This window comes from Mytilus edulis, chromosome 5 (assembly GCF_963676685.1).
Source record: "Mytilus edulis chromosome 5, xbMytEdul2.2, whole genome shotgun sequence".
NCBI lineage: Eukaryota > Metazoa > Mollusca > Bivalvia > Mytilida > Mytilidae > Mytilus > Mytilus edulis.
This window is the reverse complement of record NC_092348.1, coordinates 63,079,560-63,223,738: the sequence shown is the minus strand read 5'-3', so window position 1 is coordinate 63,223,738 and position 144,179 is coordinate 63,079,560. Positions and strand designations below refer to the sequence as shown.

At 32.7% G+C, this 144,179-nt stretch overlaps 3 protein-coding genes across 7 annotated transcripts; 1 reads left to right on the top strand and 2 right to left on the bottom strand.

Annotated features, from left to right (window-relative positions):
* Positions 1–27,218: 27,218 nt before the first annotated feature.
* LOC139524173 (C-type lectin domain family 17, member A-like) lies at positions 27,219–40,195 on the bottom strand. Its single transcript, XM_071318797.1, has 4 exons — positions 40,061–40,195; positions 39,459–39,559; positions 28,147–28,237; positions 27,219–27,477 (listed from the first exon to the last, which is right to left on the bottom strand). Exons 1-4 carry the CDS (start codon positions 40,098–40,100, stop codon positions 27,254–27,256), a joined length of 456 nt encoding a protein of 151 aa, XP_071174898.1. The 5' UTR covers positions 40,101–40,195; the 3' UTR covers positions 27,219–27,253.
* A 22,972-nt stretch (positions 40,196–63,167) lies between these two features.
* Positions 63,168–80,494, bottom strand: LOC139524172 (uncharacterized). Of its 2 annotated transcripts, none has more exons than XM_071318795.1 (7): positions 79,538–80,494; positions 74,273–74,734; positions 71,085–71,461; positions 70,103–70,168; positions 68,909–68,995; positions 65,354–65,488; positions 63,168–63,582 (listed from the first exon to the last, which is right to left on the bottom strand). In XM_071318795.1, exons 3-7 carry the CDS (start codon positions 71,451–71,453, stop codon positions 63,391–63,393), a joined length of 849 nt encoding a protein of 282 aa, XP_071174896.1. In that variant the 5' UTR covers positions 71,454–71,461; positions 74,273–74,734; positions 79,538–80,494; the 3' UTR covers positions 63,168–63,390. The 2 variants fall into 2 exon arrangements, with proteins under 2 accessions (XP_071174896.1, XP_071174897.1); XM_071318796.1 differs by having other exon boundaries at positions 79,737–80,494.
* Positions 80,495–80,713: 219 nt separating this feature from the next.
* Positions 80,714–130,444, top strand: LOC139524171 (CCR4-NOT transcription complex subunit 1-like). 4 transcript variants are annotated; one of them, XM_071318794.1, is made up of 49 exons: positions 80,714–81,248; positions 84,407–84,514; positions 85,029–85,127; positions 85,764–85,944; positions 86,671–86,814; positions 87,858–87,967; positions 89,208–89,263; positions 89,807–89,924; positions 90,287–90,406; positions 91,398–91,565; positions 91,949–92,076; positions 92,637–92,769; positions 93,146–93,253; positions 93,966–94,085; positions 94,374–94,496; positions 95,056–95,210; positions 96,442–96,586; positions 96,835–97,549; positions 98,252–98,419; positions 100,548–100,732; positions 101,101–101,225; positions 101,522–101,632; positions 102,196–102,274; positions 105,326–105,580; positions 106,016–106,156; positions 106,932–107,111; positions 107,831–107,947; positions 108,343–108,453; positions 109,219–109,353; positions 111,754–112,038; positions 112,632–112,772; positions 114,731–114,886; positions 115,690–115,848; positions 116,177–116,281; positions 116,791–116,913; positions 118,768–118,956; positions 120,604–120,758; positions 121,353–121,554; positions 121,852–121,919; positions 122,755–122,986; positions 123,390–123,626; positions 124,595–124,758; positions 125,132–125,249; positions 125,626–125,727; positions 126,274–126,531; positions 127,220–127,288; positions 128,414–128,591; positions 129,033–129,300; positions 130,038–130,444. In XM_071318794.1, the coding sequence occupies exons 1-49, from the start codon at positions 81,147–81,149 to the stop codon at positions 130,135–130,137; spliced, it is 7,749 nt and encodes a 2,582-aa protein (XP_071174895.1). In that variant the 5' UTR covers positions 80,714–81,146; the 3' UTR covers positions 130,138–130,444. The 4 variants fall into 4 exon arrangements, with proteins under 4 accessions (XP_071174895.1, XP_071174894.1, XP_071174892.1 ...); XM_071318793.1 differs by having other exon boundaries at positions 80,788–81,248; positions 127,220–127,297; XM_071318791.1 differs by having other exon boundaries at positions 80,788–81,248; positions 87,858–87,997.
* Positions 130,445–144,179: the final 13,735 nt, after the last annotated feature.

The following is a 144,179-nucleotide window of genomic DNA, read 5'->3' as shown; positions in this document are numbered from 1 at the left end:
TTATTTGTAATTATGACATCAACACGATCACATGCTTTTAACTTACATTCGGATTCATCTTGACACTTTATTGAAGTCTGTATTCAGTGTTGAAATAAACTGAAATATATAACGAGAGAAACAATGACGGATTTTAGTTAAAACTGTTCCAATTCGCCGTTTCAGAATCTAATGCATTCTGGGTAATATTTCCTAAAGCGTACACCAAAACGTTGTGATTGGTTTAAAGCGTGATAAACAATGGAAATTCAACCAATAACGTAACGTTATTTTCATTTTGGTGTAAAAACGATGAGATTACCCATAGTCCTTTAGATTCTGAAAAGGCGATCTTCCCAATCAAAATATGCAAGTAAACAATATATATGTTCCGGACCATGTGAGTATGTGGGACATACGCGTATGGTCATGACCATATGCGTATATGGTCCGTCCATACGCGTATGGTCCGGGTAATTATTCGATGATTCTAATATGACGTGCTTCTTTCGCTTTGTAAACAAACTCATGCTCGAAATCCAATAAAAATGTGTTTGCACATGCGTATATTGACTACTGCAGAAACATGAATTTTATCAAATTGGCATGCATTTTATAAATTTCATTAACTTAAAACACTTTTAAACTCTTAAATGATGCACATGTTGTTACTAAATACATATACAAAGGCTACAATGTGTTACAATTCGCAATTGACATATTGACCTAGATACGGCAACGTTCATGTTGGCTGTTCAAAACCCCTCCCTCTGAAAAACACATCGCATGTCGTAAGCTTGTTAACAAACAAAAAAGGGATGTTCATGGAAGAGCCTACGCAAATGCTCTACACTATATATACACATCGGACATAGAAATAACCGTAATTGTTCTAATCAGAATCGAAATAATTGATGCAAGCTATACTTTATTGTAGTTTTAACATGGGTAGGCATTATATTCGTGGTATTTTAGCCCTCACTATCGCTCGGGCAAAATAATCACGAATTGCAACAATTATTTCTTAAACATCGAAAAGTTACCTTTTCTGTAAATTCCACAATATGTCATAACGTAAGTGTTCTTAAAATGATATTTGACTTATTAAATCATTTGGTAATAATTGTTACATTATTTGTAATTAAATAAAGTGAATTTTACTCACAAGTTAACATTAAAGTAAAAGCATTTTTTCACATGGTCATTATTGAATTTTCTTTGTGAAACACAATACGTCTACTTCCACTTTCCTAAATAACTTTTTAAAGAAATTTTTAAATCAACCGTTCAACAAGAAGTCAACGATTTAACTCACAGTAACTTGAGGCATTGAACCCTCTTTTTCTTTATTTATCTTGGTGTTTAAATTTGTTTTTTAGTAAATTAAAATTTCTTATATAGTTCAATTCAATTTTAGCTGTTTATGCACCTATTCATACGATTCTACAATAACAGTAGTTTATACATACTGTCCTGTTTTTGTAAATAAGAATAGAGGAGCAGCAGATAAAGGATTTCGGTTACTAACCTGTGCCGATTTTAGATTCGGAGAACGAACTAAATATTCCTGCGAAGGAAGTTATAATTTATTCGAAAAATACCTATATCTATAATACTAAAATAACGAGGTCCAATTTGTTGGCCGGCATGGGGTAAAAACGACGAATCAAAGAATTCAACTTTATATATAACTAATATAAGACAATGGTGTTGATTAAAAATTATACCATTCCAGGCCCTTTTATTTTCCACATAATTAATATTACCAATAATTAACAAGTTCCGATACCGATACCAATAGTATATGTCACCTGTTACCTATTATTACATAATATGTAAGTTTCTCATCTGTTAGGCTCACCACCAAACGGTGTATTTGGGATTTGCTAAATACACGGGTCATAATCACACCTAAACTTTACACTGCTAAATTCAATCATTGTCGCATTGTTTCTTATTGTAGTATTTTAATCAACATGACTTTATAAGATGACAATACGAATACAGAAAATCCAGACTTAAAATAAGGCGTGAGGGGGGTGACACAAGGGTGTTCATTTCCCAAATCCTTCTTTTTGGGGGAATTTTTTCCCACTTCCCAAATTTTAAAAACCATTTTTCCAACTTCCTACTTTTTTTCCAATTCTCCCAAATCCCAGATTTTGGTTTCCATAATGCCCTATTTGGAGTCATCCATAGCTGTCTTCTTGTCTTGTTGGTTCTTCAGTATGTACAGAACTTATGAATAAACACATATTTGCATTACCTTTACTTGATCTTACTTTACTGGTCCAGATTCTTACTACAACCTCAAGAAACAATATGTCGTTTAAGGCTTTTGTGAGAAAAAAAAATATAGGAAAAAAATCAGCATTCCTGGATGACTATGAAAAAAAATGCCTTCAATGTTTAAAGCAACTCCCGTTTAGTTAACAAAACACAAAACTTAACTGAACACAAAACCAACAAAACCCAAAGGAGGGAATCTTCATATCAGACACAAAGTGTGATACAACTGATGAACAAGAATTACTGCCTAACTGGTGTACAAGCATGACCAATGATGATTCCAATTGGTACGTCGATACTACTATCTGTTGAAGTATGGAATTTAATTACCCCGTGACACCCCTCATTATTTTCTCTAGAAGTCATGGAATAGACAAACCCCTCTGTTTCCCCCCAAATGTTTCAAATTTAAAACATAGTTTTAGATTTTTGAACATAGCGCCACTCGAAACCTTGCGCCTGTTTCTCCTCTATAAGACATATATAGCTATACCCCCTGACACCCTTCATTATTCTTATCTAGAAGCCATTGAATAGGCCTCCCGGCCGTGTTTTTCAAAATTTTATGTCAGACTTTTCTTCAGATTTTTAAACATAGCGCCACTTGACACCTGGCGCAAACGATGCGCCTGTTTCTCCTCTTCAAGACCTTTAAAGCCATACACCGTGACACCCCTCAATATTTTTCTCTAGAATCCATGGAATAGGCCAATAGTTTCAGATTTTTTAACAGAGCGCCACTCGAAACTTTGCACAAACAATGCGCCTGTTTCTCCTCTACAAGACCTTTATAGCCAATAAATCAAGAGTAAGTACATTTTTGCTCAAAATGGTCTAACGTCACGCACGCTGTTCCTACAACCCCTATAATTTAAAACAGAATCTTCGAAATTTCCTCCGCAAAACAAAACAAAATGTTTCGTAAATTTATCACCTGGGTCTTTGGGTTCAGGCAACCTTAGGTAATTGCCTATCAGTTGAACCTTATGTGGACAAATGCTTTGCTTTAGGGATTTTTACATATTAAAGTTGGAAGAGGATAGGCCGATCTCTCTGGAACTCAGTTGTAGAAGTGCCGTAAATTAACCCACCTGGGTCTTTGGATCCAGGCAACTGTAGGCCATTTTCTATCATTTGTACCTAGCGTAGACAAAAGATTGGTCGTAGGGAGTTTTAAACGAATTTATAAAGTTGGGAGGGAATGGTCTCCATATCCCAACTTTGGACCTCAGTTGTAGAAGTTACGTGACTTTACCCACCTGGGTCTTTGGATCCAGGCAACCTCAGGCCATTGCCTATCATTTGTACTTATTGTGGACAAAAGCTTTGTCTTAGGGAAATTTTTACGAATTAAAATTGGGAAAGGGTAGGCTGATCTCTAGAACCCCAACTTTGGAACTCAGTTGTAGAAGTGCTGTAAATTTACCTAACTGGGTCTTTGGGTCTAGGCAATCATAGACCATTGCCTATCATTTGTTTCTAGTGTGGATAAAAGCTTTGCCGAAGTGAATATTTTTCAAATTAAAGTGGGATGGGTTAGGGTTAGGGGACACCACTAATCAGGCACATCATGACCATTCATGCATTTTCACCATTCTTTTTTTCATTTTTTTTTTGGTAGGTTTTTCCCACATCCCACATTATGGTCATATCCCACTTCCTTCTTTTTTTTTTCCTTCTTTTTCCCAGATTCCATATATTTTTACACCCTATATCCCACATCACAAAAGTGTGTCACTCCCCTAAGGCGTAGGTACAGTTTCCAGTTTGTTAACCGGCATGACGTAAAACGGCGAATAAAAGAATTCTTTAAATGTATAAATAACTAATATAGGACAATGGTGTTGATTAAAAATTACACCATTTCAGACTCTTTTGTTTTTCAAATAATTAATATTACCAATAATTAATAAGTTCCAGGTCGACGGGTTCAAACAGAAAGATTTTGAAAGCTGAGAAAACCGTCCATCTTATAAACAGCATGACTTTATCAGAGGGCAATACCAATACTAAAAATCCAGGATAAAAATAAGGCTTATACATGTACATAAATAGATACTTTAATTCAGTCACGTACCTGCGATGTCGCGGGTGTGTTCTAGTAGAATGAATACTTATATGGTCCGACTCGTTGATTACCAAACGGGTATATATACTCGTATGGTCCGACCATACGCGTATATGTATATATGACTCTTAAAATTCAAGAGTCGATCTGAAATTGAGGGTAAATTATATGGCCTTCCAAATACCGTTTCGATCCCTAACATCACTGAAGAGACATATATTGTCGAAATCTAGATCTGGTGTACAAAAAAAAATATTGACACCTTGTGTTTGTGGCATGACATCTTGGTCACAAGTTTATCGTTTTCTGTTTAGTATTAAATTTATATTAAGATCCATTTTGTTACATCTCGTGATCAATTTCATATGGCAGTCAGCAGGGTTTAAGAACATCAGTTGTTGGACCTGTTAGTCAAATGCGTTTTGTTTAAATATACTTTTTCACTTTTTTGGTCTTTTGGAAAATGTTGTTTGTGCTGTTTTTAGACCCTTCTACAACGAAATTTGTTTTACATGCACACGTATAAAAGAGGGACGAAAGATACCAAAGGGATAGTCAAACTCATAAATCTAAAACAAACTGACAACGCCATGGCTAAAAATGAAAAAGACAAACAGAAAAACAATAGTTAACATGACACAACATAGAAAACTAAAGAATAAACAACACGAACCCCACCAAAAACTAGGGGTGATCTCAGGTGCTCCGGAAGGGTAAGCAGGTCCTGCTCAACATGTGGCACCCGTCGTGTTGCTCATGTGATTACAAATCCGGTAAATAGTCTAATTCGGTAGGTCACATTCATGAAAGGGAAGGGGATTGTAGTTACGACGTAAGGAATATATCCGATATCATTTGTGAAACGGTTATTCCATAACGGTCAACCAACTCGTGATGGCGTCCGTAAAATTTACGAAGGGATGATTTCAACTTCACCATTTGGAACGCTTGGTTTAATAGCTTCCTTGAGAGCAGCAACCCTCTATCAAGAAAATCATGATAGGAAATGCAAGCACGGGAATATCATATCAATTGGGAGATATATACCCCGTATGCAGGTGCTGCTGGAATGTTGCTACTTAGAAATGGAAAGTTCACAATTGGAAAGCTGAAATCATCTCTTTTGTTGTAAAGTTTTGTTTTCAACCGACCCTCATTGTCAATTTCTAGATGTAAGTCAAGATATGAAGCCGACTTAACTGTATCTGTAGTATCCTTTATCTCTAGTTCGATGGGATAGATGCGTTCCACATAGTCACCAAATTTTGAATTGTTTAGTGAAAGAACATCATCTATATAGCGGAAAGTAGAGTTAAAGGATATTGCTAACTTCTTATCTTTCTTCCTAAGAAGTTCCTGCATGAAGTCAGCCTCATAATAATAAAGTAACAAGTCGGCAAGTAGAGGGGCACAGTTTGTTCCCATTGGAATGCCGACAGTGTGTTGAAAAACACGTCCTGCGAACGTAACAAATATGTTGTCAATCAAGAAATCAAGCATCTCGATAATATCAGTTTCAGAGAATTTTTTGTTTGAATCAGAGTGATTCTTTATAAAGTAGGATTTATCCCTCCCTAAGACAAGATACTTGTATCCACGTTGGCCATTCTTTTTTATGAAGCAAAGTAATACCAACTCTTTCAATTTGTCTTTTAGTTTGGAATGTGGAATACTTGTGTAAAGATTGCAGTTTTTATCCAACGCAATCATAGGTTTGAACGTAGTTTTCAATTTAGACTCGTTTATATTTTTTCGTTTGGGCTTGTATCATATTTTCCCTCCGGTTTATATGATCCGTTCATCCTATATTGACTCTTAAAATTCAAGAGTCGATCTGAAATTGAGGGTAAATTATATGGCCTTCCAAATACCGTTTCGATCCCTAACATCACTGAAGAGACATATATTGTCGAAATCTAGATCTTGTGTACAAAAAAAAATTTAAAAAAAAAAAATATTGACACCTTGTGTTTTTGGCATGACATCTTGGTCACAAGTTTATCGTTTTCTGTTTAATATTAAATTTATATTAAGATCCATTTTGTTACATCTCGTGATCAATTTTATTTGGCAATCGCCAATGGCAGTCAGCAGGGTTTAGGAACATCAGTTGTTCGACCTGTTAGTCAAATGCGTTTTGTTTAAATATACTTTTTCACTTTTTTGGTCTTTTGAAAAATGTTGTTTCTGCTGTTTTTAGACCCTTCTACAACGAAATTTGTTTTACATGCACACCTATAAAAATTGCGGTTTTTATCCAACGCAATCATAGGTTTGAACGTAGTTTTCAATTTAGACTCGTAAACTTCGTTCCAAAATGACTCTAACCTTGTAGATCTAAATAGCAAAACAATACAATTTCAAGCAAAAAAGAAATAAACAAGATTGTATTTCTGGAACGTGAAAAAACAAAGACATTTAGAATAGAAAACATATAGTTTTCAAAAATAGTCTATATGGTATTTTATATTCTAAATCGTCAAAAGTCTAAAATAGTTGTGAAAAAAATTCACAGAGGCAAGAAAAGATCTGTCATTAACACCAAATTCCAAAAATTAAAAAAAATGAGTAAAATAACAACCACTCACGAGTTTCAAACGCGTATTAACAGGTGGCCGAGTAAAACTAGCTTTTAGAAATCTCATGCTTCTCCATTTTAATCTCCATTAATACATGCAATAGCACAACGTGTTGTTATCATTTGTGGAATTTGGTGTTATTGGTATTATCTTTTTTTGTTCTCCCTTTTTTTTAGACTCATGGATATTTAAAGAAAGGCATACTGAATAGACACTTAGACATTCGTGCGAATAGGAAATTTGAAATATTTTCATTTCACAATTAATTGTCACCGTGAGGATGAAGATAACAGAAAAGTACTTTACACATATAATGTATCTTTGGTATCTTTCGCCTCTCTTTTATATTAAGGTGGTCCATAACACTACAGGGAGATAACTCTGTAAAAATCAGCTGAACGTTTTAATCACGTTCTATTGTTACGAAAATATTAAACATCTCAATGACCAAAATTAGTGTTTGTCAAACTGCTATATATCCAATGGAATTTTTCCAATAAATTATAAAATGTGTGTTCAAGTTTAAATTTTTATATTTTTGTCAAATTTTCAAAGTAAATATTTTGTCAAAATTTTATAAAAATTAAACGAGCCAAATTAATTTTAGTCAAGGTGTTTGGTAAAAACCACCTTAATATGGCATGGTATTGGTTGCAAAAATTCTATATTTTTCTTTTAATTGGTATATTTCTTCATTTAAATGCAATATTTTTTCATTTGAATGGTATATTTTATCATTTAGATACAATATTTTTTATTTAAATGGTACAATTTTTCATTTAAATGGTACAATTTTTCATTTAAATGGTATTTTTTTCATTTAAATGCAATATTTTTTATTCAAATGGTATAATTTTTCATTCAAATGGTATAATTTTTCATTCAAATGGTATAATTTTCATTCAAATGCAATAATTTTTATTCAATTGGTATAAAAAATCATTTACATGCAGTGTTTTTTATTCAATTTGGTATAATTGTTTTTTATTTATATGCAATAATTGCATTATTGGAATTTCTTTGACGTCTTAAGGTCAAACTTGCAACAACGTTTGTGATTGGTCGATAATTGTTTGGATTTCTCCCCTTTCTTTCTAAACATGGGTGACCAATAATTTTAAAAAAACGCTTCAGAATATCGCCCCTCTAACTAAATCTGGCGTTTGTGCGAGTTCGTGCACTGGCAATTAATGCCAATAATGGCCAGGTAGAGCAAAAAATGCGAGTGACAAGTAATAAAAATTAATTTGACACACAACTTGTTCATGGATAGAAACAGATGCCTGCGTGCATTGCAAAAATATCTCTAATAAAAACCCTTTCTGAAGAAACTCTCCTACAGTCTTTAAAAAATATACATACCTAGCCCCCCACCCCCCCCCCCCCCCCCCAAACACACACACACACATTTTCCCTCTCTAAGTCCAGATACATGTTATCATGACGTTCTTTTGTTCTACATGTATATTATTTTTTACTTTTCTTGATCCTCAGAGACGTTGCAGGAGGGCAAACATGAAAAAGAATAAAAAGCCTTCCAGGACGTTATAATTATTTGAACTATAAGCCACCTCTTTTTCTGCTACATGAAGAAAAACAAATCACTTAATTACAACAGCAGAATCAGAGACCCCGTGACAAGTAGAGACATAAGCTGTTATACTCCGGAACTAGTTCTTTAATAAAGACAATTCAGGATAAATTGGAACCAGTTACTAACCCATGTTACAACAATAGTCCTATGACATAGGACTTCACTGTATGAGGCGTTCATATTTAATACTATCTATAATATGTGTTCTCATGTATTGTGCCGCAAGTCATTTTACATTTAGGATTGGTTGCTGAGCTTTTTTTACTGTTCTCATCTCCGAATCCCTTAAATAGACTTTTTTCAAGCCCCTCAGTAGTTCAATAATTACTATATGCCATTGCTTAAATAAGTATGCAGAGCATATTTCAAAACATATTTTATCTTAAGGACTTTTAAATGATTTTCTTTTCAATACTGCATTGGGAAAGGAGAGGGTATACAAGTTTATTTTGTGATACAGTATATAATATAATTAGGTATCCAACAAATTATATGATTGTACGTTTAGCTATTATCTAGACCCGTACGAAATGTATATAATAAGACACATATAACAGGGGCGGATAAAAAAAAAACCTCGGTGTCTTAGGGGGGAGGGGGGAGGTTCGAATTTAGATATTTGTATAGAGATGTATATATGCGAGTATTGGCAGTAATGGTTATGATGTGAGTGTGAGGGGAGGGTTTCAGATCAAAGATTGTTTCTATAATTCTATATCTTTTAGTTTTTACCATTTCACTCTATTCTTTATCCTGTGATCTCTATTATATTTGTCCTTAATATGCGTGACATAGTTGCCACTGGACATAAGACAACCAAAAATCAATCAACTTATTCTGTAGATTTCATCATTTCTTTATTATGTTATCTATAGGTTTGGTCCCTCCCCTTATCTATGTTTTGTTTATATATTTGATAATGCCATTTTTTGGGGGGGAAAGGTAGGGGCAAGGCGTTTTTAAAAACATATTAATGGGTCGCGTTTTTTTTGTTCTTTGTAAGTGAGCCAGAAGAAGTCTATTTCTGTTTTTTTGCATTTGAAAGATCTTCTGGCTCTCTTTCACCTCTTCTTTTTGATAGGTTATTGAGACGGCAGAGGTACATAACAAACATGGCGTCGTTTAGTCTAAATGAAATTAATAAATTTATGAATGCAGATATATTAGAATGTGAGCTGTTTTATAAACGTTTTTTATGGTATGACAGTAGGACGATAAGCTGGATAAATATAAGAACTACACGGACAATAACTATTAAGGGACACTTATTTGATATTCTAGGGAAGGGTTTTTGATTGATTATTGTTTAACGCTACTTTCAACACTATTTGGCTATTTCGTGGTGGTCAGTTTAAATTTATAAATGAAGGATGGGGAAGGGAAGAGAAGTGAAGGCATTATTATTCATTTCAACCTGTCGCTAATCATGCCTATTTTTCAGCTCTTACCAGGCAACCATATTCATATATGAAATCCTTCTGTCCCTTACCCGAACAAATACATCAATATAAAATGGCTCTTATTCAACACAAGTTTAAATTGATTGATTGTATGTTGCTAATTTTAACACCCAGTGACAAATATTTCATGCTTGTTCATGAAAACACGAGTTTAGAAGTCAGGTATATAATATAAAACCGAAGAGATGGAATGTGATTGCAAATAAGGCAACTATCCACCGGAGTTCAAATATGAAGTGGATGAAAGCAGTTATAGAAAATCGTAAGGCCTTCAACAATGACAAAAACCTGATACTGTAAAGTCATCTATAAAAGGCCCGACATGAAAATGTAAACAATTCAAACAAAAAAACTAACAGCCTTATTATACATAACAAAACAATTTACAAAATATCAAATATGAGTCGAGACATGAACCAACGACAACCACTAAACTACAGGCTCCTGACCTTGGACAGGTAGAAACGAAGATGTGGTATGATTGCAAATGAGACAACTCTTCACAAGAGACCAAATGACACAGAAATCAACAGCTATAAGTCACCGTACGGCCTTCGACAGTAAGCTAAGCATACATCGCATAGTCAGTTATAATGTGCTCCGAAATCACAAATGTAAAACAATTCAATTGGAGAAAACTAACGGCCGAATTTATGAACAAAAAAATGAACGAACACAAATATGTATAACAAAGCAACAAACGGCAACCACTGAAATACAGTCTCCTGACTTTGGACAAGCACATACATACAGAATGTGGCGGGGTTAAACATGTTAGCGGGATCCCAAATCCGCCCCCTAATCTGGGACAGCGGTGTAACAGTACAACAACATGTTTGTGAGCACTCAATCCATCCCGAATCTGGGACAGTGGTGTAACAGTACAGTAAAATAGCAACCTGTAATTAGATTAACTCAAAAGATCGAAACGAGACACACACAAACAAATGAGTTTTAAGACAATAGAAAAAGCACCACATAAGAGTATTTGCAATTACTGGAAATTTGCTCAAAGCTAATAACAACTAGAACTGAAATAAATCTTGTTCTTCCAGATAAAGTTATCAAACAGTACACAACGCGCCGCAAAGGATTTATAAAAAAAAAGAAAACAGTCTGAGAAACGTCTAGTTTACGTTGTATATAGATATAAGAAGATGTGGTATGAGACAACTCTTCATCCAAGTTAAAATTTGTAAATGTAAACCTATAAAGATCAAAGTACGGTCTTCAACACGGAGCCTTTGCTCAAACCGAACAAAAAGCTATAAAGGACCTAAAAAATTACTAGTGTAAAACAATTTAAAGTCTAATCTATTTAAAAAAAGGTATACTTGCATATATATATCTATATACAATGGAAGTTTTTGAAAAGTGGCCCGAACATTGTGACCATCGAAAATTTTGCAAAAGAAATACAAGTTGGGATTCAAGATTTTAATAAAACAGCACGAACGCCAGATTAAGTTAGAGGGGCGATATTCTGAGGCGTTTTTATAATTATTGGTCACCCATGTTTAGAAAGAAAGTGAAGAAATCCAAACAATTATCGACCAATCACAAACGTTATTGCAAATCTGACCTTAAGGTAGCACAATACAAAGATTTTTTTACTTCCAATCACCAACCTTTGAAATGCTGTAACTTTCTTATGAATGCATAGAAAATAATAAAAGAGGTATATATAGATAGATAAAAGTTTAATCTTTTAAATGAATGCAATATTTTTATTATGCAATCATTATATAATCAATTATTATGTAATTAGTGGCAAAATCTGGATAAGGTCACTTGAATGAATTTAGCTCCATCATCTCTTTAACTATACAGAAAATTTTAACGAAATCTTAATCAACACATCATGGGCTTCAAAAGGGTGTCTCAGATTGTCTCTATTGTATTCCATTCTCTCATAAATCTCTAATAAGTGTAAACATCCTAACCACATAAAAGAAGATAATGTTTAATTAGGTGTAAAATTTGTTCTATACATTCTATCTGAAATCTGAGACACCCTTTTGTAGATAATGGCCATAGGAACAACATATAATAAAATCAACCCTCTAGGGATACCTATGCAGAAGCTAATTTCAGTTGAAAGTGGAAATTTGGTGAAAAATATTTTAGACACAGTTAACATTATAATTGGTTACATAACTGTTTATTTTATTTATTTGAAAGAGTAATCTGTTAGCTATCCAAAACTACCACTTTTATAAATTTTCAAGCATTATTAAGAAAGTTACAGCATTTTAAAACTTGGGAGTTGGAGTTATAAAATCTTTGTATTGTGCTACCTTAAGGATGTATTCTTCTGACTTTTCAGTCTCGTTCAGTCTCGTTGAAATCTCGTTCTTGAATTATATTCAAAACATGTGATACAAGTGGAAAATATCAATGAATTTTAAAAATATTATAATCAAAGATAACTCTGTGAAAAGATTGTGTATTTGCAATGAATTGTTTTTGAGTAAACCAATTTTCAAATTTTACGACCAATCAAGTCAGTATTTTTAGCCAAAATTTTGAGAAAATGGGTTAGGAATACCAAAATTGATTTTACAAGAATCATGTTCATCCCATATCATTTTGGTCTTTTCAAAATTCTTAGATATGTATTTTTTTCAATCATTTTAACAAAAAAGTTGAAATAATATGCAGTTTGTTCCTAACACTGGAGAAAATCACAAAAATACAAAATTGATAGCATGGTAAATTTTACACAAAAAAGCGTCAAAATATGATAAAACTTTCTTATATTAACACCTACCTATAGTTTTTTTAAGTAAAATTTATTCAGATTGGTCCACTTCATCTTTATAGAAAGTATGAAAAAAAGTTTAATTGTGGAACTGTGATTTTTTTCACGATATTAGCCCAAAAATAGGTAAAAATCGATGAAAAATGGGAAAATCATCGAAATTGGGCATTTTCAAAGGGCCGTAGCAAAAAAAGGAGTGCACCACCATATGATTTTTTCTTCACCAATTATTTTGTCAAAGACGTCAAAGAATTTCCCATAATGCAATTATTGCATATAAATAAAAAACTATTATACCAATTGAATAAAAAACATTGCATGTAAATTATTTATACCAATTGAATAAAAATTATTGCATTTGAATGAAAATTATACCATTTGAATGAAAAATTATACCATTTGAATGAAAAATTATACCATTTGAATGAAAAATCATACCATTTGAATTAAAAAAATATTGCATTTAAATGAAAAAATATTGCATTTAAATGAAAAAATATTGCATTTAAATGAAAAAATATACCATTTAAATGAAAAATTATACCATTTAAATAAAAAAATATTGCATCTTAATGAAAAAACATACCATTCAAATGAAAAAATATTGCATTCAAATGAAGAAATATACCAATTAAAGATAAAATATTGCATTTAAATGGAAAATATCGAATTTTTGCAACCAATACCATGCCATACCTTAAGACATTTGAACGTTTGATTTTGTCACTTTTTATGGACCTCCCATTTTTTTATTTACCTTGAAGTTCGGTATTTTCGTTGATACATATTTTTGAATAAAAACCAAAGCTGAACGCGATGAGACAGTGCAATATAAGTCACAATATCCCCGCAGCAACGTCGCTAACTTTCATAATTTGAAAAATACCGTGAAAGATGAAAGCGTTATGATTCTTTCATTATATTTTATTTTCTACTTACCTAATTTGTTATATTTTATATATTTTTTATATATAGTGATATCAATACAAGTTTACGAATGCAGATTTTGAAGTCTGATTAATAACATTAATTGACCAAGTTTACTGCACCGATGCGCATTTATAAGACACAATGTCTATTCAATGATAATCTTGAGGGATTAGGGATGGAGTACATTCTTTAATTTAGATGATTTCCAAAATTTTAGAATTTTAAAGTTATTATTTGTCGGCATGTGTCTTTTTTATAGCATTTAAATTGGTATCGTTTATGCCAATACATTTGCTGGTCGACTATTATTCCCTAAGGATATCAGCAGCCCAACAGCTCAAATATATTGGTAATAGCACAAATAAGCGGGTATTTTTTTTAATCTGAGGAAAAATGTAAAAAAAAAAATTAAGAATTCAAAATCATATTCATCATACCTTTCCTGAATCAAAACTGAGTCTGTCTTTACATTTTGGTGCTATTTCCCATTTTAAGCTCATAATGTTTGTGAAAATTTCAGATTCTAAATATTTCATTATTGTCTTCCAGAGACAATAAAATATGCTTTTATTGCGTTTAAACCAGTATGAATGTTTAAAAAGCGCATAGCTTACATTCATCAATATCATTTTAATAAAAATAAATTAATTAAATAGCTTACCTTTTTATATTCTATCAATGATGATTTCTAGAGTCATGCAGCGTGTCAATGTGGTGACTGAACGGCAAATTACAGTAATGTTTATTTTATAGTGTCGCTAAATTCTGTCAGCCTTGTGAATGGTTATCGCTACGCTAGTCACGCCTATTGTTATCGATACATGTACATAGAAATAATTGAACAATGTTTTGACTTGTATTGTAAAAACACGACGGGTGCCACGTGTGGAGCACAAAATGCTTGAGATTATCCCTTGTATAAAAATTTTGTCAATCTAAGTTCGTGTATTTGCGAATCATATACGATATGTACTTCTGATACAATGCCGTGATTTTATGTCCCGACAGAGAATTAGGTCTAAATGGTATATCAATGATGTTTTACCACAGTGACTCTAATCCTCTTTAATAATAATACACATTTAAGCAAAAATTGGGTTGCCCTTACCTTCATTCCCTAGTTCCTAAATTTCAAAAGTTTAACGTTTTGTCTATTTCACAGAAACCCCATGATATGATATATCAAAGTTCTTTTAACGCAACAGGCCCGTTATATATAGAGTAGAATACATTTCATTCGCATTTTGGGCCACAATGATCTACAATTTGATTAATTTTGGTAATGCCTAGGTCACACATTCACGGATCACCTCGCCGGATCCACTACGGATTAAAACTCATGGATGATCCCGGAAATGCAGTTTCCGTAGTCTGATACGGATTCGATACGGATGCCTAACGGTATGACTACGGATTTTGACGTTACTACCCAAACTCCGTACAGTGATCGTTTCCGTTCCGGAACCTTTTTCCTTTACTCCATCAATGTATCCGTGGTACTATATATCTAATTAGTGTAGAGTAGTATTCGGGCCCGTATGCGGATCGGAACTGGAACTGCCGGGGAGTTTGGTTACTACCACGGATAATCAAGGACGGGTTCATTTTGGCGACATGAATGATACGGGTTCTTACGGTAAAACACGGTATAATACGGAAATGATACGGTACGCAACGACACGTGTCGTGACGTATGTACTGCGGATAAACAACGGTTTGCTACGGTATAAGTAAGGGTTAGTACGAATGAGAACGGTGTGAAACGGAATAGTACGAACTGTCAAATTTCTACAATTTACTTGTTCTTCATCATTAATTTTCTATATGGCAGTTAATCGTAGATTATTTTTCGTTGTCGTTAAATAAATTATTTATCTGTCTGTCTGTACTATGTGGTGTTATTCGTAATCCTCGGACCAACGACATGTAGCAGTTCTTGAAACATATTTAGGACTATTCTTTCAAAGTTCTTAAGTGTAGCTAAATTTTCCGCACACAATCAAGTCATTATAGAATGGCAACAGGGAATGTGACAAAGAGACAAAAACCAGACCAAAGAGCAGAAAACAGCCCAAGGCCTCCACTGGGTCATTAACACAGCTAAAAATCCCGCAACCGAAGACGGGCTACAGCAAGCCCCTGAAGCGTATGGTATACTAGTTCATCGAAATGGACGCCGGCCACACTGAACTCCGAAATATACAAATGAACCAAAATACAAAAATACAAAAGACAAACAAAGGCTAGGTGTTCCTGACTTGGAACATGCGCATAGATGCGGCGGGGTTAAGCATGTTTTGTGATATTTCAACCATCCCCTTTACCTCTAACTAATGTGAAATATATATTTAAAAGCAGACTTGATAATTTACACAATATATTTACAATGTGTTCAGTTGAGTTAGTTAGACTAATATGTTGCTAATGTCAGAACCACAATTCTATCCTCTGTTCCTCGATTGTGACGTCACCGAATTAAACTTATCACCGAATGTGTACTTACATATGCAACACGACGGGTACCACATGTGGAGCAGGATTTTCTTACCCTTCTGGAGCACCTTATATCCCCCTGTTTTCTGCAGGGTTCGTGTTGCTCAGTTTTTTAGTTTTCTATGTTGTGTTGTATGGACTGTTATTAGTCTAATGGTGGTTTTTCTGGGTTTTATTTTGCCCTGGCATTGCCTGTTTGCCTTCAGTGAACTTATGAGTTTGAATAATATCCCTTTGGTATTTTCTGTTTCTCCTTTGCTATAACGGCATATAAAGAAAAAAAATGTTGACTCACGTTACACCATTTTTATAGTGATTCGGATTGTTAATTACTCATTGATATACAAGGTGACCGTGTATCAGGCTAAAAGTGTACACTGGTATCAATACTATTAAACGAGAAGACCTCATTTTGTGTGTCGCTTCTCTTCCTTCCACAATAAATTAATCATCATGCCTCTGTGTCCTATAAATACCATGCATAGTCGCATTTGTCATCCTCGCTTATGATTATTCAGTTTGGGTTATTTTGGGAGGAAAACGAAAATAAAGGCGTGCGGATATTGTTTCCGTCATCGGACAGACTTTTAAGTCATAGACAAGACTTCCGTTAGGACTGTTTTAAAATTTCACATATTTTCATAAGTACTTGGGGACTTCGCGTTTTTCTGTATACTATGATCATGCATATACTATAAATAAAGTGTATTTGCTATTTACTATCAATTCCAAGTTTACTATCCTCGGCGGTCACTGATGTATTATATAGAGACTAATTCCAAGTTTATATATTATATACAGTCTCTATATAATATATAAGTGACCGCCGTGGTTAGTAAATAGCAAATACACTTTATTTATAGTATATATATGTTCATAGTATACAGAATAACAGAAAACAAAAAATAACGGACTTTGGAAAATAAAAGTGGAGGGCTAAACAAAAATGTCCTATAACTTTTGATACCTTTCCCGAAATTCTCCAGTCATAAAATCTTTTACAAAAATTCATCCTACAACAGTTTACATACTTTCAATCACGCTCTGAACGCCCGCGATTTCGTGGGTGTGTTCTAGTGTTAATTAATCACCAACATTGAAAAAAGACTAAAATAAAATAATCGTAGATAACAGCTTCTCTACTACGTCCACTGATGAAAATGTCGCCGATGAACACGTTTGGACAACCACTAATTAAAAAATAAATTAAATCCCACTGAACATTACAATATTAATAGTGTGTTGGATAGATGATTTCTCACTTTTAATCACGAACATTGAAAAAAAACATAATTAAATCTCATGATCTTCTGTCTCGTAACAACTTCTGGTAAATTGAAGCAAATGTGTGGGTATGTTTACTTACTTAGTAATCGAAAGGGTTCACCTAATATCATGTATAATATTTCTCGGGGTAAAAAGTCTACTCCGGATTTTATGGTCTATGGTGAATCGGGAAGATGTCCTTTAGAAATTCAATCAAATTACGAGTGATTATTTTTTTTTTTTTTTTTTAATTTGTAACTGGAAAAATTTACAAATTAGCTTTTATTTTGTGTAACTTAGCTACTGCCAAATGTGGTACAAATATGTTAATATCGTTAAAACAAGCCGCATCAATGTTAGACACGTGTGGTTTGTCGTATATTTTAGACTACATATCTGTGTTACCTAAACTATGCGACTTGTAACCGTAAATAGAACTTAATTGATCAATTTAAACAAAATTTGCTTGCAAGTCTACAGGGATCACCAAAATCATTAAACTACCGTTTATTTAAGGAGAATTTGAAGTTTGAGAAATATTTCAGTAGTTCGGATGAGAGGCAGATATTTTCATTTTTAAAGTATCGAGCTCTGAATATAAATTACCATTTAAAACTGGCAGATGCCAAATGTTAGAAAGAGAAAACAGAAAGTGTGTATTATGCAAATTAGATGATATTGGAAATGAATACCATTACATTTTTGATTTTTCACCTTTTAATGACGGTAGAAAATAATGTATTAAATTTCATTATAGGAGACCTTTCCCTATGATTTACTGAATTCCAAAACATGCTCAGAACAAAATCAGCTGTTTAAAGTTATTAAAGAGATCAACAACAAATTGAACTCTAATGGGTGAATGGTCCGTGTATCACTTAACAATTCAAAATTTTAAAAAGTTTTGAAATTTAGTTTTTTTGGATTTTGGGTCAAAGTTTTAAAATATCAACATTCTAATTTTTTCAATTGTTTTCATAATTCTAAAATTTGTTTTAAATTTAATAGTTTAGATATTTATTCAAACTTTAAAATAATAAACATAACATGCAGTTTTGGTCATTTCTCTTTTTGAAAGTTTTTTGTTTTTTTTGTTTTTTTTTATTAAAATATACGAAAGGGGAAAGGACCAAAAAGTGGGTAACTGTTATATGTGCGAAACGGAATACAAACGGAACGTAACGACATGAAATTTACCATTATAAAAGAAAACAATCTAATTAAAATATAGAACTCGGATTTCGTTATACTACATACGAGATCTAAGTACTACCCGTATAACCTTTCACTTCTGAAGGATTTTGCATGTGACTTTTTCAACCAATCAAAATTCTAGTTATCGAATATGAACAGCGCACGCGGAACATATATTTGAATGAGGTTAATTGAAAGGTCCCGAGGGTATCAAAAAATAAAAACAATGGGACTTCCAAATTTATGGCTTCGATTGTTACATTGTTTGGAAATAGTTTTTAAATCTGTTTCGGCGTCATTACATCACATAGTACCATTCAATACAAAACATTATGATAGTAAATAGTACATTTCGCCATGAATATTTGAAATATGTGACGTTTGTCGTAGTTTTCAGATATGCCCCGTGCCCCATATGCTTTATGACTTGAGGTCGGATCGTAATCGTAAAAATTACGAGTACCGTAAACACTCTTAAACTGTACACTGTAGCGGTGGATCAAGGATTTTGATAAGGGGGGTGCAAACTATGCATCGTTTGGAATGGGACATGTAGAAATGTCTAAGCATTAACCATACATTTATATGTGTAGCTCCACAACCCCCCCCCCTTTTTTTAAACCCCATCGGCTTACCTACAAGACAAGAAAAATAACCAGCGGCGGATCCAGAAATTTTCATAAGGGGAGCACACTGTCTGCATAAGAGGGGTACCGCCCCAGTCATGTTTCAGTGATTCCCTATATATAAATTAACTAAATTTGTCCTACAAAAGGGGGCTCGGGAACCCTGGGCTACCCCCTAAATCCGCCTCTGTTAACTGTCCTCAATTAGCTGCTCTGGTGAAGAACTTTAGCTTAGTTGGTAGTGAGGTGCCTTACTGTCCTATTTTTGTGAACTATCAGCGGGGACTCTTATATTTTGTATCTAGTATGTAGTATAACGAAATCCGAGTTCTATATTTTAATCAGATTGGCATAATGATAATTTGGTATAGAATTATTTGGTTTAAGACAGGGTTTACGGGGAGCGATAGAACCAGCATGTTTTATATCTGGGCGGAAGGCTATTTCAAAGTCGAACTGTTGATGGAAGGAAACTATTCATATAATAAGTAGTTCGACAGGATACTGATGGAAAATTATTGAAGTAACAAGTTATATACTGGTGTTTGTTTCTTAACTGATCTGGTAGAATATCATTTAGATAACATGGGGTCTTTCCATTCACCATATTATGAAAAAGTAGGAGTTTATGCTAATCTCTTCGCTGTTGAAGAGTCTCACACCCACATTCTGCAAAAAGTAAGCGTAAACTGGTGAGTTTTGTTGCACCAGTAACGATGCATGTGGCATCGTAGTTTATATGTTCAAGCTTGGTTTTTAGGTATTCGGGACAGTTATCCCAGACAACATCAACATATTCAAGTAATGGGCGTACGCAGCTAAAATACATATTTTCAAGAGATCTTCTGTCAAGCCTAAATTTTAGGCGACGTGGTAAGTCAAGTCGAGGTAATGTCTTTGTTGTAACTTTTTCGATGTGAGAAAGTTAATCCTACGTTCTTATGTGTCTGAACTCTTTTTATTATGACGCCATTCATATTCAGAGGTGGATAATAATCTGGTTCGCTTTTCCGTGAGGATACAAGGGATTCTGTCTTAGACGGATTAAAGTTTACTACCCATTTATCCGCCCAGCTTTTTATTTTACGCAAGTTGCAGTTTAAAGAAATCGACAAAACAAGTGGATTATCTACAACAGCATAAAATGCATGTTTTGTCCGCGAATAGTTTAATATTACAGCTTACTTCCTTTATAATGTCGTTGATGTAAATTAGGAACAACAAGGGACAAGAAGTTAGCCTTGTGGTACTCCAGCATTTACAGCAGTCCAGGAAGATTCTATTGCATTTATTACAACCCTCTGTTTTCTGTTCGACAAATAATCATTAAGCCATGGGAGAAGGTCTCCAACAATACCCATTATTTGCAACTTATAGAGCAATCCCTTATGTCACACACGGCCGAAGGCTTTACTAATATTGAATAAATATGAATCTAATATGTTTGGACTTCTGACTGTCGTAACAGTGATTCTAAACAATCAACCTAATTGTGTCAACAAAATTGAGGTCCATGCTACCCCTTTATGAAAGAAATAAACCTCTGGGCAAGTCTTAAAACTTTTCGATGTTGTCCGGCCTGTAAGTGATTTTTTTAGGGTATGCCTTCCCTACATCTTTAGAATAAAACTAAATTGAAAATCCAAATGCGCCCCCCCCCCCCCCCCCCCCCACACACACACACACACACACACACTGACACACATATAGAAAATGGTTTTGCATGCTCTCTCTTCATTCTTTTACAATTGATACCGCGCGGTGTATTTTAACGATTTAAAAAAACGTGCACGTACAGACTAAACAAAAGAAAAATAGTACCATGAATTACACGAGTATAAAAACGGAGTACTTTTCGGTATACATAACAACGAGATTAGGAAATAGTATATATAACTACCCACTGTTATCTCTTAATTTGTTGATTATACGTGATTTGAAGAAAATCACGAAAATCGTTAATATTTAGCAATAAATAAACGAATAATAAGTATTTTATTACTGATATAGTTATTAATCAATTAAATTGTAAGTAACCTATCAATGTTCTGAAAAAAACCGCATACTTTCGACTGATTTTTAACTATTTTTGAAAAATTAAGGTAGCATGTATAGTTTAAGATTTTTTATGCATACCACTTAGATAAAAAGGGCGGAGTTTCCTTAACTTAAGTGTTTACTAAGGAAAATCTTAACTTAAGTAGCTGTATGCATACGGGCCCAGAAGCGCTTCTCTGGATTTAACTTGAAACGTGGTACACGTGTTCCTCGTGATATGTTCTTTATAATTTTAATTAGAGTTTTGACCCCAATTTCACGGTCAACCGAACTAAGAAAATAATAGTGTGAGTCGGGCATACTATGGACACATTGTTGTTTCTGTGTGTAATTACTGAAAGTTGATTTAAACTAGATTGCAGTAATCCTGGTAATTACGAGTGTCCAAAACTTATTGTTATCTTCATTTATTTATTTTGATTTTGTTATCCAAAGAAGATCAAACAAAACATATAATAATCCTCAATCGTATTTTAATATATCGTTATTCATTTAACAGCAGTATACTACTATTGCCTTTTATAGTATATCACTATAGGATGTACTTGGGTGAAATTAGGCAAGATAAAGAATATAATATGTATACTATAAGTCCAACTTAACGAAAAAATAATTTTAAACAAGACCCCTTATATAACTCCCTACCGCAAAGTTATGTATGGGGCCAGTTTCATGAAGCAATCTTAGTGCTTACGATCATCTTAAGATCATCTACTTTTCTTGAAGTCATCTTAGAATGATCGACGGCCCTTAAAATTCATATTGCATTTGTAACCATAAGAGTACTCTTTATCCTTCTCAGAACGCTATTATATCTTATCTGAATAACGATATACTCGCAGATACTGACAGCTAGTTCAAAGCCAATAACAACTAATGAAAATATCATGTACCAAAGACTAAAATATCAGTCAGTACAGTCCGTACACAAATGGATTTATGACAAACGAGACGATTTTAACTCGGTAGCAATATTCCAACTTCACCTGTATTTGGTATAAAAGCAAAATCCTCAAGCAAATCAAACGAATGGATAACAACTGTCATATTCCTGAATTGATACAGTATTGTTTTCAGGTAGAAAATAGCGGATTTAGCTTGGTTTTATAGCTAGGTAAACATCTCACTTGAATGACAGTAGGATAAAATTCCATTATATTGACAACGTTGTGTTATGATCTTAATCACGTTAAAAATAAACAAAGAAGCACATAAAGGCATAAAGTAAAAGCACATCAAAAATGAAGGACAAGAATACAAAACATACCATAGCACAATAACGAGATGTATAAGAACAGAGATACGTCATATCTAAAAAAAAAAAAAAAAAAATCACACACAAAAACAAAAAAGGCATATAGACATACATGTTAATTTGATATCACCAAAAACACACTAAACAGTAAAAGTTATATTCATAAAGACAAATAAAAGAATACTATAACACGTTATTAAGGTGACAAACATCGCCGTTACCAAAAATCTGGTTACACCATATGTTGTGAATTTGACTAATCTTGAGTATCGAGAGCCACTTAAAGTCTTGTCATTTTTTTTTTAACTATTTTCATTCAATTGCAATGAAGTAACCTGGTATCCTGGTATATAATATATTCGATTTCAAAAGCACTAAGAATATTAAACAAGTCAATTGGAAACTAACGGCCTATTTAATACCAAACGAATTTACGAAAAACAAATATTGCAGACATATCAAACCAAAGACAACCACTGACCAACAGGTTTCTGACTTTGGACAGGCGCACAAAAAAATAAACATTCGCGAGTGCTCCGCGTAACTTGTAAGGATCTATACTTGCTCTTTCATTCACAAAATCGTGCTATTTTTTTCGGCAAAAATGCACAAAGATTTTTTTTGTGTTTTTGTGTGAATGAAACACCTGTCTTTGTTTTAAACCATCAGTACTATTTTTGAACGATCAAGTGAAATTTTTAACAGAAAATTTATGAACCCGAAGTAAAAAAAAAATGCACTATTTGCAAAAGCTTTCCTTCTTATTCCCATCATTATGTATTACTTACATATATGGGTCATTTTCAAAAAATGTCGAATTTTCAGTACACGAATGCTATTTTTTTTTTTTTTTTTTTTATTTCTAATGGAAATTTCAGTTGTAATGGTTTAAATGAAAGCTTGTCGGATTTGTGATTCAGAACATTAATGATTAAATACACCTTACATCTATTTTGATAAGATTTAACTGCATTTAAGTCCGATTTTGGGGGTATTTGTGTGCGTACAGTGTCAGAAAAACACATTTCAAATGATATTTTTACGATTTTCTGATCGCCATGATATCTGCAAAAGGGACTTTTTAAGAACGTTAATTATTACTCTAACGAAAAATCGAAGCCTCTTTATCATTGTATATAACATATTATCTACAAACTAAATTCAATCAGCGTACGGGAGGTTGATGTCTAATATCCTGTTACCGCATACTTAAATCAGCCGTTAAATTATTCTCCCAATGAATATTGAATCAGTCAGTGTTGATCTCAGAAGTGCAAAGTAATCTTTATATTTAAAACGCCTCGTTTCTTGAACGCCAGTATAGAGAAAAGAAATTTCAAGACATTTAGTGAAAAAAATGAGTGTACTTTTTTTAATGTCTATGCTGTTACCAACAATTTTGATTAATTACTCCAACAGTATATTAACGTGTTGGAAACAAATTCACAATAGAAAACCATAATCACTTCACCAAAGGGAGTAGTTATTTCACAACAGCAATCAAAAACGAAGAAATTTGTCTTTCCTGTTATGTCTATCCTGTTACTATGGTTGCTATGGTTATAGGTAACAGGAAAGACAAAAAGGTAACAGGATAGACTTTTATATAGTGATATATCAGAAACGTACGTTCCTGTTACCAACGAAATAAGGAGAAATGTAAACTAACTTATGAGGGATTTACTTGATGTTGGATTTATTTGAAAGGGTGAAAAAATGCCGAACAATATAAATTGCTATCTTTAGACTTGCATTACTGGTGGTAATTTTTACAACCTTTGAAAACCAATTTTTAGAGGCATTTTTCAGTACAGCCTGGAAAATTGGCAAATAATCTATTATATTACAGAATGAATATGTATAGAAGTTTATTCTCTTGAAAACCATCTGGTTCATGTGATTGACTACGTAAATCAAGCTTAACATTTTATCTAAACCTTTTCTTAATAACCCAAAATTTCTTTTGAAAATGGTAACAGGATAGACAAAATATTGTACCACCGATCAAAAAATGTTTCAATTCTTGTATGACATCATTTAGATTGCATCTTTTAATATGTTGTTCTTAAAGTACTGTTTGTTTTGATTTGCTTATGTAGAGGGTTGTTTGAATAAGTAACTTTTAAATATTTTTTTTATTTCAAAATTCGACATTTTTTGAAAATGACCCATATGAGTTTTGATAAATATTCTTGAATTAAATTATAGCCTAGCTGGTGCCGTTCCAAGTTGTCTTTTTTTTTCTAAAATTCTTGAGAAGTATTTGTTAAAAAAGGTACCACTGTCGCATGTGTCGCATGAGAGAAGCTATAGAAAAAAAAACGGAATACATTTTCGACATTTTTTGTTTAACCATCATCTAAAATTGAGGAGATGTGGTTTCATTGTCAATGTAAATATACAGTTATTTCAAAGGACAAATACGCTAACACACTAAGATGCGGACCCAGGATAAATTTTGAAAAAGGGGTGCCCGGGAACCCCCAGACTACACACAGTGTTCAAGGTAAAAAGTCTGCCTTACTCACAAACGTAGCCTTTCTAAGTGATAATCTGGTCCAATCTAAATCCGCTCCTGAAATTGAAGGTAACCAAAGCGAATTCAATGTTTCTTATTTCTTGTCTGTGTTGAAAAATAAATGACACGATTTTGATAAAACCACGAAAAGCAAAACTTAATAGACCAAAGTTGAGCGACATCTATTAGAATGTTTGAAATGATTATGAGGTCCGTCGGCGGTCGACAAGAAGTGAACTTGTTCAGATAATTTACAGTCAGCCTTACACCGACTCATTGTCTCATGAATGCTTGTAATTAAGTTTTGGCTTACATGAAGTGCTTATCTAAAATAAGTGTCCTCGCTTTCACGATGAACCCTGAGCGTATAACGACAAGATGGAAGTAATTTCAAAGCAAATGATCCATCAAATTAAGTAAAAGATTTAACTTGAACTTCTAGAAATAATTAAAAAAATTAATTACAAACCTGCTGATTCATATTGTACAATACAATGCTGATTTCCGTTAGAGTGGCCATAAGTATTCGTCACAAGTTTGGGATTGTTCATTCTATTTTTCAAATTACTAATCGAAGAATTCAAAAAGAGAAAAATATTCAACGAGTGACCGAGCAGCACATTAATTCACGAATGCGCGTAGCGCATGAATTAACTACAAATGACAAATACAGTGAAAGTGACGCCCTCATATTGGAGTCCGATCTGTGTTTGGAAATAATAAGCATTGTGTATAAGTTCCATAATATTTGGTTTAGCAAAATATAGTAAAAGTGCGGATTTGCAAATTTGGTGTCATGAACTGCTACCCCATATCCTTTGTTTTTCTATTATAGCAACTGAGTTTGTTTCTTTTGCTATGTGGAGGCCATAGCAAGTTTCCCGTGTTTTCTTTGTTTTTCATAGAACTGGTGTGTTTGTTCGTGAGATAACTTATCTTTAGGGTGCCACATCATTCTCTCAATGGTAAGCCAGTTTATGTACTCAAATTTTAATACGACGAGCAGCACCTATTCTTGTCCCTCATTCCTATCCACGTTAAAATGTTCACTGAGAACCATCTTATGAGGACGAATTCACTATACTAGTTTTTATATATCACACTGTACTGCATGGTTACCCGAACTTAATAAACACCAAACCATTTACTTCATGTTTGAGAAACAGGCAATATATGTCCTCAATTTTCATTCACACGTTTTTGTATTATTCATAATTATCAGTCAATATGTGCTCTACAAGGATCACCAGTCCTTCATTTATTACCTTGATTACTAAAATATTTTTTTTAATATCTACTGGAACTGTAATTTTGTTCTTTTTTACCGGACCCGATTTGGTGGCGTTACATTTCATAAAGTATCCGAATCACTTTGCAAAGAAATCCGCTCAAACCTCTGTTTTGGGCCGTCTAAAAAATTGCATTGAGTTGAGAGTTTATTTTGTTGTTCATTTTTGTTATGTTTTTGTTTTTGTTTATGACTTTTTTTATTATACTTTTGCTTTTACTTTTGTCACTTTTGTGGGGTTTTTTTGTTCCGTGTTGAAGGCTTCATTTTGACTGAGATGAAGAACAGCAATAAAAAGTGCTATTCCTTTGCTTTTTGTGTATTTTTACTGTGAATGTACTGATTTTGAAACATGAATAGATACACCATATCCTTTGTTTTTTTTCTCTATTATTATGATTCAAAAAAGATGAATGTGACGCAACCCTAATTCGAGTTGATCTGCGTTTGGGGTATTTAGATTTGTGTATAAGTTATAACACATTCGTTTGAGGCAAACTAAAGATAAAACAAACTCGGGACGGACTGACAGACGTACATGTGTAGACGGACAAGGGTCAACATTAATTCTCCCTGTGCATAGCAATTGGCCATAAAAATTAGATGTTCATATAAATCCCGGGGTAAAATTCTCATCCGAACAACTATTGGTGACATTGGTACAGACACATTTCAAATTTAATAGGGTTCAAAGGTTCTCAAATGCTTTTACTTTGACATCAGTCATTCGAGCTCTGATTCCGCTCAGTAAGACGCGTTAGCAAGGTCTCTTGCTCGTCTAGAAATGATAGCATACTCTCATACATACATTTTATTTTACGTCTCTATTGAAACCAGGCTAAATAAATATTGACAAATAATGTGTGAGTCGGGAAAATGGCAACGCCGTTTATTATTACTGCACTGTTTCTTTTTCACAAATACTATATTGATGATTACCACAGTCTTCATCATTCCAAAGGCCGTGGTAGCGACTAGCAGTTTCCATACAGTTTTCCGATCGTGAATTTTGGTTCGGTTCTCCAGGATACCAAAATTTGGTTTCAATTCTACTATAAGTTGACGCCCAGCGCCAATCTCCCTCAACAACATCGTCTACGCCATCTAACCAGTACTGTCCTATTTTTTGTTTTAATATAATGTATATTTATTAGAAACTGAATCACATTTAATTAATATAAATCTTTAATACTTTGAAATGTTACATGATATAAATGATGATAATTACAGTAGTTATGTCCAAAATATCTACTTATAATTTTAACAGCAATAGTCCAGCAAAAGTTTTTATACAACGATTTGTAACTATGTAACTTTAATATTAATCTCATAGCCACAGGCACTTGTTTCTATCCATAAGAAGGTCGACTACCTGTATATATAGAAGATTCAATGAATATTTTCCTCTAAAATTTAACAAATTGTATAGCACCAGGCCCGTAGTCTAGCCATGAATTTTAAAAACGGGGGGAAGGGGGGGGGGGGGGTATTTGGACTTGCGAACTCAACTTTAACAGTCACAATTCAAACAGAACGTTGACTTTAACAGTACTTATTTGTTTTTAACCTCCCTGGCTATGGGTATGTCACCCTCAGTGTTCATCTTCGTGGAAATCGAACTATTTTTACTGAACCATGGCGAAAACTTGAACCACCAATTTTTCAATGAATTGGTTCGCATCGCAGTAAATGTAAATTTGTTTTCATTGACTGAATTTCCTTCCCCTTATTCTTTCCAATCTCTATGTGTTTTTACCTAATTTTAACATAGGTAGGCATTATTAATACCTGGCAATAAATCTATTTCATTCTTGATGAAATTCATTTCATCTACTGAATCGACCCTGACTAAATGCGCTCCCTCTGATCGGCAGAAGTGCTGAAAATATATAAAAAAAAATGTTCATTTTGAATCTATCATTTTGCATACTTTTTTTTCGTTGTTTCATTTGGGATTCCAATTACCTTTATTCGAAGATTTCTTGGATTAAATAATTTCCTCTGGAAAATGTCATTTGAAGACAAGGAAACATCAATCGAATTAAGACTTATATATAAAAAAAATAGCAATAAAACAATTTATTGTCATTTGAGAAGAAAACATTATCATGATAAATGAATCTTTTTTTAAAATAAATGAAATAATAGTATGGTGGTATGACTTCGATGAGATGTCAACACAAGCAGATACAAAAAAATAATATCCCTGCGATACCAAATATTGCCCGCGACCATGCCTCGAGCAATATGAGATCTCTTAGAGTCAGATAACCAGCCAAAAAGTACCAAATATCAGGTTGTCTGCATATTGATATCGTAAAAAGTCAGCTGTGAAACACAATATGAAGCTTATTTTTAAGTGTGCGCAGCGAGAACTATGATGGTTTGTGATTAGGGACTTTCCGATTGAATTTTTCTCGGAGTTCAGTATTTTTGTGATTTTACTTTTTTTTGGACCTTGTTACCACTACTTTTTCAGTTCTTTGTAAACACCGACCAAATTTAGAAATATACAATACAACCATCCGGCAGAATATATATTCTATAGAATTCGGCAGAATATAATTCTATAGAATTCTAAATAGTATGTATAACAATGACAGACTCTGTGTGAGGGTAGATAATAAAATAACTGATTTTTTTAGTTCAAAAGTTGAAGTCCGACAAGGGGATGTTTTAAGTCCTAACCTGTTTAAATTTTTCATAAACGATTTGCCCAAAGCTTTAGAGGACAACTGTGACTGTTTACAATTAAATAATAAATGTGTACCTTGCCTTCTCTATGCGGATGACCTGGTGTTATTTTCAGATAATAAAAAGGGGTTACAAACCCAACTTAATATTTTATACCAATATTGTAATGACTGGTGTCTTGAAATAAACACAAAGAAAACACAAATTATAATCTTTATGGTGACTTGAGAAACACCAATACCACTCAGATTACAATTCTACCTTGACAGGTAAGTTTGTATCTAGCCTATAAAATACTTATTTAGCCTTGAGAATTGAAAGGTCAGTTTATCCCATGCATACAAAAGAAGTTTACCTATGAGGGTCAGAATGGGGTTTACAGAATAGAGAATACATGTAATAGCAACAAAAAATAATAGAGAATAGAGAAAATGAACATCAAAATAAAGAATAGAGAATAATTTACTGCAGTGCAAAAGTATAAAGAATAACTGTGCATAATAAAAAGGTAACTTAGGTAACTGTAAGGCATACTGATAATATAATCATGATCAATGAACATAATTGATAAATAATCTTGTAACAGAAAGACTAAATAGTAAAATCATTTTCATGAGAATTTTACAGAATGAGAGTTTTTTCAAGGCTATTAAAAGAAAATGCCCTAAAACTTTAAAGAATACAGATATTAAAAAACCCATCCAGGTCCTCATGTTATTTACCTTGTCAAAATATAGGCCACACCATTGTTATTCCAAGAATAATCTACACATCTAGTCAAACTGGTTTTAAACTAGAGATCTAGTCAAACTGGTTTGGTATAACTGACAGTTTGCTCCTGCCCTAGATGTCTATTTCACACTGACCTTATGTGTTTGTGCTTAGAGTACATTGGACTGTCATATTTATTGGTTTTCTGTTGGGGCATGATCTAAACCTGCAAAACAGTGGCTTGAGATTTCAATTTAAAAGGAATCAATAAAATCTTAAAAGTTTATTCTATATGAACTGATTTTAGTATAATAAATTAATATTTGGAATTTCATATCCTGATTGATGATTTTTTTTGGGACCAAGATGTTTTCTTCATTCTAATTCACATTATAATTATTTAATCTTCAATTCACATTAAAAGATAAAAAAAAAAAATCAGCTCTCGTTTAGAATATTTTGCAACTAAATTATAATCCTTTAGAATTTGGTGTAAACAAAAAACAAGAGAACCTGCAAGCAGAGTCTATTTCTATAAAGCCGATAGTTTTTCAATATCTGAAAAGAAAACTAACACGTAAAAAAAAGGCCGAAAGTAACCCCTAAATTTCAACATTAACATATTTTGAACAATTGAATCAAGATGCACAAAGTTTAAGCATTGGTCAGAATATAGGGTTCTTTTGTACTTTAACAATATCACAATAACAATAAAGTGACCTTAATTTTGGACAAGGTAAATGGCATGAAGCCAATTTTACCAACTTCTTTTGTATGAATGGGATAAACTGACCTTTCAATTCTCAAGGCTAAATAAGTATTTTATAGGCTAGATACAAACTTACCTGTCAAGGTAGAATTGTAATCTGAGTGATATCGGTGTTTCTCAAGTCACCATAATAAAAATGGGAGACTACTGTCAGATGAATTTAATATAGGTGCAAACAGAATAGAGTGTGTGAAATTCTATAAATACTTAGGATTAGTTCTTACTAATACTGGAAAAATTTTATTTAAATGCAGCTAGAAAAAACCTATATGATAAAGGACTAAAGGCTTCTTTTAAATTTTACAAAAACATTAAGTCATGTTCTCCATCTATTAAGACTTTACTTCATATATTTGATCACACCATCAAACCAATAGCTTTATATGGCTGTGAAATATGGGGTATGTTAAATTTGACTCCAAAAAGAAGAGCCATGCATCTTTTTGAAATCTTCAAAGATTGGGAACCTGATAAATTAAATCTTAAATTTTGCAAATATGTACTTGGTGTCTCCAAAAATTGCACAAATATTGGAGTTATATCAGAGCTAGGTAGATTTCCTTTATATATTAACATAGTAATTCAAATGTTTATGTATTGGCACCGCCTTGAAAACTCGCCCACTGATCTCTTAAGTGATGCTTATATTGAAAGCTCCTCTGATAAAGCTGTGGCTAATCAATCGTGGTATGCAAACATAAAGTTTTTTAGTGAAAAACTTGGTTTAAATTTAGCACTTTGTAAAAAACTCAGTAAAAATAAATTCAAAATTTTACTTAGAAAATGTATCAAAACTGATTTTTTAACATATTGGAGCCATCAAAAAGACTTAATTAAAAATGATGATCACAGTAAATTGAGCAACTACTTTAAATTTAAACATAATTTCACTTTTGAAGATTACTTCAATATTAAGAACAGAGATAAGAGAATTATACTAACTAGATTTAGAATAAGTAATCATTGTCTCCGCATAGAGAGAGGCCGTTACGAACGAAAAATTGATGACCATGGAAAAAATATTACACTGCCAAGATCAGATAGAAGATGCCAGTTTTGTTCAATGAACTCGGTTGAAGACGAAGAACATTTTTTATGTCATAGGGTGAAACTTGCATTTTTATATCTTATCTCAGATCCGTATTTAATTGCCCACATAAATTTTCTATAGTAAAGAGTGTTAAGTATTTGACCGTTAAATTTAATGTATAATGCAGCTGTGTTTTAACTGGTATCATTTCCAATTGGAAGCCGTATAATTTATGTCTCTGTTTGTTTATATTCTGCCCCTATAGTTGTGTGGTCTGGGGATGAATGACAATTTTTATGTGTGAGAAAGTGATGAAAGTAGTGAAGGCCTTCAGGAGAATAAAACTGGGTAAATGTTGAGATGCGGGAGAGTCGAGAATAGTTAACGAGAGTGAGTGGATGTATCTTTATATAAATGTAAATTAATTCAAGTGTATATTTTTGAACCTGTTGATAATAAATTTGTATATATCTGAACACAGTCTTAAAAGCCAGTGCCTTAGAACATCTCCCGCCTCCGTGACATTATGGTGGCAGCGGTGGGATTTATTCATTTTGGATTAATTTTGGATTTAATTAATTTAACATTTCGGACTTAACTTTCAACTCTACAATATGCCGCCCAAAGGACGATCAAGAAGAAATAGATCGGAAGATGACGAAATTGAAATACGGACAAACTTAAGTACATTTAAACCATCACCTACTAAAGACATTGTGAAACCTACTATATTTTATGGAAATCTGGACGACGATATTGACAGTTGGCTGAAAAATTTTGATAGAATTGCTACTGCAAATGAATGGAGCCGTGAAAGAAAATTAAATACGCTTCCTGCATTTTTGAGAGACCGTGCAGCGGAATTCTACGAATCTCTAGACGACGACAAAAAGGAAGATATAGCAACATTATGTGAATCCCTTAGAACAAGATTTATGCCCAAGGAATTACAATCATTGTATTACAGTAACCTTTTCCAGGCCAGACAACGTGAAGGACAAAATGTTGAAGATTTCGCTTCGGAAATTAATAAACTTGCAACACGCGCATATTCCGATATGAAAAGAGATCAGAAAGACGTTCTGATTAAAGAACATTTTATTCAAGGGCTCAAGCAGGACATTAAACGATTCGTCATGTTATCGAATCCTACAACATTTGAAGAAGCGTTTAGGTCAGCAAAAAGAGAAGAATGCAACAATACTTTGACAAATCGGGACAAACAAACAGTTGCAGCATGTGCAATAAGTAATAACAATTTGGAGGATAACACTAAAGATCTTTCTGAACAAATGAAAGTGTTGGCAATGCAAATGAACAATATACCTACGAGAGGAAGAGGTGGTTTTGGAAATCGTGGGAATAGATTCCAACAATCAAGAGGACAAGGAAGAGGACGAGGATATGGAAGCAACAGAAACCTACGAGCATCAGACGGTAGACCAATTTGCAACTACTGTATGAAAGTTGGACACGTAGAGAGAAGTTGTGATGAGAAGAATTCTACTTATGCGTCGGGAAACTAAGAGCTGCTTCCTTAATAGGAGGGAAGGCAGCAGGAAAGGAAAGGAATCCTCCTAATGTATTTGGAAATAGAAATTTCGGAAATTCGTCTGTCGCGACGTCTATTCTGAATGATTTGGATATTAGTACTGAAAAATCTCGCCAAGGTTAGTTCAGATGTTGTAAAGGAAAATGTTATTTCCTGTGAATTAAATCCAAAATTTTGTGTCGCCAAAATTAGAGGATTGGTCAATGAGAAAAGTGTTTTAATGTTAGTTGATACGGGATCAACAGTTAGTATTGTGAATGATTGTTTTGTTAATAAGAGGGATGTATCTGAAGTAAATAATGTATGTATTACTTCGGCGTCAGGTGATAAAATTGAAATTATTGGAAAAGCAAATGTAGAATTCAAGATTGGAAATAAGTGTAATTTTGTGTATAGTGTCTACGTAGCTAGTAATTTTTCTTATCAGTGTATTATAGGATTAGACATTCTGTGTGATTTTTCATGCAATGTAGATTTAGGAAATAATTATATTGTGTTTAATAATGAGGAATCCATCAATTTTGAATGTTTAGAAGATATGCAATTTTCTGAAAGAGATAATTTACAGTATGATTCTATGAATCGAATAGATATAGAAGAAAGTATTAATGACAATATAAATACATTCAATATAGATGAAGGATTAGATAATAGTGATCAAGAGAAATTAGAAATTCTTTTGCAAAAGTACAGGTCTATATTCGCATTTTCTGATAATCAGCTTGGAAATACTACATTGATGGAACATTCGATTGATATTGGTGATAGCAAACCAATATATCAACGTCCGTTTAGAATCCCATTCAGTGAAAGGGGTTTGATAGACAATAAAGTTAAAGTTTTATGTGATCAAGGGATTATTCGGAAGTCTAAAAGTCCGTTCTCTGCTCCGATAGTTTTGGTTCCCAAACGTGATGGATCGATAAGACTGTGCATCGATTATCGTCGGATAAATGAAGTTACGAAAAAGGACGTATATCCGATTCCGAGAATTGACGAAATGCTAGATGCTCTAAACAAATCGAAATACTATACTGTTCTAGATATGTGCCAAGGATATCATCAGGTACCTGTTAAGGAATCCGATAAAGAGAAAACAGCCTTTTCATATTTTGGTGGTCACTTTGAATTCAACTTTATGCCGTTTGGATTATGTAATAGTGCGCCGACGTTTCAACGACTTATGGATACGCTCCTTTCTGGATTATTGTGGAATTCTTGTCTTGTATATATCGATGATGTTATAATCTTTTCTGAAACCTTTGAAGAACACGTGAATAGATTAGAAAGTGTCTTTACTAGATTTCAAGAATCAGGATTAAAACTCAAGGCGATAAAGTGCTTCTTTGCAAAACGGGAAGTCACTTTCTTAGGACATTGTGTAAATGAACATGGTATTTCACCTGATAAAGAGAAAGTAAGTGCAATCAAAAACTTTCCGAAGCCAAATAATGTTAGTGAACTCAGAAGTTTTGTAGGATTGATATCATACTATAGGAAATTTATTCCTGACTTTGCAAGTAAAGCAGACAGTTTTCATAAGCTTTTAAGGAAAGGAACGAAATACATTTGGGACGAAAATTGTGTAAGAACCTTTGACATGTTTAAGCAGGCCTTGACACAATATCCCATACTACACTATCCGGATTTCAATTTGCCTTTCCTATTGATGACAGATGCTTGTGATACAGGTCTTGGAATAGTCTTGGCTCAACAGGGACCAGATGGTGAAAGGGTGATCGCATATGCAAGTAGAACAATTAAACCGAACGAACGTAATTATGCGGTAATAGAAAAGGAAGCTCTAGCTATTGTGTGGGGTGTGAAATACTTCAGACATTATCTCTATGGAAGAAAAGTAACAATTATAACTGATCATAATCCATTGAAATGGCTCATGAACATTAAAGACCCAGCTGGAAGGTTAGCACGTTGGTCATTGACCTTACAGGAATATGATCTTCAAATTGAACATAGAGCCGGCCGAAAGCATCAAAACGCAGATGCATTATCGAGAATTCCTCCTATTGCGCCATTAAAAGACAATAAAATTGAAGATGTTATTCCCAAACTTTCTATTGATAGACTTTGTGAAATGCAGAGAAAAGATTCAAATTTGTTTGCAATAATAAACTACTTGGAAAAAGGAGAACTGCCGGACCAGTCATCGAAAGCGCGAGAAACTGTGATTTTATCGGATAATTATGAATTAGACAATAGTGGTATTTTATATCATTTATTCACACCGGGATCCAGAAAGCGACGACAATGTTTAAGAAGACAATTAGCAATACCGAGATGTTTAATTGATGAAATACTGTATGCGTGTCATGATGATGCCACAGCGGGACATCTATCTTTAAATAAAATGTACACTAAGATTCAAGATCGTTTTTATTGGAAAGGAATGTATTCGGATGTCGAATTTTGGTGCAAATCTTGTGTTGACTGTGCAACTAAGAAGACTCCGAAACACCGACCTAAAGCGCCATTAAATCCATTACCTGCAGTTTCAGGACCGTTCGACCGTGTTGCAGTTGATGTACTTGGACCTTTTCCACCAACATATAACTCTAATAAATACATATTAATATTTAGTGATTATCTGACAAGATAGCCTGAGGCAATTCCTGTGCCTAATGCCGATGCTACCACTACCGCTAAAGTATTTATAGAAGAAGTTGTTTGTCGTCATGGTGCGCCGAGACAGCTACTATCAGACAACGGGAAAAACTTTCGATCAAATCTTGTTAAAGAAATTTGTAAACTTATGAACACAAAGAAAACATTTACAACAGCGTACCATCCTGAGACTGATGGTTTAGTGGAACGTTTTAATGGAACATTAACTGCTATGTTATCAATGTATGTTAGTGGACACCAGCGTGATTGGGATACCTTTATTCCTTTTGTTTTGTTCGCTTACAGAACTTCGTTACACGAAAGTATACAAGAGACTCCGTTTTTTTTTAATGCATGGCCGTGATCCGGTACTACCAGTGGAAGCAGTGATGTGTCCGCCTACCATAACGTATACCTCGAGTGACGATTACAAATCAGAAATGGTAACTAGACTGCAAGAGGCATTTACACTAGCCAAAGACAATTTGCAGGCAGCGCAGCGGAAGCAAAAAGAACAATATGACTTGAAGTCTGATGTGATTAATTATGATATTGGTGAAAAGATATGGGTTTTTAATCCAAGTACAAAACCAGGACTATCAACAAAACTGTTACATAATTGGCATGGACCATATATTATTATTGATAAACTTTCAGATGTGAACTATAAGATTCAAATGTGTGATTCGAAAAAATCCGAACAAACGGTACATGTTAATCGTATCAAACACTTTGTTGATCCTGATGATAGGCCCATTACAGATGAAGGAGATATTGGTTCGAACATTGATTCAATTGAAAATAATGACAATACAATGGTCAAAATTTTAGATACAATGAGATCACGAAATGAGTCTAAGAGATTAGAAAAACATTATTTTGTACAGTATGAGAATGGTGAAACCAAGTGGGTAAAAGAGAATGATATTAAAGATTTTGCTATTATAAATGATTTTCATATTTCGAATGAGAATGCATAGACTTTGAATTTGTTTAAATGTGTTTTAGAAAAAGAAAAAAAAAAGATATAATAATAAAAAAAAAAAATAATATTATTGTGTATGTATATAAATTCATGATGTATGAGTTAGAGTGTGTTTGTGTGTCGGGACGTCACAGTTAATTGGGGAGGTATGTCATAGGGTGAAACTTGCATTTTTATATCTTATCTCAGATCCGTATTTAATTGCCCACATAAATTTTCTATAGTAAAGAGTGTTAAGTATTTGACCGTTAAATTTAATGTATAATGCAGCTGTGTTTTAACTGGTATCATTTCCAATTAGAAGCCGTATAATTTATGTCTCTGTTTGTTTATATTCTGCCCCTATAGTTGTGTGGTCTGGGGATGAATGACAATTTTTATGTGTGAGAAAGTGATGAAAGTAGTGAAGGCCTTCAGGAGAATAAAACTGGGTAAATGTTGAGATGCGGGAGAGTCGAGAATAGTTAACGAGAGTGAGTGGATGTATCTTTATATAAATGTAAATTAATTCAAGTGTATATTTTTGAACCTGTTGATAATAAATTTGTATATATCTGAACACAGTCTTAAAAGCCAGTGCCTTAGAACAGCTCCCGCCTCCGTGACATTTATTTAAATGTACCCTTTATAATAAGGAAAGAAAAACCTTTCTGGATGGACTCTTTGCAAAATACCCGTATTTATCCCAAATATCCGATAGTAATCTGCTTATTTGGTTTATGTCAAACGATAGCCTTCATTTTAACTCTAAATTATGTGAATTGCTATCCTCATTTTACACATTGAGAAACTAAATATTTGCTTAACTGAAACTTATAAAACTTATTTATAGTCTTCACCAGTTCATTGTAACATTATACTTCAATTGTTCTTTTCTGGGCAGTAAGAGTTATCCTTCGTTCCATATATATACAATGTAGCCAACTGACTCTCCTCACAAAAAAAATACATTTGTAATGGTATTTTTATCTGTATTTTATTTTTTTCATTTACATGTTGTACTGTAAAATCAATCATCCTTAATCAGAACGATAGTTGTATGTGTGAGTGTATGCGAGTGGGAGAGAAAGGCTTTTTATTTTTACTTTATGTAATTACATGCTATGAGCCCTATGATTAGGAAATAAAAAAAAAAAAAAAAAAAAAAAAGAATAACTGGTAAATAACTGTCGTATCTTTGACATGAAAGAGACATTTTCACAGAGAAAAAAACACCTCTAAACCTGCTTATACTATTATAAATACGCACAAGCGAAGCGGAGCTATTGTAACATGTGACGAGCATACGATGGGACGATGGGACGAAGTGGTTTAATCATCCAAAAAACACACGAGTTCATACAATATTCGGTCGCGAAAGTTTCATGTGTTTCGTTCAACTCAATATATATATTCGAATATTATATTTATAGAATAACTAATCGAAGAATTCAAATAGAGAAAACAATTCAACGAGTGACCGAACAGCACATTAATTCACGCATGCGCGTAGCCTATTGTTGTATGAAAACACGTCCAAATCCACGAGGGAAAAGGCTCAAAATAAAAAAGAGGGGCCAAAGATACTAGAGTGAGAGTCAAACTCATAGATCGAAAATAAACTGACAACGCCATGGTTAAAAAAGAAAAAGACAAACAGACAAATAATAGTACACAAGACACAACATAGAAAACTAAAGGCTTAACAAAACGACCCACACCAAAAATGGGGGTGATTTCAGGTGCTCATGAAGGGGAGACAGATCCTGCTCCACATGTGACACCCGTCGTGTCACTCATGTTTTAACAAACCCGGTAAATTATCTAATTCGGTTGGTCACATTCTTGAAAAGGGAAGGGTTTGTAGTTACGACACAGGCACATTGTGAATCGGTTATTCCATAACGATCAACTAATAAGCCCCAGTCCCATTAGACCACGATCGTACCACGCTCATCGCGATCTGAAATAAATTCATTTCAATTCGCTTATTCTGCGACTTCACTACGCTTATCAAGATCTTTCTATGCTCATCACGTTCTCACTATACGACCATACCAAGAGTTGTCCGATTGCAACACGATCTTACCACGCTTCTACTGCGATTATAGCACGTTCTTTCCACGATTATACTACGTTCATACCGCAATCTTACTACGTTCTCAGCAATAACGTCAACATCGTGTTCCATATCAATACAGTTCAATTCCTTTTATTACATACTAGTCTATAACACAGCATAAATTATTAAACAAGCTGGTAAATGGTGTATTGATCACTGTTTAGGAATCAGGGTTTGAATCCGATTTTTTTACAAAGATTGATACATCTGATACATTTAGTTACAGAAACACATTTTAAGTTATCCTGGTTCCAGGTACTACGTTCCAGGTATTAGCTATTAGCCATACTTTCTCACGAGATCTTTATATGGTATATGTGTAACATACTTTATATTGCGATCGGGAACCAGTCTAATTTTAAGTAGTCATAAAATTATTATACCCAGATACATGCATAAGTGTGTTATGAATAACTTCACGACGCTATTAACAAAACGTTTACAGAGACACTCATATCAAACGTATGGAAGATTCGCAATCAAAGAGTTCATGAACAAAAGAAACCAGAAATCATTTTGCCATTTTAACAGTACAGCTTCAATGTCACAATTATATCTATCTGAAACACAATGTTGCAATACATGAAAAGAAATGTAAAGGAACGGTTTGCATAATCAACTAAATCTAAATCTTACTGATGCTGATAGCCAGTTTAGAGATTTCTGATTGAAAAGGTAGCATGAACTACTAGAAGTACCCGCAATCCAGCCAGGTGGACATGCAGCAAAAATACAATCTAAAAAAAACCATAAAAAGCATGTAGGTCTATCAAAACATTTAAAGGAAATTCTATAATGTATACTTGATAAAGATCTCTTGAGATCACTCTAGTTTTGTTTTAAAAGGGTTCGTGCTGCTCTTGCTTCATTCTTTTATGTAGTTCTTGTCATTTCGTCGATTTTCAATTTTTGTCATGGCTTTGCCGTTACTCTTCGAATTATGAATTTTGAATTTCCTTTTTGTACTTTTTTTTTAATTGAAAATAATTATCAAAAACATTGCATTTATACTTAATTGTTCAAATGGTAACTTACCGTTCAAATGTCAGTAGGTAAGCAAAAATCAGAAAACAAATTGTTCTGACTTTAGAGGGGAAAAAACGGGTTATGAAAAGTCACAAAACATTTTTAAAACATTTTTTTCAATCTTACTTATCATCTTTTATATTGCAAAAATTACACCCATAAGGGTCAATGCAATACAATTAAAAATAATAAAATGACATACAGATACTTACTAAAGTATGTTAACACAAGTCCAATAGATAGCAGCGACATAATTGTATTAGGTAAGAGGTCGAGCAGTGAATGATCTAAACAATCAGCTACATATGCCTTGAAGTGCAATCACAGAGACATGCCATATCTTTGGTTCTGTTCTTTGTAATGACCAATCCTTACTAAATGCAAATAAGGAAATCTGCCCGCATTTGTCTTATCTGAGAAAAAAATCAAGGTGACAAGTGAAAGATAAACGATTTAGGAACGGAAATCATAGTCAGTTCAATTGTATGATCTAATGGTCAAATAAACACATAAGAAAAATGAAACCGTAGTGTTAACATATTACAAAATTCAGCAGAAAAGGCTGTAACCAGCATGTCTCTTTTATTACAGGTAAAGCCACAAAAATCATGACTTCCACTCCTAAGATTGCATCGGTGAAGCAGTGTCTCATTACTGCAAGGAAAAGAAACTTTTTTCGTGCCATCTTAAAACAGACAATGATGAAGATGATGTTGATAAGGACCATTATTCCACCTAAAACACCAAAGAAAATTTAAGAGAAGTATTTCATCAATGCTTTCTAATATATCTGATGTGCCCTGAAAAGAAAATAGATAGTCTTGTAGTATTGATAGGAAGATATTTATATCATAATGAGTAATCTTCCAGCCATATCTAGAATGAAATCGTCTTGACTAATATGAACATTATTACCAAAAAGTATGTCAGATGCAGATATTGCGTGTTTGTTCATAATTATCTATTAACAACATTAAGTACAAATGCATGTAATTCCAACGTTTCATTAACGTATAATTCACGTTTTTCATCAAAAATCAAAATCAAAATCAAAATCAATTCACAGTTATTTTCATGCTCCAACATTTAGCGTTTGTCGTCGTTGTCATCGTCCACCGTCGTCGTCCGTAGTCATTTGTCCGTCGTCGTAAACTTTTTTTTCAAAGATCTTATCTGAAATCACTGAACTATTTTTTTCCAACCTTGGGGTGCTTAAACTCTTCATAGATATCAGGATTAAATTTTGTATTTACGCGAAACGTGCGTTTCTTCTACAAAAGACTCATCAGTGACGCTCCAATCCAAAAAGGTTTAAAAGGCCAAATAAAAAACAAAGTTCAAGAGCATTGAAAACCAAAATTCCTAAAAGTTTTACCAAATAAAGCTAAGGTAATCTATTCCTGAGGTAGAAAAGCCTCAGTATTTAAAAAAAATAAAGTTTTGTTAATTTATAAATATGACCATAGCAATGATATGGTACTATTTTTCTTTATAATTTTAATTAGAGTTTTGACCCCAATTTCACCGTCAACTGAACTAAGAAAACAATAGTGTGAGTCGGGAATACTATGGACACATTGTTGTTTTCTGTGTGTAATTGTTGAAAGTTGATTTAAACTAGATTGCAGTAATCCTGGTAATTACGAGTGTCCAAAACTTATTGTTATCTTCATTTATTTATTTTGATTTTGTTATCCAAAGAAGATCAAACAACACATATAATAATCCTCAATCGTATTTTATTATTATTATTTTATTAAAATTCATATTGCATTCGTAACCATAAGAGTACTCTTTATCCTTCTCAGAACGCTATCTTATTGACTGAATATCTCGAACGCCGATAAATTATAGTTATTGACCAAGCAAGTCGGTATATAGAATTTAATCTGCACAGCTCAGGTGACCCTTATTAACCCGAACGACGTAGGAGTTCGGGTTAAAGGGTCATCCTGAGCGCGTGCAGATTAAATTCTATATACCGATTTGATTGGCCAATAACTGTTTTAACACATGACGTCATTAATTTACGTGAACGTTTTAGATGTGGACGATTTTCCGCAATCCACGGATCCTAAGAAAGGGAGAAATACGACTTTCATTTGTGAGTTTTAAATTGACAACTTTTTTGGGGTTTAGACTTTTTGTAAAATTGCGATTTAATGGTAGATTTTTTCTTAATGTTTCTGTTTAATCTATTCCCATTTTTTTATTTAATAAGTGACGATTAAGACTTTGACAATTTGAGTACCTTCAAATCGTTGTATGAAAAAAAAATCATAACTGAAAGGATTATTGAGTTTAGATTAATTGCTTTTGAATATCTTTCCATCAATGATGTGCTTTAATAGAGAAAGATAAACCGAGGAAGATGTTATATTACCTAAATTTTAAATGTTGAATAAACAGAAAATGCGTTTCTCTTTCCAATCTTTTCCTCCCCCTCCCCCAAATTTCTTTGTATCTACTGTATTAATTTTCAAGACACGTCCATCTAAATGAAGTCTGATTGATCTCCAGCTAGGAATAGATATTGAAAAAGTCGTTATATTAAATTCCATTGAGTCTAAAACTAATCCAAATCAGATTTCTTTTATTCGGATATTCTTAGATACATTTCTTTTTTGGCGGAAATGACCAAACATTGTTTTAACTCTCTTTCTGACTTTAAAACACTGATTTAAGATTTATGTTGTACGCAAAATATAATAAAATTTTTATGTTCAAGCTATGATGAAAAAAAAGGAATGAGAAACCTTCCTTTTTTCCTATTTTGAAACTACGATGTTTGTACAAAGTTAAATTTTGTCGCAATTTCAAGGCAGAAGTCGGATTCGGGGGTGGGGACGAACATGTCATTCACCCTAGGATTGGACAAAGTATCGTGTTTTGCCTTAAAATCGTCAATATTGTTTTCTCGCTACACTCGGTGATATATTTTTTTAATTTGATAGAATAACGCCCCTGTCAACATATAGGAACCGCCCCTAAAGGTAAAAATAGATTTGAACTGTGCAGTATATCTGAGGTAGTTAATGCACACCTTTGCTGTGCATTATCCAGATTATAGTACAGTAAGAACAAAGAGATTTTGCCCATGTCATGTGTTAATCAATTTTAGATCGTCTTTGATTCTTAACAAATTAAGAGGGTATCAGCTTTCTTTTTTTTTCCTAAAAACTTATTTGTATAAATTTGTTAAAATTGGTTTTATTTATAAAAATAAGATGTGATATGGCTGCTAATAAGACAATTATCTTACGAAATTACAAGGTTCCAATGAGGGGGATGTAAAGAATTATAGGAAGTCGTATGGCCTTCAACAATGACAAAAAAAAACATACTATATAGTTAGCAAACAAAGACCCCGACATGAACAAAAGGAAAATTCAATTGAGACAAACAACGGCCTAATCTGTAACCCAAAAAAAATCAAAAAATGAATATGAACGACATGAACCAACGTCAACCACTGAATTACAGGCTCCTGACTTGGGACAGGCACATAAAGAAATGTTGCGGGGTTAAACATAATTATGAGCACTCAACCCTCCCCTAACCTGGGACAGTGGATTTTCAGCACAACATAAGAACAAACTCTGAAAATCAGTAACAAAGGCTAAACTCATCAAATCGACACAAAACAGCTAAAGGCTAAACTCATCAAATCGATACAAAACAGCTAAAGGCTAAACTCATCAAATCGATACAAAACATCCAACGAATACGCAAACCGGACGAGGCAGGGTATTTAAAAATCCCTAACAACAAAAAAGACAAAATGTAAAGATCTGTGGATAATCGCAGATACTGACAGCTAGTTCAAAGCCAATAACAACTAATGAAAATATCATGTACCAAAGACTAAAATATCAGTCAGTACAGTCCGTACACAAATGGATCTATGACAAACGAGACGATTTTAACTTAGTAGCAATATTCCAACTTCACCTGTATTTGGGATAAAAGCAAAATCTTCAAGCAAATCAAACGAATGGATAACAACTGTCATATTCCTGAATTGATACAGTTTTGTTTTCATGTAGAAAAAATACAAAACATACCATAGCACAATAACGAGATGTATAAGAACAGAGATACGTCATATCAAAAAAAAAAAAAAATCACACACAAAAACACAAAAAGGCATATAGACATACATGTTAAATTGATATCACCAAAAACACACTAAACAGTAAAAGTTATATCCATAAAGACAAATAAAAGAATACTATAACACGTTATTAAGTTGACAAACATCGCCGTTACCAAAAATCTATACCTCAAGTCCTTTGTGTATTAATTGGATGCTGAAAGTTACTCATCGTATGAGTCGGAATAAATTAAGACATTCATGTTTTCCTTTGTAATCAAACATGGTGTTGGGTATTTGTAATCAAAGAGCTTCGTTTTATTTGTAATTATGACATAAGTACGATCAAATGTTTTGACTTACATTCATCTTGAAACTTTATTGAAGTCTGTATTCTGGGTTGAAATGAACTGAAATATAAAGCGAGATAAACAATAACGACTTTAAGTAAAAACTATTCCAATTCTTTCCAGTCAAAATACGCAAGTAAACAATATATCTGTGATGAACCCTGTGAGTATTAGGACCATATGCGAACAATAAGATTACACTTATTTTTCATTAAAATACGTTATTTTAATAGGCTAACAGCAATATCGCGTCATTCTGGATTTTAACCTTCATTTCTCAATGAAATATAACATTCATGATGACACGATAAAGTGCGCAGGTGAATAAATGAAAAACTTGATAGAAATTGTGTTTCTATGATCTAGCTGAGCAACAAAATGTAATTATACGTATTGAATGCTTCTTTAAGTAACGTTATATGATATCATATGATTTTAACTTCCACATTATCGATTTCCCATTTCTTAGCAGTAATATACCCTCTGCTCCGTCTTATGGTGAATATATCTCAATTGATACGTTATGTTCGTGCATGCTCACACTATACGGACGTCATATACATGAGTATACACGGAGAAATGAGGGGGAAAGAATAAAAATGTCATTGACCGTTGACACTCCGTAAATTTCAAGGACACCATCACAAATTTGTTCATCTAAACGATGTGTCTCAGATTGTGATTTAACATGTCGTCAGTCTTCGATGTACTGAACATGACCTATTCCCAAATATGACTGTTTTGTTGAGTGTGAATTTGCATTGCTATACGACGTGTCTCAGTATGTGTGCATTCAACTTTCATGTGTTTATTTATTATGTTTCTTTTGTGTTTTCGTTGGATATTATGTTATGTCCAATCTAATTAAAAACCGATCTCTCATCGTTCCCGTTTTCTGATATGTCGCGTGGGAGCGCGGCATATCAGAAAACGGGAGCGATGAGAGATCGGTTTTTAATTAGATTGTGTTATGTCTTATCGTTTGTGGTTTGAATTCTGTAAATTCAGTACATTTAACATATGTCTTATTTTTCAGTATAGTCCAGTTATTTACCATTTTTCATGGATAAAGTACCGGTAGTGTGTTTACTTCTTATAAATATGCCGTCATCGCAGCATTTCTTTTATTCGTTTCAAAATTATGTCACTGTTTGTTATGTCCTGTGCTGTCTTTAATGGAAGATGTTCGTTGTTTGGTTTTTTTTACTGGTTTACAGTTTGTAACGACTATTATATTATTGATTTGTACGTTTCTTTGTGCTGGGTATTCTTGTTTTTGTTTGAGCAGTATTTCTGTCACGTAGTGATGTCATTTTAGTGATAGTTTTGCCTTGTAATCGGGAGGTGTGGCTAGCCATAAAACCAGGTTCAACACACCATTTTTTTTAATGTCCCGTGCCAAGTCAGGAATATGGCAGTTGTTAACAAATAGTTCGTTTCTATGTATGCTGGGGTTTGTATTTTTGTTTAACTTCAGTATTTCTATTATTCTGTTGTTTTCCTCTTATATTAATGTTCCCTCGGTTTTAGTTGTAACACGGATTTGTTTTGTCTCAATCGATTTCAGATTTTGAACAGCGGTATTTGGCAACACTTTTAGGAATTTTGGATCTCAATGCTCTTCAACTTCGTACTTTATTTGGCTTTTTTCAACATTTTTGGATTCGAGCGTCACTGATGAGTCTTTTGTAGACGAAACGCGCGTCTGGCGTATATATAAAAATTAGTCCTGGTATCTATGATGAGTTTATATACTACTGTTTCAAATATACTCATATGGTCCGGTAATTAATACGATGAACATTGTTACCTTTTCTGAATATTCCACAATATGTCATAATTCAAGTGTTCCTAAAATGATATTTGACATATCAAATCATTCGGTAATAATTGTTACATGGTTTATAATTAAATAAATTAAGCGCTTTTTACTCACATGTTTAATTAACGTAAAAACAGTTTTACATGGTCATTATTGAAGTTTCCTTGTGAAACAAAGTATGTCTACTTCAACTTTCCATAATAACGTTTTCAAGAACTTTCTAAATCAACCTTTCAACAAGAAGTCAGCTGTTTTATTAGAAGTAACTTGATGAATTGAACCCTTTTTTATATTTGTTTTGATGTTTAAATTTGTAATTCAGTAATCAAAATTTCTTAAATAGTTAAAATTAATTTTAGTTATTTACTGAATAGACAATTAAACATTTGTGCAAAAGAGAAATTTGGAATATTTTCACTTTATAATTTTCCACGTGATGATGAAGAAAACAGGATTTCTTTTTTAATGTAATGTACCTCTGGTATTTTGATTCCAGATTTCCCCATACCTTATAGTGTTGGTTTTTTTTAATAATTAAAAAAATATTCGCGACTAGACAGTGCAATATAAGTCATTATTATATACTGTAGTAAATGCAGATAAATTGTATGTGTAATACAACCATTGGCAAGCTTGCTGTATCAGCCACCCGTGACGATATCGATATCAGCACGGTTACAAAAGCTTTATCACACCTTTAATCTGTATGACGTCACGTTATCGATTGCAGTCACTGTTGCAAAGGTTTTCAAATCCCTAATATGTATGACGTCATGTCAAACCTATAATCTGTATGACGTCATTTGAAACCTCCTTATCTGTATGACGTCATTTCACATAAAAACGTTGAAAGCGTTAGGATTCTTTTTATTATATTTTATTTACTACGTATTTGATATTTTATACGTTTACTATTTTCATATATAGATAAATACAAGTAAACGAATGCAGATTTTGAAGTCGGAAAAATAACATTAATTGACTAAGTTTACTGCACGATGCGTATTTATAAGACAAGCTATGTCTACTCAGTGATAATCTTGAAGTATTCGGGATGCAGTTGGTCCAAGGACACAGTAATCGTCTTTGGTTTTCGCTGTCTACGAATATACTTCCTAGTATGAACAGTGTATAACTTGCAAATTTTTTTCAAACACTTTACCAATTTATATATTTTTTTATATGTAATGCATGACATTAAGTACGGGGATGAAATAACATGTTAAAAAAATTGGGTGCTGAATCTTTATGTTAAGTAGGTTCAGTTCAAAAATGTCAAAAATTAGTATGTCTGAAGCTGTCAAACTGATTTTAAGACCCCCTTAACACAGAACTGTCAATATTTTGAGTTACAGCTGGTAGAAGTTTCTATAATTTTGATATTATTTTTCCAGATGGTAGTAAACTACATTATAAAAATAGAGATAGAGTTGGTGCGATTTTTATATTTGAATATACATTTGCTAGAGGACTGTTATTCCCTAATTATTAAAGGTATCGGCAGCCCAGCAGCCCAATATATTGGTTAGCACAATCATGCAAATATTTTTTTTTAATCTGAGGAAAAATGTAAAACAAATAATTATTCCTATTCATCATACCTTTCCTGAACCAAAACCGATTCTGTGATGCCGTGTGGTGACTGAACGGCTCATTACAGTAATGTTTCTTTTATAGTGTCGCTACGCCTATTGTTATCGATTTATGTACAATTGAACAATGTTTTAACTTGAATTGCAAAGTGAAAGCACATGTCTTGAATAACACAAAGGATGCCACGTGGAGTACGAATTGCTTGAGATTATCTGTTGTTGTTTTTTGTTTTGGTTTTTTTTTGTGTGTTCATGTTGCTCGGTCATATATTTATATTTATGTAGTGTTTTGTAGTCTGTTTGGATTTTCGTCGTACTCCATTGCTAAGATTTTGTCGGTCTCTTTTCAACTTATGAATTTGATACTCCCTTTGATATCTTCCGCCTCTATTCAACTTATGAATTTAATACTCCCTTTGATATCTTCCGCCTCTATTCAACTTATGAATTTGATATTCCCTTTGATATTTTCCGCCTCTATTCAACTTATGAAATTGATTCTCCCTTTGGTAACTTCCGCCTCTCATTTGTGTGTCGTTTGCATGCATCCTAAATGTGTCTGCTTAAAACTTTTGTCAATCAAGATTCGTTATATGTAAAGTATAATACATTTCATCCGCATGTGTGGGTCACCCTGGCCTACAGTTCATTTTAGAGTCAATTTAATTAATTTTAGAAATACGCAGAGGAGTCTTACGGACACATATTTTGGTAGTAATAGGCTACCGTGTTATATATAAATGCATAAGCAGAACACCATAAACTTGCTCAAGTTTCGTTGTTTTATCTTATCGTTTACTATTTTGAGATTATACTATTGATAATAAGTATATGAAAATAAGCATTCTTAAAATGAATGAATAAATTAAAGACAAAGCAAGTGAAAAAAATAAGGTCGAATATCTTATATTTGACAATATGTGTTATTACGAACTGCTGATCAATAATTAAAAAAAATATCATTCTTTCTCGCAGGGAACTTACTGTATTTATAAAAAAAAATCGTTTAAGGAAGTTCACTGCTCTGTTTCAAAATAACAAGCTTTTTTAAAGACTGTTAAAAATTGATTGTATAGAAATTAAGGACATAAAACGCAGTAAAATTTAATGGTCCGTGTGCTTATTTTCCAGATACAAGCCATTGTAAATTTGGCAGGAATTAAATTGCTCTAGACTTTTCATAAATTAAAATATTGGCACCCTTTTTCTATGAAAAATTACGAAACATAACAAGGTTTTGAATTGCTTTTAAAAAAAATGGCTATTTAGACTTGTTTAAGGATACAAGAAAAAAATGTTTTTTCAACTTTTTACCATAAAATGTGTCAAAACCGGCACCGTCCAAAACCTTTTGAAAAAATACTGCTGATTATTTGTACATTATTATTTTGATCACTAGTAACTGATGAATTTCTTTTTTTTTTCTGTCTGAATCTGAATGCAGCTCTAATCATTATAGAATAGAGAATTGAAACTGAATATGACAAAAGAAACAACAACTCGACCAAAGAACAGGAGACAGCCCAATGATTCCACTGGATATTCCACACAGCGAGAGATCCAGCGACTGGAGACGGTTTACAGCTTACAGCTGGCCCCTGAATAGTAATGTAAATTAGTTCATCGAAATTGAAGCTACAATGAACTCCGAAACATTCAAATGAACAAAAATGAAAAAATACAAAAGTCTAAAACATGCTAGTGATTCCTGACGTAGGACATACGCATAGTTGGTTTTTTTTTGTGAAATCTCAACCATTTTCTTTACCTCTAACCAATGTAAAATATATTATTAAAAGCAGACTTGATAATTTTCCCAATACATTTACGATGTGTTCAGTTGAGATAGTGAAGATGAACATGTTGCTGATTTCAGAACCGCATTTCTATCATCTGTCATCTCAAATGTGACGTCACCGAATTGAACTTTATATCATCGATTTTGGGTGATTTTGTACTTATATAAGGTAGCATTACACAGTTAGGAAAACTTAAAATTGACACTTATTATTTTTTAACACCCTTTTTTCCCTGCTGTCTAACAAATAAGGCTTAATATTTGTGTTATACATGTATATATTTATAGAAAGAGAATCTTCCATAGATTTGATTTCTAATGGTCATAATGGTGAAATATAATCCCTTTTGGCTGTAACTATGGCAACAATCTGCATTTCTTTGACACAAAATGTAGCAAAAAAGGGGAACATGTCACAGAAGTCTCCAAAATTTGGTCCAAAGGAAAATTTCAATCTATTACAATGATACCTTTCCTGAAACCATAGGTTTATATCTATCAAGTGGTCCAAAAAAAAAATGATATGCATTTCTGCTCGAGCGCAAAATCTTTGTTGATAAACACTACAAAAATTTATGGACCTATGGACGGTACGGATAGGAAAATACGGACTGTCAAACAGATAAATGGCCTATAATACATGCTAAACACATTCTAAATGTTCATATAAACCCACTAAGAAGGCTATATGATTCTTCAATTATCTAAAAATCATTTTTTTTGTACAAAAACTATCATATTTAAAAAATTCACAATAGCCATAATGCGAAACTAAACTTCTAACTGTGTATTGCTACCTAAGCAACACGACAGTACCACAGTGAAATAGGATTTTCTTACCCTTCCGGATTACCATATATCCCCCTGTTTTCTGCAGGGTTCGTGTTGCTCAGTTTTTAGTTTTCTATGTTGTGTTTTATAGACTGTTATCATATATAACTGGGTTTTATTTTGCCCTGGCGTTGCCTTTAGGCATCAATGAACTTATAATTTTGAATATCCCTTTGATATCATCTGCTTCTTTTTCGCTAGAATGGCATATACTGGAAAAAATGTTGACGCACATTCTATAGTAAATCGGATTGTTTTAAAAGTTCTCACTTACATTGATATACAAGGTGGCTGTGTATCGGATAAAAAAGTAAATGGTATTTTAATTAATCACCAACATCGACAAAAAAAAAACGAAAACAACTTCTCTTTTACGTCTACTGGTGAAAATATCGCCAATGATTGGACAACCACTAATTAAAAATGGATTTAATCCTATTGAACATAACATTATCAATAGTGTGGTGAATTGATAATTTCTGACTTATATACATTGATATTCAAGTTCGTAAATACATTAATTACAAATAATGAAAACTACATAATTAAATTAATCTTCTCTTCCAAGATTGTGACGTCACCGAATTGAACTCATCATCGAAGGAGTAGGCCTGGTAAGACTCCCTTTTGATCCCAAAATATAGCACTAATAGGTGTAAAACCACTAATGCATAGCCCCATTGCTTTCTATGTTAAATTCTGCAATTTTAAACATTAATAATGGCTTCTTTGTCTTAAGTTCAAAAAAAGTGGCAGTTATTTCATGTCAAAACTGTACCTTATCCTGACTTGTGCTGCAAAAATCAATATACCTTTAATTGCATATTAGAGCGTACTGGTTCACTGAAGTTTGATAGTACAAAAACAGGAATTTCTGATCTGAATAACAGGTCAAATTGCCCTTCTATCAAAATTTCATATACTTCTTTATAATTTAAATAAATCTCTCCGCAAGGGTTCTACAGTGATCCCAAGTCCCAAAGTTTTCATTTTATACCACAAATAACCAAATATACACTTTTCAGCTCATTCACTCACTCTCTCACTAATTCACTCACTCCAATTCATTCACTCAGCTCATTCACTCACTCTCTCCAACTCATTCACTCACTCTCTCCAACTCATTCAACTCATTCACTCCCTCTCTCCAACTCATTCACTCTCCCTAGCTCATTCACAGCTCATTCACTCTCTCCAGCTCATTCTCCAGGTCATTCACAGCTCATTCGGTCATTCACAGCTCATTCACTCACTCCAACTCATTCACTCACTATCTCCTACTCATTCACTCATTCTCTCTCACTCTCTCCAACTCATTCATTCACTCACTCTCTCTCACTCACTCTCTCCAACTCATTCAACTCATTCCATGTCATTCACTCACTCTCTCCAGCTCACTCACTCTCTCCAGCAGCTCACTCACTCTCTCCAGCAGCTCACTCACTCTCTCCAGCAGCTCACTCACTCTCTCCAGCAGCTCACTCACTCTCTCACAGCAGCTCACTCACTCTCTCACAGCAGCTCACTTACTCTCTCCAGCTCACTCACTCTCCCCAGCTCATTCACTCACTGTCTCGTTCTTACTTACCATTAAATATTACCTTTCCTTAGACATCCTCCTAGGCAATGTACAACCCAATAGGACTTAGTCCACTTCTATGATGGCTGGCAGAAGCAATGCTTATGTTCTACTCCGCTGTGAACAATCACAGTATATCCAGGAGAACACCATTGTCTACCAGTATCAGGGAAAGGGTGACACCTTCACCTTCAGTTAAACTTCATTAGGTGAGGAGCCAGATTATTTGTTTCTTTACATGAAAACTTTAAATCTAATCCAAAATGTTGTATGGTTTGGTATTTTTACAAATGACTTCTTGCAGTTTTATCTTACAGAAGGATGTTTATGATATATTGCTATCATTTGCATGATGGTTTTTCCTCATTCTATGTACTTTTCAAATATGATTGTGGAAACATGTTTTATTTAATAAATTATTGAGAAAATTGCAAACAACCATATTTAAGGACGATAACTGCAATTGATATTTTATTCAGGGCCCGTATGCATAAAGCTACTTAAGTTAAGATTTTCCTTAGTAAACACTTAAGTTAAGGAAACTCCGCCCTTTTTATCTAAGTGGTATGCATAAAAAATCTTAAACTAAGTATTTCCTAAGTAAAATCTTAGTTGTTTTAAGTCATGCCCACAAAACTTAAGTGGTATGCATAAAACTCCTTATACTAAGAAACGCCTAAGATAACACTTAAGTCTAAGGTACCTATACATGCTATAGAGCTTCCTTAAATTTTCAAAAATACAACAATGTAGTTAAAAAATCAGTCGAAAGTATGCGTTTTCTCCAGAACATTAATAGGTTACCTACAATTAAATTGATTAATAACTATATCAGTAATAAAATACTAATTATTCGTTATTATGCTAAATATTAACGATCATCGTAATTTTCTTCAAATCACGTATAATCAACAAATCAAGAGATAACAGTAAGTAGTTATATACTATTTCCCATATCTCGTGTGTATACCGAAAAGTACTCAGTTTTTATACTCATGTTATTGATGGTTCTATTTTCTTTTCTTTAATCTGTACGTGCACGTTTTTTTTAATTTTTAAATACACCGCGCGGGTATCATTTGTTACCGATATCATTTGTAACCGTTAGTTCTAACAGAATTAAGGAATGAAGAGAGAGCATGCAAAACCTCATTTTTGATATCATCGAAAATTTGTAAGACTTACCCAGAGGGGGATTTCTTTCATAAAAAAGGGGGGTAGACATGGACCTCCATTATGTTGAAACAATAAGTTAATTGTTTATGGAATCACTGTTACGGTAGTCAGAAGTCCCCACTGCTACACCCCATGAAATTCGAAGTTTATATAAGATCATATAAGGTATTAATGATACCTTACTCGTATCAATTATTTTTTATTTCCTTATATATTAAATGAGATATATTGCGGTTTCGAAAATATTGGTAAGTACTTCAAGATGTTGAGAATATACTTACTGTAATAATTTGTTTAGTAAAGATTGTAGGATTTTTGAAAAATGCCCTAGTTTGTATAAGGATTCCTGGGGGGGAAATCTACCGTCCCCCCTTTTTTTGTTGTAAAAGGGAAGTGATAAAAATGTTAATTTCGCATCAAAATAGATTTTTTTCAAACCATAAGCAAATGTTAGCAAAGGGTCTGGAAAGGGAGATGTCAGCGCATATTAAGCTGAACTATTAGTAAACATTTTATTGAAAAAAGTGTTTTGTAAAATGATTTGCTTACAATGCTTCCTTAGTATTGTGCTACGCCACTGAAACCTTGATCATGTTTTGTTAGAGTTTAAAACATAGTGTTGTCTCCAGAAAATATTTTACCCATACAAAGATGATTAAAGATTAAGTAGAGGAAAGTCTTGGATTACCGAAATATTTTTCTTCAAATGCTCATCCGTCAAACAACCTTAAAAAGCGTTGTCTTAAATGCGCCAATTGTTCATCATTATACTATTTTTATACGTTCTATTGAATTGTTTTACATACCAATATCAATTTAACCCCAGCTCTTTAAAATAAAATCATGCATTGATAAAAAATATTAGATAATCATAACAAACTTTTACACGGATGAGTACATTGTGTGGTGCGCTAGTAAATATCATATGGTAATTAGAGAAAGGTTCCGATTTAAGTATTCCTTAGTTAAGTGAAGACTTAAGTAAGTTTATGCATACCGCTTAAGAATTTTACTTAACTAAGAAAATTCTTAGTGAAATCTAAGTTTAAGGAATACGTTAAGATGTTTTATGCATACGGCCCCAGATTGCTACCATGTGTCGGTCCGTGTTTTGTAGAAACAGTTTTCAACAAGATCCTTGGTTTGTCTCAGAAAGCTAGCACACACTAAGTTTTTCAGATTTGGAAACATGGTAATATAACACCAAAATTTCGACAAAAAAGTACCAAAGTTGTGTAATCAACTTCAGTTATCGTTCAAAATCCATGGATCACAATTATAACGACTATATTTTGACCGACTGCAATAATTGATTCCAAAAACACAAAACTGGGTAGAAATTATCATTAATAGGTGTAAAACTACTAATTCATAGCCCCATTGCTTTCTATGTTAGATTCTGCAATTTCAAACATTAATGCCATTATGGCTTCTTTGTCTTAAGTTCAAATAAAGTGGCAGTTATTTCATGTCAAAACTGTACCTTATCCTGACTTGTGCTGCAAAAATCAACATACCTTTAATTGCATATTAGAGCGTACTGGTTCACTGAAGTTTGATAGTACAAAAACAGGAATTTCTGATCTGAATAACAGGTCAAATTGCCCTTCTATCAAAATTTCATATACTTCTTTATAATTTAAATAAATCTCTCCACAAGGGTTCTACAGTGATCCCAAGTCCCAAAGTTTTCATTTTATACCACAAATAACCAAATATACACTTTTCAGCTCATTCACTCACTCTCTCACTAATTCACTCACTCCAACTCATTCACTCAGCTCATTCACTCACTCTCTCCAACTCATTCAACTCATTCACTCCCTCTCTCCAACTCATTCACTCTCCCTAGCTCATTCACAGCTCATTCACTCTCACCAGCTCATTCTCCAGGTCATTCACAGCTCATTCTCCAGGTCATTCACAGCTCATTCGGCCATTCACAGCTCATTCACTCACTCCACTCCAACTCATTCACTCACTATCTCCAACTCATTCACTCATTCTCTCTCACTCTCTCCAACTCATTCATTCACTCACTCTCTCTCACTCACTCTCTCCAACTCATTCAACTCATTCCATGTCATTCACTCACTCTCTCCAGCTCACTCACTCTTTCCAGCTCACTCACTCTTTCCAGCTCACTCACTCTCTCCAGCTCACTCACTCTCTCCAGCAGCTCACTCACTCTCTCCAGCAGCTCACTCACTCTCTCACAGCAGCTCACTTACTCTCTCCAGCTCACTTACTCTCTCCAGCTCACTCACTCTCCCCAGCTCATTCACTCACTGTCTCGTTCTTACTTACCATTAAATATTACCTTTCCTTAGACATCCTCCTAGGCAATGTACAACCCAATAGGACTTAGTCCACTTCTATGATGGCTATGATGGCTGGCAGAAGCAATGCTTATGTTCTACTCCGCTGTGAACAATCACAGTATATCCAGGAGAACACCATTGTCTACCAGTATCAGGGAAAGGGTGACACCTTCACCTTCAGTTAAACTTCATTAGGTGAGGAGCCAGATTATTTGTTTCTTTACATGAAAACTTTAAATCTAATCCAAAATGTTGTATGGTTTGGTATTTTTACAAATGACTTCTTGCAGTTTTATCTTACAGAAGGATGTTTATGATATATTGCTATCATTTGCATGATGGTTTTTCATCATTCTATGTACTTTTCAAATATGATTGTGGAAACATGTTTTATTTAATAAATTATTGAGAAAATTGCAAACATCCATATTTAAGGACGATAACTGCAATTGATATTTTATTCAGGACCCGTATGCATAAAGCTACTTAAGTTAAGATTTTCCTTAGTAAACACTTAAGTTAAGGAAACTCCGCCCTTTTTATTTAAGTGGTATGCATAAAAAATCTTAAACTAAGTATTTCCTAAGTAAAATCTTAGTTGTTTTAAGTCATGCCCACAAAACTTAAGTGGTATGCATAAAACTCCTTATACTAAGGAAACGCCTAAGATAACACTTAAGTCTAAGGTACCTATACATGCTATAGAGCTTCCTTAAATTTTCAAAAATACAACAATGTAGTTAAAAAATCAGTCGAAAGTATGCGTTTTCTCCAGAACATTAATAGGTTACCTACAATTAAATTGATTAATAACTATATCAGTAATAAAATACTAATTATTCGTTATTATGCTAAATATTAACGATCATCGTAATTTTCTTCAAATCACGTATAATCAACAAATCAAGAGATAACAGTAAGTAGTTATATACTATTTCCCATATCTCGTGTGTATACCGAAAAGTACTCAGTTTTTATACTCATGTTATTGATGGTTCTATTTTCTTTTCTTTAATCTGTACGTGCACGTTTTTTTTAATTTTTAAATACACCGCGCGGGTATCATTTGTTACCGATATCATTTGTAACCGTTAGTTCTAACAGAATTAAGGAATGAAGAGAGAGCATGCAAAACCTCATTTTTGATATCATCGAAAATTTGTAAGACTTACCCAGAGGGGGATTTCTTTCATAAAAAAGGGGGGTAGACATGGACCTCCATTATGTTGAAACAATAAGTTAATTGTTTATGGAATCACTGTTACGGTAGTCAGAAGTCCCCACTGCTACACCCCATGAAATTCGAAGTTTATATAAGATCATATAAGGTATTAATGATACCTTACTCGTATCAATTTTTTTTTTATTTCCTTATATATTAAATGAGATATATTGCGGTTTCGAAAATATTGGTAAGTACTTCAAGATGTTGAGAATATACTTACTGTAATAATTTGTTTAGTAAAGATTGTAGGATTTTTGAAAAATGCCCTAGTTTGTATAAGGATTCCTGGGGGGGGAATCTACCGTCCCCCCTTTTTTTGTTGTAAAAGGGAAGTGATAAAAATGTTAATTTCGCATCAAAATAGATTTTTTTCAAACCATAAGCAAATGTTAGCAAAGGGTCTGGAAAGGGAGATGTCAGCGCATATTAAGCTGAACTATTAGTAAACATTTTATTGAAAAAAGTGTTTTGTAAAATGATTTGCTTACAATGCTTCCTTAGTATTGTGCTACGCCACTGAAACCTTGATCATGTTTTGTTAGAGTTTAAAACATAGTGTTGTCTCCAGAAAATATTTTACCCATACAAAGATGATTAAAGATTAAGTAGAGGAAAGTCTTGGATTACCGAAATATTTTTCTTCAAATGCTCATCCGTCAAATAACCTTAAAAAGCGTTGTCTTATATGCGCCAATTGTTCATCATTATACTATTTTTATACGTTCTATTGAATTGTTTTACATACCAATATCAATTTAACCCCAGCTCTTTAAAATAAAATCATGTATTGATAAAAAAAATTAGATAATCATAACAAACTTTTACACGGATGAGTACATTGTGTGGTGCGCTAGTAAATATCATATGGTAATTAGAGAAAGGTTCCGATTTAAGTATTCCTTAGTTAAGTGAAGACTTAAGTAAGTTTATGCATACCGCTTAAGAATTTTACTTAACTAAGAAAATTCTTAGTGAAATCTAAGTTTAAGGAATACGTTAAGATGTTTTATGCATACGGCCCCAGATTGCTACCATGTGTCGGTCCGTGTTTTGTAGAAACAGTTTTCAACAAAATCCTTGGTTTGTCTCAGAAAGCTAGCACACACTAAGTTTTTCAGATTTGGAAACATGGTAATATAACACCAAAATTTCGACAAAAAAGTACCAAAGTTGTGTAATCAACTTCAGTTATCGTTCAAAATCCATGGATCACAATTATAACGACTATATTTTGACCGACTGCAATAATTGATTCCAAAAACACAAAACTGGGTAGAAATTATCATTAATAGGTGTAAAACTACTAATTCATAGCCCCATTGCTTTCTATGTTAGATTCTGCAATTTCAAACATTAATGCCATTATGGCTTCTTTGTCTTAAGTTCAAATAAAGTGGCAGTTATTTCATGTCAAAACTATACCTTATCCTGACTTGTGATGCAAAAATCAACATACCTTTAATTGCATATTAGAGATTACTGGTTCCCTGAAGTTTGATAGTACAAAAAACAGGAACTTCTGATCTGAATAACAGGTCAAATTGCCCTTCTATCAAAATTTCATATACTTCTTTATAATTTAAATAAATCTCTCCACAAGGGTTCTACAGTGATCCCAAGTCCCAAAGTTTTCATTTGATACCACAAATAACCAAATATACCCGCAATTGGCAAAGATACAGCTAAGCGTAAGAAATATTTTGTTAAAAATATGTACTACTTTCTTGTATGTTCTTTCCGACCGGGCCTGAATTAAATGTTCTATACCTTTTACTAAGTTGTCAAAACGAAATGATTACATCAAGTTTTCTTGTTTTTCTCTGAATTTTGTATTGGTGGCGTAATGAAAAAGGCGACCATGTCTGATGACGACACATAGAAAGAACCCATATTTTTACTTAACTATTTACAATTTCATCACTTCAGTTACTGAACGCAACACCCGTCAATCAGACTACATAAATTGGAACAATGAAAGCAAGAATGGCTTACGTCATTTAACCTAAACAAGTCATGTAGCTCCTTTTCGAGATATTGATTTATAAAATATGGCGGGAAAAGGATGACTAGGACTGTTACCTTATATTTGCATTGGTATTATTTGGGTCTCAAATCAAAAGAAAAAAATCAAGACATTTTGTCAAATGACCTTTTATAAGCTAATAACTCTTATGTTAACAAATAAATAGGTGTTATGGCGCAAAATATTTTACCTTGTATCGTATGGAAAAATCCAAGGATTCCGAACATTTCACTCTTATTCCAAAACCTCACCGAAGTAGGATGTACTTAGGTTTGGTTAGGTGAAAATTAATAAATCAAGAATTTAAAATTGATACTATAAGCTTGTAGTGCAATCTTTAAGAAAAAATAAGCTAAAAATATTGATAGGTCATGGAACTCCTTTTCGAGATATTTGAGATTTAAAATATGGCGGGAAAAGGCTGACTCGGACTTTTAACTTATGTTTGCAATGGTATCATTTGGGTCCCAAAACAAAAGAAAGAAAATTAAGAATCTTCTTAAATTTTGGTAAATGACCTTTTATGACCTATTTAGTCTTACATGAAAAAATCAATGGGTGTTATGGGGATATTTGACCTTGTTTTGTATGGAAAAACACCAAGGAGTCCGAAAATTTGTCACGAATTCCAAAACCTAAGTACATCTTTAAGTCATCCACATAACAAGAATGCATAAACCAATCATCTTTGAATACATACTAAATTATCATAAAAAAAATCAACAGAGAAGCTAAATAGCTTGGCATTACCAATTATCTTTGAATACACACTAACTGATCATAAATTAAAATCAACAGACAAAGCTAAATGTCTTCGCGGTACCATCAGACAAGGAACTCGAATATAAATAACATCACAAATAAAGCAAATGCGTCATTAAGATTTAACAAAAGAAATATAAAAATGTGCAACGTGCTTACAAAACATATGCCATATGTTTTCAATTAAAAAATATCCTAACTGGATATAATGTTTTACCAATTGATACATACGTAAAAAGCACGAATAGAATGATACTCTAAAAGTATTACTTTTATAATACTTGTACAATAACTTGATTTTTTTTAACATAAAATAAAAAGGGTCTACCTACATTAGGAAGAACTCATTGAGATCTGTCCCCACAAAAAAAAACAAAAAAAAACCAAGAAAACTTGTTAATGGATAAAATGTTTGTTAAACTTATTTTAGATTTTAAAAAATAAAATGCAGCAAGATAAATGAAAATAATACTGCTGGTCGCACATGTTTCTTTCATTATACTACAAAGTTAAACACAATATGCCTCATTTGCATCAGGACGCCAATCTCTGGGTCCAAAACGTATGGTATTAGTAGTTCCCGAAGTCACGGTGTCAATAACGGGATACAGTTCAAAATTTGATTACCAGATTGATTATTCGGTGGTCTCATGGTCAGTGAGGGCAGTCGGGGTCAATACACAGACCACGACAATCCTTACTGAACAAAGGGACCATGACTCAAACTGGTCTCTTGGTATCTGTGGGAATTTCATATATAATATTTTGTTTCTTTTAATAATCCCAATGTAGGTTACAGAAGTATGCGACAGTCTTTTTTTCTGGCTCATACATAACTTTTGGCAATTTTTCATTAAATAATTGACATCGGGCTATCGGGAAGCAGTATCTAATCTCTATCTTCAGCGATGGACATTAAGATTCGTTTATACACTTGTGTATATTTATTAGCTACTACTACCTTACACATCAAAGCAATCATCTATGTAATTGGCAATGCAACGAAACAAAAGCAAGAACGACAAAATAAACACTTTTTTTACAAAAGTAAAACCACAACACATTAAAGACTTTGAAAAAAAAACTCACAACTTAAGAACTCACGTGTAGTAAACAAAACACGAAACACTAAGATTTTTTTGATTTTTTTGTTCTTCCAAAAAACAATCACGATAAGTCTAAATAGGGCGCAAGTTCCATATCAGGAAAGTCGCCTCCCAAAATAACAATATAATAATAACAAAACATATGTCAGACCAAAAAATTAAACTGGTCGAGAATCAATAACAAGGCCAATGCAGAAATAATTAAGTAATGATATCTTTATTAATTAACTAACAGTGTTATCTGGGGTTGTTTGTTTTTTTTTGTTGTTTTTTTTTAATTTATCTATTTATTTATTTTTATTTATTTTTTTTTTTTTTTATTATTTTTTTTTTGGGGGGGGGGGTATTTCCTTTCAACATATTTTAACATGTTTTACCTAGAAATTGAACTATCAAAATTTGAGTTTCCTTTTATTAGCTGCAATGTAAAATGATTTGGTGCTGTTTGGAAGTGTCTTCTACTTTTGTTGTTGTTTTAAAGGTACCGAAAACTTGATTTTCACAAATTGTAATAACATATATGTTATAAGTCGCCAAACAGACTTTATTCTTTTAAGAAACTATTCGGATATCCGCACTTCCACATTTTGCAATTTTTCATCTCCCTTTGTAAAAGTGGAAAAGGGAAAAGGTGTTTAATTAATTGAGCGGAAACACAACGCCGAAGCTTGCAGCATGGTTGTTCAACGATTAATAAAATTGAGAATGGAAACGGGGAATGTGTCAAAGAGAAAACAACCCGAACATAGAACAGACAACAGCAGAAGGTCACCAACAGGTCTTCAATACAGCGACAAATTCCCGCACCGGAGGCGTCCTTCAGCTGGCCCTTAAATAAATATATATACTATATTATTGTAGTTCAGTGATAATGAACACAATACTAAACTCCAAATTGTACACAAGTAACTAAAATTAAAAATAATACAAGACTAACAAAGGCCAGCGGCTCCTAACTTGGGACAGGCGCAAAAATGCGGCGCGGTTAAACATGTTTATGAGATCTCAACCCTCCCCTATACCTCTAGCCAATGTAGAAAAGTAAACGCATAACAATACACACATTAAAATTCAGTTCAAGAGAAGTCCGAGTCTGATGCCAGAAGATCATGATGTAACCAAAGAAAATAAACAAAATGACAATAATACATAAATAACAACAGACTACTAGCAGTTAACTGACATGCCAGCTCCAGACATCCATTAAACTGATTAAAAGATTATGTCTTCATCATATGAATATCAGGCTCAATTACTGTCGGGCGTATGACATTTGCGCCGATTTTGAAAATTTTCATTCTTTCATTTGCGCCGATTTCATTTTTTCATTTGCGCCGATTTTATTTTTTCTCCTAATTGAATTTACATGTAAGTTACAGGTAAGTTAATACTTTAACATGGGCTGAGCACAGAGTATAAAGACAAATTAAGCATCATTGGTAAATGACTATCCCATTTTTTCGGGTTACCATTCTTTCCCCCAAATGAAATCAATGACTGCTTCACGTTTGACAATATGTCTGACGCTCCTTCTGATGACAAATGTCTTACATTCTTAGCCTACAGAATAAGTACATATTTATGCACACTGTAACGCTATCCACCTCATTTTTTAGCAGCTGCACCTCAACTTATATGTTTTTACAGATTTTATCAAGAAAATCCAGGCCGTAACGTATGTTAAAATGCTAACTCTATAGAAATGCTCGCATCAGTACGTAAGCCAGACAAAGAAAAGATGGACCCCGTTAGCGACAATTATAGGAATATATTAGATGTGTTGCCTATACACACTCGACAAGAACGGATTTATGATTTGAATGTATTCCGTTTTAATGGATTTGAATCCTTCATTTTAGCATTAAAAGAGTGCTTTTATCTAAGGTTTTTACTTCTTGATTTTAAAGTTTGTAAATATAGCTTTTATGTTGATTTATCTTGCTCGAAACCCTACGTCCAACTCCCCATAGTGAGCAGAGGACAACAGTTAATATATACATGTTATGATTGACAATTCGTAAAATTTGTACAACTGGCTTACGGAAGAGGTTGATAAATGGTAAATGAAAGAGGGACGAAAGATTCCAGAGTGACAGTCAAACTCATAAATCGACAATAAACTGCACTCATACCGCATCTCCTTATATCTTTTCACCTGTAATTTACCTGTAAAAAAATTGGCGCAAATGAAAAAAAAAATCGGCGCAAATGAAAGAAAAAATCGGCGCAAATGAAATGCAGATCGGCGCAAATGCAAAACGCCGTTACTGTCGTTAGGGTTTATAATCATACCATCATAACATATATGAGAAGAACATAACCTGTGTCATGCCAACAACTGGTTTTTAACCATTTACCAACGAATATACCATCCTTCAACGTTTGATACAAAACTATAAGGAGAGCTGATGGAGACCGTGTTTTGTTAAAAAAAAAAAAAATATTTCGAAAAACTAATAATTTTCTTATTCCAGGCATAGATTACCTTAGCTGTATTTGGCACATTTTTTTTGGAATTTTGGATCCTCAATGCTTTTCAATTTTGTACTTGTTTGGCTTTTACAACTATTTTGATATGAGCGTCACTGATTAGTCTTATGTAGATGAAACGCGCGTCTGGCATACTAAATTATAATCCCGGTACCTTTAATAACTATTTAATGCATAAAAGATATGTAAACAAGGCCTAATTTATGCAATAGCAACTTTAACATATCAACACAACAACAATTAAAGCATACGTCAACTTGGACAATGATACAATGAAAACCATTTAGTAACTGTTTATTGACTCGTAGACTATAACACTAAAGTAAATGTAATGGTATACAACATATCACTCTTTGTAAGATGGTGGAGGATGATCATAGGTCATGTATATGTTGTGATTTAAAGTTATCTCCTTCTTGGTCATAGTGCTCCGTCACCTCATACTGTGATGCCCGGCTGTACTCTGATTGCCTCTGGAATTTTTCAGTGTTTATGTCATTCCCGGGTCTATGAGTTTGTGGAGGACTCGTTATCCTTCCTTGCTGAGTAGAACTGAAGTAAATTACCTAAAGTGTAAACGGAACATTGTAATATAGAAATAAAAACAATTTTAAGGTTATATATACGTCCGCCAAAAATGGGCATTAGGTGTTTTTTATAAATTATTTATTAATATTGCTGTGAAAGCGCACAAAAAATGCTCAACCCCGTTACATTATATGGCTGTCGTTGGTAGATGTATGTCATTTTTATTTTTCGATTTTTGTTTTATCAGACCGTTCGAATTGTCGTTTGATTCTCCCATTTTATCATGGCGGGTACCTTATGGTTCACTATATCAGTATGGATTTTCTCATTGTTGAAGTCCGTACGGTAACCTATAATTGCTTACATCCAAGTCATTTTGACTTTATCGATTGTTGTCTCATTGGCAGTCTTACTCATTGCCTAACTTCTAATATACATGTGCAAATTTTATTTACCAAAGGCCGTAAAAATTGCAAGTTTTGTTTAATTGAAAATGATTTTACGAAACACCAAGCTCACTTACTAAATGCGGGGCAATATAATACTGAAAACATATCGTATATTAAACCGTATACTGAGCTAAACATGTTTTTATACTTTTTTGGGTGGTTACTTGCTATCTCAGTGACGTATATAGAATGAAATTCAAAACAGTGTAGCTGTGGCCATTGATTGACACATTAAATTCATCCATTGACTGGGACAATTTACGTGAAAGTTTGTCTGTAACGACCACTGTTCACGACGTACCTACGATAGACATTTAAACTGTGGGGTCACCAAAGGTTTCTTAACGCCTTTAATTATAAAATAATTCGAAAAATTAATCAGGAATAACCTTTGTGTTTTGATTTATATAATTGATATAAATCAAAATATCGTGTTATTTCTGATTAATTTTTCGAATTACTTTATTTAGGTGTTGAAAACCTTTGATGACCCCATAGTTTAAGTGTCTTTAAAAAGTACATAGTAAGCATTGGTCGTTACATACAAACGTTCACCTAAATTGTCCCAGTCAATGGATTATTTTAATGTGTCAATCAATGGCCACAGCCACACTGTTTTGAATTTCATTCTATGTACTTTTATTCGTTGTAATTGAAGAACAAATGGCAGAATCAATACTTTGAAAATAAACCGGAAGATCTCACATGGATCTTATTGTGTTTGTTTTATTTTTACAAGTAAATTAATTATCAGTAACTGACTTGCTGTTTTCTTAATTCGATTATCTATTTTTATATTTACATATGACATCTTACTTCAAAATATAACTTCAAAATTTAACTTCAAAATAGTTTTGTCGATGGAAAACAGTGATAAATCTTTCTTGTATTCGTCATTAACAATAAAAAAAAAAAAACATGTGAAAAACACCGAAGTGACACTCAAACTCCTAAGTCGAAAACAAACTGACAACACCATGACAAAAAACGAAAAAATAAACAACAGTATACAAAACACAACACAGAAAAATAAAGAATAAGCAACTAGAATATAAAAAAGAAGATGTAGTTGTCAATGACACATCTCTTCACAAATGATACAGAAATTAACAACTACAGGTCACTGTACGTCCTTCAATGAGCAAAGCCCATACCGCAGTGGGACATATGTGATAAATCTTGAAACCTACCAAAATCTAATGTGAACTAGTTCTCCGTGATGACTTTGAAAACAACGAAAATATATATTATTTGGAACAGGATGTGTAAATGAATTTGTAACATCCTGTTTCTAATAGCTGTAAAATCTAAAATACTAGTATATATATATATAATAACTTAGGAATACTACTAAACTTACTGTGGGTTCCGACACTGCCCATGGAGAACAACAACAGCAATAAGACGCCGAAATGATGCCCACAACAAACTGAGCAGCGGAAAATATGATCAAAAAGGCTGACAATACTACTACTTTCCCTTTGTGGAATTCTCGCTGAAATAAAATCTATAATAATTTCTCTTATTATAGAAGTTAGAAATCGTCCCTTTATCTACATATGACTTGGCTCTGTACTTATACAACCCGTCATGATGTTATTGTGCTATTGTAAATGGTTGTATTCTTGTCTTTCATTTTTACTAATGTGCTTTGTCTATTTGCCTTTTTGTGCTTCTTTATTACAAATGTACATGTTTGTTTGTTTTTAAAGTGATTAAGATTATAACACAATTTTGACTGTTTACCTATTATGTCTGTTTGATTTGTTCACACATCGTTGTCAATATAGTGGAATTTGATGCAACTATCATACAAGTGAGAGCTTTAGCTAGCTATAAAACCAGGTTTAATTTACTATTTTCTACACAAGAAAGGTCTGTACAAAGTTAGAAACATGACAGTTGTTATCCATTCGTTTGATGTGTTTGAGCTTTTGATTATGCCATTTGAATAGGGACTTTCCGTTTTGAATTTTCCTCGAGGTTCAGTATTTTTGTGATTTTACTTTAAAAGTTTTGAAACACGGTGAATTATGATTTTAACAAGATAGAGAAGAATATAGATACATGTATAACATTTATACATTACTCCCAAAATGTACAATTATTTAAAAATGTATGAAATTGGTCTATACATCTATAGAATGTGTGTAAAAGTAAAAGCGGAGTATATTTTTTTTCATTTTGAAATCCGACTTCCTCATAATATATCAACAAAAATCATTGGTACAAAAAAAATTGGAAAAATTCTCGTTGCTTTCCGTTTAAAAAAATGGTTTCACGACTGATAAGTTTATTATACACTTAATTGACATATAAAAATTCATAGCAACAGTAGATAAATTTAATTATTGTCTCAGTAACATTGAAATTCAAAAACTTCCATATTCCGTAATTCAAAAATGTGTCGAATATTGTCCACTGTATGGATACTATTAAGTGAATTTTTAAAGTTATTTGCGTAGTGCTTGTAGTTTAAAGATTTGGTTGCTTGATTTGTTTGAATTGTATAAATGTTACTCAATCAATGTAATTAAGATTGACTTCTGCAGTCAGTAGATAAGCGGGGCATCAGCTCGTGTTATACTCTGCATTATACTTAACATCCAATTACATTTAAGTATATTATATGCTAGATGAAGCTCCGCTTATCTATTTAATTTATGTTTTAAATCTGGTAAAATTCCAAATACTTGGAATAAAGGTATAATTAATCCAATACCAAAATGTTCAACTTCTGATCCTAGAGATCCATTGTCATACAGAGGTATTACTTTAGCACCATGTGCATACAAACTTTATTGTAGTGTTTTAAATAATAGATTAACAGAATGGTTAGATGAAAGGGAGGTAATAAATGATGAACAAAATGGTTTTATCAAAGGCAGGAGTACTATTGACCATGTCTCTACTTTAACGTCAATAATTGAAACAAGGAAAAAATGCAAATTGTCAACTTTTGTCTCTTTTGTAGATTTTAAGAAGGCATATGATACAATTGACAGGTCACTATTGTTTAATAAATTAACAGATTTAGGTATAAGTACAAAGTTTATGTGTGCTTTGCAAGCCATTTATTCAAATATAGAATGCTGTGTTCGTGTGAACGGAAATACTACTGATTGGTTCAGTGTAAATACTGGTTTGAAACAAGGGTGTGTTTTATCCACAGTCATGTTTAATATTTTTATTAATAACTTAATTGATGATATAAAAGCATTAAATATTGGTATAGACATTGACGGCGTAAAGGTTGCTATTTTATTATATGCAGATGATCTTGTTTTATTGTCTGAAAATACAGAAGATATGCAGAAATTGATTAATGTATTAGGTGTATGGTGTAATGATAATTGTTTAAAAGTTAATTTAAATAAATCAAAAATCATGCATTTTAGAAATCCCTCTGTGTTAAGATCAAATTTTGTCTTTAATATAAATGGTGAAGTCATTGATTATGTTTCTAGCTATCAATATTTAGGATTAGTATTAAATGAATTTTTAGATTATAAAGTTATGGCAAAGGCAGTTGCAAAGTCAGCAAGTCGGGCATTAGGCCTTCTTATAGTAAAATGTAAAAGTGGCTTCCAACACAATATTTTCACCAAATTGTTTGACACTTTAGTTTGGTCAGTCATCAATTACGGCTCAGCTATTTGGGGTACAAGTGAGTTCTCCTGCATCTCAGCAGTTCAGAACCGAGCCATGAGATTTTATATGGGAGTTGGAAAGTATACTCCCAATGATGCTGTTTCAGGTGACATGGGTTGGAAGCCTCCATATGTTAAACAGTGGTCAAACATTTTTAGACACTGGGCAAGATGTACAAAAATGGATAAAGACAGGATAAATTATAAAGTATTTATATGGTCAATTAGAAAAAGTAGTTATAAAATTAAAAATTGGAGTTATAAAGTGATAGAAATGTTGAAACTTTACAATATGGACAGATTTTGTAATGTAGATGATTATATACTGGATAAAAATATAATTCATCAGTTAGAAGTTAATATTTTTGATAATTATAAAACTGAATGGAGTACAAGGCTTGATTCTTATGGTCAAGGAAATAAGTTAAGAACTTATAAATTGTTTAAATTTTCATACTCTACTGAACAATATTTGTTGCAAAATATACCTATTCGTTATCGCAGTGCATTTGCGAAATTTAGATGTGGAGTAGCACCTTTAAAAATTGAAACTGGTCGTTACGAAAGATTAGATTTAGATAAAAGATTATGTTTCAATTGTGATAATATAGAAGATGAAAAACATGTATTGTTAACATGTCCATTATATGAAGATTTAAGGCAGTCTTTATTTATTGATATAATTCAACATAATGATATGTTTTTAACTTTGTCAGATGATGAAAAATTTATATTTTTGTTCAAAAATGAAAATGTTTGTAGTTCTGTTGCCAAAACCTGCAATAATATTTTATTACGACGAAACAGTATCTAAACAGTATCTTATACTGTTAAAAATCAAACTGTTTCAGTTATTTTTATTATGTACATGTACAAAATGTATCAGGTTTTATCCTTGGATGTGCATGGTGATATTGCACTTTTATGTTTTGTGTGTTTTAATTCTGTTGTTTTAAAATTGTATATAACAGTCTCTCATAGTTCTTTTAAGAATGGCACATGCATTCTAAATTTTATATTGTGTACTTGATATTATATTGTGTTTATACTTGTATGTATGTGGTGAGACTTTAATAAACTATTGAATCTGAATCTGAATCTATTGATCGCAGATGTCAATCTTAATTACTGGAGAAAACATTTACCAAACCCTTAAACTACAAAAATTAGGAAAATAGCACTTAAGGTCTTTACATTACTCAAGTTATAGTAATTTGTGTAGAACTTAATACATTGATATAATCTTAGTGTCGGCTCATACGTACGTAAATAGCTCCAATGACTCCAAGACTGAATATGATTGGGACAAACAGAGCTGATCCAATTATACTACAAACCATAAAGGCAATTTTCTGAATAATAAATAAAGTACAACGTTTTAAGAATACAGTAGTCGAAAGCAAGATAATACGGCATTAGCAAGCTTTATATTTCGTGTATGTCTTAAATTAGATAACTGTATATATTATTATATTGAAACAATAAAAAAAAAATGAAAATATATTACTTTTTTAAATTTCAAAAATTGTACTCGTAAACTTGGCCTTTGTTCGTCGATTTGAGCTAACATCCAAAAAAAATCTAATGTACAAATATAATTGTGAACATCGTATATATATTTTTTAAATCTTACTAATTAAAACGATACATTGATAATAATGCATTTTTATTGGATACCAGACTATGTGATTCGAACGTCCATATAAATATAATATAAATATAAGTCTTGATTCTTTGGTGATTTTTTTTTTCAAACCTAGATCTTAAAACATGTCGTTTTAACTGTAATTTATAGAATCTCATCAACATGTAATATGTAATTTTAAGCTCTAAAATCATTCTGTCGTAAACTTGAAGAAGTGAGTGTTGGGGTAGGGGGTCTGTTGTTGGGTCATTTAAAAATAGGCATACTTAAGTCTTGCGATTTAAAAAAAAAACCTTAGTGTTTTAGAATATATAATTTTGGAAAAACCAATAGTTTCGTCTACAAAAGACTCGTCAGTTGGGCTCGAATCAGAACAGTCTGATTGCCAATAACGTATTTGAAGAGCAGTAAAACCCAAATTCCGAAAAATTTGTAACAAACACTGTTGTAGATAGTAGACTTGCAATAAGAGCAAATCAAATTCGCAGCTAAAAGCTGTTCCTAATACCAGCAGGTTAAAGGTTTGGTTGGCTTGCTTGCTTTGTTTATAAAAATGTTTGCTCAAGCATTGTAATTAAGATTGACATATAAAAACAATATAAAAAGGCGGAGTAAAACATATATACATTATTTTTAAATTTGATTGGACATTATCAAAAATCAATGTTATCTATATACAGGTTCAACTCAACTCAGCCTACCTAAATTGTATACCACCAACTAAACATTTGACTTGCTAACATTAGGATAACAGCTTAAATGAGCAAAAAACCTCAAAAACATATAATCAGGCAAAATAAGCCTATTTACTTACCAGATTTTTCCATTTGTGTATTTTCTTTCGTGACATACAAATGGGAAAGAATCCGGTGAATAAAAACTAAAAAAGAAATACACATTCGTTTTAGTGCAACACTGTTTGCTTTAATTTTCTTTTAATGTTTTACTCAAAGTGAACGAACAGTTTGTCACACAAGTACTTACAAAACCTTTTGAATGAACTAGACCTCATTAGTATCAGTTTATATTTGTAAAGGTGTTAAAAAAGTGTTCAAAACAGACCGGAACAGAATGAAAATATAAAAACTTTGTAAAATTCAACGGCTTCAACAATGACCAAACCCCATTATATAAAAGGTCCCGAAAAAACAAATGCAAAACAGTTTAAAAGAGTTAAACTAACGGCCTGATTAACTCAGTGGATAGATGTATCAAAATAATATGATGCACAGCAACGAACTCCAACCACTTAAGTACAGACTCATGCATGCCTTATGACACGCACGTACAACATGTTGCTAGATTAAACATTTTAGCAGAAGCCAAACCCTATGCCTAACATCGGACAGTGGGATAACAGCACAACACATGATCAAACTGTTCCTTTACTGTTATGAATCACTGTTTTTGGCTTAGATTCATATAAATCTACAAACAAACAGCTAGCAACTTAGTATTGACCTACCCATATTAAATACAGACAGACAGACAGACAGACAGACAGACAGACAGACAGACAGACAGACAGATGGTTATTGAACAACACATACCAAATCGTGACTAAAGCTTTAATGACATCTAGGTAGATTAGTTCGTATAGCTGCCATTAGAAAAAAAGATGCTGGTACAACATTATTTTTTCTCGTTCAAATTATTCATAATATTATGAAAAGATTGTGTATGTATGTATGCGTGTGTGAGTTTGATTGCTTGAGTGTATGTTTTGTTCAGTTTTCTAAAGTAGAAAATCCACATGTATTACATGAAAAACATGGGAAGTTGTTAACTTAACATACCCATCCAGAGCATATCAGACAAGTAAGATCAAATGCAAGTAAAGGTTCTGTGTATCTTCGCCATATCCAGCACTGCCAGAACCAGGGATCATGAACCCCATAATAACTTTTGTATGAATAACGACAGTTCCGGTTCATTTCTATTGCATCCAGAATTACACCAATGAAGCTATGAACCATACAAACAATAGCTAGAGCAATCTGTGATCCTCCAAGAATCCGGAATGTCCTCACACGAAAAATCGGTTCTTGACTAGGTGCAACCAAATTGTGGCCTATATGAGCAACAGATGGCTGCATGACAGTCTTTACGACTGGGTCATGTATTACAGTTGCAAATCCAGGTTCATTGATCGGGTGTGAGGTCATACTGTTAGCTAGAATTAAAAATTACATGGAAAACATTAATAATTCTTCTTTTTCAATGTGACATGTTTGGGTTTTATTGACGATTATATCTTGTTCTTATAGTCTCTGATCATCCCCCTTCCTCCAAAAACTGATTTAAGTGCAATTATTCTGACAAAGGTTAATTTAAAAATACATTCCCAGAACTTGGACAATTTGGAATAGTACAAGAAACAACGGGAAAATATAGTTAAGATTTAAAAAAAACAACAACAAAAAAACAACAACAACAACAACATAAGAAGTAATTTCAATTTTGTTTGATGGATTCGGATACGAGCTATAGCTAGTTTGTGACTGCTCGTGGAAAACAAATATTATTTTATTAGGGCCAGAAACACGGAACCTTCATCACCTCCAAAGAACTGAAGCTATAAATATAAGAGAGCATGACACATTCTCAACTCGGTTTACTTTATGGATGTTTTATCATCAAAGTTATTATGTGTAAACAATTTAGATTTTATAAATATGCCACTGAAACACATGCACAAGAACTTATTATTTTTCTGTTTTCTGTTATCAATGCTTTCCTAAATGCTGATGTTCCATTGCTAACAATTAAACATTAATATTGACCGATATAAGACCTTGATATTAGAACTTCTCATGGTTATATGCATAAAAAAACATCGTGGTAAACGATAAGACTCTTCCGTTCTTATTGTTAATTCAGTTTCCTTTCCATGGTAGTGATTTTCCGTTGGCTCCTTCCTGTGGAGTTAACATATATCTCCGTTGTCTAGATTTGTGCGTATTTGCTGTAACATCTCAGATTTGAATAATCGTAATATTTTCATTAAAGAAAAATCTCTTTTAAAACAGGGATAAAAATCTTAAATTATGAAAACTTTTACTAAATTTTTTTACAAAAATATCATAAGTATGAATAAAATAATTAACCCGAAAAAAAAACTTAAGATTCAAATAAATATATGATTTATCATAACTATGAATAAATCAGTTAACAAATTATTATCTAAATATTTCAATATATAAATGACATATCAGAACTACGAATGAATTAATTCACAAATAATTAGATAAATATTTAAATAAATAAATGAGAGACTATATCAATAAATAAATATTATTTTTTTTATACTATAAGATTTATTCATTTAGTTTTACCTTGTGTTCTGTTGGTATCAACTTGCTACTTGTAAAGTTTGGTAAGAATTAGTAGAAATATACGTTTTCATCTTCTATAAGTATTGATGTAACGACCATTCATTCATTCGTACAGAAAATGTCCTAACGTGACGTGATAATATTTGCCAACCTTTCCAATGACATTTTAAATTAATCTCAGCGAGATTTCATTTGAGAAAAAAAACGTTCAATGTTTTCACACTGTGAAAATGATCGTCATGTTTGAAAAAGTATAAGAAGTCCAAGGTACAGCTAAATGTGCTATGCCACAGATTTTGGAAAAAATTTCCGTTCAACTTTGCCTAATTGAATAGTTTAACCGAAATTTCAAAAAAAATATTGCATTTATCTCTTTCATTTTCTGATATATTACTGAATTAAAAAATCTTTTGAAATAGGAACACATGTTTGTTAATAGAAACGGATGAACAACGAAAGTTCGTCTTAAATCATCAAATCTCCAATAAACAGCTAGTCTTCAGGTTTTTCTTGTTTTGCTTAACGTTCAGTGGAAAATATTACAAGCAATTGATTGATTGATTATTGGTTGCTTAACGTCCAGTGGCAAATGTTTCATGCATATTCAGGACGAGAACAAGTTAACAATAAATACTATAGGTAGGTTGATACAATAGAAGCCATCTAGGATGATGGTCGGGGAAATTTGGACTGCAACTGGCAAATGAGGGTATATTGGATAGGGACAGAAATTTTGCCTTGCAACAGGCCACCAACGGACCCCTCAAAAAGTTGTTGCAAGGGTTCTTAACGTGCAAAGAGCGTGGCACTCTCTTTACACGAGGCATCGGATTTAACGTCCCCCTTCTGACCGGACGTGACTGCGAACTTGATACATCCCGCACAGCCAAACGGACGCCCCACTTCGGCAAGCGTTTTACTGCCGGTCGGGAGAAGACCAAGTGACTATATTTCTATACCCCAGTCACCCTTGGGGTGCGCAAGCAATTGAAGATCAACACTTTAAATTAAAGAACAGGTTAAGAAAACAAAAACTTTCCTCAGTCTGACATACTTTTCAACAAAAGAAATGATACAATGCAATGTCCATATTTAATGAAATTCGATACACTGTACCAAGGTAAATAATCTCCCCCCAAAAAAATCAAAAATAGATATAAGAACTTAAAATTTTGAATGCCTTTGCAGATATTTGAATACTCAATTCTCATCTTCGGAATTAGTTGCCGACTTTTAGCAGCATTTTCTGCAAAATATGTGCTGAACCATGTGTTAGACTTTTGGATCTAAGCCCTTCTGTTTTTTATTTAGTCTCAGAAATATTAAGAGGTTGCCATATCGTCTAGCTGCAATTCATATGTCTTCTGATTATCTGTGTCATTGGGTTGTTGTCTCAGATACGATTGACGTTTACCTTAAATCTACGTTCTCATTTCTCATTGACGTATAACCCACATACCCCACATCTCTTTTCACACCTTATATCTAACATAGATGTCAGTTGTAGTCTCAATGACGTATGTCCCACATACCCCACATATCCTTTCTCACTTAACATGATTAAAAGATGTTATAACGGCTTTAATTACGTTATGTTAGCATCGATTGTATTTATATAAATCAAAATAACAATAGCATATGATACACACCTTATTTGTTTCAACTGTGCTTGTTTGTTTCGCCTGTGCTTGATGATGTTACAGTGGCGGATCCAGAAATTTTCATAAGATGAAGCCCACTGACTGCATAAGAGGAGGTCCGCTCCAGTCATGCTTCAGTGATTCCCTATATAATCAACCGATGTTTTTTTTCACAAATGGGAAATTTCGGTCCACCTAGCGGCCCCTCTTTATCCGCTTCTGGGTTACAAGATCAGGGTAGAAATCAATAAGGATCTCTTGGTAACGATATATTGACAAAGTAATGGTAAGAAATGGTGTGTTGTGATGTGAGGGTAGAACGTAACATATACTTCAGACGCAGTTACAGATTTTAATTTCTTAACAAAACAAGGGTATAACGAGGCTTTAAACAATTCACAAATTGCCTGTCTTTTTTAATCATAGTACAGTACGTTTTTCTTGGTCTTTTTCTGGTGGTCTCTAACAATCCTTAAAAAAATACTGTTATTATTACACGTTTCGTATAGTAAGAATGTCTCATCTTGCATTTTCTGATGTGTTGGTATTAATTTTAGCTCTGCAGGTTTTCCCTCGAAATATATTGGAAACTATTTGCACCAAGTTACTTTTGGATATACAAAAAAGTGAATTGCTTAAGGACAGGACAAAAAGTGAGTAAAAAAACAAAACAAACGAGCAATAATCTACAAAAGAGACGCATAAGATATCAAAGAGAGGCATAAGATATCAAAGGAATATTCAAACTCAAAAGTCAAAAATAAACCGACAAAAAAAAAGAAAATCAGACAAACAACAGTATACACAAAACACAACATAGATACCAAAGACTGAGCAACACTTATCCCACCGAAACCTGAGGTTTATCTCAGGTGATCCGGAAGGGTAGCTTAAGCAGATCCTGCTCTACAAGTGGCACCCGTCGTGAAGTATCATGATTCGTACAATTATCGTGTTTTACTTATTTGACAATAAACAATTATTTATAAAGTGGGTTTCAACTCAAATGTACTGGTATATTTCACCAGTCGTCCATATTAAACCTAGCTGGTTATAAATTAAGTCATCACTTAGGAAAATTGTCATAGTGTTGCTACGGAACGAATCCGTGCAAACCGTTTGCACTAAAATCCTTTCCCGATTAACTACGATATGAAGTCGGTCGATATGTTTCTAAATCAATTAAAAAAAACTTACTATAAAGAAGACCTTTTTCTTATAAGCTTCCATAGTTCGTTAATGATATTCTTTATTTGATAAAATCGGACTATAGAAAACATGAAATAAAGTATACTCTGAGATAGAAAAGAACCTCGTGTGCGATTGCAGCTAAAATGTTGCTTTTGATTTAAAAGATGAAAAACGGCACAATGGGAAAATTGAAATGGTATATTTTGTCAATCTGAATACAGATCATACCTATGAATGTAGACACAAATCAGTTTAGAAAATGTAACCAGAGAGCGCAGTTCTTTCAAAAATTTGGACCACTAAAAATCGTCAAACGATACAGTGTAAAAGAGGGACGAAAGATACCAGAGGGACAGTCAAACTCATAAATCGAAAATAAACTGACAACGCCATGGCTAAAAATGAAAAGGACAAACAGACAAACAATAGTACACATGACACAACATAGAAAACTAAAGAATAAACAACACGAACCCCACCAAAAACTAGGGGTGATCTCAGGTGCTCTGAAAGGGTAAGCAGATCCTGCTTCACATGTGGCACCCGTCGTGTTGCTTATGTAATAACAAATCCGGTAAATAGTCTAATTCGGTAGGTCATATTCATGAAAGGGGAGGGTATTGTAGTTACGACGTAAGGAACATATCCGATATCATTTGTGAAACGGTTATTCTATAACCAGTGCTCTAGCTAGAATTCAAAAGGGGCAGGGTGCCAGTGGAGGGCAGGGCACTTTTTTATGATAGGAGAAGGCACTGCTCATTTTTTTTGTCTACGTCCCTGCGTGTATCACGATTTCACATATTTTTTTTTCTGTATATATTGTTAATAAAGATGCATAAGTTGTTTTGATTATTTATTCTATAAAATTTGCATAAGAAAAGTCATTCATACTACATGTTCATAAAACATGGCAATACACATTCATACTATTAACCAAAAGAGGCAAAATAAACTTACTTTTCTCCCCCACCCCCTCTCCTTCCAAAAGAAAGATCATAAACTAAACATCTCATAGTTGACCATACATGTACATGACAGAGTACTTTAAAATTTTGATCTAGAGCTTGACCCTCAACACCTGTTTTCATTGTTCATGTTCAGAAATATATTATTTAGTGTAGCTTCATCAAGTTGATTTGTGATTAGAGTTAAACTGCACACTTTCAGGTTAGAAAGTACATAGCTTGGACACCTGTTCAGAACTTTAAAACTTGTTTTTAAATTTCTATTTTGACAATGTATAAAACATGGATTGCCAAAAGTATGATTATCAAAAATAAATTGCAATATATTTTTTTTTGTATGTTCAAAGACAGTTAATATCCTTAAGGTAACATTCTTATATAATTTTGTATTCAATTGGTTATTTTTTCCTATTTTTAGTGCTAGATAATATTTTAGGAGCACAATTTTGTAATAAGCTTTTTCAGGGGAAATAACTCCAAAATTAATTTCCATGTTTACGTCTGCTTGTCGCTCACAAGTTGAGATGAGCGATGTTTCTGTAAAGGCATAGTTTTATTTTGATAACTTCAATTCAATTCTAAATTCACGAAAGTCTTCATTCATACACTCTTCCATGGTGACTTGAGGATCGAAAAGAAAATGCCGACACATTCATCATATTTATGACAAAGGTACATTGTCTTAAAATTAAATTACCTAGTAATTAACACCTTTGAAGTCTTATCCACTATAATTGATTGTAATGACATGATTAACCTCGTTACCTGGGGGCAATCACCAGGTGTCAGATATGTAATTGAACTTCTGATAAGAAATCGATTGAAACAAAAGGCAATTTTACCAAAACGGCACAAGGGTTTTTCGAAAAACAGCGTCAGGGCAGAAGGGCGCGGCTGAGGGCACACAGGGCGCGGCTAAGGGCACCCAGGGCGCGGCGCCCTTCTATTTTGGGCTAACGAGACCACTGGGTCAACTAACTCGTGATGGCGTCCGTAAAATTTATGAACATTACATGTTGAAATTCAAAAGACAGAATTAACTTTTTGTTTTTTTTATAAAATGAAAAGTTTTTTTTTAACCGAGGGAAATTAAACTAGAACAATGAACTTTGCCCTTAATTTTTCTCACACAACATGCACACATGGATCATTTTCCAAAAATGTCTATCAATCTTAAATTAAATTCACCATATATAACAGTCACCCAATAGGTACCAGTCCAATAGGTGTAATTTCAGATTTTAAGAATGAAATTGCTTATTTTACATATCATCTAATAATAATAATAAACAGCAGTTAACCAAATAGCGAAATTTGTACAGATTTAGTTAGACCAAAAATGTATAAGAAGGAAGTCGTTAACTTAATCCAAAACTTTGTTTTAAGTTAAGTGTTTATTGTCTATCTGATCCGTGACACATTGATACAATTTGGTAAGCGACGTCCTTTACTCGAGAGAGAAAATGTAAACTATGCAATTTTGTATTCAAAACATGGATCTGAATGGCAATTTGGTTTTATGGAAATAAGTCAAATTGTTGGAAAATATTCCCAGAACATGATAAAGACAATTTAACACTCATTTAGTTGTAGGATTATAGTTCCTTAAGGTTTTACCCTGTTAGTCAATCTGATTAACAGATTAACATGTAGAACTTTATTATAAGTACATGTATCATAAGCTATTTACTAGTTAAGTCGGCTTCATATCTTGACTTACATCTAGAAATTGACAATGAGGGTCGGTTGAAAACAAAACTTTACGACAAAAGAGATGATTTCAGCTTTCCAATTGTGAACTTTCCATTTCTAAGTAGCAACATTCCAGCAGCACCTGCATACGGGGTATATATCTCCCAATTGATACGATATTCCCGTGCTTGCATTTCCTATCATGATTTTCTTGATAGAGGGTTACTGCTCACAAGGAAGCTATTAAACCAAGAGTTCCAAATGGTAAAGTTGAAATCATCCCTTCGTAAATTTTACGGACGCCATCACGAGTTGGTTGACCGTTATGGAATAACCGTTTCACAAATGATATCGGATATGTTCCTTACGTCGTAACTACAATCCCCTTCCCTTTCATGAATGTGACCTACCGAATTAGACTATTTACCGGATTTGTAATCACCGCATGATAAGCAACACGACGGGTGTCACATGTGGAGCAGGATCTGCTTACCCTTCCGGAGCACCTGAGATCACCCCTAGTTTTTGGTGGGGTTCGTGTTGTTTATTCTTTAGTTTTCTATGTTGTGTCATGTGTACTATTGTTTTTCTGTTTGTCTCTTTCATTTTTAGCCATGGCGTTGTGTCAGTTTGTTTTAGATTTATGAGTTTGACTGTCCCTTTGGTATCTTTCGTCCCTCTTCTATTTGTGTGCCCTATCCCTTTTTCCGAAATCCGCTACTTTCTTGTTTTCTATTCATTTCAATTCTTTTGTCGTTTTTTTTATATGTATTATGTGACCATTTAAACACTAGAAATAAAGTGTATTTGCTATTTACTATCAATTCCAAGTTTACTATCCACAGCTAGTGCTCACTGATTTATTATATAGGGGGAGGGTTAAGAAAAAAATATCCTGTCCTAAAGTACCTATGGCTCCCAGTGGCAAATATTTCTGCTTATTCAAGTCGATAACTACTCAATACAATATGCATGGTATGCAAAATGTGGCCTCCCACTTAGGAACATGAAGCTATGTTAAATAGAGGCAGACATTTTGCCTCGCAATAATCTATCTACAGATACCTCAGAGACAGAACACAGAAGTAGTTCCCATAAGACGAATTTAATGTTATTGACGATATAGATTTTTTATGTTTTGACACAATCATTTTTTTTCTCAATGTAGGTCAGACTTTGTTTATTTAAAAGAATATTGAAATAACAAAAATACTGAACTCTGAATACAATTCAAAACGGAAAGTCCGTAATCAAATGGCAAAATCAAAAGCCCAAATATCGAATCATGTTATAGCTTAACTAGATCTGACTGTGTATTGATGAATTTTCTCTGGTAAAACTCTGTACATCGACTGGTTAAACATGCTGAAGATCCTATCGAAGACTAAAGCGTAGTTAATGGATTTTATTTCGCCGGACTCACCTCTAAAACCCGTTGAAGAGTAATTACACCACGTCTGAATGTACCACTGAAAGTTGGTTATCTGCATGATCAGCAAGTTCAATTGTATAAAGCCGACACTTGTTCTGAATTAAGTTATTAAGTAAAAAGTTATGAGAAAGTTTTGATAACATATCATCTGTAGCTGAAACATATGTGCACGCTTAATGTGTCCACTTACCCAATTCTCCCCTACTATTATTTCAGGAGCATCTATTAATGGAAACTAGTTCAATATAGGTAGTCATGATCAGCTTGTACAATATAATCATGTTTGTTCAAATGTTGATCCGGGATACCCCCAAAAAAGTCCGAAAGGCCAGTTCGTCTGATGAGGAGGGAATTTAGTGGCTGTCAAAAATCTAATGCCGAAAGTAATAATTAAAACTCAAATTTACAAACGGCAAAAGTCCTCAGGCGGCGGGCCGGGTCGCCTAGTCCCCCCTCCATGATTCCAATCTTAAATTGTTGATCTTGACTCAGACATGTACAGTACGTGAACAATTTTCATGGTGGTATGTTTACACGTGTATGTTTACAATCAATACTACCGTGACTAACGTACGGTACCCAAATTGCACCGAGTACCCAAATTGCGCCTATTTAGCAAAAATAGCAGCGGACATCTAGGTGCAATTTGGGTATATACCGTCACGTTACGTTCCTCCTCATTTCTGAAACAATTATTAAAAAACATTGAAAAAATATTGATCCGTTAAAAGTTTAGACTGTCGTGCGTCTGCACTGAGACTACTATAACATGTGTTATAGTAGTCTCAGGTCTGCATAAGAAAACAAAGAGACAGACCACGGAAAACACTTTAACAAAACCAATTTCACTACGTTCTCATCAAAATGCTCAAATAATAGTTGATTAAAAATATATTCCAAAAGAATCATGAAGACATCGATATTGAGCGATGCACATCATGCACAAATAGGGCTCTTCACGGTTAGTTCGGCCATATTGGATAGGGGGCAGATTTTCATAATAGAGGTAAAAATGGTGTGAAAAATACGGGAAAACATCATTAAAACAGAGCTGTTGCTTGGAAACACACATAGGATTTCCCACACTTTCATACCATTTCCACCTCCTTCCAAAAAATCTGCCCCCTATCCAATATGGCCGAACTAACCGTGAAGAGCCCTATTTCCGGCGGAAACTTTTTTCACGAACTGAAAGCTGAAAACTTTCGGCGTGTAAATTTTCTAACTTGTGAAATAACTTTAAATGTTGTGATTTTAGAATGACAGATTGTTTTACCGTTAACCATTTAAACTAACTGAAGGAAACTAGATATTTGTTTGATCAAAATATTTTTACCAATAACGCATTTTTAGTACGTGTCACATGATCCAATGCTTCGTTTAAAGTCGGGAAGTTTCGGCACGGATTTAACATGGCTGCTGTGACGCCATGTCGGTGTTGAAAATGACAATGTAAAACCGTAGAAATTTCCAGATGCCAGGCCAACAGAGGCCCCATATGACTAATTTACTTTATAATTATTGTGCAGAGAGTGTATATAGTGGACTAGGAGAGCTTCAAACTGATTTGGGGCTTTCGTTTTCAGTTTAATGGAATAATATGAATCTTGACTCATTATCTTTTGCCTTGGCTGAAATAAGTTATTCAGTGGCCAACTTGACAAAGAAAAATTTTAAATCGAGTATAACAGAAATAAGTCATGTACGTATAATCATAAGATTAATTCCAATATCGCTTATATACTGTTTATAACCAGAGATTTTGTCAAGAGTATCGTTATCAAGGGAGATAATTTCAGCTCGTGTGATCTTGACCAATATGTGCACATGGTGTACTGGTAAAATCAGCTGATATATGATGTTGTTATCACTTTGAAATAAACCATGTCATTTGTTTGTATTGAAGGCATTGCCCCATGATAAATTTATGCAGCCTTTTAGTTTGACTGTCTGAACTTTGATTATGAGTTTGAAAGAGGTCCAGTGCTGTGATGGTATCGGGATCGTTTGCCCTAATACATGTTCGCCCTAGGTTCGTTCGCACTGAGTTTGTTCGCCCTGGTAATCCGTTCGCCCTGGGTTCGTTCGCCCAATTTTCATTTATGATATGTAAAATTGAGAAAGGAAATGGTGAATATGTCAAAGCGACAACCACCCGACCATAGAGCAAACAACAGCCGAAGGCAACCAATGGGTCTTCAATGTAGCGAGAATTCCCGCACCCGTAGGTGTCCTTCAGCTGGCCCCTAAAATATGCATAATAGTACAGTGATAATGGACAATGTATACGTTACATTAATGAAAGAAATATATATTTATATATATATTAAAATTTATGTATATCTATTAAAAGTTAAATACAGAATATTAATGAAATAAAATTTTTGGCTGCATTGTTACACTTTATTTTATAATTACTGTTGATTGAATTTTGATTGCTGATAATTTGAAATCTTTGATATCACTGATTGTTATATGAATTGTCTTTGATGGATTAATAATGAAAATAGCATTTTTCCCAAATAAAATTTTTACAAATTATTGCCAAACTGTACCGTCCGACAACCCACTTGACCAGGCGCGGATCTAGATGGGGGGTTCCAGGGGTTGGAACCCCCCCTTTTTTTGGACAATCAATGCATTTGAATGGGGACGTGTAATTGGAACCCCCCCTTTGTCCTGGGTTAGGAACCCCCCCCCCTTTTAAAATGGCTGGATCCGCCCCTGCACTAGACAACGTTCAGCCGCTGCAGTAAAGAATTTTAGATCAATTAACACTTTGAACTTTGAACACTTTCTTATGTATAACTTTAGTGCTCCTAATGTATCATTTTTATTGATCAAATCATGTGTGGAAATGTAAAGCAGAGTAAAGTATATATGTCTCTGTGTAAAGAAAAAGGATGTGTGATAGTGATTTCCTAGTAACGTAATTACATACAGATACTAACTTAGTTCTCAATAGTTCGTTAATATTCGGCGAAATTGTAGAGACTTCAACACACAACACTATAATAAAAAATAAAAATCAGGGCGAACAGGTATCAGGGCGAACGGTCTCAGGGCGAAACGGAACTAGGGCGAACAGTAACTAGGGCGAACCGAAATCAGGGCGGACGGACCCGGATTCTGCTGTGATCATGTGGAATCAGTTGCTCCATAACACATATGCACTTAACATGATCACATCCTATATTTATTCAAAATTAGGTTGAATTAATTTTCTTGTATTGTTTCGGTGATAATATCAATATCATGAATATATATACATGTATGTTAGACTCAGATTGACGTCTGCTCCTCATATTAATCGACTTCCAAATGGTATCCAGTCCTTCCGGCCCCAAACCGATCCGGCCCTACTTCGTTCCTGCCCCTCGTCGATCTGGCCCCATAATAAATGATGAGGAATAAACTACAGACTTTTAATTAGTATAAATGGATTTTGTAAAAAGTATCAATAAAGGATGACAACAGGCAAGTGTGAGGAATTTTAAGAACTTCAAACAAAAACAAAGTTTGTACGTATCAGCTTGGGGATCGGCTTGAACCGTTGTGTATGTAACTATTTATTATTACACAGGATTAAAGACTTGTTAAGATCACAGTCAATTGAAAGAAATTGATAATTTAATACTGATGATTAATGTTGATTGTCCTAATTTCTGTTATATTTTTTTAATATAATTATACCCAATAATCTAGAAAACTTATAGTGAAAACATTTTGTTTTACATTACACCTTTTACATTGTAATAAAATTCAGAAATTCAGAAAAACATCAACATGCATATTAATACATACAATGTATGTATTTTGGTGAAAAATGTTCATATTATTGACCTACATTGTCGTTTTCCTCTCCTTTTCAATTAAATGAATGACATGTAGTTTGTCACTGGTATTCATGATTTCAGTCTTATTTATTTTCATAAACGATAAATACAAATTCGTGAACTATTTTTTTTTTTTAATGAATTAATTTTTTTTATGATTATATGATGAATTAGTAATTGCTGAATATTTATGATTACTTTTATAAAAATTGTAAGGTTAGTTTCAAAGCAAAATTGGTATCCTGGTTATTTGTTTGAAAATCACTATTGTTGTAATAACTAGCTTTTATGTAAAGTAAAATACATACAGTTAGCTTAGTAAGGCCAAAAAATCATTACCTGGTTCCACAGTCTTCACGATGAACTGCTAAATCTACAGGCCCAGCGCTCAATTTTTGAAATTTTTTAGTTAGATTCTGTTGGCCTGTAGATACAAGCCTGGGCTGCCACTCAGCGTGACGACTGGGTTCTAGCTACCCTATATCCCCTTGTTTAATTGATTTCAATGCGAGAGGCTCAATCAATTCTACATGTACACTGATTCATTTTTAAAATTTATTGGTACAAAAACTATGCTAGTCACACAATAAGCTATTGATATGGCACCCAATAGTCTTTTTGAATCATGAACATGATGAATGAGATGAATAGTTTCAATTATCTTAAAAAGTCACTGTAATTTTATGCCCAATTAGGGGCATTATGATTTCTGGTCTGTTTGTCCCTCTGTCCCGCTTCAGGTTAAAGTTTTTGGTTCAGGTTAAAGCTTTTGGTTCAGGTTAAAGCTTTTGGTCGAGGTAGTTTTTGATAAAGTTGATGTCCAATCAACTTGAAACTTAGTACACATGTTCCTTATGATATGATCTTTCTTATTTTAATACTGAAGTAGAGATTTTTTCCCCATTTTCGCGGTCTATTGAACTTAGAAAATGATAGTGTAGATGGAGCATCCATTTAATAGGGACACATTCTTGTTTTCAATGTATTTCATTTTATTTTTTAAAATTGGTTATTTATTTTTCAGCTTGTAAATCAACACGGAGCAGAAGCTGATAGACATTTATTTCGTTGTCTTTTTTCTCATGTTGACTTTAGTGGTGATGGTCGTAGTAGTGGAAAAGACTTTCACCAGGTATTAAACTAGAATGATTAAATATGTACAACTGGGTATCCAGCTTAAAAAAGTTGTCATGCCGATATGAATTAAGTTTACATGTAGGAGATGTTTTCCATTTCTGATGAGTGAAAAAGATCATCATGCAAAGATTTTTTTTAGAAACCAGAAACATTTGCATGGTGACAAAGTAGAGGTAAATACATTCTGAGGTTGTGAATAACAATGAATAAAAAAAATTTGCAAAAGAATGAAAAGAACAGTTTAAGAAAAAGGAATGAATACTTAAAAATTACAAAAAATCAAAGGTTCACTTAAGGGGAGGGGAGGGTGGTAGGGTGGAGTGTATGAGATGAATTAGAGGAATTTCAACTATTTGTTTGTTTGAAATAAGATGCAACACATCATGAATGTTAATACTTTTATAGGCTTACATGATCAATTTAGTAACCATTTAGAGCAATGTAGAATTTTTAGTCATGTTAGTTAAAATGAAAATTATATTTACTATATATGTTTCATTATTTTTCAGACTCAGTATTTGATTCAAGAGTGTTGTTCATTGCTGAGTAAACCCAATTTTGTATCCATTTTGTGTTATTCTGTTGACAATCCATTACATCATCAAAAGGTTTGTACTGATAGAATATGCTAATCAAAATAAGTGGAGTACACATGATAGGGACACAAAGTGAATTAGTGAGATGACACTAGTTAGTATTCCCACCTCTCTACGAGCTAGGACTATATGGCATTAATATCACTCGTTTGTTCTTAGTCTAACAAACAAAAATTTGTCACTCTTTTCTTAAGTACTACATACCATGCATACTGAATAGAATGATAATATTTTTAATCTGATCTGTGAGTGTCTAAAACCTACTTCCTGTTTTGAATACTTTAAATTTCACCACAGCTTCAAAAGAAGAAATCCATAGCATGACACACATACAAATTCTTGTCAAAATTGACTGTGTCACCTTTAATAAAATACAGACAGACACTTTTGGAAGCAGAAAATAAAAATCAAACCTTGATTAACAACAGTTAGGATGAGTTAAATCCTAAAAGGTATTCCAGGGAGTGATCAGAAATAGCTGATTTGTGACTAGTATATTAGGTTTTCAAATTTATTGTCTTTTTTGTGAGTTGATGCACACTATTGTCCACTACTGTTTCAACAACGGTTTAAATTAGTTACTTTAGATATATTTTTAAGATATTGTATTTGTACCTCTAGCCTACAAACCAGCACTTTCTTTTTCAGAATTTGAAACCTTCCCCTCATTTGCTGCCACAGATCAGCAAAGTTATAAAATTAAATCGTGTTCAAGAAGTAACATTTGGCATTGCACTTCTCCATTCTTCAAACAGCGAGACTCGTCAATACGCAAGCCAGTTTGTCAGACAGAAGCTTCCTGACCTTATAAGATCCTATGTCGATTCAGGTTAGTATCAAGCTATACCCAACATCAATGAATTATTGTGGGAGATAATTCTGAAATATTATGTAGTAACCTAGCATTGAAAGTTCAACAATGTTCAAATTTGAAAATGTTTATTTAAATTAAAAAAAATATCTGACTTTATTAAAAAAATGTATATCAAGATGATTTGCCTAAAAATATAATTTAATGTCTATCCCAGGGATTTGTCTAAAGGAGTAGATGCGGTAAGGGCCGATTTTGGCCTCAAATTTCAGGTTCATCCAACGAACGTTTTTGGACAATTTTTAAACACTTAAGTGTCTACTTCAATTGATTCGATTAGTTTATGTGAAAGATTTTAACTGATTTAGTCATTAAAAACGCTCTGATTCAAGATTAAATATGAAAATTCTATCAAATATGCCAAAAAACGTCACTTTTCAGATGGTTTTTGTCAAAATTGAAAGTGGCTACATCCGTGTTCATCCTCACCCTTTATATATGTTTTGTAAAATCATCAAATACAACTTGCATTACAATATTATGAATGAACACGAATGCGGCAACTTTCATTTTAGACGGAAACCGTCTAAAAATTAACCAAAATGCTAAAATTTTGAAGATTTCAGTTGTAATGTGAATCCAATTCATTGTCATTCACCTGCTTGACTATAAAAATAAAGAAGTTGTTAAAAAATAGAGTTATTATCATGATCATTAATGTACAAAATTATTTTCTTTTTATAGAATCAAGTTTAAGACAAGAAGGTGGACTACAGGACGTTGCCATAGAAGTTTTACATCTACTCGTGGTTCACCTCATTCGTAACAAGGATAACTTTGGGATCGGAAACGATCAAAAGGAAGTCTTTTTGTCAACATTAAGGAAAGGTATAAAGCAGCTTTAAAGTTATAATCATTTAGATGGAGCATTTTGTTAACCTCTATTTTTGTAAACTGTTTACAATACATGCAGATAATTTACTAAATGTAAAACTTAAGTTTCTAAATTGTTTGATTCATAATCAATTGTGTTTTATTTAATTGATAGCTAAAAGTTCAAGAATTTTTCAAATTCCCTCCTTCAGTACACAAAGGCTATAACAGTTTAATACTCAGCTCTAGTTTTATACTTCAACAATTCTTATTCCAGTATACCTGGTTCCTTAGCCACAAGACTAATGGGAAAAAGTCTTAATTCACAATTTCTGTGCCCCTGTTGTAGAGGAGGGCGTTTTAAATTTTACTCTTGTCTATCTATATGTCCATATGCTTTAAAATTGGTTTCCTTTCTCTAAACTTTAGTTTACCTCAATCAAAAATTATGAAACTTGATACTCAATGCTTATTTCCACAAAACGCAGATCAAATATGAATTTGGGTGGCATCACTTTGATTACTGTTCATTATACCCCCGCTTTAAGAAAGGGGGGGTATACTGTTTTACCTCTGTCTGTCCTTCCGTCAGTCAGTCAGTCCGTCCGTCCCATGAATATTTTTCGTCGCATTTTTCTCAGGAACTACAATATAAGGATTTCTGAAATTTGGTTTCAGGGTTTATCTAAGTCAGCTATACCGTGTGATGCGTTTTCAGATTGATCACTTGACAACTTCCTGTTTACCGAACACTTGTATGATTTTACACATGATAGCCAAGTTAAAAAATTTCGTCACATTTTTCTCAGGAACTACAATACAAGGATTTCTGAAATTTGGTTTCAGGATTTATATAAGTCAGCTATACCGTGTGATGCGTTTTCAGATTCATCACTCGACAACTTCCTGTTTACCGAACACTTGCATATTTTTACACTATTAATATTATCCACTTGCGGCGGGGGTATCATCAGTGAGCAGTAGCTCGCAGTTTCACTTGTTTAAGCTGCACAAATTTTAATTATCTCTTCAACAAGAACTATTTTTATATTTGACAGATTTCCCACACGAAAGAGTTCCAGTTATTTTGGGACCTTTATTGTATCCAGAATCTGAAGATTTAGCTGTTGATAAATTGACAGACATATCAAACATGCCTAAATCAGTGGTATGTAAATCTAACATGCCAAACTCAGTGGTATGTAAAGTTATAAACATTGTTTCACCAGATTTTAGTCAATTGCTTTCTCTTATTCTTTGCAAATTACATTTTCACTTGTTCTAGGCCTTTTTTTGCCCTTATGCCCCACCTAAGATAGTAGAGGGACATTATGTTTTCTTCTCTGTGCGTCCGTCTGTTCGTTCGTCCATCTGTTTTGTCTGTCCCGTTTCAGGATAAAGTTTTTGGTCAAGGTAGTTTTTGATAAAGTTGAAGTCCAATCAACTTCAAACTTAGTACACATGTTCCCTATGATATTTATGATCTTTCTTATTTTAATGCCAAATAAGATTTTTGACCCCAATTTAACAGCCACTAAACTTAGAAAATGATAGTGTAAGTTTCAGGTTAAAGTTTTAAATTTGGTCAAGGTAGTTTTTGAGGAAGTTGAAGTCCAATCAACTTGAAACTTATTACGCATGTTCCTTATGATATGATCTTTCTAATTTAAATGCCAAATTAAATTTTTATCCCACTTTCACGGTCCACTGAACATAGAAAATGATAGTGCAAGTGGGGCATCCATGAACTGTGGACACATTCTTGTTCTTAAATAAAAAAAAAAAAAAAGCATAATCCCATTGTCAAACACAGTGAAACTGATATTGGTTCCACCTGAGATTGTAATTTAAGTAAATTATAAAAATAATTCTAGGAATGGTACCCATAGAAGGCATTTTGAAAATGTGGAACCATGGCCGTGTATAAATGCTGTTTTATGAAATCACTGTACCAAAAAAAAACCAGTTGACAACCTGCAGAAGTAGAGATCTTGAAGTGCCTTCTCTGGATCAGTGGGTCCTATGTTTGTTTTAATAATACATCTCTTATAATTTTGGTAGATACTGTGGATTCATTATAATTTGTTGGATACCAATTTTTGTGGATTTAGGGGGTACAGGCAAACCACAAAATTAAACGTTTAACGAACGATAAATTTCCTATAGGCTTAAAGGAAGACTTCGGAAATACCACCAAATCTAACATCCATCAACATGCTAGTTTTCCTACCCCAAAAATAAACAAATCCACTGTACTTGATTTCCTGCTATTCGAAAAATTTACACACAGGGCTACATGATATTTATATTTTGTTGTATCCCAAAATAATACCCTATGAATAATAATGAATTGCAAGTATGTAACAAACTGTATAAAAACTTTTGTGATTACTATTGTTCTACTTCAGTTTGATTCCTCCTTGGATTACATGATCTTAGAAAGAGGATACAGTTGTACACAAAGGTAATATTAAAGTCATGAGAAACCTCAAATTAAAAAAAATAATGCATATGTTTTTTATAACTCAATGGATAGTTTTCATTATAAAATGAATATACTTTTTTCTTAAGAAAATTCTTTAATTTGTTCATATTTAGAAAAAGTTTAGTTTATTTTAATTGCTTCCTTCTAGGAAGCAATTCCCCGACATTGTCCGTATGCAAAGTGACCTCAGTGTGACCCATCTCGTAAAAGTCTGGTGATCACAATACGCATGGATGTCCTTAAAATAAACTATTATCTGATTGTACATGTTAAACATGTGCTCAATATCCATGCTTTTTTGTTGATAAAGAAATTAAAAAAGCTGTTTCTAAAGCACAAATTTTCTTCTACATAAACATGTAAACAAGAAAAACTTTGACAATAAAGTTTATGCTACCATTGAACTTCAGGGTAACCACCAATGGCACTATCACACTTCATGAAAACTTTACTTCAGCTTCAAACCATCTCAAAGTTATACACTTATATACATTTTGAAATAAATTCTGCTTTTCAATTCAGTCCTGAAGAATGCAGACAAATGCTAATGCAGTTTGGAGTAAGGGAAATAACTCCTGCATCAGTTGCAAAGGTACTTGGAATGATGGCAAGAACACCAACAGGGCTAAATGTGGACCAGGTAGTTATTTCTTAATACCAATTATTGAGTTTATTCCATGTACATCAAAAGCAGGCAAAGTTTAAAGTGTTTGTTGTGTATTTCATGATATGTGCTTTTAAATAAAAGAGAAATTAAAAAGAAACAAAAAAAAGCTTTGATCATGTTTTCTAGATAAATTATCTAGAAAACTTTTCAAAAAGAGAGTTCCAAACATCATGATAGAATGTTTTCATTCTAATATCACTGTAACTTGTTCAATATGGAAATGGTTGGAGTGTAGTTACAAATATTTGGTTTTGAGCGTTCCTGATCAAGAAAATATCAAGAAAATTGCTTCTGATGCATGAAATTTATAACTATTTTTTACATTTTCTCTACAGGTGGCTTCCGACTGGGATATGTCAGATAAGACAGAGAAGCCTGGGGTTAATACATGGAATGTAGATGTCTTCATTGGTGTGGTACAAGAATTGGTATGTACCTCATGGAACAATAGACAGGTACGTTATATTTTTATGCCCCACCTACGATAGTAGAGGGGCATTATGTTTTCTGGTCTGTGTGTTCGTCTGTCCGTCCGTCTGTTCGTTCCACTTCAGGTTAAAGTTTTTGGTCGAGGTAGTTTTTGATGAAGCAGAAGTCCAATCAACTTGAAACTTAGTACACATGTTCCTTATGAAATGATCAATCTAATTTTAAAGCCAAATTAGACTTTTGACCCTAATTTCACAGTCCACTGAACTATTTTTTTTTTCACCCAATGTCAAGGTCCATTGAACATGGAAAATGATAGTGCGAGTGGGGCATCCGTGTACTTTGGACAAATTCTTGTTATTTATTGACCATTAGAATGGGGGATGTATTTAGGGGTAAGCTACTTTATTTTGTCCCTTTCCTCTGATATTTTGACCATTAGAAAGGGCAATGGACTTACAGATAAGGTAATTTAATTTAAGCCCCTCTTTCAATATTTTGGCGATTAGAATGAATGGACGTAAGGGTAAGCTACTTAATTTTGTGCCCCTTCTATGATATTTTGGTAAGAAGTCCTAGTCAACAGTCATATACTTATATTCAGGTTAACTCAGATCTTAAAAGTTTATTGCCTAAATATAATATAAGTTATTAAGGATGGGAAAACTTTTGATGATTAGGCATTTCAATAATGAATTCAAAGTTTTAAATTTTTATGTGTAAATATTTTATACAAATATGTATATAGTTGTAAAATTCTGTTTTCTTATTTAGGTGACTGTATTTAAAGATAATGTTAACATATTATTATTATTTGTATTTGATATACATGTATAGTCAGTGAATTAGTGACATGATTGATTTACTGCCAAAATTAGGAAATGTATGATTATTTCAACATTCACTTATGAATAGATGATTATGTGTATGATTTAAAACAATATGATTTCTGAGCTTTGATAGTTTAATAAAATGTTTTTTTTATGATATCATGGAATGCTTTGTTTATGATTTCAGGCTCCTCACTTTAACTGGAGAGATGTGGTGATAGAACTTGATCACCCTAACTTCATGGTCCTCAACAAAAAGGGACTAAGGTTACTTGTACAGGGACTAATTAAAGGACTACAGGAAGTGTTCCCCATTGATTACATATACAGACCATGGAAAAACACAGAAGGACAGGTTTGTCAATCAATCAATGTTACATGTATATGTTGTTTTGATAAAATAAAGAAAAATTGACTGGTAACAAAAGTTTTGAAGATTTATATTCGAAATGCACTTCATTAAGACTTTTCTATAATACTGAATTTGATTCAAAAAAATTTTTTTTTATACAAGTTACTTCCAATCTAAAAGAGTACATCTGGTTTGAGTGTGGAGAGAACTTTGAGAAGTAAGCATTTACCATTAGAATTGGTGATACCTGAAGGCCAAATAAGGCAAATTTTAGGATTTCTTTGACCGTATTTCCATTATTTGGCGAATTAAGAGAGAATTAAGAAAAGCACTTTTACTATAGATCAACAATTTTTGCTTATTTTAAATGACTGTTTATTTTTCAGTTGTCATTGATTGTACAGGCCTTGCGTAACCCAGATGTGTTCTGTTTTGCTGATTATCCATGTCACACAGTCGTAACAGACATACTTAAAGCAGCACCAGACGACGACAATAGAGACATTACAACATGGTAGGCTAAAATTAGATGTATTACTTATTTTTAAGAGTCGAATGCTTCTTTTGTGATTTTATTGGTTGTCAGATTTTTGATGAAGTACATTTTGTTTGAAGAATTTTTACAATATAATCTGAAAATGTTCACATTGGAAGCTTTTACAACCCTGCAAGTTTCCAAGAGAAGCATTGAATTCACATATAGTTTCATTTTTAGGTTACTTTCATGAAATTAGGGGATAAATCAAGCCATATGCTTGTTTTTCTGTGTATTGTTAAAATTTATTGAGAAATTCTTCATCTGCACTGCTTACAATGTAATGGAATATTTTATTAGTGCATCCTGATAATTTGTTACTACCTTAAGATTTTTTTTGGATGGATGATATAAGTTCAAGATTCAAGCTTCTTTCACTCTCTTACTAAAAGAACACTAATAAGATCTGATTACAAGTTAGTTTAGTTAATTTTTAAATATGCAGGAAATACAGTTGCAAATTTATTGACAAACAATTGCTGTAGTTCTTTTCAGGGTAAGTAATACATGTTTGCATTTCCTATTACACATTTTTTTAGGAGATCATTAGATATGGTTGAGACATTACTGAGATTATCTGAAGCAGGACATTACCAACAAATATCAGAGTTATTCAAGTTTCCAATACAAAACTGTCCAGATATGCTGGTATTGGCGTTACTACAAATCACAGTAAGTTTTATAATCTAAAAATGTTTTTTGGTAAATTCTGTGCACAAATACAAATTCTAATAATTTGCCTGTACAACTCGTAGAAGAATTGACCTCAATATGACCTGGTCTAGATATAAATTTTGTCTTTTTGTTTTTGTCAACCGCTTTATCTGCATTGTTAAATTTATATGATAACGTAATGATATTTATAGGATTGAAATAATGTATGTATCATGGGTAGTCAAGGTTGTTTAAACAGCACATAGTAGTATGTATATATCTTAACTTAATAAAGTTGATTACAAAATTGTTTTCATTTGTTTGTTTGAAGTTCAATTGAAATATTCTTTGTAGAAAGAAAAAAAATATTATAACTAAAACACTTTTCTTGCAGCCTACATGGAACACATTGAAACAAGAATTAATCTCCACTTTGATGCCAATATTCCTTGGAAATCATCCAAATTCAGCTGTTGTACTGCATTATGCATGGCATTGTCAGGTAAAATATAAATGTTTTATTTAACAGTTTATGATATGTAGATAGAGACCATAAACAAATGCAAACTTCATGAATTGTTACATTCAAACTTTTAATTATGTTATTGAGATAAAAATACAATTAGATATGTGTCATACATTCTATGTTATGTATCGTCTAGAATGACATTTATTTCTTTGTTCAAGGCTTTGTGTAACAAATTGCATTAGCCTTAGTACAATTACAAAATTGTATGCATTGAAAATTTGAAGGTTAATTTGCAAGCTGTGGTTATATCTCTTTAAGAAATAACTTCTGAATATATAATTTGCTCTGTAAGAAGAGTCATTTTATCCTAAAATAATGTTTTTGATCATCTTTACAGACACAGAGATTAATATATTAAAATTAAAGACAGTAAATTGGGATTTTTTTGTCTTTTTATTACTGTGACTGTTGAAAAAATAAATGCAATAACAATTATTCCTGACAATGGTACATACACACTATACTGTCAAAAATTAAAATGGGAGTTCTAATTTTTGTGAAACCTATCCAGTCACTATTGTTGCAATGATAAAAAAAAATCTTACAAATGTTTCTGAATTTACAAAAACTGATTGTGTTGAATTAAAAAAAAAATATGAACTTTTGTTTTAATTAATTTTTCTTATCTATGATGACATCATTTTTGTGATGGAATAGTTAAGGACTGGTTTTGTTTTTACTGCAGGGTCATTCCAATACAATACGTACCCTGATCATGCACTCTATGGCTGAATGGTACATGAGAGGAGAGCAACATGACCAGAACAGATTATCTAGAATTCTGGATTGTGCTCAGGACTTAAAGGTAATATAACAACGGTGATTGTTTTCACATTAACAATTTGGCTTGTTAATTTAGAAGAAGTTTTAAAACTATTTTAATAAAATTGTAATTTCATTTTTCGGAACCAAGATGTGATGTCGAAATGATTTGAATATGAAGTGATTCCTTTTTTTTATTTCGTTTTTTGCTGATTGATAATTTGATATAGTTGAGAAACAAAATTTAAGATACCATTGGGTAGGAACTTTATTCATTATGTTATTTAATGATGTTTACAGGTTTGTTTAATTTCTTTACTTTTGTTTTCAGGCATTATCAATGTTGTTAAATGCCACACCATTTGCCTTTGTTATAGACCTAGCTTGTCTTGCTTCCCGTAGGGAGTATCTCAAGTTAGACAAGTGGTTATCAGATAAGATCAGAGAACATGGAGTAAGTATACAGATGTTTTAGTCCCCAATATTGTTAAATGCCACACCATTTGCCTTTCAATTTGATTAGAAATTTAATCAAGCTTACTATGTTATATGTTTTTAAAATTTGTGTGAATTGCATGTAAAGACAAAACTTCATTACATTGAAATATTATCATGATTATGGTTTGACAGTTTTTATAAGAAAAATAATTTCTTATTTTCATAACATTTGATTTGATGGCATTGATAATGGAGAACAACAGTGATTTATAAAAAAGATATCCTTTCTATTATGATTTTGATTGTTTCCCATATATAAGTAAATGAAATAAAACCATGTTCTTTTGTATTCATTTGTGATTAGACAAGTTCTACATTTAAGCCTCTTAGCATATTAGTATTTTGTTGAACAGTTACCTTTTCCCACAAAATCCATGAAAACTAATTCCCTATGAGTGATGACTAATCCACAGTAGGTAGATTGGATTACATATTTATGTGAGACAGATAAATGATGCTAGACTTTTTCCTTATTGTTGGAAAGATCTTAAACTTAGTGCTTAAATTTTTTTCAGGAACCATTTATACAGACTTCTGTAAACTTTTTGAAAAGAAGATGTCCCCAGTTGATGGGTGGACCACCAAAGGATGACCAACAACAGATCAAAAGTCAAATGCTACCTCCAGATACTATAGGGACAATGTTGGCTTGTCTACAGCAGTGTGCTAGGTAAATCTTTAAAATATATGTTTAATCCTTACCATGCTGTGACCGTTATTTGGCTCCAATAGTTTTCGATACTTTTAGAAGTCAACTGTATGACACTTATTTCCAAATTTATGCATGTTCTTTCAACCTGAGGCTATCTAATGTCATGTCTCTCATTTATAAATTGAATTTTGAGCTCAAATACGAATTTTGGAAAATTGAAATTGGATAAAACTGGTTTTTTTTTGGAGGTGTGGGCTTCCCTTTGGTGCCTTACACAGGAAAATCAGAGGCCTTAAACTTGCAAAATTAGTGCATACCTTCAGACATATAACTACTGATCGTAATTATTATTGAAATACTCATAGGAAAAGACTACTTCTGGTTTCAGGTCCAGTTGAAATAAAAAAATCTACTGTTATTGAAATGGATTGGTTATATGTGCACACAAATTATAACAAAAAAATAATTGGTCACTAAGTTTTTCATTTTTCTGTTTATTTGTGATACCTCTGGATTTTTCCTAGGCATTATACTCTTTATGGCTAAATTTCTAATGTTTTAGAAGCTTGTAAAAATAAAACAAAAACATACCAGTCTTATTATCTTTTAAAATTCATGTACTCTACATTCTCTATTGAAAAATACTTTCATTTGTAAAAGTGTCATTTTATATGTCAGCAGGAAATAGTCTGAACATAACTTAAGAATCAGCTGATTACTGCAATATTTGGAAATTAATTTGACTTATGTATGAATGTTACTAATATGACGGGGTTAAAAAATCTAATAGTTGCTACAAAGAGGAATTGCATGAATTTGCCTTACATTACAAAATGTTATTCTATTCAATAGATCTTATTCTATTCAATAGATCTTATTCTATTCAATAGATCTTATTCTATAAAATAGATCTTATTCTATAAAATAGATCTTATTCTATTCAATAGATCTTATTCTATAAAATAGATCTTCTTCTTCTGGTATCCAGTTACAGCTTCATTAATATTGAAGATTATGAACTGTTGCATGAGCGGAGTATATGATTAAAAATATGAACAAAAATTTATCTTTAAATTTGTAGAATACTTGGTGATATTTACATCTTGTATACAGTGTTTTATCTATGAACCCATTTAGTCAATAAAGTAAGATAACAATCTCTTACTTATATGTATGATGATTGATCAGCAAGAAGGTGAACCAATGTTATACAAACATCAAATTTAATGTGCATATTGTTCTTTTTCAGTCAAGTATCACAAGAGCTGTCAGAAGCCATATTAACAATGGTTGCCAATGCCAATATTTTGATGAATAAGACTAGACCAGTTGGCCCTGCTGGAATGGGACCAAAGCCTACTATACCAAATATTGGCCCAACATTAGGAAACCCTGTAGGTTATTTAATACATGTAATAGTTTTGATGACCTTTTAGTTTAAATTTAAATTGTTGCTTTCTTCTCCAGTACAAATGTATTTCAAATGGATAAATATAATCCTTTATGTTGAAAGCGAAAATAGTTTAAATTTTATAAAAGGCAAATTTGTATGTTATATTGGATTCATGTAACAAAATGTTATTTCTAATTTTAAATAAGGAAGTAAAAACATTTTATTTAAATAAACGTTTGTCTCTTTCAGCTGGATTCATTAGAGAATTCAAACCCATTGGGAATCCCCAAATCTTGGGGCATGAGTGGTGGTGGTTTTCCACAAACTTTACCTACCAGTGGGACAGGATTTCCACCCAGTTTGTCTTCAAGCGGAACAGGATTTCCACCTAGTTTATCTACTAGTGGAACAGGATTTCCACCCAGTTTATCTACTAGTGGTGCAGGATTTCCACAGCCTTTGTCAAGCAGTGGTGCAGGATTTCCTCAAAGTTTATCCAGCAGTAACTCTGGATTTCCACAAAGTTTATCCACCAGTGGTTCTGGTTTTCCACAAAGTTTATCCACCAGTGGTTCTGGATTTCCACAAAGTTTATCCACCAGTGGCTCAGGATTTCCTCAAAGTCTTTCTAGCAGTAACTCTGGATTTCCTCAAAGTCTTACGAGCAGTAACTCTGGATTTCCACAAAGTCTATCTAGCAATAGCTCAGGATTTCCACAAAGTCTATCAACCAGTGGTTCAGGATTTCCACAAAGTTTATCTACAAGTGGCTCAGGATTTCCACAAAGTTTGTCCACTAGTGGCACTGGATTTCCCCAACCTTTGTCTAGTAGCAGTGGAGCAGGATTTCCACAGAGCCTGGCATCCCTTACGACATCAACCACACCTGGTTCCCCAGCTAAGGGATTTCCTCCTACAAGTGCTAGCTTTGGTGCAATACAATCTTTAACATCTCAGCTACAAAGTGAGTTATGTGTATAATATAGATTATAATAGACTAACAATTGCCATTTAAATGAATGTTTTCATTTACATGTACATGACAGGAACTAAATCAAGAGCAGAAAATTAATTTCATTGGAAATTTTATCAAAAATTGGAAATATATTCTCATTCTGTGGAAAGTGATACATTGGAATAATTCTTCAGCCAACCTTTCTACTACACAAATTTAAAAAAAAAAGTCGTTAATGATTACATGAAGCAATAAATGTATAGAGATCTTGCTTCAGTTGCCAGCGAAAGGCTATTTTCCATAACAGTTTAATAAAGAGTCATTGCAGTCCACCTATTAGTCATGTCAATTTCATTCATAAAGAAATTCAAAAAGCCTTGTTTTTCCGTTTTCCTTAAGCTCATCAAATAAATTTTATATTTTCTTACCGTGTACGAATATTGTATATTTATATATATAATATATGACAAATCTTCTCAATAAAGAGGGGCAAAAAGGGAGGGTAAATGTATTTGCACAGAAGAACACAAAATAACATTGCCATTTCCTGGTGAACGAACAATTAAAAATGTCTTGAACGTTGATCTTTTACCGATTTCACGAAACATGGTGGATACAAACCTTTTTCACTGCTGCATGTGAAATATAAATGTCAAAACAAGTTGCACGAAATAACCCTTGACCACTCTCAATAAAGACATTATATTTCAGATATATCGATGGGGAACAACCCTATAGGAGCCCCTAGGAGCTCTGTGAACTCATTAGGTGCCATAATGGCTGGAGCTGGAATAAAACCAACACAACCACAGCAGCCACAAACACCACAGCCAACACAACTTCCAGGTCAACAACCACAACAGCCACCCATTAGACCAGGTATGATAACACAATTACTGTTTATTATTCTAACTTTTTGCATAAAAAAAATCATTTACAAAAGATTTTATAATCAAAATCAAACAGTTGTATCATCTCTTTTGATTTATATAATGTTGTCCTGAAGTTATTCATTTTGATGCCTTGGATGATAATTATTTGCACTTGCTGTTAATGCTAAAGACAACATTATAACTGATTTATTTCATATTTCAAAGTAGTTTGTGTGTTAACAGAACCATTAAATCTGTTTATTACTGACTATGTAGGGAGGCACAAAATCTTTACCAAATTATTCAATGAAAACAGAAAACTCAATATCTTAAGATTTAAATCAAGTTGGCATAACTTTGCAAGTTTGAAAAAACATAGGTCATTATAAAAAAAACCATGCAAAACTAAAACTATGTTATTGGATCTTTTTAATTCACAGACATGAAAGTATATCAAAATAACACTTGTATATGTTAGTTATGAATGTTTTGTGATACACAATATACAGTGAGTCTACAGTATGAAATGTTATAAAAACATCCTTAATGTTTTCTTAAACCCTTGGAGATAGCCAGAATTAACTGTTTTTACTATAAATCCTTTCAGACTTGAAATAGGACTATTATTCATATCATTTGTTATTATGATTTATCATTTTTTATTGCATTTCGATACATACAAACTTTTTTTAAAGATTTAGGAGGTGTATGTACTGCTCTATGGTTGAGTTGTTGTTGCTTTGAAACATTCCCCATTTCCTTTCTCAATTTAATTTATAATAAAAAATTCACCAAAAGGAAATGTTACATTTTTTAAGTCAATGGTGTAACCAAAGGACAAATTAGTAGGATACGAGTTATCTTTCGCAAGATTTGGGCATTTACAACACTTTCTCCATTAGCAATGTTACCTGTAAGCATGTTATGCAAAAGAAAACAAACAATTTTGTTGAAAATTTAGTGAAAAAATCTTAAAAGTAAGTAAAAGCTATATCATAAATGAAAATAGTGTCCATGGTGTACCCTTGTAAAAATAATTTTTTGAAAGCATTTCCTTAACTTTGAATTATAAAATATATTGATTATAAAAACATGCACCAGTAACAACATATAGTATAGGGGAATGGAGCACTTATTTCGTAACTGAATCTTAAAATACACCTCAAATCATTGTTGTTACTGTCAATGTTGAGACCATTTTGATAAAACAACACCATTGACCAGTTTAGTAACACCACTGAATATATCATGACAATCAGCATTGTTTTGCGTTTCTTTCATGTTTAACTTCTTATCTACCACAGGCGATCATACAGTTCACTACTACACACATCTTATTAGTTAGCTACTGTATCTGATTTGTAGGTTAACTACCAGAGATGATTTGCAGTGTGATAATTTTTACGGGGGTGCCATTATATATGAAATTATTAAGCAATTACTGCATAGAAATTAAAAATAAAAAATGTATTTAATTCTCAATTGTTTGAATTTTCATATTTCTGATTTTGATCCAATTATGTTCACTAATTAATCCAATGAAATATGTTGAAAAACAAATCCAAATGCGTTATCTAACTCTGGTTCCTCGCTTAGCTATTTTCGGATAACTGATATCACTGCCGACACTTCAAACTTCACTTTCGTCTATATCAGACTGCTTAAAACACTAAAACCCTTCATCTTCTTCCTCTGATTCGAAGAATGAAGCCCATTGATCGGCCATTGTTTCAATAGCAATTCTCAAACGAAAACATGTGTTAAAAACAATGTATTTTAATGTAAACATATTACCTTTCAATGAAAAGGAATATACGAATTGAAAGCTTATTCATTTGTAAAACCGAATTTGATTGGTTCATTTTGGGATTCCCCCTAGGTATTGTCCAATCTAAAGAGTTTTAACAGTGATATATTTTACGGGAATATCCGTCAACGCGACTGCACATGCATTGTTTACAGCAGATAGATTAGTCACTGCGAATACACAGGTGACTCGGTCTACTAAACGTAGAATATGATAATGCGAGTGGGGCATCCGTGTACTATGGACACATTCTTGTTTAGATAAAACTTGAAAAGCAAAAGTAGAATTTTTGTAACCATATAAAAATAATATTTTTTTTAATTCACAGCGCCATCTGGTGACATGACAAATATATTTGCCGACATATCCCAGCAATTTTCTACTGAAGTAGAAGACGAAGCCAATTCATACTTCCAGAGGATTTATAACCAACCTCCACACCCGACCATGTCTATTGATGAAGTCCTGGACATGCTCAAAAGATTTAAAGATTCTCCTAATAGGAGAGAAAAGGTTAGTTATTGTCAACATAGAAAAGTATAACAAGAGACTGAACTCAAAGCAAATTCAAAAAGTTTATAGTCAAATCAAATGCTAATAATCAACAGAACAAGTGAAAAACTATTGACATATTTCTGATTTGGTACAGTCATTTTCTGAAAAATCCATGCTTATAATTTAATAGAGCATTTCTCTAATAAAAAAATAGAACTAGGAAAAAAACCTGTTTTGTTTATCTAGATGCATCCTTAAATAGCGGTTTTACAATTGTTCTATTTTAGCTATGTCGGATTTTAAAATTAAAATTTCATATTGTAATTTGGTATTCCATTTTTTTTTTAGATTAGGTTTAGTAATAAAATGTATACATATTTTTTCAGGATGTGTATGAATGCATGCTGAGAAATTTGTTTGAAGAATACAGATTTTTCCCACAGTACCCTGAACGAGAATTATTAACTACTGCATACCTTTTTGGGGGTATAATAGAAAAAGGGCTTGCAACGTAAGTTTGAGGATATTGTTTTTATTGCAAGAGAATTAGCTGTTAAGTTGATCAGAAACGAAGAATAATTAACAAAGTACAATTTCATTCATAAAAGTGGTTGATAAATTTCAGAAAAGGAAAAAAAAATACAAAAGGATAAGTGTTTTATCCACATTTAGAACCTCATTCTACAATAAGATTGAATTATTGATACTGCATTTATGATCAAATCATTTAAAAAATTTCAGAAAAATAATTATGATTATTTTTATGATTATATGTAGAGACTTACCAAGGTCAATCATTTATTACAGGTATATGGCTTTAGGCATTGCATTGCGATATGTTTTAGAAGCCTTGAAGAAACCACACAACACAAAGATGTACATATTTGGTATTGCTGCTTTAGACAGATTTAAAACCAGGTAAAAAATTATGTTTATAGAATACGCTTGTTTAGTTAAATGCCTTTCAGCAGTATTAACCTTATTGATAGTGAGTTAGTATTGCTCCTGCATATTGGTGTAGCTTTGGTTCCCCTGACTCTTTAATTGTTGCTACTCTTACTGGAGGTTAATAACTCCAGGCATCCGGTTTTGTGGCATATTAGATAAACCTAGTACACTTTTAATAGAATTGGCTGTTTTAACAGAAGAAATGCTGACAATAAGGCTTTAAATTGTGTTCTTTTTAAATTCAGAATGAATAATGAATAGTGTTTCATAAAATGCAGACAGAAATTAAATATTTTGACTACATGATATTGTGTATGATATTTTTAAGTAACTATGTGATATATACTGTAAATTCGGAAATTATTGCATGCATTTATCATTGTGTTTTGTCAATTTTGACTAAAATGCGAATTTAAATTTTACAATATTGAAAAAAAAATCCTGTTTAATTCATTAAAAAATATCAAAATGCAAGTTTAAATTATTACAGCTATAACTCTTGTGAATAAATGTACAAAATTTCTATTTTTCAGATTAAAGGATTATCCTCAGTATTGTCAACATCTGGCAGCTATACCTCATTTTAGTCAGTTCCCTCCTCATCTCATAGAGGTAAGGCATTATTTCTCTTTCAGCTATATCTCATTTTAGTCAGTTCCCTAATCATCTCCTAGAGGTTAGGCATTATTTCTCTATTAGCTATACCTCATTTTAGTCAGTTCCCTCATCATCTCATAGAGGTAAGGCATTATTTCTCTATTAGCTATACCTCATTTTAGTCAGTTCCCAATCATCTCATAGAGGTAAGGCATTATTTCTCTATTAGCTTTACCTCATTTTAGTCAGTTCCCAATCATCTCATAGAGGTAAGGCATTATTTCTCTATTAGCTATACCTCATTTTAGTCAGTTCCCTCATCATCTCATAGAGGTAAGGCATTATTTCTCTATTAGCTATACCTCATTTTAGTCAGTTCCCAATCATCTCATAGAGGTAAGGCATTATTTCTCTATTAGCTATACCTCATTTTAGTCAGTTCCCTCATCATCTCATAGAGGTAAGGCATTATTTCTCTATTAGCTATACCTCATTTTAGTCATTTCCCTCATCATCTCATAGAGGTAAGGCATTATTTCTCTGTTAATTAGGAGATAACTGTATTGTATTTTAAGCTCCGACGGCATCAATTTGGGATTTGATGGTCGCAAATACCCGTTTACTGTCTCCGCTAACGCGTCGCCAGTAAACTTAATTTGCGACCATCAAATCAATACCCGTTTACTGTCTCCGCTAACGCGTCGCCAGTAAACTTAATTTGCGACCATCAAATCCCCAATTGATGCCGTCGGAGCTTAAAATACAATATTGTTATCTCCATTCTAATGAAACTGACAGAAAACAACGTTAAAACATGTATTTAAAATCTGTCATATGCCGTCTGCGCTTGCGCGTACGTCCCATAGCATCAATTGTCAATTGATGCCATGTAAGAAAGTGACGTTATCCAATCAAAATGAACGTTACAAACGTTGTTGCATTAGAATGTGCAATCACAAAACAATCTTGAGCATTGGTTAAGTAAATTAGAGCATGATATTAAATAATAGGAATCAATATAATAAGTAATGTTCTTTTACTTCCTATTTTAAAACATTCAACCAATTTTTAGCTCACCTGGCCTAAAAGGCCATGTGAGCTTTTCTCATCACTTGGCGTCCGTCGTCGTCGACGTCGTCGTCGTCGTCGTCTGTCGTCGTTAACAATTTTTCGAACATCTTCTCCTCTGAAACTACTGAATGGATTTGAATGAAACTTAACATGATTGTTCCTTAGTATATCCTGCACAAAATGTGCGCTTCGATTTTTGATCCGTCAAAAAACATGGCCGCCGTTACTTAAAATAGAACATAGGGGTCAAATGCAGTTTTTGGCTTATATCTCAAAAACGAAAGCATTTAGAGCAAATCTGACATGGGGTAAAAATGTTCATTAGGTCAAGATCTATCAGCCCTGAAATTTTCAGATGAATCAAACAAACCATTGTTGGGTTGCTGCCACTTAATTGGTAATTTTAAGGAAATTTTGCAGTTTTTGGTCATTATCTTGAATATTATTATAGATAAAGATAAACTGTAAACAGCAAAAAAGATCAGCAAAGTAAGATCTACAAATAAGTAAATATGACCAAAATTGTCAATTGACCCCTTAAGGGGTTATTGTCCTTTAATGACAATTTTTCACAATTTGTTCATCATATTTGCTAACTTTAAAAAATCTTCTCCTCTGAAACTACTGAATGGATTTGGTTAAAACTTAGCATGGTTGTTCCTTAGATTATCCTGCACAAAGTGTGTGCTTTGATTTTTGATCCGTCAAAAAACATGGCCGCCGTTACTTAAAATAGAACATAGGGGTCAAATGCAGTTTTTGGCTTATATCTCAAAAACGAAAGCATTAAGAGCAAATCTGACATGGAGTAAAAATGTTCATTAGGTCAATATCTATCAGCCCTGAAATTTTCAGATGAATCAAACAAACCATTGTTGGGTTGCTGCCACTTAATTGGTAATTTTAAGGAAATTTTGCAGTTTTTGGTCATTATCTTGAATATTATTATAGATAAAGATAAACTGTAAACAGCAAAAAAGATCAGCAAAGTAAGATCTACAAATAAGTAAATATGACCAAAATTGTCAATTGACCCCTTAAGGGGTTATTGTCCTTTAATGACAATTTTTCACAATTTGTTCATCATATTTGCTAACTTTAAAAAATCTTCTCCTCTGAAACTACTGAATGGATTTGGTTAAAACTTAGCATGGTTGTTCCTTAGATTATCCTGCACAAAGTGTGTGCTTTGATTTTTGATCCGTCAAAAAACATGGCCGCCGTTACTTAAAATAGAACATAGGGGTCAAATGCAGTTTTTGGCTTATATCTCAAAAACGAAAGCATTAAGAGCAAATCTGACATGGAGTAAAAATGTTCATTAGGTCAATATCTATCAGCCCTGAAATTTTCAGATGAATCAAACATCCAATTGTTGGGTTGCTGCCACTTAATTGGTAATTTTAAGGAAATTTTGCAGTTTTTGGTCATTATCTTGAATATTATTATAGATAAAGATAAACTGTAAACAGCAAATATGATCAGCAAAGTAAGATCTACAAATAAGTCAATTTGACCAAAATTGTCAATTGACCTCTTTAGGAGTTATTGCCCTTTAAAGACTTTTTTCACAATTTGTTCATCATGTTGACTTCCTTTAAAAAATCTTCTCTTATGAAACTGCTGTATCAATTTCAGCCAAACTTAGGCTAAATGAGTTTCAGAGTATCTAGTATAAATTTTATATTTCATTTCCTTGTATGTCAAGAAACATAGCTCCTATGGCTAAAATAGAACATAGGAGAAAATGATTTTTTTTTGCTTTTGAAGAAAATAGGACGATTCAAAGAACATTTAAATAAATTGAAAAGCCAAAATAATCATTGATGAGAGATTAAACCAAAAAAATTCAGGTGAGCGATTCAGGCTCTTGAGAGCCTCTTGTTAATTGTGACATCTTTATACATGCTGCCTATAAAACATACATTACCGAAATATACATAATATTATAACAAATCTACTGTATTTCTTTATTCTCAACTTTTTTTGTTCCAGTTTGTCGAATATGGTGCTAGATCTCAAGAACCCCCTCCACATGCAACATCATCTAGAAGTTTGACTCCAACTGTGCCAGGTATTTCTAATGCCCTCACAGCAGGACTGACCAATAACCTTGGTATAACGTCGGGCACTGTAACGCCGACTACAACACTGGAGAGTATGGTGGCCACTACAACAACTTTGACAACTTCTGTAACAACAACAGCAACAACAACCACATCAGTAAAACCAGCTGCAGCTCTCCCAAAAGTAAGTCTCACTTGAGCTGTAAATCTAACCTTATGTGAGTGGGCACATACATGTACATATATATGACTTTGATTGGTTATGAAACATTCTAATATGAAATAAAAGATCAATTTTGGTCTTTGAATGATGCACTGCCAATTTAACAGTTTACGTCAGAACAACAATTCATATCAAAGTATCGTTTTGTTAATCTAATGTCAATCATTGGGATGGCCATCTGATTGCCGTAATGGCCTTTTGTGACTTTGTCTTAGTGATTAAAATCTGGATCAGATATAAAATGTCCAGCTGGCTTAAATATTTTCTTGAAGCCCTGGTATTAATATTCATTTGCATAAGGTCTTTTTCTAACCAACGTAGATCACACTTTTACATTATGTTCTATGTATATGTAAGGATTTAACTGTTCACTGACCATAATATTTTGTGTTGCAGCCATCAATAGCAAGTGCTACAAATATTGACACATTGTTAGCAGGACAATTGAAAGAAAACATACCACCACCTCCAGAATCAGTTCAGGACAAAATCTTTTTCATATTCAACAATCTATCTTTGGCTAATATGAATCAAAAGGTGAGTCATTTGTATATACAAAATATCCTTTATATATATGTTCCACTGTTTGCTATCTTGACAGCATGTACAAAATTGAAGTAAGATTTCCAGTCATTTTTATGGGCATTTAATCTGATATTCCTAGTTGGGAGAGTTCTAATTAAGTTGAATATACAAGAACAATGGCAAAAACTAGTAAAGATAACATAGTTTCACATTTTTTTATGCCAGATCCTAAATTGTATATCTGACTATACAGTATGGGTTTTTTCTTTGTTAAAGGTTGTGCTGTTTGCCGATAATTTTTTTTATGTGTGTAAAGAAATAAAAATTTTGCTGATCTCTTTTAAAATGAATTACAGCAAAATGACATTTAAAAAATTTAATAAATCAAACATCAGATTTGACCTTTCTTACTTTTGCAATAACTGTTGATTCATTATTCGTGTGGTTCAAAAATTTGTGTTGATTTTGTCAGTATAGGTTAACCAGTAACTTAAATGTATATAAAGTTTAAGCATTTTCTTTAAGTTTGTTTTTAGACTAATAAAGACCAGGAAATCAAATATTCTTAAACATACAATTTGTCCTCCATGCATGAAATTGTTATGCATGAAGAAAGAAAAAAATCCAGAGTATTTGTTAGAAATTGTAGAATTGGACTGTCTTCATTTTGTCTACTATAAGTACAGAAATTTAGTGTGGCTAGTCTACATAGACAACTGTAAGATAAAATCTCTTGACATCAAAGAAAATGTTTTACCAACTGAAGTTTTTTTTCATTTTTGAACAGGGCGAGGAATTGAAGAAGGAAGTATCAGAAGATTATATGCCTTGGGTTGGTCAATACCTGGTCATGAAGAGGGCCAGTATTGAACCTAACTTTCATACATTGTATGCCGCCTTTGTTGATGTACTTGGAACTGGAGAATTTCAGCAGCAAGTTATCAGAGAGACTTTTAGAAATATAAAGGTAAGAATCCAATGTTAGAATTTTTGGCTACACAAAAAGACATTGTGAAATGATAATACACAAAAAGACATTGTGAAATGATAATACACAAAAAGACATTGTGAAATGATAATACACAAAAAGACATTGTGAAATGATAATACACAAAAAGACATTGTGAAATGATAATACACAAACAACCATTCTGAAATGATGAGTTTAATTACATGGTGCTTGTGCTAAGGGCTGTTCCATTAAAACATACATGGTACCAAGGGAAGGCACTTTAAAAACACAGTGACCACCCGTAGAAGCAATTTTAGAGTCCTGCATACATTTAAAGCCCATTAAACACAATATTTCACACCCACCCATAGTGGCAAATTTAAGTTGCCTTCTCTGGGTCCCATGTATGTTTTTATGGAACAGCCCCTTGGAAATTTAGCTGTACTTTGATAACTTTTAAGTCCAGTCTTTCATAAATCTTTTTAGAATGGTATTACTATTTTATATTAGTCTATGTATTTATGTATTATGTTCTGTTTTGTAATATTATTGGTAAGACTTAAATATACTATTTTAATTGTATTGTATTTTATCGCTATTACACTTAAGCAAACTCGCACAGCAAAGCTCACCATTCTACTTGCTAAGTAAAGCTTACTATTCTACTTAAACACCAAGCTCACTATCTTACGTGTAGATTTGTAACTGTATCATACACTTATTTTTCATTTCAGGTTTTGTTATGCAGTGATAAAGGAGATGCCAATTTTTCAGACCGAACATTACTGAAGAATTTAGGTCATTGGATAGGAATGCTGACGCTAGCAAAGAATAAACCTATTCTTCAACTTGTAAGTATTCTTCACATTTTATAACATTTCATATCAATAAAAAGAGATGTGAGACGTAAGACAATGAAACCGACCGTGCAAGGGCTGTAAAGTTAGTTAAGGTTGTTTAAACACTCCCATCATCAGTCAATGAAACAGCAACCTAACAACAAAAATGACCAAAAGACATCAGTCAGTTTGAGTATTATTACAATTTAAACATAGAAAAAATATTTTTGAATTTGAGTCATATATGTGTCATATGCAAAAATGAAAATGTAGGTTTAAAAAAATAAACAGTTGCAATGTTTTTTTTCTTGAATTTCTTAAGTTCAATTTGAAAATTGAGTTAATTTGTTTTTTAATTAAAGCAAAACCATGATCTTATGAGTATAAATCAAATTTTTATTTAACAGGAGATAGATATCAAGTCCTTGTTATATGAAGCTTACCACAAAGGGGCAAGAGAACTACTGTATGTTGTGCCATTTAGTGCTAAAATAATAGAATCATGTGCTAAAAGTAAGGTAAGAAAATTGGATAACTAAGTATGGTATAGAACATTTATTTCTAGGAAGAAGACACAACCAAAATTAATTTATCACAAGCTAAGCGGTAATAGAAAATTATTTTCCAAATGTCTATCATTCTTTACTTCTATCATATAGAACAGTTATCTGTTATTTGTTTATAACAAGCCTTCTAGTAATCATTAATTAGTTGTATGATGATGAGTTCCAGTTGAGTTTGTTTTAAAAATAGGAGATGGGGTCCAATTGCCAATGAGACAAATAAACAACAGATACTTAATGATGTAGGAGTGTTGTTTTCCAAAATATGTACACTTCACTTGAATTATGTCCCTTGTTCGTATCTCCCTTCTGATAGTAGGGTATGATACATCTAGTCAAACTGAGAAATGTTAAACATGAATGGTAAGTTAAGTAGTGTTTTTGTTGATTTCTCATAGACATATTCAATAACCCACCATGTCATTCAAGTACTGTGGATTTATTATTATTCGTTGAATACCAATTTTCATGGTTTTTCGTGGGTACAAGTGAACCACGAAATCAAATGTTCAATGAATAACACATGTTCTATAGGCTTTGTATGCAGAGATTGACAAAACCACGAAATCAAATATCCACGAAAATGCTGGTTTTCCAAAATCCACGAAAATTGATACCCACGAAAATAAATGAATCCACAGTATACTGTATATTGTTAACAACACAAATTATCTAAAAGCATGCATTTGTTTTGTACTAATTGTTAATAAACTATTTTAGGTTTTTAAACCTCCAAATCCATGGACAATGGGAATAATGAATGTTTTGGCAGAGCTACATATGGAACCAGATCTGAAATTGAACCTGAAATTTGAAATAGAAGTTTTATGTAAAACTCTAAGCATTGACCTCAGTGTAAGTGTCAGAATAAACTTAATTATTTATACGCATATAAAAGTTTTGATGATTGAAACAATTGAGAAATTTCTCTTCCGTCCTTGTAGATTTTATTGCATGATCTTAATAAGGAGGTCTAGAATATCAGAATAGCAATATTTCCCATGCATCACCATTGCTTTTTAGCTCACCTGGCCTAAAAGGCCATGTGAGCTTTTCTCATCACTTGGCGTCCGTCGTCGTCGACGTCGTCGTCGTCGTCTGTCGTCGTTAACAATTTTTCAAACATCTTCTCCTCTGAAACTACTAAATGGATTTGAATGAAACTTAACATGATTGTTCCTTAGTATATCCTGCACAAAATGTGCGCTTCGATTTTTGATCCGTCAAAAAACATGGCCGCCGTTACTTAAAATAGAACATAGGGGTCAAATGCAGTTTTTGGCTTATATCTCAAAAACGAAAGCATTTAGAGCAAATCTGACATGGGGTAAAAATGTTCATTAGGTCAAGATCTATCAGCCCTGAAATTTTCAGATGAATCAAACAAACCATTGTTGGGTTGCTGCCACTTAATTGGTAATTTTAAGGAAATTTTGCAGTTTTTGGTCATTATCTTGAATATTATTATAGATAAAGATAAACTGTAAACAGCAAAAAAGATCAGCAAAGTAAGATCTACAAATAAGTTAATATGACCAAAATTGTCAATTGACCCCTTAAGGGGTTATTGTCCTTTAATGACAATTTTTCACAATTTGTTCATCATATTTGCCAACTTTAAAAAATCTTCTCCTCTGAAACTACTGAATGGATTTGGTTAAAACTTTGCATGATTGTTCCTTAGATTATCCTGCACAAAGTGTGTGCTTTGATTTTTGATCCGTCAAAAAACATGGCCGCCGTTACTTAAAATAGAACATAGGGGTCAAATGCAGTTTTTGGCTTATATCTCAAAAACAAAAGCATTTAGAGCAAATCTGACATGGAGTAAAAATGTTCATTAGGTCAAGATCTATCAGCCCTGAAATTTTCAGATGAATCAAACAAACCATTGTTGGGTTGCTGCCACTTAATTGGTAATTTTAAGGAAATTTTGCAGTTTTTGGTCATTATCTTGAATATTATTATAGATAAAGATAAACTGTAAACAGCAAAAAAGATCAGCAAAGTAAGATCTACAAATAAGTCAATTTGACCAAAATTGTCAATTGACCCCTTAAGGGGTTATTGTCCTTTAATAACAATTTTTCACAATTTGTTCATCATATTTGCTAACTTTAAAAAATCTTCTCCTCTGAAACTACTGAATGGATTTGGTTAAAACTTAGCATGGTTGTTCCTTAGATTATCCTGCACAAAGTGTGTGCTTTGATTTTTGATCCGTCAAAAAACATGGCCGCCGTTACTTAAAATAGAACATAGGGGTCAAATGCAGTTTTTGGCTTATATCTCAAAAACGAAAGCATTAAGAGCAAATCTGACATGGAGTAAAAATGTTCATTAGGTCAATATCTATCAGCCGTGAAATTTTCAGATGAATCAAACATCCAATTGTTGGGTTGCTGCCACTTAATTGGTAATTTTAAGGAAATTTTGCAGTTTTTGGTCATTATCTTGAATATTATTATAGATAAAGATAAACTGTTAACAGCAAATATGATCAGCAAAGTAAGATCTACAAATAAGTCAATTTGACCAAAATTGTCAATTGACCTCTTTAGGAGTTATTGCCCTTTAAAGACTTTTTTCACAATTTGTTCACCATGTTGACTTACTTTAAAAAATCTTCTCTTATGAAACTGCTGTATCAATTTCAGCCAAACTTAGGCTAAATGAGTTTCCGAGTATCTAGTATAAATTTTATATTTCATTTCCTTGTATGTCAAGAAACATAGCTCCTATGGCTAAAATAGAACATAGGAGAAAATGATTTTTTTTTGCTTTTGAAGAAAATAGGACGATTCAAAGAACATTTAAATAAATTGAAAAGCCAAAATAATCATTGATGAGAGATTAAACCAAAAAAATTCAGGTGAGCGATTCAGGCTCTTGAGAGCCTCTTGTTTGGTCTGTTATATAATCAGTAAAATGTAATCATATGAAAAGTTGCATTGTAGTTAAGTCAGTAAGGGTCAATATGTAAGTTAAGTAAAGTCATTCAGTTTAGTAAGATTGATGATTTGAACTGGTGGGGGAGGCACTTAAAGTAGTTAAATATTAATGGTTGCATTTTCTCAGAATTTTGTAAGAGTTATAGTGAAATGTAAAATGATATATTTTTAAAAAAAATGCCATTTGTGCCCCCATCCATTTAATTTTGGAACCAACCTGATCAAAAGTCAATATTTTTTACAACTGTAAGCAAAGTCAAAAAGAAAACTAATATTTTATCATTTTTTTGCTTTTGATGAACAGGACTGTCGACCAACTATGTTTCTGAAAGATGTAAGTAGAATATCAGATATAGAGCCCCAGTTGTCACCAGGTAGTAAACTACCACATCCACTGCCAGACTTGACCCCACAGCCTGGAGACCAAGCAGCCATGATGACAGCTGGAACACCAACTGTTCCCACGACAGCCAGAGGAACAACACCAACAACGACTCCTAACTTACCACCACGTCCTCAGTTCTCATACGATGATGTCAATACTGCTAACATGGCAACCATTGGTAATCTGTGTACTATTAACGATCAGGTAATATTATTTTATGGTTGATTGAAGTTTTTGTGTTCAATGTTTTTTTTGAGAAGAGAAAACTATTTTGTTGTGATATTTTTGCCTAAAAGAAAAACAAAGGATATGGGGTATACATTCTTGACACAAAATCAGCATAAAACCTACACAAAAAAAGCGGCAAAGGTACAGCACTTTTATTGCTTTTCTTCATCTCAAAGCTACTGTGCTATTGTTCTGTTCTTAAATGGAAAGCTTATTGAAAGTCTGTGCTGTTTTCTTTTCTTTTTGTGAAATGTTTTAGTCTATGTAGGCTTGTTTGCCTTATGTGTAAGATTAACAAATCATGGCGCCCAAAATTTAAGCTATACAATCAAATGAATTACAAAATAAAGCATGGTAAATGGTTGGTAAATGGTTACCGTGTGTATTTAATACTATAAAAAGCATGATCTCAATAGTCATTTATTTTAATTTAAAAAAAAATAGTCATGAAAACTTCATTAGAAATTTGAAAAAGAGTCCTGATAACTTTTCCTGCTTTTTGGTTAAACCCAGATGGTCTTAATATTTAATAAATTATATAAAGTTTGTATTCAATTGCTATATTTCAGATTGCCCTATTCCAAGCCAATCCTCAGCTGAAACAGTTGGTAAAGATCGCAGTTGAAAAATCATTACAGGAGTTACTTCCCCCTGTTGTTGAAAGAACAATTAAAATTTCATTGGTGACCTGTGAACAAATTATCAAAAAGGTAAGGATTACTAGTTTCATCAGGTAAGATGCAGTGTGGAAAACAAAAAAAAAAATTATTCAAAGATTAGAGATTAAGCCTAAAATGATTTTGTGATATATGAAATACCCACAGATTTTTTTTAAAACCACAATTGTGATTAAATGCAAAAAGAACAGTAAAAAAAGAAAAGAAAATTATTATTAATAATTAATATGATAACTGTTTTACTGAAATTTTTATAGTTCTTTAAATTGTGGTTAGGCCACACCAATTTAATTTCTTGTTCTACGGATTTTTGGACTCCAAAATTTGGGGCGAGCGAGCAATTTGAAAATTTTTATAAAAAAATATTTAATTTGCAAATTTTTGAGGCAAAGCTTGAAAAGTAAAGGCGAGCGATTATAATTTTTTTTTGTAAACATAAAATAGTAGGTTTTGACAATATTAAAGCTTGATTTATCACTTGTACTTTGACATTTCTTTAATTTCTGAAGTATTTTTTCCCTGTTCACCAAGAAATAATTAAATCTGGTCTATGTATGTGTGACTGACAATGAGACAATTCTCCATCCAAGTCATAATCAGTTTGGGGACAACCCCTTAATGTTATAAATATCCCTTTTACATGTTTTATGAGTGATCAATATAAGTTATAATATATTTGTTTGTACAAAAGGGCTCATATTTTCTCAGAGAACTATATATCTATCTGGTATTAAATGGTCAAAATATGTTTTAAGAATTTTGTAATATTCCTGGACTTTAACCATGTTGACACATTTACTTTAACAGTTTAATATTATTCAAAATAAGTGGACCCTCTTTCAGAAAAAGTTGTTTAAAGTAAGATGTAACTCTCCTCTTTTTGAGTACAAAATTCTAAGTTTTCAAAGGTTTTGTATAGAAGAACTATACAAATCCTTGGTATTTCTATTTTCTTTTCTACATCAGTAAAATGACCCCTTATCTGAGGGAGGATTGTTCTCAACCTGATAATAACAAACACAGGTCAAAATACGGCCTTTTACACAGGGCTTTGATACAGACCAAACAGCAGGCTATAAAGGACCCCAAAATTATTAGCGTACACAAACCAACGATCTAATTTATATACATGTTTCATGTATATCTAAACGGGAAAATACAAATGAACAACATCAACAAACGATAACTGCTGAACGACAGGCCCCTCAATCAATCAGGACAGGTGCATAAACATGCAGCGGCTATGGATAGTTTTGTTTTGCCAGCAAACAATATAATTGCAGTCGAAGGCAAATCTTTCAGAAGTTCTTTTTACTTTATTCTAACGCCACGAACATTTTTTTGATAGGGAATATAAGTAAGGGGGAAAGTAACCAATTTTTTGTTCTTTAAATTTTTTCGGAGCACTCCCGCTTTGGATAAAAAGGTTTCATGCTGAAACAAATATTCTTACAGATATTTACAACGTGTGGTGGGGTGCTTTTATGTTTAAAATCGTTACATACAGGTTAAGACTGTGATTTTAAAAACAAATGTTGATATCTTTTTATAATATTCACAAAAAATACGGTGCGGGAAATGGACATGATTACATTTCCGGATGCGGGAAGCGGGAATATAAAAAAAATTAAAAAATTCTGTTTTGAAAAAAATAGGTGCGGGCGGGTCCGTCGAACAAGGAATCAAATTGGTGTGGCCTTATTTATTTATAATGTAACTCTGAAATACCTAAAAAGTTATACCGATGATTTTTTTGATGCATTCAGCATATATTTTTGCAATAATTCAGTAACATTATATAGAGCTATTCTGAAAGTTAACGTTTGTGAAAACAAATAAAAGTTAACAAAACCCCAATTTGGATGAATGAGCGAAACTTGAGCTTTATAAAATGTTGATATTGTCATAACATATTTGTTTATAAAGGCATGATTGCAGAACCGTTTTAATGTTTGATTTTTTTAGTATTATAAGTTATAAAATAATTTCAGGATTTTGCATTGGATCCTGATGAGAGCAGAATGAGGGCAGCTGCACATCACATGGTCCGTCACATGATTTCTGGACTGGCTTTAATTACTAGCAGGGAACCAGTACTTGTTAATATCAGTAACAATTTAAAAAGTGCTTTCCTGTCAACACTAAGGGTAAGAAAACAGAAAAGTTATGTAGTTTTGAGAATGAGCTGAATATTAAATTTTTAAGGCCCTGTATAGTCTAAGATAGTAGAATATGTTTTCTGGTCTGTTCTGTATCTGGTGATGTTTTGGTTAAAGGTAGGTTAAAGTTTTGGTTTGAGGCAGTTTGTGGTCACTTCAATTTGAATGTTAGTACACATGTTAATTATTATGTTGATTATGTCATGATGATACAGCTCACTGAACATGGAAAGTGATAAGTTAAAGATAGTTTAGGATATTTGGTACATCAACTTGAAAATTTATATACTAAGCCTAAGGAAAATAAAAGGATAGGGAGTAAATGTATATGGGACAATTATGCACACAAAACATAGAAAAAATAGAAGAATTATCAATGAACAGGGCTTTTATTCCTGTTATTTGTCTTGACATTTGATGTAGGGTCTTTCACAATTGATGAATCATTCATACTCTACAACAAGGTACATTCTCATTATGAACATAATGAAGTGAAATAATTGATTTATGTGCCAAATTTATGCCAAAATTTTGACCAAGAGGTCAAATTTCAATGAACAAGGAACATGGGACATGGTTTCTATTTGACACTTATTCTTGCTTTCATTTTGCTTCTCTTCCGTAATGTAAAGCAAGACACTATTTTAGTAAATACCATTTGGAGGTAACTTTAACTCATTGTGTTGTAGCTATAAACATAGTATATTTTCTTGAAATGACATACATGTAATAGCTGAAAATGTCTGGTAATTTGATATATAGATAATGAAAAGAATATTTATTTTTTGTAGATTGATGCAAATTTCCAAGGAGCAACACCACAACAGAAAGAAATGATAGAACAAGCTGCACAGCAAGTAGCACAGGACAATACAGAATTAGCTTGTGTCTTTATCCAGAAAACTGCTATAGAAAAAGCAATACCAGATATTGACAAGAGATTAGCAACAGTAAGTTTGACAATTGGCAAGCTTAAAAATACTCCCATTTAATTATCTGCTACTAGACACATTCATTTACAATACCCATAAAAAATCACCTTGCTCATCTGTCAATTTGCCTTGTAAACATAAATTGTAAATAAAAAGGACACCTCTAAAACATATCATTAAGTAACCTCTAAAATCCAGACACAGATGGGGAAAAAATGTTGTTACTCAAATTGATAATGATGACTAAAATTTGTTCAACTTGTTTACAAGATTTGTTGATATGAACACACAAAAGTTTAATTTTGATTTGATTCACTTATAACATTAAAAACATATAATATTGTAGGAATTTGAACTTAGAAAACATGCTAGAACAGAAGGAAGACGTTACTGTGATCCAGTTGTACTGACATATCAAGCTGAGAGAATGCCTGAACAAATCAGATTAAAGGTAAGTAACTCTTTAGGCAATTTTGCCAAAAGGATAATTCTATGCATTTGATATTTTTTATTTTATCTTTTTATCGATGTGTTGAAATTGAAAGTTTTAAAAACCTTGATAGCTTTTAATTATGTTAATATAACATATATAGATATAAGAAGATATGGTATGAGCGCCAATGAGACAAATCTCCATCCAACTCATAATTTGTAAAAGAAGAACCATTATAGATCAAAGTACTGTCTGCAACACAGAACCATGGCTTACACCAAACAGCAAGCTACAAAGGGCCCTTAAATTGACTAGTGAATAACCATTCAAACGTGAAAACCAACAGTCTTAATATATATGAGAAATGAGAAACACTCATGAACAATATTAACAAACGACAACTACTGAACATTTATAGGTTCTTGATTTAGGACAGGTGCAAACAAATGCAGCAGGTTTAAACATTTTAATAGGTACCAGCCTCTACCCTTACCTGAAACAAAAGTGTAACATTATTATCTTTACAGGTTGGAGGAGCAACTCCAAGTCAGTTATCTGTATATGAAGAGTTTGCCAGGAACATCCCAGGATTTCTACCAGCTGGAGATCCCTCCTTTCCTCCAGGAGCTGTACCTGCTAAACCACAGCCTGTAGGTTTATCTTTTATTTGGGATTATAGTTTCATTATCTTACAAAAAATAACTGTTTTATGGAAACTTATATACTATATGATAGCTTTTTACTATATGTCAGATATTATAGTTGTAATAATTAAAACTTTGTTGAATCAGTACACTGAAGTAAAGTGAATGAGGTTTTCACTGTAGGATTTCTGATTTTGTCCTAAATATCCCTCCAGACGAAGTTTATATTTTCCTTAATTGTCAGAAAAATGCCCCAAATTGTTTTGTAGTTTTGAAATGCTGTAGTTACAAGAGAGCAGATTGAATGACACCCAAGTTCAATAAAATAAATATGATCTCTCTTTAAGCTGTGATTAAAATTATCCTGAGTGAATGTTTGACATATTTAAAATAGCATAATTTAATATCCTATGTACATTTCTAAGTCATGTGTCAAAGTCACTCTTAAACCTGTCTGATCTGTTTATTTTGTCAGCCACTATTTGCCAAAAAAAAGAAATGACTTTAATCATAATCTGTATTCTTATGCTGAACATCTGATGATAGAAAAACAGTTTGTATCTAACTGTTAAATGGACTTCACTTTTGACAATCAACATTACACTTTCACTCTGACAGCAACAATTTCAGGCATGACACAGGGTTCTTTGGAACCCTTTATAACTTTTTATTTATTCAAATGAATGGAAAATAGTTTCTACTTATTGTTGAAAGAAATCATTGATCATAGACAATACATTTATATAAATATTTCCATGACAAATGAAACTTTAATGGTGTCATATTTCTTGTACTTTCCTATAGGGAACATGGGATAGATGTTCATGTGTCCACATGGCTGAACTACATTAACATACCAAAATTAATGTAGGGATGTTGGGTAGATCTGCATGTGTCAACATTGCTGAACCACAATAAAATACCAAAATTCAACCAAGTAGGCTATTGGTATTAGAGATCAATGTCAAAGTGTAATACATGTATTGGAGGGGGATTGTTAACCAAACCAGATTCAAACAGTTTTTCAAGGAAAATAATGTTCTTACATCTTATAAATAAAAGTATTTTGGTCAAGATTACAAAGCAAGCATATCAACTAGCTACATTTATCTCTAATACCTGAGATGGCACACATGTCAACTGACATATCTATTTAAGGATTTAGAAGGAGTGAATTTTAAATGACACACATCTCCCTGGTCAGTCCCTGAAGTCTACCTACCATTTCATGAGCTTTCCCTTTGCCTACCATAAATCAGTCAACTGTTTATCAATATGAGGGAGTTGACGAAAAATATACCAGTTTCCAATTTCAATTTTATGAAAAAGCTATCTCTGATGACTTGGGATCATTAAGTAGGAAAAGTTCCATAGAACATTGAACTTTGTATCGGAAACATTTTTGCTTTATGAAAACACCATCATTGATAGAGTGTGGGTAAATTTGGGACGAACTTATAAAAAAATATTTCCATTGATTTTATTGATAAAAAAATGTAAAGCAATGTGGCATGCTTGGATATTATTCATAATGTTCATTTTCTTTTAAAATAGGCAGAAGAAAATTCTTTTGTTTCTGAAAAATCTAATTTTTAGAAAAAAATCAAGACACTCTCTCATCTTTTTCGACAGAAGGAGTTTAGGAATTAATTTGGTTTGGCCATACCATGGTCGATTTGGTGCACACTTTATGTATGGAAATAATTTACAGGAAGCCTGCAGTGTTCGCTATATATTCAACTGTATTTTGAGCTTTTATGTTGATGAAATTAACTTTCAATACAAAATACGTTGTAAACTGACATTTATTGACAAGATAAGATCTAACAAAAAGACTGTATATTATTGTTTGTTTTCTAGACATACAGTGATGAATCCTTCCAATTGTTTGAGAGAATAATTCGTGAGATAGAGCAGCACGTACAACAGTTACAGATCATGTTCCCTGCCAGTAACCCACAGATCAATCAGCTCCACAGTCTTCTGGAAGCCTTGACCATGCTCAGGAATTCCAGGGAACAAGTCACAGTAGTTAATCTGATACAGAAAGTATGTTATCAGGTCAAATTATCTAATTACTGTGGTCAATCTGATACAGAAAGTATGTTATCAGGTCAAATTATCTAATTACTGTAGTCAATCTGATACAGAAAGTATGTTATCAGGTCAAATTATCTAATTACTGTGGTCAATCTGATACACTAAGTATGTTATCAGGTCAAATTATCTAATTACTGTGGTCAATCTGATACAGAAAGTATGTTATCAGGTCAAATTATCTAATTACTGTGGTCAATCTGATACACTAAGTATGTTATCAGGTCAAATTATCTAATTACTGTGGTCAATCTGATACAGAAAGTATGTTATCAGGTCAAATTATCTAATTACTGTGGTCAATCTGATACAGAAAGTATGTTATCCGGTCAAATTATCTAATTACTGTGGTCAATCTGATACAGAAAGTATGTTATCAGGTCAAATTATCTAATTACTGTGGTCAATCTGATACAGAAAGTATGTTATCAGGTCAAATTATCTAATTACTGTGGTCAATCTGATACAGAAAGTATGTTATCAGGTCAAATTATCTAATTACTGTGGTCAATCTGATACACTAAGTATGTTATCAGGTCAAATTATCTAATTACTGTGGTCAATCTGATACAGAAAGTATGTTATCAGGTCAAATTATCTAATTACTGTGGTCAATCTGATACAGAAAGTATGTTATCCGGTCAAATTATCTAATTACTGTGGTCAATCTGATACAGAAAGTATGTTATCAGGTCAAATTATCTAATTACTGTGGTCAATCTGATACAGAAAGTATGTTATCAGGTCAAATTATCTAATTACTGTGGTCAATCTGATACAGAAAGTATGTTATCAGGTCAAATTATCGTATAACTGTGGATTCATTTGTTTTTCGAGGGTGCTACTTATCCTGGATTAAGGAAAATTACATGTTCATGGATATTTAATTTCATGATTTTGCCAAAGTCTGCATACAAGCCTATAGGACATTTGTCATTCCTTGAACATTTAATTTTGTGTCTCACCTATACCCACTTAATCTATGAAAATTGGTATCTGAGGAATAATAAGAATCCACTGTAGTGACTCTTTGGGTAGAATATCACCGGTTCCCAAAAGAAACTACTTATACACTTAAACCACTCTACCTGTGGGTATATACTTAGGTTACACTCATACAGCCCAAAGTATTTTTAAAAATAGTTGATTTCAAATTGAAACCACATCATCTTGCATTGTTCTCTTGTTAATTCTTGCAGCTTCTTGAACAGTCTGAACTTGTAATAGTACGTCATGTGACATCAAACAAATGAAACTTTACATTCATAAAATATAACTAGAAAAAATATTTAATGCTTACAAGTGTTGAAAATCTAAAATCGAATAAAACAGGATGATTAAGTTACCTTCAGTACAATCATATAAAAATACAGGTCTGGTAATAATTAATCAGCTAATGAAATTTCAAACTTCTAATATTTGAAGGTGTGTTTTAATCCGACCAAACCAAAAGACCCAGGCGATAGGTCTTAAACAGAAACTAGAATGTAGTGTATTTCGGTTACCAGTAAGCAAAGCTTTTGACACACAAGATCTGTATTTTTATTTATCAAATAGATTTCAATCTTTTAAGTAATGTATTTTTGTTTACGTTTGTAGGCTGTTGAAGGTTTATTAGAACATCTGCAAGGATTGTCAGCTGACCAGGAACTGACGCTGAGGTTCAAAGAATGTAACTTGACAGTTCTGAGAGCACTACAAGAAATGAGAGCATTTGGATTTGGTGGATCTTGGACAAATAAACAAGTCACTAGGTCAGTTGCATATTAAACTTGTTTGTCATTTTACTTGAGATTAAACAAGGTTTTATAGATATACCAAAATAAAGGTTTTTCTAGTGGCGGAAACCAAAACTTTTCATAATGAGGGGTGGGGAGGGGCTGCTCCTGTCATGCTTAAGTGATTTCCTATATAATCACCCACATTTTCTCACCAAAGATAGGGGCAGGCCCCAGCCCTAGATCCACCTATGTTTTGCTTTATCCAGGTCTGAATATCCCTCAAAATAAAGTATAAGTCAGAATTAAGGTGATGTTTTGATATTAATATGTTTGTGGTACCTGAAAAGCTCAGAAAAATATGTCATAATTAATAAAAAAAAAAAGTATAGCATATTTTGTAAATATGTGATAAATAAATATCTAAATATCTATAAAAATGTTATTAAGACAAACAAGCAACAGAGGAAAATGTTGATCTATGAACATCAATTGTTGACTCCACTGCATCGCTTTATTCTAGTCATAATTTTTGTGATAAGTTGTGCAAAAGCATTATAAATTTTTCATAGTACAACTTTTCAAGAAGTATTTTGTTTAAATTGTAGATTATATTTTAATATGTTACAGGTGTATGATAGAAGCTAATGAACAACACAAATATACCATAGAAGCTGTAGATTGTCTGATAAGAAGTCAGCTAGTAAATATGCCCCAGTATGACATGTATCTAGCCCAGCTGATGGAGAATGGTATGAATTATATGGCTGTTACTCTGGCCATGCAGGTTGTCCAAAGATTCTGTGTTGATGATAAGGCTTCAGCTACTGAGGTAAACATTTATCTGATATGTTGCAGAAACATTATATTATAGAAATGTAAGAAATATGTATATTAATTGGCTTAAAAAGCTTTATTTTATTTAGGGCTTATCCAGAAAAAAGTGTAATGGGGGGGTTGGAAGGCAGTTTTTGTCAGCACCTGCCACCCAGACAATTGTAAATGAGAATTATAGTGCATTATAGTGTGAAAAGTTGATACCCATCACCCATGTATACACTAAAAAGATTAAAATGAAAATTAGAAAAAGAAGGTGGAGTGTAAATTTTGTATGTTCTTCTTTTTACAGAGTGACTTTACAAACACTATAGAAGCATTGACAACAATTTCTACTCGAACTAGACAATCCCCAGAAGGGTGAGTACTATGGTATTTAGCATGCAATGTCATAAATGTACATGCTAAGTGTGAAAAGGATACAAAATTATTATAAGATTTCCTTGGCAAGTAATTAGCCCTATACCAACCACTGACGGAGATATATATGTTTTATTATTATGTCCCATTTATGGGCAATATGTTTTCTGGTCTGTCCGTCCGTTGTTCGTTCGTCCGTCTGTCCCACTTCAGGTTAAAGTTTTTTATCGAGGTAGTTTTTTATGAAGGTGAAGTCCAATCAACTTGACACTTAGTACACATGTTCTCTTTGATATAATCTTTCTGATTTTAATGCCAAATTAGATTATTACCCAATTTCACAGTCCATGGAACATGGAAAAGGATAGTGCAAGTGGGGCATCCATGTACTTTGGACACATTCTTGTTTTTCCTTAGCCAATATATGGAATACCAAGGGAAACGTTTCTCTTAAACTTAATGTTCATCTTGTTGTATTTTGAAAGAGTGGACAGCACATACTATAAATGCCTAACTTTAAAAATGTGATCACATCATACATTATCAGTCCAGTGAAAAGAATTTTAGATACCAAATTTTGACTTGACATAACATTTTTAGAATGGATTATTTAAATAACATGGACAAGCATAATGTTAGATATTTACCATTGTATCAGACCACTATGATACCTTTCAAACATTTGGAAACTATATTGTGTGATGAAATATGTCTCTAGTTTGATACTGTTTCATTACATACTGCAGTTTCTTTAGTCAGCCTCAAGATGTATATGGATAACATAATATTGTTTATATCTTCTCAAAAATGAAGTTTTTTTATATGTATATTGTAGCTTGAGTAATTTACTGGAGAACTTAAGACCAAACACTGACTTTGGTTTAGAGAGAGCATTGGGAGGTCCTACAACTATGATGCAGACTGGTATACTACAAGCCAGAGAGATAGATGATCCTCCTGGACTCCATGACAAAGCCGAACTGTTGTTGAGAGATTGGGTCAACATGTACCACTCACCCCAGGCAGGACGGGATAGCACAAAGGCATTTACAGCATTTGTTCAATCGGTCAGTGTTATTACAAATAATTCTTTGATATTTTGCTTAAGATGGAAATGATAAAATAATAATTCCAGGATTTCATCTGTTTGTTTTTTGTTGAGTATTCAGCAAAGATGGAAAAGTAAAATGAGTTGAACAAAGAAAAAATATTTTTGAAATAGTCACTGAGTATAATGATTTTATTATTTTCAAACATGTGTCACATTGCTTAAATTGTTTCTTAAGCCGACTTTAGAGAAAACCATATTTCTGCTTCGACTTCTTCTCAATTGAAAGATTAAGTGCGCAACTAGAGAAACATTTCATCCTATTTTGATGTTTCAGCAGTAAAGTAAATGCACAATGTTAAATTATCCTATATAAAGATATATCATATGTCAAATTGAGAAATATGTTTTTCTTATTTTAGATGCACCAACAAGGAATACTGAAAACAGATGATCTGATTACACGCTTCTTTCGTCTTTGTACTGAGATGTGTGTAGATTTGTGTTACAGAGCCTTGATAGATCAGACCCAGAACCCTGCTATTGTCAGGACCAAATGTTTCTATACACTTGACGCCTTCGTAAGGCTGATTGCACTGCTGATCAAACATTCTGGTGACACAACAAACACAATCACAAAGATCAATTTATTAAATAAGGTAATTATATTACAATATTACAGGTTCATTTTTAGCTCACCTGTCCCACAGGGCCAAATGAGCTTTTCTCATCACTTGGCGTCCGGCGTCTGTCATCGTTAACTTTTAAAAAAATCTTCTCCTCTGAAACTACTAGGCCAAATTTAACCAAACTTGACCACAATCATCATTGGGGTATCTAGTTTAAAAAATGTTCAGTAAAGTAAGATGTACAAACACATCATCACCAAAACACAATTTTGTCATGAATCCATCTGCTTCCTCTGTTTAATATTCACATAGACCAAGGTGAACGACACAGGCTCTTCAGAGCCTCTAGTTATGATATAACAAGATGAGTAAAATTTGTTTATTTGTTTAAAATGAGTAATTATTCTGTTCTGGTTACTTTAACATGTTGTAAGATGAAATTAAAAACATAATTGATTGATATGTACTCAATGGGGAAAAAATCTTATTTTGGATTGTATACAGTTGACCAACTAATTTTATTTTGCGAGTAGAAAAATAACTTGAATATAAATTGTCATAAAAACTAAGATCTTTCCTTTTCTTATTACATCGAGTGAATTTGGAAATCGCAAAATTAAATTGCAGCGAATTAGGATAAATACACCTGAAATGAAGTATATGTGAAAAGAAGTTGGTTTACGGTATAGCATTGCATAGAAATCTTCAGATTTAGTCTCAGCAAACATGGATTAGAATTTGAACATTTACAGCACTACTTAATTGTACCTCTTAAAAGTTATAAGACAAACGTATACATGTACAATGTATGTTTATAAGTCAAACCTATATATTATAGCATTTATTCATGGAAATTAATGATATGGAACAGCAATAACAACATTCAATTCCTTAATAATTTTTACATGACGTAGCCTACGTACATGAAATGAATCATGACAACCAACAATCAATCTGACCTATATTCCATGGTTGAATGCTTTTGTTCTATGTAATAGGTACTTGGTATAGTAGCAGGTGTATTACTACAAGATCATGCAGTAAGAAACACAGAATTCCAACAACTACCATATCATCGTATATTTATCATGCTATTTATTGAACTCAATGCACCAGATCATGTACTGGAAAATATCAACTATCAAGTCCTTACAGCTTTCTGGTAAGAATTTATTATAGTATTGTTGCATACAGGGTAGTTTCATATTCGTTGCTCATTGTTGATTCATTTATTTTCGTAACTACCAAATTTCATTGATTGAGAAAAACTTTTATTTTCATAGATATTTAATTTCATAGATTTGCAAAGGTCTACCTATATGTAATTCTTTATAAAATGTGTTTTTCGTGGAATGTTTGAATATAATATCCATGAAAATTAGTAAACCACACATAATAACTAGTCCACAGTAAATTGTTTCAACTGTATCTTAATTGCCTTTAAAAAATAGATTAATGTTTAGTTGCACATGTTTTAAACCAGAAGGATTGACAGAGACATGCTTTAAGTATATAATTAATTGATCACATTTCAGCAATACCTTCCATGTGTTGAGGCCTGCCAAAGCTCCAGGATTTGCCTATGCTTGGTTAGAGTTGATATCACACAGGGTATTTATTGGAAGGATGTTAGCACTGACCCCTCAACAGAAGGTATTTTATACTGAAAAAAAATATATGTATATTATATTTTGACAATGTATACAATAGATTTTTTTCAGTTGTGATGAATAGTACAAAATAGTATAACAAAAAAAAAACAACCTCCAAGGTAAATTAAAGAAGAGGAAGTCCATAAAAAATGACAAAATTAAACATTATTATTTAAACCATTAGAAGAGTGACAATTATATGTTCATTGTCTTGTGGATAATTCATAGAATCAATTGGAGATTTAGTTAACTGCTTGTCGTAAAAAAATCTTATCCGGTAGTGTCACTCAAATTATATAGCAAATACTCCATTCTTATTTTGATTGTACTTCTTGTCATTTTAGTTGATTATAATGTAATTATCTATTTTTTTTCAGGGTTGGGGAATGTATGCTCAGCTTCTGATAGATTTATTTAAATTTCTGTCTCCATTCTTGAGGAATGCTGAACTTACCAAACCTACACAAATGTTGTATAAAGTAAGTAATATAAATATGATTCATATGGGATGTTAGAAAACTTGTGTTAACTTTTCATGCATGTATTATTTCTTATGGCAGATTTTAGTATTGATCATGTAACAGAAAAACATTAAATACTGTGAAGTCATTTATTTTCATGGGTACCAAATTTTCGTGGATTAAGGAAAACTTGCATGTTCATGGTTATTTAACCAAAGTCTGCACACAAGTCTATATAGAAAAGTTGACTTTCTTTGAACATTTAATTTCATGGTTCACCTGTAACCACGAAGTCCACGTAAATTGGTATCAAACGAATAATAATTAATCCACAGTACTCCTTTAGAACAGTTTTTTCAACTATTTATAGATTTCTTACAAAATTTGATCTTTGTTCATAATCATCACAAGGTAGTGTGATTGTGTAAAATGTAAATTCTTTATGAGTATAAGCAAACAAACCAGAATTATCTTATTGATAAATAAATTTCAATTTGCAATATACTATTTGATATGGAACATGTGTGAAACTGGTACCTCTCATATTCTTTTATTATTTTGCAGGGAACTTTACGTGTATTATTGGTGCTACTTCATGATTTCCCAGAATTCCTTTGTGATTACCATTATGCTTTCTGTGATGTGATACCACCAAACTGTATTCAGATGAGAAATCTAATCTTAAGTGCTTTCCCTCGTAATATGAGGTTACCAGATCCATTTACACCTAATCTCAAGGTGGATATGTTGGCTGACATTGCTCATGCCCCAAGGATACTTACAAACTTTGCCAATATGATTCAGCCACCACAGTTTAAAAAGGTATGACACTTATCTGAACCACTTTGATGGTTTGCAGTAATGTGGGAGGTTTTGAGTTGATCTACTGCTTGGTCATATCAAAGACTTTATTTTTCCTCTTTACTGCTAAGCATACAGTATTAAAGAATATGTAGGGCAAAGATTGATAGACTCAGAGTTAGAATAAAGTGTCTGGGTAGTGTAACTATAAAGATCTGACTCAAAGTGTCTGTTGAGTACAAAGCAGGATTCATATTAATTTCATATTTCTCAGTTCTTTTCTTGAATATGTATTTAATTAACTACTGAACATTAAACAGCTATCTTTATCAGTTCTGAAATTGCAAATTGTTTTGCTGTTGTTTGATTGCACCTGACCTGTAAAGTTATAATACAGATTTCTGATTGGAGATGGTAAATAATAAAACAGGGGTATGGGTAGAGTAAATACAAAATTAGAATTAGAAAAGGAATGAAACAAGGAATACACTAATTTCATCATTAATGATTAATGAAAGGATGATATCACTTAAAATAAACTTTAAATATCATACACTAAAAAATCTTTATAAAACAAATAAATAAAAGAGCTGCAGCATTTTCACATCTTCAGATTAAGAACATTTAACGTGCAGAAGTATAATTTAGAATAGAAGGAAGATATATTAATTTATTTGAATACGTTTTTTAACTGTTTGTTTATTTGTAGGATTTGGATTCCTATTTAAAGACGAGATCACCAGTCACTTTCTTGTCTGATTTACGTTCATATCTACAGGTAAAAAATGTAAGAGCAATCGGGAGGACATTATACAATATGTACAACACACTTTTAAAGACTAGAAGAGTTCTGTAACAACGGTGAAAGTTACATTTTAATTCTAAAAAAAAATTCAAAAGCATCAAAAGACATGTGATTTTAATATCAACATTATCAATGATTCAAAACATTCTACTTAATGCTTTAAAAATTAATATGAACATTTATTTCCTAACTTAATAGACTGGAAATGTGCAAGAAGAGCCAATAATAATTTTTGACTGGTCCATTAATTTCTTTTTCTATTCGAAACACCCTTAACCCTTTCAACACTTTACACGGCATATGCCGCGATGACATACTCCGTCCACCACTGCTTTTTGCGGCATATATGCTGCGATGACAACAGATTTTTCATCAGGACTCTTAAACCATTCGGCTTTCATTCGGGTCCTCTCTAATTATTCCTCTTATGAATCAAGGATATACAAGGTCTCATTTGCGCTTGAAAACCCGGCAATTTTTATTGTAAAATCATGCAGTAGAAGGAAAATAAAAACAAATATTTTGACAAATGCAAATGGCGGAAACCGGAAACGAAGCTGTAAATATGAAAATATTTCAGCATTTCTATGGCGAAACTGACAACGAGGATTAGTTAAAAAGGTTTCTTGTTATCTCAATATGTGTATTACATTTAATTGGTGTGGGAAATATGATTTGATCGACCTTTACGAGACGTAGAAAAAGGGGGGGAAAACACCAAAAAAAAAGCAGCAGCAGCAGCCATTTTTCTGTTTTTTTTGTGTAGCGTTGAAAGGGTTAAAAAAGATAGTGGTTGTGCTATTTTCATATGCTTTCTTTACTATACATGCTAAATGGGAGGGATACTGTTAATTCAGAAGTTATTGCAAAGTTTCTATTAATGGCAATAATGCGACTGGGTTGGTATCTCAATAATAAGAACAAGCATTCTGATATCTTATACATATATCTGTTTTCCTGAAATTGGAATAATAAATCTCACATTTTTGTCTTTTCTTCAAAAATGACAGTAATGAATGCTCACAATAATTTCTGAATTTACAGTATCCTTAAATTTTATGCTTGTTGGTTATATTTAAACTGAATTTTCTTTTTCAGTCGAATGAGCCAGGAATGAGATATAACATTCCTCTGATGAATGCCTTAGTATTATATGTAGGGACACAGGCAATAGCTTTCATCAATAGTAAAGGACAAACTCCTAGTATGAGTACCATAGCTCACTCAGCTCATATGGACATCTTCCAAAACCTTGGAGTTGATCTGGATACTGAGGGTAAATGTTGATACAGAATTAATGTATTTTATACTAAGATGCTTAACTATGTTCAGAGCTTTGCAAACCTACAGTAGTACCTTATGGTCAATTGTCTCTCTTTGTTGACAAATTTTAAATATAGCTTCGGTGATGTACATTATATGATATACCCAAATAATCTTTTAAATTTCATATTTCATAAACCACTTTTTATTGCTATTGTTCCTTCTCTGCAGGAATTTGAACAGTGGAGTTAAAACATCTCTTCAATCCATAAGAACAAAATTACTAGCTAAGGAAATAGATGAACTGTAGAAATATTTGTTTAAATGACAGTATGTGATAACATTTTAAAGAATAGTAAAATGAATTAGTACATGTATCAACCCTTATTGACTAGAATAATCAAAGTTGTTGATGTAATCTGAATTTTCTTTATTATTTTTGTCTGTGTTTCAGGTCGATATTTATTCCTGACAGCAATAGCCAACCAGCTGAGGTACCCCAATAGTCACACTCACTATTTCAGTTGCACGCTCCTCTACCTGTTTGTAGAGGCTAATATTGAGGCTATTCAGGAACAAATTACCCGAGTTCTATTAGAGAGACTGATTGTTAACAGGCCACATCCATGGGGCTTGTTGATCACATTTATTGAACTTATTAAGAATCCTCAGTTTAAATTCTGGAACCATGAGTTTGTCCATTGTGCTCCAGAAATTGAGAAGTAAGTGTTTGAAAAATGTGATTACTTGTCTTAGATCATGATGTTTTAAGAGACGATGACCTAAACATTGATTTATTGTTGAGTGAAACAAATGCATTTCCAAAAATCATTTAATTTTTTCATATATTGACAAATTCAGCACTCAAGCCAATTTAAATAATTGTTGAATTCTTAGTAACGTGGTCCTTCTATAGTCAAGAAATGGATGAACTATCACTCATAAGAATAATATTAAATCCATGGTTTTGAGTATGTTCAACATGCAATGAATTAAAGTTTTATAGTTTTTGGTAGGATGACCTTGATTTCAGGGCTGTTCCATAAATAAATGTATGGGGGGAGGGGAGAGGCAATTTTTATTTTACCCAAACATGTATGACTTTTAGAATTTTCACACATTATTTCTTAAATCCCCAATGATATTTAAATCCAACACATTGTTTGGTAAAATTTGTACTGAATTGTATTATGAAAATATCTGCATCAGATATGAGACAAATATAAAAAATAAGTAGATAAGTAGATGTGTAATGATTGCCAATGAGACAATTATCCAACAGAGGTCAAATGGCATGTATTTTAAAATTACAGGTTACTGTTTGGCCTTCATCAGTGAGTAAATCATACCATATATAGTCGGCTATAAAAGGCCTTGGCATAACAAAATAAAAGCAATGTCTGGTTTTACATAAATGATTGAAATGGAATTGTCAGATTTATTTCTTTTTGTTTTCCAGATTATTTGAGTCTGTAGCCAGATCTTGTATGCAGCCAAAGTCTGGTGGAACAGGCAATACACAAAACCTTAGAGAGACTGACACCACAGAACTTCACTGATTTACAAAATCATGGCGTCACACAAGACAATAAATCCGTCAAAATTTCGTTGTTGTTAATTGTTGTGAACATTTTTAAGAACTTTTTTGAAGGATTATGAAGACTTTTGTATTTATTTTTGTGAAATGACATCAAGAGAAGATATATTTTGTTGAGAGTACATCAAATTGGGCCACTAAGTAACTCGTTTCATTTGTACATATGGTGTCAGATCATGACTCTGACTACAATGAGTATTGTTGACAAAGATGTGTTGAGTGTCAATACTTCCCCAAATTTGTTTGAATAAATTATAACATATTTGAAATCTTTGTTTTTTTATGTGATTTAAATTAGACTTGGTATACTGTGGATTCATTTATTTTTTGTGGGTACCAATGTTTTAGAAAAGTTCGCATACATTCTTTTAGAAAATATGTATTTTGTTGAACATTTAAATTCATGGTTACACTGTTCCCACGAAATTCACAAAAATTGGTATCCAACGAATATTAATGAATCCACAGTAAACTTCATTAAACTTAAATCTGTCACATATACATTTTATATCAAGACATATTAGAGGTCTGGTGGAAGTGTGGGAGCTCATTGGTTTGAACCCTGCCTAGATCAAACAGGGCACTTTAAAATTTGTATTTGTGGCTACTCCACTAAGCATGGATTATGGAGAAAGAGGAAATATTGGTTGGCCTTGAGTTGGAATAATATGACTGGGTAAGGTGACATGTCTTTCTGCGGATTGTCACCTTGTGAATCTGCAAGTATAAAATCTGACTCAGTGTGTCAGTCTAGTACAAAGCAGGGTGCATATTCATATATTAACATGTTGTTGCCCTTCATATGAATTTTATATGCCATCATTCCAATAAGTAACTGTAAATTCAGAGATTATTTCAAAATTCTGATACATATATTGGAATACAGCATTTCCTAAAATAGTAATAAGTGATCTAAAATTTACAGTACCAAATGGTTTCAATGATGGAATTGATAATGGGGACAGTCATGTTCCTACTGTAGTATTAAAGGAGTTATGATGACAACATGGATTGGTGATCAGGTGATAAATTATCAATTCAAAGGAGCATTAAAAATCCTTCCACAAATAATTGCATATCATGATGAATCATATTGAAAAAGATTGAAGCACATTTGCTGTATACCTTTGAAGTAACTCTGAAAAGATAGTCTTACTGGCAGTTTATATTATTTGTAACAGGCTTATACTCTTAAATATTATTATTCCCCTACCGACGAAGTCGAAGGGGACTATAGGTTTGCACTCTGGCCCTCTGTCTATCCATCAGTCTGGAGTTTTTATACGACCGCAAAAATTATAATTTTTTGGTCGTATATTGCTATCACGTTGGCGTCGTCGTCGTCGTTGTCGTCGGCGGCTTCGTCGTCGTCGTCCGAATACTTTTAGTTTTCGCACTCTAACTTTAGTAAAAGTGAATAGAAATCAATGAAATTTTAACACAAGCTTTATGACCACATAAAGAAGGTTGGGATTGATTTTGGGAGTTTTGGTCCCAATATTTTAGGAATTAAGGGCCAAAAAAGGGCCCAAATAAGCATTATTCTTGGTTTTCGCACAATAACTTTAGTATAAGTAAATAGAAATCAATGAAATTTAAACACAAGGTTTATGACCATAAAAGGAAGGTTGTGTTTGATTTTGGGAGTTTTGGTCCCAACAGTTTAGGAATAAGGGGCCCAAAGGGTCCAAAATTGAACTTTGTGTGATTTTAACAAATATTAAATTCTTGGGCTTATTTGATATGCTTTATCTAAACATGTACTTTGATTTTTGATTATGGGCCCAGTTTTCAAGTTGGTCCAAATCAGGATTCCATATCAAGTATTGTGTAATAGCAAGAAATTTTCAATTGCACAGTATTGCACAATAGCAAGAAATATCTAATTGCACAATATTGTGCAATAGCAATTAATTTTCAATTGGAGTTATCTTTCTTTGTATAGAATAGTAGTTGATAATATATATTGGAAATTTGCCAGACATGACTATGATGTCATTTTCTATTTTTATTTGCCAATAACTTTATGTAAATAAGTTCATTGGAAATTTGCCAATATAAAATGTTGCTGATGAAGCTTTTTTTCCTTATCTTATCTAAAATGTTTTTAGATAATGTATGTTGGACATTTGCCAGACATGACTATGATGTCATTTTCTATTTTTATTTGCCAATAACTTTATGTAAATAACTTCATTGGAAATTTGCTAATATTAAATGTTGCTGATGAAGTTTTTTTTATTGTTTTATACAATAAACAATGTATATTCACTTTAACTACCAACCAATCTTTACCATTCAGTGATAACAAGCACTTTATTTTACATTTTAATATTTTATGATGTATTTAAAAGAGTAGTTATTGTTGCAAACTCCTTTAGAAATTTGAATTGATATCAGTTTTGGAAAAAGGGAAACGGGGATGTGAAAAAAAAATGGGGGGGGGGGGGTTAAATTTTTCTCATTTCAGATTTCATAAATAAAAAGAAAATTTCTTCAAACATTTTTTTTAGAGGATTAATATTCAACAGCATAGTGAATTGCTCAAAGGCAAAAAAAAAATTTTAAGTTCATTAGACCACATTCATTCTGTGTCAGAAACCTATGCTTTGTCAACTATTTAATTTTAGATTTAAATAAGTTTGAAGAAGAAATCTTTAATTGATTTGTAAAATTTTGACATTTGTTTTGTGTAAAAAAAACCATGTAATGTCAAAAATTTGATCACAATCCAAATTCAGAGCTGTATCACGCTTGAATGTTTTGTCCATACTTGCCCCAACTGTTCAGGGTTCGACCTCTGTGGTCGTATAAAGCTGCGCCCTGCGGAGCACCTGGTTCTTCATGCTTGAAGATATTGTTTTAATATTTGGTGTATTGTTTAATCATGACGAGTTCCAAATCAAATTCGATTTTCCAGATTTAAGCTTTTCTCCTTGTTCAGTTTAAGCCCTTTCCCTAGAATTAAATTTTGGTTGAAATGCTTATTAATTACTAGATTTCTGGTCAAAGGGAAATAACTCAATTTTTAAATGACTGCCAAAAAATTTTGCAGTCGTATATTGGTATCACGTTGTAGTCTTCAGAAGACAGTTGGTTATTGGACACTTACTTCAGTATAAGTTCATAGAAATTCATGTAATTTATACACAAGGTTTATAATCACAAAAGGAAGGGTGGGATTGATTTTCAGGGTTATGGTCCAAACAGTTAAGGAACTAGGGGAACAAAAAGGAGTCCAAATAAGCATTTTTGTAGTTTCCAGACAATAAATTTTGTTTTAGTGTATGAATCTCACTGAAATTATACCACAAGTTTCAATATCACAAATTGATGGTTAAGATTGACTTTGGGGGCTCAAACTAGGAATTGGGGACAAAAAAAAGTTTTTTTTCTGGTTATTGGACAATTAAGACAGTTTTAAAACAGTGTAGGGAGGTATTCCAATCACATTTAAAGTTCAATGTATTTAAAAGGGTAATTTTGGTTGCAAACTCCATTAGAAATTTGAATTGAGATTATGACCACATCTTGAGGGAAAGATTTTTTTTTGAAAAAAATGAAAAAAGGGGAAAGGGGTGGGGGGATAAGAAATTGTGGGAGGGGAAAAAAGATAAAAAAAAATGAATATTAATTCAAACCATATAACCAATTTAAGTTTTTTGACTACAGTTATTCTGTGTCAAATATTTAATTACAATCCAAATTCGGACACGTATCAATTGCTAATATTGTGTCCATTTTTGCCCCAACTGTTCAGAGTTTGACCTCTGCGGTAGTATCCAACTGCGCTCAGGGAAGCAATTTATCCAACTTCAACTCTTAAAGGAGTAGGTCCAGTAAGACCCCTTTTTGGCCCCAAAATATAGCAGTTTTACAAAATTGTTAAAATGTAAACTTTTAGTCATTTATTGGATAGTAGAAAGGTTCTGTTACATAAATATGGGCTCTTTTTGACAATACAATGCACATATATTGAGAACTAGCACCATTAATTCATGCTAAATTACTGAAATCTTCACAATTCCGGCATTTTAGTTAAATTTTAGACGGTTTCCGTGTAAAACGAAAGTGGCCGCATTCGTGTTCATCCAAAATATTGAAATGGAAGTTGTATTTTATGATAATACATAACATATATAAAGATTGAGGATGAACACGGATGCGGCCACTTTCGTTTTTGAGAAAAACCATCTGAAAAGTGAATTTTTTTCGCATATTTGGTAGATTTCTCATATTTGAGCCTGAATCGGATCGTTTTTAATGACTAAATAAGTTAAAAATCTTTCACATAAATTAATTGCATCATATGAAATAGACTCTTAAGTGGTTAAAAAGTGGTCAAAATCTTTCGTCAGAAGAAACTGAAATTTGAGGCCAAAATCGGTCCTTACCGGACCTACTTCTTTGATATTAGAATTATTAATTGCCAACTTCAGTTCTGGCAGTGTCGGATTTGATCACCAGCAAGTTCAAGCCAAATATATAAAAATTATATTTGATGCTTCTCAATGAATAATAAGGAAGGAGTAAGAGCAAATGCTTGGATGGCCCTGACTGAATAATATGGCTGGCTAGGGTGACATGTCTTCTTGAGGACTGGTACTTTGTAAGCTTTATTGTACTGTAAAGTGTGAAAGTATTAAGTGATGAGCTAATTTCCTGAACAAAAAAAATCTTCAAAATATCTCGCCTGTTAGTATGATTTTTACAGCAATTCAAAAATTACTACCTTTCCCATTTCGGATGACAATTACAGTGAAAAAATAGATAGAAATTATTAGAATGGCTTTTCATAATTTAAATATCAATCTAGTCTATTAGGATTGTAAGTCTTGCATTTTCACGACTGGGCCGTTTTTCTACAGCAGTAGAAATTTCTGAATAGATGGGCAGTTTAGTTTGAATAAACAAATTGCGATTTGGTCAGGATTTTTGATAAACTGCAATAGGTTAAGGTAGCACAATACAAAGATTTTTCATCCCCAATCAGACATCTTTAAACTGATGTAATTCCACTCATCTTTCTTTAAATTTCATAAATGAGGTACCAAAAGAAAGAAGAAGGACCAATCTTTCAAATTGTGATAATTTCACTATGACATAATTATTACATCATTAATTGTTATGTAATTAGTTGCCATATTGTGATGTCTATACTTGAATGAATTTAGCTTCTTTGTTATTCATAGCATCCCAAAATATTTATAGATTCGTGCACAACACAGTTTGACCTCCAAAACTGTGTCTCAGATTTTTCCTATTGTATTTCATTCTCTCATAAATCTTCAATGAAGTTTGCAACATCAATTCATAAGAGACCACTAAATTCAATTGGGTATAAAATTTGTTCTATTGATGTTTTTGGAAATCTTAGACACAGTTTTGGAGGTCAAGCTGTGTTGTACAAGAATATATAAAATATTTTGGGATGCTATGAAGAACAAAGAAGCTAAATTCATTCGAGTGTGGACATCACAATATAGCAACTAATTACATAATAATTAATTATGTAATAATTATGTCATAATGAAATTATCACAATTTGAAAGATTAATCTTTCTTCTTTCTTTTGGTACCTTATTTATAAAGTATAAAGAAGGATGAAATGAATTACATCAGTTTAAAGTTGTCTGATTGGGAGTAACAAAATCTTTGTATTGTGCTACCTTAAAAGCAACACTTACAGTTAAGTCACAGCAAGAAATCAACATATTTTTTTTTATCTCCCTAGGATTTCGATGGAAGTGAATAAGTTTAATAAGCCATGTCAAATTGCACCATGGTACATAATCTTATAGACTATTCTTAACAGAGTTTGAATTATTTAAATCACTTATTTGCCGAATTTCAAACTAATATAAGAAAATGTATACAAACTTGGTGTAATGAAGTCCCTCTGTAATTGTCTCATATTGCAATTTTATTGTAGTCTCCTGTATATTACCTGAAATCTCATAAGAGTAAATAATTCCTGTAGTTTAAGAGGTGGGTTGTTTATTATTTGGTTATTGTAGAGTGGTATGCAATAACTCCTTTTATAGATGTATAGTGTCAGTGAGCAAAACATTCCAGGTTAACAACGACAGGCTTAAATGGGATAAATTTGACTAAATTATAATCCTGGTACCTTTGATAACTATTTTCTAAATATTTTGAGATACATTTTATTTGCCTATCCTAAAGACCAAAGTTGCATAATGTAAGCCTTCCATTGATGAAATGAAAAGTTTAATGATCACATCAACCTGTATTTTACAGTTGTAATTTGGATAAATTATTTTATTGGTGTATGTCTGAGAAGTCCCGAAGTCCAACATTTAGTTTAAATAAACTTCTGATGGAGAAAATCTAAATTAAAGCCAAAACTGCAACCCACATAATTAAGCAATGTACACCAATTACCAGCCCAAAGTTTAAAAAAATAACATAAGGGATATCTGTGTGTTAATCACAACACAATCTTTGCAAGACATACTGGCTTAAAGCAGAAAGATGTTTTAAAATTATGTTAGAATAATACTTTTATTATAAAACAATAAAATCAGTTTTGGCCTCGAGAAACAGTTCCAGCCTGAGCAAGTCGGCTTGCAACTTTCAGTGTGAGGCAGATTCTGCCCGCCCAACAATGCACCAACCGGAGAGGTGGAGCAAAGGGTACCCACAGAGGGAATGAGACTAGACATCTCATTTGCAGCTGGGGTGTGCAAGGTTTGCATCAGGGGATAGCCCATGTGCTACATAGGCGGATCCAAAGGCCCTGGACGGGGGGCGGCGGATCCCCTTTCGTGGGACGATTTCGTTGATTATATAAGAAATCACTGAAGCATGACATGAGCTCCCCTTTTAGGTCAGTCAGCCCCTCCCCCTTAACAAAAAGTTCTGGATCCGCCACTGTACTAGTAGAATAGCAGGGGTCTATCAAACTGGAGCTGGAATAAATTTGATAAAATTTGTCCCCAAAATGCTAGGGGATGAATAAAATTTTAGAAATGACCAGTGATAAAATTCCAATATCTGAAAACTGAGATTGAACAGCTGAGTGCCCCCAAGGATTTAGAAGTGTGGACTTATTCACCTTCAATAAAGTCATGAGAAAAACAAAAAAGAAAATCAAATGTATCAAAATATAATACAACTGTTTTCATATTGAAATATTATAATGTAAATACATTTTGAAATGATAGTATCAAGGATTTGTACAGAAACTTAACACTTCTGTTAACAAAATTCTACATTTATAGAAGCAAACTATCTATGGAACAAACCAATATAATAGCACTAAAAAATATTTAAAAGAAACCTATTAATAGAAAAAAATATACTAGTATTCTATAAAAATAAATTACTCAGTAGGGCAGAAAACTGCTGCAACCCCTGGACTCCTTTACTTTCATAAAAAAAAAAAACAAAAAAAAAAACAAGTAGACTCCACATATAATTTATATATATTTCATATCCAAACAGCCTATGCCTTAAACTCATTTTCTGCAATGTATCAAACAGCTGTGTCTATCAAATATATTATATATCTTCTGTTTAGTGTATAAAACTATTATGCATACAGGTGTGTTTAACTCATTATGTTCATGTGCAAATAAGAAAAAAATGAAATTTAATATAAAAAAACTATATATATATATATATATTTTCAAAACCTGTGCATTTTTTATACTTGATTATTATTGCAGGTATAATACTAACAAAAACTAACAACTGTATAAATATGTTTATTTACGAATATTAACGAGGCCGGGATAAGGTATCGGCACTTGATGTTTTAAGGTAGCACAATACAAAGATTTTTCATCCCCAACTAGACATCTTTTAACTGATGTAATTCCACTCAATGACATGTTTCTTTAAATTTTATGAATGAGTTACCAAAAGAAAGAAGAAGGATTAATCTTTCAAATTCTGACAATTTCATTATGACATAATTATTACATAATTAATTGTTATGTAATTAGTTGTCATATTGTGATGTCCATGCTTGAATGAATTTAGCTTCTCTGTTATTCATAGCATCCCAAAATATTTTATAGATTCTTGCACAACACAGTTTGACTTCCAAAACTGTGTCTCAGATTGTTCCTATTGTATTTCATTCTCTCACAAATCTACAATGAAATTTGCAACAATAATTCATAAGAGACCACTAAATTTAATAAGGTATAAAATTTGTTCTATTGATGTTTTTGAAAATCTAAGACACAATTTTGGAGGTCAAGCTGTGTTGTACAAGAATCTATTAAATATTTTGGGATGCTATGAAGAACAAAGACGCTAAATTCATTCAAGTGTGGACATCACAATATAGCAAATTATTACATAATAATTAATTAAGTAATAATTATGTCATAATGAAATTATCACAATTTGAAAGATGAATCTTTCTTCTTTCTTTTGGTACCTCATTTATAATATATAAAGAAGGGTTAAATGAATTACATCAGTTTAAAGTTGTCTGATTGGGAGTGAACAAATCTTTGTATTGTGCTACCTTAAACTAACAAATGTACAGATTTCAATAAAATATGATAAATTAAAAAAAAAATGAATTTGTACAGTAAATTCTTGATAGTATAAACATCATAATTCTATTTCTCTTGCAAATCTTGTGCGTACTTTATTGAAGAAGATACCACGCTTATATATCTGCAGTAACTGTCAAAGGACCAACGTCCTAGTACTTTGACCAAATGGTCTTCAATATGTGCTTTACATGCAGTTGTGGCAACTCCAATGCGTAGGCTGTGACCATTGTAGTGGTTATGATTGAAGCCACACAAACTAAGTACTTAATAGAGTTAATGAAATAATTTCTTTGTAAGGCTAAAGAATTTTATGAGACAAAAAATGGATCAGATGGGAGAGAGATAAGGGATAAGATTTAGACTATCTTTTTAGTTGAATATCAATACCCTTCCTGCCGAGAGCTGGTTTTGACTGTCATATCTTATGAAATATAAAATCTTAAATACTTGAATTTACCAGTCATTCAAATTGGTTGGCATTCAAAACAGTGAATTCTCCACAATTCATAAAGCCATAAAAACCAACTGTACAGCATTATTTCAATAAAAAGGATGAACACTTCTTGTCTAAGCAGAATTATGATTTATTTCCCCCCTAAAATCTCAAAAGTAATAGGTTATCTCTTATGGTTCCTAGGTTTTTGAAGTTCTTTTGACAGAGTTCAAAATGTAAGAGTCTGAAGGGCCAAATTCTAAAGGGTCCTTACAACTATTCCATTAATACATGTATCTTATTTCACATAAATACAATGTATGGTAGACTACTGTAGTTGATAGAAATGGAAACAATATGATATAAAGAATTTTAAAATGTCTTCTGAAATATGAGATAAGAAATTCTTTTTTTAGAAATGTACATAAACAGAAATCTCTCAAAATGTTTGAAACCAGTTTCATATGCTCTCTTTATTTTACTTACAATGGCAACGTCCCAAAGTTGATAAACTATTTTGTTCCGGATCACATTACCTCTAAACTGGCCGATGAGGTTCTTAAGCAGCTTATAAACGAAAAGGGTTTAAACCCCACTGAATACAGGTCTGCCAACTCGCCCCATAAAAATATCTTGCTACCTGTAAGTATGTTAAATTACTGATCCAGTGGTAGTGGAATGTGCCGTGGCTTGATATGCTAAAGGTCTTGAGTTCGAATCCCAGCATATACACTGGATTTTTTTCTACGTGAATTTTGATAGATAGTCTTTTACGTATAATTTATTATAACTTTTATAATAGATTTGGTATTCCCGCCAAAATGTTACAGAACAAAGGAAAGCATTCATAACAAAGTGACTCAAATTGGGGTGATCTGGTAGGGGTGACCCGGCTCAGATCACCCCTGTTAGAACAAAGGAGCTGGGATGTAATTTGCGGTAGATGATAGATTAATCAGATATACAACAAAGGTGCGACCAATAAGAGTCACCCTCGAGGCAAAATTTAAATGACATAAAAGCTGTAACAGTTCACTTTTTGTGCATTTCCTTTTCCTATACATCTACATATATTAACTCACGAATGCAGTCAACTTTATCTGTAGGCAGGCGAGCTTCCATTTTTTCGATGTCCAACATGATACCTAGATATACCAAACATTTGAGTGGACCTGGGAACAGTATATCTTACATGTCAATATATATGTTCCTGACTATCTTATCGTGGCTTATGTGTTGTGACAGCTACCGGTATGTTAAGTCCCTTAAAAATCCTCATCATTACAGCCACTGTTCTTTTCCATCTACTGATAGTGGATCAAGGATTAAAATATTATCAAGCAAATGTGTAGTTATGCTTTGCAATGCTGCAAATATCTTATGACACATAATCAATTATTCTAACCGAACAAATTAATTATTCATCTCGCCATTTTATACAGAAAAATGTCCATTGACTAGGAGAAATAGGACATCTTTAAACGCGTCGGATACATCATATTTACAAAGCTATGAATTTCGGCCTAGACACAAACTTTTATGGATGGCATCATCAATCTTGAAATAAGACATTGCATATTTTTTTTTATCAAATTGAATAACAACACTGTAAGCTATACCAACCAGTCAGACTGCTATAAACAAAGAAAGTGATTATACGAAGACCATGTATATGGCTTCACACAGAGATTGGGTACATTAGTCATACTGTTGTAGGAGACTGACCTCACTTGGCCATCAGAATGATAAACTAATAGCTGTGCAATTAATTTTGTAAGATCTGTTATTATAATTTGCATTTCCTCACCAAGAGTAATGTTTGTATCTGATTAGGAAAAGATAAATGTATGTCCTGGTGATACTCCATAATCTCAAAATGTCAAAAACCAAAGAAATTATTCTCAAACTAAAACAGGAGGTCATTGATGTTAAATAGTAACAATGACGTCAGCATATTTCACAAGATATTAATTATATGCTTGTTTGTATACTAGTAAATAATACTTATACTGCATATAAGTAATATACTAACATGTATCACTGTTAATTTACTCCCTGCTTATTGAATGTGTCGGCTGTTATCGTGTAGGTAAAATAGGGACGAAAGATACCAGAGCGATATTAAAACTCATATGTAGAAAATAAACAGACCACGCCAATGTAGGTGATGTAGGTAATCTATGTATTGTTATCCCATGAATTAAGATATTTTATAATTTCAACACAAAAAAAACCAATATGACTCTGTGACAAAGATGAGGATAAAAAATGAAGAGTGTGTTCATTGAGCACAGATGTCCCCGCTTATAAATACATAGTATATGCCAACTTTCAAAATTTGAAAATTAACAAAAGGACATAACATTAGGACCGTGAAAGTTACGCCAATCAAATTTGAACTTGATCTGGTTTAGATGGTAATAAGCACTGTGTATTTTTCAAAACATTTGGTTGAGGAAAATTACAGTTGAAGAGTAAAAACTGCAAATCAGCCATTGTTATACAACCTCAAAATATTTGTGGCCTTATAATGGTATGGACATGTTGTCATCTTCCTCCTAATTCTTGTCATAGTAGAAAGTCATTTATTTTCCAGAAAGTAACTTGAATATAAGTGAACGGGCCTCTTTTGACTTTTATCACAAGATATTTACCATAAAAGGAAGTATGGAATTAGGGGCTTGTTTGCCCAAACAATTTTAGAGTTAAGGGCCTAAATGCAAGGATTTTCTGGTATGCAGACAATAATTCATTAACATATCTATGTATCTCTATCAAAATGTACAAGGTTCCAAACCAAATCTGGAAGTTTGATTGATTTGGGGGTTGTAGCCCTAACTGTTAAGGTATAGGGGGCCACAAACAATATTGTTCTAATATTTTTTTTAAAATTTACTTACTTTATTGAAAACTATAGTTGGATACAGAAAGTACCGGTACCTTATCCCGGCCTCGTTAGACATTGTATTGTATATTTAAATAGGAAATAGTTAGTAATTGTTAGTATTCTAAATTATATAAATACACTATATTTTTTGTATCCATTATTTCTATTTTGTTCAAAAAAGATATAATTTTATTTCAGAGAGAAAGAAAAAAATTGATGATACAAACAAAAGCTAAATATAAAACGAAAACAAAACTAGAAAAAATTACTGAAATTTGGATTTTTAGCAGCAGTATTTTGGTCAAAACTAGCATGTATCTTAGATAAAAAATCAAATATATTTGGTAAAGCTGGTTTTTCATTGCAAAAAATCATACAAATACATAACAGATATTAAAAAAACGTACATGTGGTTTGGACACAAAACTAAAACAAAAAACAATACACATCATATAACAATAATTATATAAAACACAAACTAAAACTGAGGTAAAACTGAGGTAAACACATCAACAATAAGACGTAAAGAACGAAACAACAGAACACTGAATGGCAACAAAGATCCAAAACGACAATGCAACAAAACAGAAACGAACTATTAGATAACAACTGCCATTTTCCAAACTTGGTACAGGACATTTTAAGAAAAAAAAATGGTGGGTTGAACCTAGTTTTGCGGCTAGCCAAACCTAGCGCTTTTATATCAATGTTAAATATAACTCTAAAATGACAACATTACACATGTTACATGACAGGACTACAGATATACACAAATAAACATTACAATAGGCAATTCGACATACTAACATTACATAGGTTAATGCTATGTTGATTAAGTGTAAATTAATCTATTAATGGCAGCCAGTACTTTGTAAAACTTACTTTTTTCTTGATCAATTCCAATAGGGTTTAATTCAAGTCTTTTTTCTTCAGGTTCTTCAATACCAATATGCTTATTCTAACAGTGTATTTAAATTTTGGAGTTTTGGCCCTGTTTTAAATTGGTTCACAGGGTCCAAAATTGAAGCTTGTTTGATATTATCAAAAAGAGAATGATTGCGGTTCCTTAATATGCCAAATCTAACTGTATAGATTTAAAGTTTGGGCCCTTTCTGCATATAGTGTGGTTGGAGTCATAGGCTCTTTTACCACTGATAGCAAGTCAGTTTTGCAGTTGAAAAAAAAACGGGTGTGTGAATATAAAAATGAAAATTTTGTATGATTGCACACAACTATTCACAAGATACCAAATGACACAGATATTAACAACTTATGGTCACCGTACGGCGTTCAACAATGAGATAAGCATAGTTAGCCATAAAAGATCCCGAATTGACAAATATAAAACGATTCAAATGAGTAAACTAACGGCTTAATTTATGCACAAAATAATGAACGAAAAACAAATATGTTACACAGCATCAACCGACAACCACTTAATTACAGGCACCTGTTCTGTTGCCAGTATAGTCTCTGCACTGTTCAAGACTTCTACAAGCACTCCTCGCGACAGCACATGGTAGTAGTCATCCAGATTACTTTAGGAAAAAAGTTGCCTTAGTTTACTTTGCATGGGCAACTGTGTGGAGAAAGATTTTACAAAATGGTCTGTAGTAGGCAACTTTTTTTTAATATAAAACATTTTTTTTTAATGTCGGTTATTAAAGTTGTTGACTCCATTACAACAGTTGAAGGCAATAATGATAAAACATCTGGGCAACTCTCCGCAATTATCAAATCAATTTATTAATCTAATTGATTAAATCAGATATTTTAAAATTAATTTGATTATTTTCCCATTCAGTTATAATATTTTTGCGGATTATACATCACAACATAGGTGTGAGACCACTCATTAAAAATCAAATTTTGCAATTTTCACAGCTTTCTAAACTTTTAACTACATAGAAATTTGGTATATCCTAAATAGTACATGTATAATCTTTCTACGTGCCAATTTTCAACCTACCTTTAAAGTCTTATGAGAGAAATCTGACCTTCAAAACAGAGATACTTCAAAAATAACCCCTGGTTTTCTAAAAATCTTAAATTAGTCTACTATGGAACGCATTAATCCTGACAAGTGAATTTTGGCTCAAAATACTCTCAATATATTTCTCTTTCACAAAAAAGTTTCATTTCTGGAG

Excerpts from the sequence above, each read along its gene's own strand:
- LOC139524173 (XM_071318797.1), bottom strand. The coding sequence starts at position 40,100 with ATGTCGCTGCTATCTATTGGACTTGTGTTAACATACTTTA. Across the intron at positions 39,560-40,060 it reads ACTTGTGTTAACATACTTTA|ATTGTATTTTTGCTGCATGT; the intron begins GTAAGTATCTGT and ends GGTTTTTTTTAG. Across the intron at positions 27,478-28,146 it reads TGAAATAGATTTATTGCCAG|GACAGTACTGGTTAGATGGC; the intron begins GTATTAATAATG and ends AACAAAAAATAG.
- LOC139524172 (XM_071318795.1), bottom strand. The coding sequence starts at position 71,453 with ATGACCTCACACCCGATCAATGAACCTGGATTTGCAACTGTAATACAT. Across the intron at positions 65,489-68,908 it reads GAGTCATTGGAGCTATTTAC|CGAGAATTCCACAAAGGGAA; the intron begins GTACGTATGAGC and ends ATTTTATTTCAG. Across the intron at positions 63,583-65,353 it reads GGGCAGTGTCGGAACCCACA|GTAATTTACTTCAGTTCTAC; the intron begins GTAAGTTTAGTA and ends TTTACACTTTAG.
- LOC139524171 (XM_071318790.1), top strand. The coding sequence starts at position 81,147 with ATGAATCTTGACTCATTATCTTTTGCCTTGGCTGAAATAAGTTATTCA. Across the intron at positions 91,566-91,948 it reads GGAAAAACACAGAAGGACAG|TTGTCATTGATTGTACAGGC; the intron begins GTTTGTCAATCA and ends TTTATTTTTCAG. Across the intron at positions 107,948-108,342 it reads ATAAACCTATTCTTCAACTT|GAGATAGATATCAAGTCCTT; the intron begins GTAAGTATTCTT and ends TTTATTTAACAG.